The sequence below is a fragment of the Clupea harengus genome, chromosome 25 (genome assembly GCF_900700415.2).
Source record: "Clupea harengus chromosome 25, Ch_v2.0.2, whole genome shotgun sequence".
NCBI lineage: Eukaryota > Metazoa > Chordata > Actinopteri > Clupeiformes > Clupeidae > Clupea > Clupea harengus.
Window position 1 is genome coordinate 8615966 of NC_045176.1, and position 112983 is coordinate 8728948.

General features: G+C 42.6%; 8 protein-coding genes and 1 non-coding gene across 11 annotated transcripts in view; 6 read left to right on the top strand and 3 right to left on the bottom strand.

The window, feature by feature from the left end:
- Positions 1 to 475, top strand: part of elocb (elongin C paralog b) — a 4399-nt gene extending 3924 nt beyond the window's left edge. The window contains exon 4 of the mRNA XM_012827861.3: positions 1 to 475. This exon is cut by the window's left edge and continues 318 nt beyond it. The gene's annotated coding sequence lies outside the window, so the exon portion shown is untranslated.
- Positions 476 to 7274: 6799 nt separating this feature from the next.
- On the bottom strand, positions 7275 to 10165 carry rdh10b (retinol dehydrogenase 10b). The gene is made up of 6 exons (XM_012827954.2): positions 9475 to 10165; positions 9055 to 9287; positions 8639 to 8737; positions 8372 to 8517; positions 8021 to 8152; positions 7275 to 7908 (listed from the first exon to the last, which is right to left on the bottom strand). Exons 1-6 carry the CDS (start codon positions 9746 to 9748, stop codon positions 7785 to 7787), a joined length of 1008 nt encoding a protein of 335 aa, XP_012683408.1. The 5' UTR covers positions 9749 to 10165; the 3' UTR covers positions 7275 to 7784.
- Positions 10166 to 10264: 99 nt separating this feature from the next.
- rpl7 (ribosomal protein L7) lies at positions 10265 to 14211 on the top strand. The gene is made up of 7 exons (XM_012827955.3): positions 10265 to 10341; positions 11016 to 11118; positions 11214 to 11380; positions 11614 to 11751; positions 13309 to 13418; positions 13534 to 13749; positions 14148 to 14211. Exons 1-6 carry the CDS (start codon positions 10328 to 10330, stop codon positions 13740 to 13742), a joined length of 741 nt encoding a protein of 246 aa, XP_012683409.1. The 5' UTR covers positions 10265 to 10327; the 3' UTR covers positions 13743 to 13749; positions 14148 to 14211.
- On the top strand, positions 11452 to 11542 carry LOC116219682. Its single transcript, XR_004163287.1, has one exon. It is a non-coding gene; the product is annotated as a small nucleolar SNORD12/SNORD106 (small nucleolar RNA).
- Positions 14212 to 16710: 2499 nt separating the features above from the next.
- Positions 16711 to 35721, bottom strand: kcnb2a (potassium voltage-gated channel subfamily B member 2a). Its single transcript, XM_012827793.3, has 3 exons — positions 35273 to 35721; positions 33203 to 33916; positions 16711 to 18880 (listed from the first exon to the last, which is right to left on the bottom strand). Exons 2-3 carry the CDS (start codon positions 33779 to 33781, stop codon positions 17006 to 17008), a joined length of 2454 nt encoding a protein of 817 aa, XP_012683247.2. The 5' UTR covers positions 33782 to 33916; positions 35273 to 35721; the 3' UTR covers positions 16711 to 17005.
- A 3256-nt stretch (positions 35722 to 38977) lies between these two features.
- On the top strand, positions 38978 to 47898 carry trpa1a (transient receptor potential cation channel, subfamily A, member 1a). Its single transcript, XM_031563330.1, has 27 exons — positions 38978 to 39449; positions 39562 to 39712; positions 39974 to 40149; positions 40481 to 40588; positions 40695 to 40803; positions 40906 to 41051; positions 41306 to 41442; positions 41540 to 41588; positions 41683 to 41782; positions 41907 to 42007; positions 42757 to 42926; positions 43202 to 43366; positions 43725 to 43839; positions 44046 to 44212; positions 44519 to 44609; positions 44746 to 44805; positions 44895 to 44993; positions 45090 to 45160; positions 45291 to 45453; positions 45578 to 45667; positions 45841 to 46010; positions 46159 to 46288; positions 46387 to 46572; positions 46701 to 46769; positions 46875 to 46976; positions 47221 to 47339; positions 47444 to 47898. Exons 1-27 carry the CDS (start codon positions 39351 to 39353, stop codon positions 47634 to 47636), a joined length of 3336 nt encoding a protein of 1111 aa, XP_031419190.1. The 5' UTR covers positions 38978 to 39350; the 3' UTR covers positions 47637 to 47898.
- A 4348-nt stretch (positions 47899 to 52246) lies between these two features.
- dnajb6a (DnaJ heat shock protein family (Hsp40) member B6a) lies at positions 52247 to 60085 on the top strand. Of its 2 annotated transcripts, none has more exons than XM_012827997.3 (10): positions 52247 to 52403; positions 53364 to 53465; positions 53551 to 53660; positions 54703 to 54774; positions 54921 to 55031; positions 55396 to 55554; positions 56397 to 56646; positions 56943 to 57013; positions 58536 to 58700; positions 58790 to 60085. In XM_012827997.3, the coding sequence occupies exons 2-10, from the start codon at positions 53401 to 53403 to the stop codon at positions 58858 to 58860; spliced, it is 1074 nt and encodes a 357-aa protein (XP_012683451.2). In that variant the 5' UTR covers positions 52247 to 52403; positions 53364 to 53400; the 3' UTR covers positions 58861 to 60085. The 2 variants fall into 2 exon arrangements, with proteins under 2 accessions (XP_012683451.2, XP_042559671.1); XM_042703737.1 differs by having other exon boundaries at positions 58793 to 60085.
- Positions 60086 to 73900: 13815 nt separating this feature from the next.
- Positions 73901 to 78140, top strand: shhb (sonic hedgehog signaling molecule b). Its single transcript, XM_012827795.3, has 3 exons — positions 73901 to 74281; positions 75702 to 75963; positions 76541 to 78140. Exons 1-3 carry the CDS (start codon positions 73967 to 73969, stop codon positions 77218 to 77220), a joined length of 1257 nt encoding a protein of 418 aa, XP_012683249.2. The 5' UTR covers positions 73901 to 73966; the 3' UTR covers positions 77221 to 78140.
- Positions 78141 to 81494: 3354 nt separating this feature from the next.
- rbm33b (RNA binding motif protein 33b) lies at positions 81495 to 110379 on the bottom strand. 2 transcript variants are annotated; one of them, XM_031563345.2, is made up of 18 exons: positions 110238 to 110379; positions 109239 to 109314; positions 108777 to 108825; positions 107954 to 108027; positions 107299 to 107608; positions 105870 to 105929; positions 104656 to 104815; positions 102029 to 102231; positions 97095 to 97194; positions 96508 to 96566; positions 92524 to 92626; positions 91697 to 92121; positions 90172 to 90606; positions 88410 to 88688; positions 87525 to 88148; positions 83519 to 83647; positions 82280 to 82314; positions 81495 to 82023 (listed from the first exon to the last, which is right to left on the bottom strand). In XM_031563345.2, exons 1-18 carry the CDS (start codon positions 110254 to 110256, stop codon positions 81945 to 81947), a joined length of 3219 nt encoding a protein of 1072 aa, XP_031419205.1. In that variant the 5' UTR covers positions 110257 to 110379; the 3' UTR covers positions 81495 to 81944. The 2 variants fall into 2 exon arrangements, with proteins under 2 accessions (XP_031419205.1, XP_031419206.1); XM_031563346.2 differs by lacking the exon at positions 105870 to 105929.
- Between the last annotated feature and the right edge of the window lie 2604 nt (positions 110380 to 112983).

Sequence of the window (112983 nt, forward strand, 5' to 3'; positions counted from 1 at the left end):
CATCAGTTTGACATGGTGTAGGGATATTGTAATAAACATCATTGTCTGTAAGATACCTCTTATGTTTTCGTATTATTTATAGATATTGTTCTGAGGAGGCTGGACATAGAATAAGTTGTGATGTGATGCATAGTCTATTCTAGCAGCCTTCATCCTGAGTGAATACTATTTTCTCCATGTTATTATTTCTGTCACTCAGTTTATGGATGGGTGATTTAATTCATTTTATAGAAGTGTTTTGAATTGACCAGGGTAGTATTCCATATACAGTACACTTGCATGAGCAGCATTTGAACTGAAAGGTGAATGGACATCATGATTGATATAAAAATCTGTAGTTTTCAACATCTTTTGTTACAGGAACTGAGCAATTCAGGATTATTGTAGGCACATTTTGAATATGGTCTCATAATGTTTTAATTCCAACTTGAACAATACTGAAAATAAATATGGTCTGAACTATCTTTTGCCATTATGAATGCGTTGTTGTATGTGTTCTCTGTATAACTATTAATTCTTCCGTGTAGGTTCTGCATCCTAATGTACCAACATTTATTTAGTTAAATATACATAGGTGCTGGACAGTAATTTTCTCATTTCTGGTTTTGAAAACGTATACTTCTCCCAGTTGCTTCTGCTGTAAGAGTGTGTTTGGCATTTTTCCTATAAGAACAGGGAGAATATTGTGCATGGATACTGACATTTACATATTCCACAAACCCTTTGATTTGAAACATATTAGATAATGGTTCAGTAATGTTAGGCAGGGATAGATAGTGCTATTATGAAATGTACTTTAATGGAGTGCATCCATATTCTTTGCTGGTAAAAAACCAACAAGTAAAAATGTCCATCTTTGGAAATCTGTTTTACTGTGGGACCAGAAAGTCACTATAGATTCCATAAACACATTTTCACAGTGTTACGAATGATCTAAAACGGTTGAAAAGCAAGTTCAATAGAGGAGTCAATAATATATATTGTACCCTAGAGGGCAGTGCAACAACACTTTCCAGAGATTAAAGGTACCAAACGAAGAGTCTGTTCACTGATATTACTTGGATCCTTTACGTTGTAAAATGTATTCCATTTTGTTTTGAAATGACAGTTTTAGATTGTTACAGAGGCATTACATAACTTTTAACTAATAATTGTGCTTTCTTAAGTAAGCTGTAGATAAATGGAAGATAATGCATTGTCGATCACAGGCATGATGCTCTCAACACTATTTCTTCGAAACGGTCACAGAGGAATTCATACCATCATAATCCATTACATGGCTCTTGTATAATAAGATGAATAACTTATACCCATGTCTTTTGAAGTCAGACTATCTTTTTTCAGGGCCACATGCTGTTTTATTAACAATGATTTGTACAAAGAAGAGTACATGACGCCAGTTAATCCTTCTAGCCATTCCATGGATCTTACAACCTCAGAATTCCCATTATTCTGTGAGTTGAGCTGCCTGTAAGCTCATTAATTTGGCTCCAGTTTGTCACAATATGGTTGATATTCTTGTTCTTGTCATTCACCCCTTTATATACCACCGGCAGGGGGTCCACAAGACTCAGTGTATGTTTAACTATGTTTTCTGACAATTACAAGACCAAATAAATCACAATATATTCAGTAATTGATTATTAAGTCAATTAGACCTCATATTCCTCTCATTCTCATTATAAGCTCCAATCACTGAAGCATTGTCACAAAATATGTTCCCTCTTATTGATTCCTATGAATGGCTGAGCGCTTTCCAAGCTTCAAGTTCCTCCAGGGAAGAGCAGTTGATTTGACATGCCTGGCCCTCTTTCCACAGCAGTGATGCAATGGATCATCAGGGGATCATCAATGATCCAACAGACGCACATGGAGAGATGAGGAGATAGGAAACCCTGCTGCAGCTGCACACGATGTAAAGGAATGCATCTGTGATGATAATAATAATAATAATAATAATAATAATAATAAAACTTTATTTATATAGCACCTTTCATGCCAAAGAATGCAGCTCAAAGTGCTTTACAGCAAATACATAATATGCACAAAGAAATTACATGCACATAAAAATAGACATCAAAGAAACATAACTCAGATATAGTGCAAAAAAAAATAAAAAATTATAATTATAGAGATATATTTAATCTAACCCCTTAATATCACCAGTAGAGATTTAAATTAAAGTAAAAGTATTTATATATATATTTATATATATATGGTAATGATGATACGGCATGGCTTTATATCACAAATTAGGCACTGGAAGAGAACAGATGTATGATGGGGTTCAATCGTGACACTGCTGGTTTTCCATACATGCATGCTCAGACATCAAGACAGGGATGGTGAAGATCACACACCTGTCATCAGTGTGCCCAGTTTGGCCTCTTCAAGAAGTGTAGGTCACAGTGACAACACAGCCGAACAGCCTGTGTTTACAGTCAAATACCATAACTGTGGCTGACTGTGTGTCAGCCAACTACTGGAACACTGAACTAACTGGAATGCTATCACAGAAGTTATGCTGTAAATCCAACAAACAGCTAATTTTTCAGTAGTTTATACTGTGCTCTAAGCACTTAGAGTCTAAAACGTAGCTGTCTATGCACAAATAGTATTATCAGATTGAATATAGAAAGTCACATAATGATTGATGGAATTATATGCAGGTTGCTTATCCTTATCTTGAAGTAATCCTCTAGACAGTCAACAATCTGAGGGGATGGCTCAGCGTGCTGTACTTTCAGTGGATATAAATTACCTGCCACATAACATGCGACCACATGTTTACCCTGATTTGCATTTAGTTAATGCAACATTTACATTTCAGGGCTCCAGATTAACTTTGTTAAATTCCCCCTCAATCCTATCAAGTCCCGTCCTTTTCATTGTTTGCTGTCATCTAACCTGCGGATGGGATTTGCCAGCTGCTCCACTTATTGTCCTACATCGCTGATACTCATTCAGAAGAGGATGGAAAATTAGCTGTATTACCTTGTGGGCCGCTAGTTTTGCTTTAAATCCAGTCAAGCTGAACAATTCCTCAGGGTTTCTTTGGGTTGCTCTGGTTATGGTAATAATTGTCCTATATTTAAGAAAACATGAATCTCCTGTGAATGTGGTGGCAATTTTCATAACTTGAATGCAGCACATTAACGTTTGGATATGCTTGTATTATGTATGCCCTCTTATGTAGCCAAGAGGACTGTATTGAAAAAAGGGTTCAAAGTCTAGCACAGTCCTACGTTCATGTGTATCTTCTGTTATCTTTTTCACATCGCTTCATCGATTACAATCAAATGGTATTCATTTAATGTTATCAATGTTTAAAGATTTTTGGTGTTGTTGTTGTAAGACACCTAACTATGTAATACTAAAAAAAACAACAGTCTAAAATTATTGCTTTTTCTTTTTGACTGATGATTTTTTCATGTGTTTCTATGCATATGTTTAAATTTCATGACATGAAAACTTTGAACGAATGTAAAGATAAAAAAGACACATTGGTACATTGGTAATACATGGGTACTGGTGCTGGTATTTGACATTGGTCAATACTTCCATTCAATATGCCATCAACATTATACCAATAACATTGTTTTAACAAGCAAACTGTCCACAAACTATCCTGCATCTTTTAAAGGATCTAAGGGCAGCATGCAGTGATTAGTTCACGATAAACATTGGAAAACACTATGATCTTTCTCCACACGGTATGACTGTCTCTATATGAACAAGTGTATATGAACATTTGTACAGTAGTGAGTGACCACTGGACAGTGGCCATGACTATGATATACAAAGGTCTTTCAAATGAAGTCCATAACTGGTTGTCTTAATTACCTGTATGCTATAGAGGTTTGTGTCATAAAGTTTGCACTTTAATTATTACTTTGACTTTATAGGCTATAACTATACTGTGTCACTTTGGTTAGACAAGTTGCGCATGTTAGTTCCCTGCTAAGCATGCTGTCTTCATTTTCCAAATGTATATACTAGTGTTGTGAGGACAAACAGGCCAGCAAGCATTACAACAGAAGAATCCTATGCCTTCCATCTGTCTACACTTTTCCATTGCAACATCTGAGTTCTTTCCACAGGTTTCCCCCCCAGTGAATGGGAGACCTCCTATCCCATCTGTTCCATACTGCTTTGACTGCTGTGATGGATGGAGAGGTATCCCAGTCTTCTCCAGGCAAGGAAACACTCATGGAGGAGAAAAAAAATCAAGGCTGGCATTTGACTTCCGCCTTCCATCCACAGTGATAACTGCCACATATATCAGATTATGCAAATGTGGGCTGACTAGGTAATGTCATGGCATTCCCTCCCTCCACTGAGCATGGAAACCGGAGGCATCCCCTCCCTCCCCATTTGAATGAATGAGATACGGTAATTCCCAGCCACTATCTCTCAGCTATGATGCATATTTGAAAACTGGGGGTTCTGCTTGGCGGTCCCTCCGTGATGATTTGATAGTTGAAAACTATGGTGGATAGTTAGCATGCAAATGGCAAATGCCTGTGCGTGATCACATGGAGTCTTCCTGGAGTCATATCCACTTCTAATTACGTAAGCATGCTGATATTTTTAGAACATAGTTCTAGGTTTTTCTGCAGATGGCAGAAAATGAAAAGCTTAAACAACCTCCATAAAATATTGTCATAGAGCTGGCTATAGTGTCATTCTAGTATTTCTATTTTTAAAGATGAGCTCATAGGTTCACAAAAAAAATCATAGGTTCACAAAATAGGTTTGTGAAGAATATAGTTCTAGGTTTTTCTGCAGATGGCAGAAAATGAAAAGCTTAAACAACCTCCACACATATTGGCACAGAGCTGGTTATAGTGTCATTCTAGTATTTGTATTTTTAAAGATGAGCTCATAGGTTCACAAAATAGGTTTGTGAAAAATATAGTTCTAGGTTTTTCTGCAGATGGCAGAAAATGAAAAGCTTAAACAACCTCCACAAATATTGGCACAGAGCTGGCTATAGTGTCATTCTAGTATTTGTATTTTTAAAGATGAGCTCATAGGTCAAGATCAGACCCACAGAGATGACTTCCACTTTCAGCTCATTAGGTAGCTTTTGCATTGAACATAACAGATATATTACATTAAGAGGTTTCTCAACGAACCTAAGCTTTAAATCAATCAGATACCCACAGAGGCTTTGTCAGGGATAGAGCCTCCATGATGTCAGTAAAACACCAGAACACAGGTAATGGGCTATGCAGGTCATGGAGAGGGAGGCTAAGAGGAGCAGAGAGATTTGCTTTCAAATGTCTGGCAATTGCTCTCTTTACAGGATTTCCATATTTGTTTTCATTATCTTTTGTGAAGTATTGTAGCTATAAACAATGCTAGACAAAAATAAGTATATTGTTTGTGTAATTAAGGCCACGTCAAGGTGTCAGAATTGAAAGGTCACCATGAGTCTGTTAGCGTAGCTGTTCATGTCATGTGCTATTGTGTGTGGGTGGGAGACTAGCTTACTTCCCTGATGGGCAGGTCCCTGTAGTCTTTACTATCAACTTCCTTTCCACTTCAGTGTTATCATTCACACAGTATACTCTGAAATGAATCAGCTGATCTTTTTTAAGTTAATGGCCCAGATACATACTGTTATCAAGTAAAGCAACATGTACTCAAATAAACAATGTATGGAAAATGCAAATAAAAAAAGGAAGCAGTGATTTATAAATTTACCGTGACTTGTATTTCATTGCAGACAGTATAAACACAAGATATTTCATGTTTTTTCTGGTCAACTTCATTTGATTTGTAAATATACATCCATTTATGCCATTCAGGCCTGCAACACATGCCAAAAAAAGTTGGGACAGGGGCAATTTAGGGGTAGTAATGAGGTAGAATAATTAAATAATGATTTGAAACTAGTGATGTCAACAGGTCATTATAATCATACAAAAGTAGCATCCAGGAAAGGCCTAGTTCTTTAGGAGCAAAGATGGGCCGAGGATCGCCAGTTTGCCAACAAATGCCAAGCAAATTATTGAAATGTTTAAAAACAATGTTTCTCAAAGAAAGATAGGAAGGGATTTGGATAATTCATCCTCCACTGTGCATAACATAATTAAAAGGTTCAAGGAATCTGGAGGAATTTCAGTGCGTAAAGGACAAGGGTGCAAGCCTAAGCTGAATAACCGTGATCTTCGATCCCTCAGACGGCACTGCATCAAGAACCGTCATTCATTTATAAGTGATACAACCACATGGGCTCAGGATTACTTTGGCAAACCTTTGTCAAGCACTACAATACGAAGTTACATCCACAAATGCCAGTTAAAACTTTACTGTGCCAAAAGGAGGCCTTATGTTAACCGTGTCCAGAAGCGCCGTCGACTTCGCTGGACTTGGAGGCATCTGGGATGGACCTTCCTCAGTGGAAACGTGTATTATGGTCAGACAAATCAGTATTTAAGGTCATTTTTGGAAGAAATGGACGCTGTGTGCTCCGGACCAAAGAACAAAATGACCATCCAGACTGTTACCAGCAACAAGTCCAAAAGCCAGGGTCTGTCATGGTATGGGGTTGTGTCAGTTCCCTTGGCAAAGGTAACTTACACTTCTGAGATGGCACCATTAATGCGGAAAAGTACATAGAGATTTTGGAACAACATATGTTGCCTTTAAGACGACATCCTTTCCAGGGACGCTCATGCATATCAACAAGACAATGCAAAACAACATTCTGCACACATTTCAAAGGCATGGCTGAACAAGAAGAGTGTGCGGGTGCCGGACTGGCCTGCTTGCAGTCCGGACTTGTCCCCAATAGAGAATGTGTGGCACATTTGGAAACGCAAAAGACCCCGTACCGTTGCATACCTTAAGACTTGTGAGCAGGAAGAATGGGACAAAGTTACACCTGAAACGCTTCATCACTTGGTGTATTCAGTCTCTAAACATCTTTAGTGTTGTGAAAAGGATTGGCAACATTACAAAGTGGTAAATGCTTTACTGTCCAACTTCTTTTGAAATATGTTGCAAGAATCAAAATTGAAGTGTTTATTTTGAAAAAACAATGAATTTCTTAAGGTAAAACATCAAATAATGTGCTGTTGTATTGTTTTCAATGTAATACAGGTACACTGTTTTCAGTTTTTATTTTAACATACCGTCCCAACTTTTTTTGATTTGGGGTTGTATTATTTCTCAGATTGATCTTTTCATAATTCATTCTCTATATTCATCATTAAATTGATGGCAGAAAATCAGGTGTTTGGGATACAAAATTAGTCAGACAGGTATTTTTTGTTTTTGTCACATTTATTGCTTATTAACATACAAAAAAACATACATAAATTATTTTAAGGCACTTCCAGTGGAGTTAAGAGCCTTTCATCCACCTAACATGCGATTACCAGCATAACTTGATTGTGCAGCTTCTCTCATCATATATATTTACGTCAATGTCTCCCACAACAAAAGGGAGAAAAGTAGACATGCCATTACAAGTTAGGCCATCATTAACCTTGGAATGTTGGGTACTAAGGTCATATTGGGTAAGCATTGAACAAAATGATTTTGTAAGAACATTCACACAGTAACATACTGCAGTTTTTGATTACAAAGTTGAATATAAACCTTAAGCTATAGAAATTACCTACTTTGAACCTTATCTGATTCAAATCAAACTTAATTTACATCACTGATGTAGCCATTCAAGTTCCAAGTGAAACCTTTCAAATCAGACCCAATGCAACAGCACTGGTAACACAGTCTTTGAACATAATTTATTTGTTAAAGGTAACCAAAGATTAGCTCCCAATCTTGGTTTCGTTGTTGTTCATCGATTCTTTACAATGATCCAGGAATGGGTACATGCACTTGTCTGCTCCGATAAACCGGTACATGCAAACAATGGCGTCAAATGGAAGAATCCTGCAAGACATCAAAACTGGGAGTCAGAAATTGTACACACACACACAGCATCACCATCATTGGAAACATCGTGCATGAGCCCTGGAGCAGGTATTATAGAACGAACACTTACGTTTTCATGAAGGTGACCGCATACATGGCTCGTGGCGTGCAGACCATTTGTTGATCTGTCAGGATGGCCCTCATGGCCTGAGTCACACAATCCTCTGGCTTCAGAGGGGGGAAGAAAGGAGCCATCTCTTTCCTGTTAGGAGGACAAATTCTGTTTAGCTCCGAGAGAAAAACTGCCCATTACCACAACTCTTCCAAGACTACTTTGTGTCAGACAAACTGCGTCAGATTAAACATCTGGTGCATTTGAGCGCTGTGCAATGCACACGAGGAACCGGATACGGTGTTGATTCTGTGCTTGAGAATAAAATGACTACATTGACCATCATGTACTTATAAAACATGAGCATACCTTATCTTGCAGCCTTTAAACATGCCAGTGTCCACAAGAAATGGACAGACAAGAGTCATCTTGATTCCATCTTTCTCAGAGGCTCTCAGTTCATGACTCAGGGACTCATGGAATCCTATCGCACCAAATTTGCTAGCACAATAGTCCTACATAGAGAGAAGGACAGAGCAAGATGGATACATTATTTAGAAACTAGTAACCATTCAAAACCATTGTAGAGTAATTTTTACTTTGTTCAATTCTTAAAAAACGTATTGCAACACTAACCTCCACTCCAGCTGTAGTGAACAGTCCCAAGCTGCTAGCTATGGTCACAATATGCCCATGATTCTGCTCCAGCATCTTGGGGAGAAAGGCCTTGGTGGTCTGAGGAATGAAATACATAAAATGAGCCAAACGTGTCTATCAAACCAGGATCAGTCCTGATTGTGCCATTCGTTCCACAAGCCTGAGAACTAAAAGCCAGACTGGACACACAGGTACCAGTAGAAAACACACATTAACTCATATAAAAACAAGGTTGTCTCAGGTTGTTGAAATCAGGTCTCAACAGCTGAGCAGATCAATCAACCTGACGGTTTTCAATACTATATGTCACTGCAATACTACTACTGCATCTCACGCAAAATTAAACACCTCAATATTCTAATCTATTTTGGAGGCAAGTCAGCCTTGAAACCTACCCAAAAATGTGCATGGCAGTTGACCTTCATTGTTCTCTCGATGAGTTCGTCCGGACACTCCAGGAGGTGGTGCCCAGACACCACCCCTGCGTTGTTGATCAAGAAGTCGATGTTGCCAACCTCTGCTCGGACCTTCTCAGCCGTGCAGTATACGTTCTCGCGTTTACTGACGTCACACACAAAGGTATAGACTTGAGGCTGGAAAGGGACGTCTTGGATTCCTCCAATTATTTCTGGAGACAGAAGTTGATGAATTCAGCATTAATGATCTTAACTGTCTTCCATCTTACCCATAAACAGCAAAAGTGATATGACATTCATGTTGGTGAGAGCTAAGCATCACCTTACACCTTATTTGATGACATAACATTATACTTTTGTCTGAGGCATTAAGTCACATGTAAACCACCTCAACATTACCTCTTTTGGATGTTATCTCGCGGTAGATATCACGAACCATATCGGCAGTCTCTTCATTGCCTTGTCGGTTGATGTCCCACAACACAAGCGATGCACCTCGCCGAGCAAACTCCTTAGCAAAGAGTCGTCCGAGACCGCTTCCAGCTCCAGTTATCAGACATACCTGTCCTACGACACTCTTTTCTCTCGTTCGGACAATCCACTTAGTACCAGCCAACACAAATGACCAAACTACTTTAAACATAACCACAGCAAATTCAACCGCAATGTTCATCTTGAAGTTCGCCCACGGTAAACAATTTAAAACTAACACTGTAACACTTGCTCGCTAGCTTAGACTATTTCTAAAACTATCCAATTTGCAAGTTAAAACAAACGTTTGACCCTTTAACACTGCACAGAACTGTTGACTAGCCCCCAAAGGTAAAAGCACCGAACTATACGTGCAGTGCAGAAACAAGCTGTATCAATGTAAGGCCGTTTCTAGGCGCTTATAAATGCTCCTGTCCCCCTTGTGGCTTCCGCGCATGCTAAAAAGATACAAATGCTGTAATCTAGTGGGTAGATCTTGGTAAATCCCCATGGGGCATGGAATAATGAGACTGAAATAGAGTAGATTTTGTTCGCTCCACTGACAGCTTGGTTAAGAGTTACTGCAAGTAACAATTATTAAATCAGTGCATTTGCTCCTAGACAGTGGCTTTGTTTACCGTATTGTGAAAAAATTGTCATTGTTGTGCAACACAGGCACCTAAAAAGGATACCTATAAACTTTACTCAACACGACGCGTCATGGACCCAAGGTATAAATTCCCGATGCGCATGCGTATTAGCCTCTTTTACTGTGGGGATAATGGCGGGTGAAACGTAAGTGACTTTTCTTGTTGGTGAATCTTCAACCATCATTAAAATTGGCGTTTTCCCTAATGTTTCTGACTACAATGTTTGTAAGAACATCGACACATCGTACATACGATTGTGGTATTGCAAAGTAGAAAGCAGTGCATGTTGATTTATTTTATCAACGAAGGTAGCTAGCTAAAGAGGCTAAATGCTGAGAACGTGTGACTAGAGTTGTGCTAAATTGATTTTGTTTTCTATTAACGACTGTATGCTGTGAAATACTCTTGCTCCGGCTTCTCTCTATAAAGTTAGGTTTCTGATGTAATTTAGTAGGCTAATGCTCGCAGTACTGTACTAAAGTCAATAACTAGCCAGTCGCCATGATGGGGGAACAACCGGGTTACGATGTCGTTAGCTTAGCAAGCGAGCCAGCAAGATATGTTAAGCAAGGAAACGTTTCAATACAGTTGTAACAATGTGTACCAAGATCCCGTTTTTTAGTGTCCACCTAATGAAGTTCCATGCCACGTTGCGTACTTCTGAGTGATGTTTTGATGATGGACAATGTTACGCTTACTAGCCGGAGAACTTGCGATGAAACGCCAATAGGTCAAGCTTAATAAAGTGGTCTTGTTGGCTATCATTAGCTGTCAATTTGACTTTGTGTGGCTGGTTATAATCGGTCTTATTTTTTTCAGCGAGAAGAAGGCTCCTTCAGTCCCCGAAAGCCTTCTCAAGAGGCGGAAGCGCTATGGCATCGTCAGGGCCATGCGTCTTAAAACCAAGTTGGCTGAGAAGAAGGTAAGTGCCCTGACTTGAGGTATTATGGTCACCTTTGCTTGAAAGATGGTCACTTCATTGATTAATGTTTACCCCCTTGGTTGTGGTGTTTCTAGGCCCGCAAGGTAACCAGAAAGCTCATCTTCAAGAGGGCAGAATGTTACCACAAGGAATACAAGGAGATGTACAGGCGCGAGGTCCGCTTGGCAAGGACTGCCCGCAAAGTGGGGAACTTCTACGTCCCAGCTGAGCCCAAATTGGCCTTTGTCATCAGGATCAGAGGGTGAGTTACTGTTCTACTGAAGTGCTTGGCAACTGCACTGTTGCCAGTTGTTGGAAGGTTACTGGGAGAAAGTTGTGGTTTATGATGCTCAATCTTTTTTCCCCGTCATATCGACCATGGTGATTGATTCGAAAATAGGCCAAATCTTATCTGAAACCACACGTATTGCCTACTTGTACTTGTACTTGTCTTTGGCATCATGTGTAATGTTGACCCATTCCTATTCTCCTCAGTATCAACGGTGTCAGCCCCAAGGTGCGCAAAGTACTGCAGCTCCTGCGTCTTCGCCAGATCTTCAATGGTGTATTTGTGAAGCTGAACAAGGCCTCCATCAACATGCTCAGAATCGCAGAGCCCTACATTGCATGGGGGTGAGTGGTTCTCTTAAATAATGAGGTGGTTTCTTTGTCTAACGAAGTATGACACCTGTTGTATTCTTGCAGATTTGAGCTGAAGACTATTAAATATTGCAAGATGAGCATATATTGGTGGTAAAAGCTATTAAAAGCTCAATTTCAGGTGCTCTTTCATAACATTCAGAAGTAGAGTTGACATTTGGTAGGAATTGTAAAAAAAAAAATAGGGACTTATGACCATTATAGCTCAACTAAAATGTCTGAGGAGGCTTTACGTGCTTTAACTTGCACATGGTGTATATTGGTGAACTGTAACGTTTCACACCCACAGAGCAGGTGGTTAAGATGCTTTTTGGCTTCACACATGAGGATTTATACTCAGCTCTCTGATAAGCTTTCCAAGCTATGGAGACGACTAGTTTCAAACCTGATGTGGAGCCACACAAGCAATTCTCTCAAGTTAATATAAATGTATTCTCTGAAATGGCGGCACTGTGACGAGAAGGGGTGTTGGTGTCAACATATATATTTTTAATTATTATTATTATTTTTGATGGTAGCTTTGTGCTAGTGGATGTGTACCAACTCTGTATGCATGATGTAGCACATGAATGTTCAATTATTTAGGCCAATGGGCACTCTACCATTTTCATTGTACGTAACCATTTCTTAGGAACATTTAAGTGGTAGTAAATGCATCCTCCACTTAATTCATACAGAAAACAACATTTTTCAAGCACCTCCAACATGGACAATTGCATGTCCGCATTGGTACATGTAGTGTGCTTTGTTAGGTACTGTGCTACCACTGATGAGTGCTAAGATTTAGAAACCCTGTATCACCTGTAGTCCATTTGCTATCTGTATCTAACACATACAGTGACCAGTAGTGCGTCTGGATATCTTCCTGGGACGAAGTTCCATCCTGTATTTCAGCATCATGTCTTGAATACCATGCCAACAACTTTGCCTTAGGTCAATGTTAAGTTATGGAGTTTAAAATCCCATTTCCACGTCTGAAAGAGGCATTTTGTAAATTTGCTGAAAGTTTTGGAACCAATAGTCGTGAAATCAGATCATTTTTCTGTATGCAGATCTAATTAAATAAATTATGATCTTGTAATCTTCCATGGATAATGTTTTGTGCGGTTGATAGTTTCCCTTCAATTGGGTAATCATAACTGGCCTATTAAAAAGGGATGGGGAAATGTTGTTCAATTTCCATTCAATAATTAGGCCCCACCTGTGGAGTTAAGTATTTTGTGTTCTTGTAGGTTGTGAAAGGTCAGATTCCTTGGGAAGTAATGGGAACATTTGAAATGTTGTCCCTGAAATTGGGTGGGAATTCTGAAAAGTCGTTTTGTGCATGTGCAGTTCTGTGGAAGTTTGTGATCAGTGCAGGTATGAGACATGAACCATAGTGACTCATTTAACAGAATGATGCTTGTTTGGGCAGAAAGTAAATAGAATGGTAACTTAGTGCACATGGCCGCAAAAAAAAGAGTTTGGATATATTTATGTCTTGTGTCAGATTTGAGGTGTTTTTGATGCAAACTATTGTTGTCTGTCTAGGTACCCAAATCTGAAATCAGTCCGTGAGCTGATCTACAAACGTGGATTTGGCAAGATCAAGAAGCAGCGCATTCCTCTGACGGACAACGCCTTAGTCGAAAAAACTCTTGGTATGTTTTCGTGTGTGGCTGATCCCCCTTTAGTTTAAAGGCTTCAAGAGTTTGTAGTGCTGTGGCAGTAGCAGGCAGTGGAACATTGAGGTTGATTTGTGCCTCACTTTTGCAGGGGACTACGGTATCATCTGCGTTGAAGATCTGATTCACGAGATCTACACTGTCGGCAAGAACTTCAAGTCCGCCAACAACTTCCTGTGGCCCTTCAAACTGTCATCCCCTCGTGGTGGCATGAACAAGAAGACCACCCACTTTGTAGAAGGCGGCGACGCCGGCAACCGGGAGGACCAGGTCAACAGACTGATCAGGAGGATGAACTAAACACAGGGTGAGGATAGGGGTGGGCGATATAAGCTAAAATTCATATCACGATATCGATATGATATCATGATATATGAGGGGGGGATTCTGAATCACATTTTTATAGCCCTTTGTAGTGGCATTAGTTAAGGCAAAATATGTCATGAAAATAATAAGATAAATATTAATTTGCACATGATGTATGTTGGTGAAGTGTAGCATTTCACAGAGCAGGTGGTTAAGATGCTTTTTGGCTTCACACATGAGGACTCATACTCAGCTCTCTGATAAGCTTTCCAAGCTATGGAGACGACTAGTTTCAAAACTGATGTGGAGCCACACAAGCAATTCTCAAGTTAATAGAAATGTTTGTCCTGTTGTCATATTTTGCATTCTGGTATTAATTAAGTTCTCATTCTCTTTCAGGTGTCCTGTGGGAGAGGTGTCCGTCATTTTGTTGAGCTACGATTAAAAGACCTTCAAAAAACCAGCCAGTGTTTATAGATTGTCTGTTACATGATGGATTATGCCAAATTGCAACACTCTGAGATCCCTTTAAAAAAGAAAACTGGAGAGAGCTCAGTTATACTGTGAGTCCAAATTAGTTTTGTCTTGTTAAAAGAATTAAGGAGAGGAAGCCAATCCTCCTTGCGTATCCTGCAAGTACCTTGATTTGCAGCACTTGGCTGACATCCACTTCATAAATATGGTGCACAGGTTCAACTGGGCTCTCAAAAAGCTTTGCACTCCTGCTTTAGTTTTTTGGTCACCAACTGCAAAGGCCCAAGTTGATCTCCTATTGTGTAGGTTATCCAAACAAAGTTCATTTGGAGCTTGTTGGTATGAAGTTCTGAAGGTTGTTCTGAAGTGTTAAATAATATTACACTCCTGTTCCGATTGATTTTCTTGTCCTGAGAAATGATCAAAGACCACATGACCCACATGCACAAGAACATAGGAGCACTTTAATCTTTGAGGTTTTAAAAACGCTTTCATGGTTTTAAAATGGCTATGCACATCCTGCCCACAAAGAAGAAATTGCAAGTATATCAACGTCGGTGGCAACACTGACCACCTTGAATGCCACTGACCTGTGCTGCCATCTTATGGTGAATCGTTTCTGGTGCAAATAAATCCAGTCCTAATAAGTACATTGGTATTTATTGGGAAGCTCTTACAGGTCTTTCCTTGAGCTGACTGGGGTAGGGATAGGGTACAAAGTCATTGCTAACTACAGTGTACATATAATGGGTGGAGAAGTGTTTGTAATGTCCAGCAATGGTCACGGGGAAGAACCTTCACACATCTATTTGGTCTATTGCGTATGGTAATTTATTGGGAACAATGCAACTAAAATATACAGTCTTGACACAAATGTATTTTCTGACACATACTAGTACAAATCTAGTAAATTCACCGGAGAAAACGGACACCAAAGAGGATAAATGATCACCTTGAGTACAGGGTGTACGGTAGACTACATTGTAAAGAGAAAGGCAACCTTGAGCCTTATTTTTCTGAGAACCGATAAACAAACATGGTATTATATTACAAGGTTTTTGTGTATAGCTGTTATGGGATAAGTCTGAGCTAAAATGTTACTCCCTGACATTTTAATAAATGTGAAGTTATACAATTAAAAGATTAATTACAATTAAAATAGCTGTAAAATGAGTCAAGCTGTGATATACTCATTTCAAGTTTTACAAAACCTGAGTAATTGCTTGCATATCTCATGTCTCCCTATAAAAAGTAGATTTCAGGTTTTCTACAAACAAGCCGATTGACTTCACCTTCTCATAAATTACTATTTATGAAAAGGCACATTATTTCAACCATAAAGCAGAAATTGGTCCTGCCTAACTGCCTTTTTACATTTTTATACAAAAAATAGAGCCACTTTCAAATGTTGGAACCCAGAGAATACATAATGCAGCTGTATTCATACAGTAATTTACGCATTTGTGTCATATTTGTATTTACAGGTTAAAATAAAATACGGCACAACTGTAGAGCTCAGTTCTGTTAGAACACGTGCTCAAGTCAGAACCCGTTCAAGTTCTGCTTGATGCTCTGCAGTCAATCATGCCATATTGAACGTTGAAGCCCGTCCTCAAGAAACACCCAACATTGAGATTCAGCCAGTGACTCGGACGAGTCTCAGATTAAAGTGCCTCCATCTGTAGCCAGCAGAGGGCAGTGTGATTGTTTCGCCTCCCCAGTGTGACCACAGTCATTGTTGTGAAGTAGCTGTCCAGCTCCCAGGTTATCTCCTCATCCGTGAGTGTAGATACACACAAGATTAACAGGACAATATCCCCATCTCAAATGGAAAAAGGCAACATAAAATGAAGCAAAGGTCTGGAGGAAGGGTTGCATCTGGTTTTGGTCAACCGAGATAAAAAATGTGAAAACCGATTACACAGATTACATTTCATTCAACAGCTGATCAAATCTGTATACATCTGGTATGTGTGAGCTCATACTGACACCGTATACTGCCTTTGCATTTGATTTACACAACTTGGTTAATACATACTGATAGTGACACACCTTTAAGCATGAGGAGATGAATTGTTTCGCTAAAGGATTTTTTCCCTTCGTAATGTTTTGCACTTGTTATAATGTTCATTCGTGTTTAACTATAACAAAAAAAGAAAAGAAAAGAAGATCCTCTCAGGAATAACTTAGAAGGAGAACAAGAGAACATCCAGACTGAATGTAAATGTGCCTTTCAAGGAATAGCCAACATGGCTTTTCCAAAAGTAACAGATGATCAAATAAATATGTTTACAAGGCAGTAATGTGAGGGCATGTCACTAAGCAAAGTGCTAAAAATAAACATGCCCACATTATTTTCCTGATGTTAACTGGTAAAGGAATAACTAATAAATAATGGGAATAACAATAACAAAATAGTTGTGTTTGCCATCGTGCAGTGATTTGTGTGTCCCTGGTTTTGACCAAAATTGAAGTGTATGGGAAGTTCTTTTTGAAATTGTAAATTTCACATTTGAGAGGCTTTTTTAAAACTCTTAACTAAAATGTCTTTCAACTATGTACCACTGTTGTCCCTGTGCGGACATGCATGTTATCTCTTGTCTGCAACAAATGCAGTCCTTTCAGTCCATAATGTAAGTGGTACCGTCTATAACACTGTCCATCCATGCAGAGAAAAAATAGAAATCTTCACTACAGTGTAGTTTAGCACACCCATGTGAACCTGCATGTTCCACACACTCAGTCTCAGCCTCTGAATTAAAAAAAAAAAAACTCACAATGCCTTACATACTGGTTTCACAGGGCGGGGTCAGAGGACCCTCCCCAGCAAGAAGATGGTTCTCAGCCTTTTGTCCACTCTGACTGTTGTCAGCCAAGCTTTCCACTCCTGCAGCCACTCCACCCACACCCGGAGCACAGTTCGGTGAAGTGGGTTTAGGGGAGGTGGGAGAAGGAGACGCCGCTGCCTTGTCGAGATGGTTCTTCCCTCTGTGACTCTCAGTGGATGAGCCCACGCCTGGCGAGCTCTCTGCCCCATCTCCCCCGAAGCTCCTTCCCGGGGAGTGTGGGCTATGCCTGTCAGGGGACTGGACTTGCCTGAACCCCAGCGGGGGACTGTCCTCCAGCGTTGGGGACAGCGGGACGGTCTCCTCCGTCACCACTAGGTGCAGGTTTGAGGAGCCCTCCTCGGGGGACTCTGTGAAGTTCACTTTGAGTCCTTTGGTCTTCACCTGGCTGGCTCCTCTCATGGAGCTCCGCACGCCCTCACTGTCCTCCCGCTGGCTGTTGGGGCTGGAAGAGGGGGCGGAGGCGGCCTCTGGGCACGGCACAAACTCATAGAGGCCCTCCTTGATGATGGACTGCCTGACCTTCTCGGACGCCCGCTTGTCCATGGCGGGGATCATGGTCAGGTCGAGCGGCGGAGGGGCGCGCAGGTGCCTCTGCTGGGCCTGGAGGGCGCTCTTCTCCGCCTCGCTGAGGTCAGTGGCGCAGCTGGTGAAGCTATCCATGCTGGAAATGCTCTTGATGTCTGTGATGGGTCGTTGCTTCGGCACAGACAGGGCCTCTACCACCTTCATCTCCATGGCCTCCGCTTTGCCACCCGCCGCCGGCACCGCCTCACAGGGCTGGGAAGTGGAGCCGGGTGCCGTCATCTGGTTGTACATCTGCTCCAGCTTGCGGGCGTTTAGCCGCTGTGGACTCCGACGTGGAGATCCCAACTGAGTGACCTCCTGGTACTTGGTGTCGGAGCTGTCTGAGGTCTGGCGCTTGGGGTAGCCCCACCGGCTGGGAGAGAGGTGGTTGTCAACTGTTTTCTCTTCCGTCTTGTCCACGATGACGTCCATGAGTTCCATGCTGCGCGTGAACGTGTCCTTCAGGTTCATGGACACAATGCTCCCGTTCCTCTTCGCTCTCTCCAGTGCCTCTCTGCGCTTGATGGCTTTCTCTTGCCTCTTCTGCTCCTTGTAGAATTCGGAGAAGTTGTTCACAATGATGGGGATCGGCAAAGCAATCACAAGCACCCCCGCAATGCAGCACAGCCCACCAACTATTTTACCTAAAAGGGTTTGTGGATAGATGTCGCCATAGCCAACTGTTGTCATGGTAATTGTAGCCCACCAGAAAGAAGCAGGGATGCTGGTGAATTTAGTGGCATCCTCATCTTTTTCTGCAAAGAACACCAGGCTAGAGAAGATCATGATGCCCATGGCTAAAAACAATATCAGCAGCCCCAGCTCGTTGTAGCTGCGCCTCAGCGTGAAGCCTAGAGACTGAAGTCCTGTGGAATGCCTGGCCAGTTTGAGGATCCTCAGAATTCTCATGATTCGGAATATCTGGACCACCCTCCTCACGTTCTGGAACTGTAGAACACTCTTGTTGGACTCGGTCAGGAAGATGGTGACAAAGTACGGCAGTATGGCTAACAGATCAATGACGTTCAGAGGGGCTTTGACAAATTTCCATTTGTTTGGAGAGGCGAGGAAGCGCAGCAGGTACTCCATGGTGAACCAGGCAATGCACACTGCTTCCACCTGGGCAAGGTAGGGGTTGTCATTGGACTGTCCAAACTCGTCAACCACTTGTAACTCTGGCAGGGTATTCAGTGAGAGTGCAATAGTTGACAGGATGATGAACATGATGGATAGGAAGGCCAAGAACTGTGGGAACAAACAGAAAAGTTGTTTATTCTGACTACATTAAATACGCACTGCTAATTGTTACTTCTGTAAAAATGTTTTGTCATTAAATAGTATTTACACATCACTTTATCAATGAACACATTGCAACCTGATGACATTATGATTATTTTCACCTCAAGATACTATTTGAGACGAGATACATTTTGACTAGATAGTGATAGTGGCTTTTTGTTTTGTTCTTTCTGTCTGCTGATGTCTGAGAGAAATGTTTGCCATGTGACCACACCAAGAAGACACAAAGCAGGACAGGCTTAAAGGTTCATCTGTCATGATGAAATGGTATATTATCAGTGTATGAAAAGACAGTGTGCACTACACTTATAAAAATGAAATAAGGTGTATCCAGTGTATGCAAACAAACAATCCATCCAAGAATGCAACGTGTATTTGGAAAATTACAAAATCAGACAGTGCTCAAGGTTCACGAGTCTTGCCTAATGCAAGTCTGCAGTGTAAATCCTGATTGAATCAGTGATCATGAACAGATTCTGAGCCAACATTGTATATTGTTGGTAAAACTATTCACAGCGATTCACAGATTTAAAGCTGACAAATACAGAAATAGCTGCAGACGTGTGTGTTCTTCCGAATGTGTCGGGTGAAAAGAATATGCTAACTGATACTTCTACATGTGATCCCCGTGTTCTTGACCAATAAGGCAGTGCTGGTCTGCTCTCATCTCCAGAAAAATGACCTACGCCACAGAGCTGGCTACCATATCGATTGTGTACATATCTCATCACAGATAGCACCGGCGATAAGCAATGCCAAGCACATATCGATTAAATACTTTGTTAGTTTATGAAGTGGATGCATTTAGAGGTTATCCACTGGGCCTTTCTCTGTTATAAAATAATCCTGCATTGGATAGTTTCCTCCTTTGATATTTAGTTTCACACCACCAAATTGATTCTCAACGATTATACCTCTGCAAAGGAAAGTTATCACCATCATTAATCTACTAGGGGGTTATATAATGCATAATGTATGTACAACATATAAGTGATGAATGGGATCTCCAACTTTTATCTTTCTATCAATTTTCAGTTTGTACTATAAATCTGAACGCAAATTTCACCTAAGTTATACCTATGGCACCAAATTGTTTACCGTAGTAATGTGTGATGAGCTTTATGTCAGTCATTGACCTGGATGCCAAGGATGTGAGCAAGCACCACACTCCACTCATCTGCACTTACTTCTCTTTCCTCTGTGGCCAATAATCTGCCCACTTCCTCCTCCCTCGCCCTCATTCTATCTCTATTCATCTCTCTGTACACCTATAATATTACATACCACATCCCCACATAGGAAGCAACAATCGAGTTGGCTGTTTATCTCCGCATGATGTAGAGGTCTATTACAACTGCACAAATTACATGTTTTGGTGTTCATAACACCAGCAGTGTCATTCATTTCCCCCTCAAACAACAGGCACAGGCACTAGGCTCAAGGTAAACCACCCATCAATTTTCTTTTGATTGCTGATATAAGCTCTGATTAAGTGGTTCCACTGTGCCGCACAAATGTGAGATTTTTTTCAGAGTTATTGCTTATTAGGTAAAATACCATATGGGGAGGCTGTTGAGGAGCAGGGTCATAAAATGGTGGAAATGGCAGACGGTAATGTTCCCTTTCCTTATGATAAAGGTGAATGGACTGAAATTTGCCACATACTGATAATTAGAGGCCATGAGAGACGCTAAAAAAAAAGTTTTCTTTATAACGCAGCTAGCAATGGACCAAATGAGAAGTATGACCTTAAAATATTTCTAAATAGTTCTAAATATAGAAAAGCAACTAAACGGTTACTAACACCTCAGTCTAGACCATCCCATGACCTCTATTGAGGTATGTTTCAGATGTAAAACTATAGCACTCTGCTTATTAGAACATCTAGCTTGTTCAAAGTTTTTTTTGTAATTTTTGCTTTTTATTGATCTTCTTTCATCACACTGTAATTGAATGAATGAATACATTAATGATTCTTCTTCTTTCTTTATACTGTAATTACAACATAAATATTTTATATGGTATACAATTTATTTAGAGACCAAGAATAAAACTGTCCACTTTTCATCATAAAGATTTGAAATTCATAGACAGCACAGTTATGACCTTCTGCAGAAAAGGAATGATTTGACTTGAAGTGCTGAAAGGAATATGATACTGTTCATCAATGACTAAGCTTAGTCAGCATTTCAATATCAGTATCATGTTTGGCTGTTCTAAAGAGTTGTTAATGGCTGTTTAATGTTGAAGCGGAGAGGAAAATGGTATCAAATTATTGGTTGATTCTTCCTGCCAGAGAAGTGAAGCGAGGGACAATGAGTAACCACTTCTAACCTTTCTATATCCTTGCTATAGTTAGAATTTAAATCCTATTACAATTATCCTGAAATGTCCTCGCACCGTGCAGACAATGTGCGCTCATTAACTAAGGCTCCTACACATCTATTCCAGAGGACTATTTCCCATCTAGGCATAACGCAGACCACAGAAAGGGATTTGACTTTGTGTGTTCTTCTTTTCTTTCTTTTTTACTCTTTACTTATATCCATATCCATGAGCCTTTTAGGGCTTTAAAATCAAGAGCACAGGACAGAGGGCAAGAGGTCACAGGAGCCGGCATGGCCACGTGATTGGCTCATGGGAAGAAGCATCTGCCAGCTCTTCAGAGAAAGCCTATCGAAATGCCAATCTCCTGGGTAGGATAGTCCATGGAAGGAGAGAAGAAGGCTTTCGGTAACCTTGCGTTATATTTGGAATAGAGTGAACGTTCAAAACATTTTTTATCTTTAATCTCCATTTTTAAACAGCGATAGTGGACACAAGGTGACTGTGGCAAATTAACTGTTGGCAGAGGAAGGACAAAAAAAAGATAAATGTTTTAAATGAGTTTTTGAAATTCAAATTAGTTTCGCTGCTTAGTTCATTATGAGGCAATCTAACCCGTAGGTCACTTTCAAGTAATTTCAGGATTCACCACCCACTGCCTATGTTTATCAAGTGTGAATCTGTCCTGTCTCTTCTCCAAACCTGCTTGCAAATGAGCTCTTCTATCTTTGAAGGCGCACGGTGAGATGGTGGCCTCCTGCCGCATTAGGCAAAGGCCTGTGCCACCGCATGTGACGCAAAAGGGAGGATAAGACCTGGGCTCTGAATAGCCCTTTACGACAACCACGCCATGACGCAGGGATTGTACCCACGCCGTTCTGTCTGGCCATGGCCAGAGTTGACAGCGTCCACTGGGTGGGCGTAGACCAGAGCCCCAGGCAAATCACTTCCGCTGAACCTGCGATGAAGGTCACCTGCAGGGCACATGACGACGGCGTGCCCTTCCTGTCTGGCTAGATTGTGCACTCCATTCCAACCCCCAACTTTGATACTCATTTTATCCATAAATGATGTCGTATTTCACAACATTTATAACAATGATGGATATGAATGTATATTTATAGGCTATATTTATAATTTAACCTAGGAAAAAAAATAAACGTTTTAACGACAAAACCACGATGCGTTCCTTCATGTTGATTTCTTCTTTAAGCACGCACAAACTTGAAAAGGACACCTCACTCAAAGGACACTGCTAATTCCCTAACCTTTACAGGACTTCTCATTAATCATAGCTCTAGCGATGCAGTGCGTGCAAGTGAGTGAATGTATTTAAAACAGGCCTGCTTCACATAAGTCTCTTCAACAGCACCCTCTCAAGAACCCTTACTTTCTTTTTTTTCCGGAAGGAAAGGAAAGTTGGATGAGGTGACAGAATGAGCATGGATTAGCTCTGTGTCCTTAGGGCTGGATCTGTGCAAACGTGATTACATGAGCGGTGATCTTCACACAGGCTGATTGGCCGCCCACTGGAGCTCGGCCAGACCATGTGGAATGGGCAGAGCCAGGGAGGGGGGAGGGGGGGGTGGGGGTGGGGGTGGGGATGGTTCAGGACAGGCTCGGAGAGATCATCCAAGCCTAACCATGACTTAAACCCTGCTCTCACCTTCCAAGAACTGTCTCTGTGTGTGTGATGTCACAAAGTCAGAGAGGTGTTCCCCTCTACTGAACTAAAAGTGTCTGGATCCAATCAGATGTCCCGATGCAATATAGTTCAATGCATATCATTATTACCATATTAATAATCTGGCATGAAACCCTGAAAATAGTCATTCCCTGTCAATTCATGTAAAATCTCAAGAGACTCTGAATTCCCTCATCAGAGCCCTTTTGTCCTGTACACTCTCTGCATGCTTAGGATGCTGTTGAGTACACTTAAACTGAATCATGCATAGAGGACATCTGGACTGAGCGTAGAGCTAAGGACTGGTTTGGGAGCCAGCCTCCATCGCCTCGCTGTGTGTCTCTCTCTGTGACCTGAACTCCACTGCAGTCCTTGGAACATCTGGCCACGAGGAGGCAGGCAGATTAATTGAAAGATCCCACTGATCCCGACCCTCTCTCTTCTCCTTCAGTTGGAGCCACAACCTGCCATTTTCTTTGCTGCACAAATCCAACAATGACTCAGAGAAGGTAAAAAAAAAAAAATTGCAAAAAACATTGACTGGGTGAAGAATAGCTTATGGAAGGCAATCTGGCTGAGCATGGGGATTTGATCTGTAATCTGTGCTAGGAGCTTTGATTTAAAAAAGCAAGAGACAAACACGTGAGACTGTGTGTGAGAAGGGCAAGTATGTCTTTGAAAAAAAAAAAAACTTGTTTGTTAAAATGAAAAGCCAATGCGAAACCCCACATCAAATTGCAATATAGCTGTACACTGTGTTAGAGCTAAACATCCACTACATATCAAACATGCTCGTCAGAAAATGTAATTATTCAGTCCCCGGGGTAGGGCAACTCCAGCACCACAGACAGCTCATATGCTCTTATTCATGTGACTAGTTCACTTTAAACTTGTGGCTGCTGTGTTCATTTGTGGCCACAAATTTGTATGCAGAGTCAAGGGCAGCACACATCATCTATTGCAATGCATTTCACATTCTACAGGAAAAAATATATAACTTGTTCCACAGTGTATACAATCTATAGCTAAGAATCCACTAAGAAAACTGCATTGGGAGCCTCGTGAGGGGAGCATGTTCAGGGCATCCGACAGGAGTATCTGTCTGCTGGTCTGCAGTGAGAGCAGGCACAGGGGGAGAGTGAAGGTTGAATTATTTCTGGAAAACACTGTTATCATTTCTGCCCTGGGAGGAAGGAGAAGCTCAGCCAGGAAACCCAAGAATGTCTTGATCAATATCGGCCTGGTATTTATGGAAGGGTGACACGGGATCCATTTGATTCACTGTGTGAGGGTGTGTGTGTGTGTGTGTGTGTGTGTGTGTGTGTGTGTGTGTGTGTGTGTGTTTTTATAGCAATGATTTATTTAGACCTAAGCCACCACATTTGTCAAGAAGCTTGTGCTGACTAAGAAGCACTTTGGGCAGTGGTGTTTCCATGACCCTCCACGTTCTGACAGGGGGCTGAGATGGATAAAAAACCAAGGCGGAGAGAGAGAGAGAGAGAGAGAGAGAGAGAGAGAGAAAAAGGGAGCTGAACAATCGGAAGTGTATTGCTGCTGGTGCTGGTGTGAATCCTCCACTGGTGTCCTGTGTCGTGTGTGCCAGTGCGGGGGATGAGGCAGGAAGAGAAGGGGCTGGTGATTACAGTGATTAGTCAATAACGTGCCGCTGACAGCCACTACTGACTTTCAGGCCTGCCTGAGAGGCCGCTGGTTAAGGGGCGACGCGTGGCATGCGTGCCAGGCTCACAGCCTGAGCCGTCTCCCCTCACACAAGTGGCAGGTGTGGGCAACCCCTTGTTAAACACAGTGTGGGTGCCATTCAGTGTGTTTGCAGGGCTATTTTTTGCCGACATGAGCCTGAACAGCTGGGATCTCAAGAAACAGCAACGAACACCCCAGATCACCCTAGCCAAGTAAATAAGCAGGTAAACAAAAGCTCAGGGTAAGACTCCAGAGGATTTTGATTAAAAAAGACCGAGAACGAATCTTTTAGAGTGAATTAAAAAGTGAACTAGATACCATCACCCTCAGCTAGAGGGGCGGGAGTAAGGTTAGGCTGAGCAGCATGCTGCATTGGAGTTAATAGCATGTCATTTGTTGTCATTGTTGACATTAATAGCATATGCCCTGCTCCCGAGTGTGAATCTCGTTAGCATATCACAGCTTTTAGATGTGCTTTTTGGCAGAGCTCTTTCCGATGACTGAGACTAAATCACAGGGTTGAGCAAGATGAGTGTTGCCCAGCCAGCGGTGGAGGACACAGAGCTGGGGGAACAATCCCTCTCCACCATCCACTTCCTAGTAGCTCTAAATCCCTGGCACATCACCACAAGGCCCAGAGACTCAGCGGAAACAAAACATAATGGCCTGATTTCACCCAAATGCACACTCACTCACTCCATCACTCTGACTGAAGAGAGGAGATAGCACTCAACATAGCTGGAGTGACACTGTTGTGAGGAGTGGACCTTTCATTTTATTTTACAGTCACATTCTAATATATGACAGCGATGGCAGTGTTAAACTTTCATTTAAAGAGTGGTCTCAAATCTGTTTACACAGAAATGTACACTTCTTTAAGCAAAGTTGGATGCTATCTAATCTTTATTTCCTACTTATACATAAGATGAGACAGGGACATCCATAAAACTTCAACTGTCTCGTCAGATTTGTAATTTTATATCATGTTAGTGTCATTGTATTCTCAATGAGGATAACAAAACCTGGGATTTTTTTCAATGAAAGTCTATTCAATTTTCACTGTGAAAACAGCAGATGTAATCTGTACCAAGGGACATAAGAGGCTTATGTGTCTTATTGGCCTGTCATGGGCAATAGCTACATTCTGTGGAGCTGAAAATAAAGTCTACAGAGTCCAAACACCTGTATGCAAATATGTGTGTATGTGTGTTTGCAAAAGCACAACTCTACACACATGCATACAAGTTGAAAATGTGCAAAGACTAACCTGTCTATAACTTATATTTCGGTGAAGTTTCAGATTGTATAATGTCATCCCAATGTTCTACCTGAAAACTATTCCCACTGCTTGTTGAAAACCTTAGATTGTGACACAATGAGAAGAGTCAGCATCTAAAACCTTTCTTGACTGGTTGAGTATTTCCCAGGAAAATATAACTACCCACCTTTTTTTCTAACAGTAATGTCAAACACATAGAATATAAACCTTTTAAGATGACTCACTTTCCATCTATACTAAAATGTACACACACACACACACACACACACACACACACACACACACACACACACACTCACACTCACACTCACACACACACACTCACACACACACACACACACACACACACACACACACACACACACACACATACACACACACACACACTCTCACATACACACATCCCCAAGCCTTCTTTCCTATCACCAATATGATTTAGATGTCGAGTTAAAAAGGGCCCAAAAAGGGTGTGGTTCCCAGATGGTAAAATCTTAATGGAATCCATTTAATTCAGTCTCCCCATAAATCTGGAGCAAAACTAAAGTAATTACTTGAAAGGTTTAACCTGCAGTTTCTGAAAAGTGGCGGAGCGCCTTCATGTGCTGAATGCTAAAACATGTCAGGTGGCTCTGGGCTCTCAGGGATGGAACAGACACGGCACCGAGAAGTGACATAAATGGCTATTGATTTTGGTGATATTTTCAACCGACCATTACACAAGGTCTTAATTCACTAAAACCGTTTTGATTGTCGGCAAACGGCATGGGCCATAACCTTGTGGTAAATGTTCCTGAATGGAGTAGCTCCTATGATTGGCATAGAACTGCAAAGCGGAGGGTCCACAGTGCCACTTCAAGGGAGGTCGTTGCTAAGACGAGAGCTTGCACCCTTTCACTCACTCCTCACTGTGTGGGGTTGGGCAGGATGGAGCATTTTAAAGCAGAAAAGAAGCTAAAAACCGCCCAGCAGCCACATACATACACACTGTCTCTGCAGTATTCTATCGGCACATAATATGTCACCATCACAGCTTGAGGTTGTATAATTCGACAATTAAATCCAAACTATGGAGCTCAGCTCAATGCTACTCCATCTCTCCAGAAAAGCTTCATGAGGCATATATCTCTGATGCCACCCTGGGAACAAAAAAAATCTATATTCTGAAGGCTGCTCTTCTCCTACCCTCCCTGCCCAGGCCCAGTCTGATCTCATCTCAAACAACTGCATAATTGTGTGTGCTTTAGTTCACCTTCGCAGGATACTTCGTTTTTTAATCACCTCCCGTTCACAATCTTGTTAGTCTCAGAGGACAACACAAGTAAATCCTGTTATTCAGAAAGTTTTTCACTCCTCAGACCGCTGCCACTGTCCCTGCCCGTCTCACTCTTGTCCCTGCCTGTCTCACCCCTGTCCCTGCCCGTCTCCCCCTTGTCTCTCTACACAGACATGAGGGGGCCCTGCACCGTGAGATGTATGTGTATGGATATGATGAAGTGTGTGGGTGGCTGTGCTCTGCCTAATGGCTGTTAAGGCGGCGGTAAGAGATTGATGCCAGCGCAGCGCGCCTTGGTTAATAAGATCGTGTCGACCCCTAGAAGTGCTCTGAAAGGCACCCTCCCTCTGCTTTAAAGCCCAACCCTCGGGCCTCCTCTGAGCGATAGCCAAGGAGCGCTGCCAGAATGCACTGTGATCGTACAAACACACCCGCACGCACACACACACACACACACACACACACACACACACACACACACACACACACACACACACACGCACACACACACTCACAGACACATACACACACACATGCACAGGCACACACACATTCACAGGCAAACAGACACACACACACGCACATACACAGGCAAACAGACACACACACACACACACACGCACATACACAGGCAAACAGACACATGCAGGCATGCACACACTTATGCAAACTTAAGGAGGTGACATTAATATTTAAACTACCACCAAGACGCTGAATGACTACACACCTGCCATAAAATGATAACATTCAAATGTATCGGATGACTGGCCTCATTCAGTTTTTAATTATACGTTTTACTGTTACATGATGCTTAGGTCTATCTATCATCGCAAAAGGATTTTGATTTTTTCAATAACTGAGACTAATGACACCCATGACCTGACTGGAACCTTTCTGTTCGATTGCGTGTGGTAAAGCCTCAAATGGTAAAAATTAACAGCAGACTTCACAGCTGAAAGCTTGAAATGTCTAAAATGAAGGTATTGTATACATTGCATACGGACTTGCAAATGAAAGGCAGCTATCAGCGATGCCATACACTGACCAGTAGAACACAGTCTCTAAGGCACAGATGAAACCTGCCCCGTGTCTTAGTTGGCTTAGTCCCTTAGTCAGCATCTGTGTAGCCTTCTGTAGAGTCTTTTGCCAGAAACAATTAAAGCATTTCACACAGATTAATTCTTAAATACTCCTCATCAGAGATCCGTGCAGCAGTCACCATCTGCTTTTTGTTCTACTTTAAAAATGAATAACCATCCATAACAGGCCACATAAATGCTGTTGACAGGAGGAAACAGACACACTCTCCATCAAACTAGATGAAAAAGTACAAAAGGTTGTGAGACTAATATTCACAGCGGCCCCCCCCGTTCTAAACACAAACACACACACACACACCACCACGAGAAGGAGTAACTTTAACACTTCCAGGCCCAAGGCTTTTTTTTGACTATGTTAGGTAGTCTGCCATGCCTGATATTTTTGTATATTTCACCTAACTAAAAACCATGAGGCAAAAGTGGCATTTATGATTATATTCTAGAACACCTCAGCAATAATAAAATGAGAGTAAAAGGAATGTAGTAAAAAACGTTTTTTATTAAAATGAAATCTAAAGACACTAAAATTAAATCTAGTTTTAGAGGTGCTCAGACTTTGTACAAAAACACATTGTTAATATTTTGGAAGTTTTCTTTGTTACTCTGAGCCCTGTAAACATAGGTGTTTGCTCCACATAGGTGAGTTTATCATTCAGAAAGTGTGTGTGGTTTCAATACTAATTTTGAGTAATATACAATGTAACACTTTCCTTCACTTAGACCACTATGCATATTGATGAGAAAGGTGTGAACATTCTGGGACACCTCGGTCAAGAACAATGGCCATGACGTAATGGGCCTGGAATGTCTTTGTTCCTACAGGTTTACTTGACCCAATAGTGATCACTGAATTACCATCTCCTTATCATATGAATAGTTGTCATTTGCTAATGGGAGGGTCGAAACCTCACTCAGAGGCTGAAATTTGCAAGGGATTCGTAATATTGTCCTTACAAAGTGATTATTTATATTTTAGTTTCAAACTTTACATATTTTAAAAGAAAAGGGTTCAAGGTTGCTGTGGGTGTTAGTTTTATGTTTCTAAGACAAAAACTCGCAAATATATTAATCAAAATACCAAAAAGTCCCCCACGGGGCCCCTTGGGGCTGGAAGAGTTAAATGTATTTTGGCACACACCTTCAGAGCAGACGTGTCACCTGTAAAAGCTGCTAGCGAAGGGATTAGGGCATTGTCGTCTATGTGCTTCACATATGGTAAGTGTAAGGTGTTAATGTGGTGAGGAACAGGTAGAGAGAGGCCAGGCAGATGCACTCACCAGGAGGGCGCTTGGTGGGGTTGTCTGCGCATAGCTATAGCGATATTACTCATATGGTTAGAATTTGACAAAATGGCTACAATGTCCATTTGATTAAAACGTGTTTTCTACACATTATGTCATTTGTTGAGAGAGAAAAACCCCATTTAAAATGTTTTTGAAAAATTGCAAAACTGTTACACATTCTTTACAGAATCACATAGACTCTGTAAGACTCATTCACACACACTAAGCCCTGGAACTCAGTCCTGTCTTTAGAGGTGTCGACACCTTTACTGACGATGGATTAAGACCAACAAAACACTAATGTCACAACTTTTTACGAGCCTCCACCCCGAAGTCTACGTCAGAAAGCACAGTGTCGCAAACGTCAAGGGTGCAGCCCTCTGCCAAGATTCAAAACCTCATCAGTCAATAGTGCAGTACAACCGATGTATCCTAATGACCTGTGTCTCTGGGTGTGAATGTTCCCCCCTGATTGCCAACAGAATGGGATCACTTTAAATGATGTCAGTCAATCAAGTCTGGCAGTTAGGGGGGGAAAAATGACCTTCAAATGCACAGGGACATAAATCCTGCTGCCATTCATTAGCTAAGCAAGCTTGAGCATGCAGGGTCAGAAATACCATTCCCCTTGATGACGTTCTGCTAGAACACTGAACACACTTTCATACACTAACACATCACTGTACCAGTACAGTACACCGTGTCAATACAATTTGAGGAAGTGCTAAAGAGGTCTCCGATCTCCAGTTTAAGGTGTTTAATGTTAAAGAGGGTGCCCTTGAGGACATTCGTTAAGCAGCTAAATCTCAAGTTCAGAGTGGCAGCTCTCACTGTAAACTCTTGAGAGGGTAGACTTGACACCATGTGCGATGGGAATGAAAAGTATAATCACATACGGCAGAGCCCTGCAGCTATTGGTCATCGCATGGTATGGTCAAACAAAAGGAAGAATGGCCCAGTGTCTCTAAAATGACTCCCAGTGACACGAATCATGGACATGTGTCGTTTACTTAGGATGCTTTAGGTCACATAAAGAAGCAAAATGGGTTGGATTATGACTGGTATTCTCAGGAAGTCTTGACAACAATGAAATATTCTGCTGTGCACATGCCCTTCCACCCCTCTTCTCCCCTCCCAAAAGTTTGAGGAGCCATCATTCATTGGAAAGAGCTGTGCTAAAGAGCACTCCGTGTACATATTGGCTCTTAAGTGGCGTCTTAAGCGAGAAAAAACCTTCTCCAGTGCACCTCCAGTACCCTGCTTAGCGGCTCTGCGGCCCATGTGACCTGCTGGAACACCGTAGCCATAAGCCAGACGAGGCAGGGCCCTCCCATGAAGTCTATTTGTAGGAGCAGACTCGTTAAACCACGAAAGGAGATTAAGTCTTATTCCATCCCTTCTTTCTCCCTCCCCTGGCTGCTTCATAGAGAGGATTCCACTAAACTGGAAGTACAGTACCTGTGGCAAGAATTATTTTAATTATTTAAAAATAACGTGGAAAATGTCTACAAAGTAGTTTTTCTGGGAAGAACTAAAATCAGGTGAAGGTGAAAATATAGACATACATAGAAGAAGAAAACTGATTGCAGATGATAAGATAATGCACACATAGATTAATACAAAGAAATGTTCTCTTCTTAGCAAGTAAATCTAATATGTTTTGATTTGGTTTGAATGTGAGTTTGAGCCCCCTTCTATATGGCAAATACTTTCAGGTAATGCTCTGATTAATATATTAAAGCTTTACATAATCCGCAGTCTGTAGTATTTTTACAGTATCTGGAGGGGATTAAAAAGCAGCCGTTAAGCATTAAATACTTTGCTAACACGCAAACCTGAGTCTCTGTATCAAGTGATGATCAATGGCTGTAAGCAGCATGAGTACTCTCCATGTCCTAGACTGCATTGTCACCTGATCCTAGGCCTTTTGGGCCAGCCTCATATGGGACTGGTATGGAGAGGGTTTTGGTATTGATTCTTAAGTGTGCAGTAACACAAAAGCATCCTTGAAATCATTCTCACAGCAACACCTAATGCTCAGAAAAATCCTCATCAAATCTCTCTGAATATGAGACCTTTGTCCAGCAGTAGCGCGAAGACCAGTGAGGGAGAGGGAGAAAAGATGAAACGGGAGAGGAGGAGGAGGGAGTGTGGAGAGGATAGGGGTGGGCAAGAGATGGAGAGAGAGAGAAAGGCTGAATGGATGCCTTGTCATTGTGCTGACTCACACATATGATTGACTGCCAACAGCACAAGATGGCACAGAGTCAACTCCCCCCTCACACCTATGGACGTGTTCTTCACGAGCTGCACCTGACGGATCCCATTTCATCTGTTTACACCAAGGTGTCACTGTTGGACAAACTCTGGACTCTGGACAGGTTCTAGTTTTTCCTCTGGCTGACAAAGCAAAGGCCAAATAGCAGGAATGTTTGTCACATCCAGTGACTCCTGAACACAGCCTTTTCTGGTACGTAAAACCGAAGAGTGAGTCAAACCTACCCTCTCACATCCAAATAACTCAATTTCTGTAGATGTAACTGGCTTTTTCTAGTTGCTTCAAAAAGATGGCGCACACTATATCATCACCCTTCAGTGAGTTTTCTGTTCAGAAGTCGCTGGTTCTTTTAAGTTGTTTGTCTTCACTCTGAAAACTGTGAGCAAAAAGTGCTAAGTGCACAATAACGCTGTTATAATGGCCCATTTGACGGCTTTCCTTGACCGTGTTCTGGGAAGTAGGCGAGGTGTGCCACTGGGATTGCTCACTGACTGTGCAGTGAGAGGCAGCTGAGCGGCTGTAAAAAGCATTTCAGCCCCCTGGATTGCCTCCATTAGCTCAACAGGCTACATCCATCTGATTAATCCCACAGAGACTTTCCCCAAAAGAAATTCTCTATGTCAGGGTGATCTTTGCAACAATATATGAAGAGAAATGTTTTCCACTTTTTGGTTATTTAAATATGCTGCAGCCCTCAGACTTTTTAATAATTTGTGCCTTTAAGATATTGCAGCAGTTCTGAAGGTCAAATTAAGCAGGGAGTTTATCAGCTATAGCTTCTGATATTCTTCTGATAGATGAACTGGGCATTACTGCAGAGACACATATAAGATGGCTGGCCTGTAATATTTCCTCATATAGCATACACACAAATCACCAGAACCCTGACAAAATGACATCAATAATAGCTGTGTTATTGTATCCAAAAACTGCTACAACACTGAGGCCCGCCGTCATAGTCAGCGATTGTAAGGGGGGGCCAGGCGGTGTGTGCCATTCAGCGATTTGTACTTAGGGGATGGACAAGACACACAGCAGGCCTGACTACACTACAGTGCCAAGACCCCCACAGTATCTCTCTCTCTTAAAGTGATTGCAAACTCTATTGCCAAAGTGCCAATTCCTTCAACATGGTTTGGCCGCAACAATATACTTAATGAAAGAGGATTTTACCTAATATGGCAGGTTTTATCAACCCCCCTGTATACAAATAGAGACAGCATACAGAGGAGACATTTGAAATATCTATCATTGAACCAAATGCTGTCATAAACTCTCCTCATCTCATAACTCTCCTCATAACTGACCTCTATATTGTGTTGGAATGCTGAAGGGTTAAGCTTACCTTAGCAGCCAGAGAAGAGCTGGGTTTCTCCAGCAAGTCCCATAGCGCCTGTCTCTTGTCTGGGCAGCAGCCGGTGTCCTCCTCCTCGCCTTCTGTTTGCCGAAGGCTCTCAGCCTCCCTCCTCAGCTCCTCGTTCATCTGCTCCTTCTTCTGGTGGTAGCGCGCCTGGCAGCACGACTCCAGGTAGATCTCGTCGATGCCCCAGTAGTCGAGCTCCATGCCGAAGGACAGGGCACACATCTCCTCCATCATGTGCAGCTTCCCTGTCCTGTAAAAGTTCAAGATGGAGGAGAAGGCACCAGGGTGCCTGTCGAAGAAGTACTCGTTTTCGCTGAGGCAGTAGTCGTCACAGATCTCCATTAAGGTCTCGTGGGTGTTGCAGTCTCTGAGTTTGCCCATCCGGGTGCGCGGGAGCCGGTCCAAGGTCCGCCACAGGACCTCATGGGTCAGGCCCCCTACATTGATGCGGACTCTTCTGGATCTGGCTTTGATCCGAATAATGTCTATGGGCTCGGGTGGCAGTGACCCAGCAGGCCGTGAAGTGCCTTTGGGAACTCCAAACCCACCTCTCTCACCCATGACTATACTGCTGTATGAACAGTGCACAAGCCAAGATGTTGTGAAATCACTGGACCTCACCCCAAATTACTTGTAGGCCCAGTGAATGGCTAACTATGTTGGATCCAGTTTAAACAAGTCCCTCCATGCCTGCAACTGAGAAGGGAAAAGAGAAGAATAATAGTGGGATCTGACAAAACCTTCATGTCTGGCTGCAATTAAATATTCAGTAAAAAAAAGGTTTTATCTTTTTTTTAAACTGTAATTAGCGTTGTAATGTGTTAGGGGCCTACTGATTGCCAGTGTTATGTCATCAGGCATTAACTAATACTTGCTGTAGGTACAAAACACAACAGTGTATCTAACATTGAAAACCACATTCATCCGCAGATCTTGTGCATGATATGTTCTGGACCCCCTCATTGATTAAAGTTACTTGAGATCAAAACATTGCATTTCTTTGTTTTCAGTGGCTTTGAAAACAGACTATGAGACTATGAGCACAATTTGATTATGATTGTGACACTGTGGGCACATACAAATGTGTCCATAACCAAAAATGACAGGAGCTTCAAATTATGTTTTACTTTGCATGAAGAGCACAGACTGGCAAATACACACCGTACTCTCAGCTTTAAAGACAAGTGACCATAATGCGATTGAGTATTAGGAATGTCTTGGCCATAAATCCCAGCAGGGCTGTTTAGCTGGCTTCTTTCCTGCTCATTCAAGACTTGCCACAACCCGTCTATTTTAAAACTCCCAACAAGACAGAAACTATATAGGCCAAGATTTTATAACGGAACACCCCAGCAATGCAACGCAATCGGAACTATTTCAATCCCTTAGCGCGTTTAGAGGTTTCCCTTGGCGTTAATCCCCTGCCACATCCAATCTATCAGTGGCTCTGCGGTTTATCCCTACAAGGTTACGTTGCTGTAGCTCATTAGTCTATATGACAGGTAGCAAATGCACATGTGAAGTAATGTACTTTATTCCTTTAAAATGAATTTGAACCTTTGTTCTGCACATAAACCCTACATAGTTCCACATGAACATTGCTGTTCGTCATCGCAGAAATATTAAACATTGAGTAAACTACTCATGACAAAAAATAAAGCACAGCGGTACAATACAAGCAAACCTCAAAACAGTCGTTCCTTCGCTGCTGGCCTAAATGAATTCGTGAAATTCACACCCAGTACTTTATCAGATTGATAACTAAGTTTATGGACAGTTTCATTCTTAACATCGTTCGACTCAACTTGTGAAGCGTCCTATCACCGTATTAGACATTCATGCCATTTCGCCTGCCAGAACTGGCATAGAAAAAATTGTGAATCAAACCTAGAAAATGATGAAAACCACAAGACTTCTTTTATACTTTCATGTCCACTACGCTGGACGAAATATAGCAATACAACAACTGTCATCGAAGTGTAATTATAAGACTTGCCTACACAAACGGGTTACAATCATATCAAAAGACAAACAAGATGAACAACGTCTTACCTTTTGTAGTGATACTATACTTCGTGTAGGTATGTTATCTGTCCTGAAGATAAATAAAGCCCTGTAATTAGGCTACCTCTCCATGAGATTAGGCACGCAAGGTGTCCGCTGTAGCTGTGCGAATGAAATGCCTCTTCATGTTGATAACCAGCAGTTCCGCGATACTATTCTAGAACAAAACGAATAGGCTACATTATAGTCTCCTAGAAGACATGGTTAAACCAGTTTGCGGGTGATCGTGTGTATGACTATGGTCATATTATCGGCGCCGGTGGCTAAACTGCAGAGCAACTCGTGTAGCCTCGACTGTGCAGATATGTCAGTCCCGCTCCCAGCATCACAGTCCGAAGCCGAAGCCTAATTGGATTGAGTTGCGCATCACTAAGGATAGCACCACCATCAGATCAACCAAACCGAGCGCGCTTTTTCGTCCGAGACATCAATCAGCGTATTATTGAGATACACTCTATAAGTCGACTCAGTGATGTGAAACTGAAGAACTGAGTGAAGAACTCTTTCCAACAGTATCTTCACTAGTTTTGAACATTCTGGTGCTTCATTTTTCTACTCAGCAACCGTGACCTTGTCTGAAGGTCTTAAATATGAACGTCCCCCCCCCCGTTACGGCCTTTCAACTATGGTGGCTATTTTTTTTTAAATGTCAGTCAAATGACATTTTTACTGATGCCCTCTCCTCTCTATTTTTTCACTTTCAGCATTTTCTATAGGCTACTGAGTAAAGTTTGAGTGTAGACTTTAAACCTAAAGTTAAATACCAACGTTAATCAGCTTGGAATTACGGGTGTAGGTGGCTACTAAATGGAGGCACATGTAACAACTAGCAATAAAGTGGTCATTTCCTTAGCCACATCTATCACTCTGCTACAATACAATAGAGCTGATTAAAAATAATGATATTTAGGTTTATATCCACATTTACAAAATACATACATTTCCATGATGACAAAAATTTTAAACTCATACCTTAAAGAATTTAAAGGTTTACCTCTTTAAATCTATATAGTGTGTGACCTAAATTTAGAGACACAGATGGTTGCTTTATGCATGAACTTGAAGTAGTTCTTCAACTCAGCACTTGCTCAACAATGTGTTGTTCTATGAGGACAAATACTTTTTGAGTGAGACCATAAGGCTTCAGACAGAAGGCCCTCTGGAGCGACAGTCAGAGCTCTCTGAAGATCAGTTTTCAGACTTCTTGGATTTGTATGTCTGGATCACTGTTTCATCAGCAATGTGAAAACATAGTAAAATTAGAAATTAAATTTGCTGACAGCATATAAGTTGATATTCCACAGTAGTTATGACACAAGTTGTCATTGCTGGCTGAATGTCCAAATGCCCTCAAAATGGGCAAGTGTGAAGTGACTGACTGTGAGGTAGTGGCCCTACGCTAAAATGGACTTTTCTGACATAGCCTTGATATGTAACTGAAAACACCTCCATTTCACAAGCCAATAAGGCAACAAGAACATTATTTACTTTGATTGTTATATTGTTTTAAAAGACAGAAGTAAGAATGCTTAGTACCACTTTCTGTTTGCCTATAGTATGACTGTAATTTGATGTATCAGAATTATGCCACCCGTCAGTCAAATGTGCGTCGTCTAAGAGAGAGCATGTTATGGGCTTTTAGGTTATGCTACTTTAGGTTATGCTACTTTTGCTTATCTGAACAGTTGACCATTAACCATTTGATGTCATAGGCCTACATCTTATCCTCAGTGCTGGCGAGACACTTAAAACTCAAAGTTTAGCTCAACTTAAAGTATCCTCTTGTTTGTATCATACCCACAGACTCGCAAAGAGAACAACAGTGAAGTGAAGTTATACCATACCTAAGTTATGCCATCATTTATAGAAATATATAGAAATAAAGTGCTCTTCCACCTGCCATTTGATTGGTGAATGAACTGTTAATTTAGTCAAACCTGGCCATTCAGATCGAGGTTCTATTTCTTTCCTGCATGTCCATACGTCTCTTTGTGCTCCTTAATTTATTGTGTGTGTTCAGTGGGCCCATCAGATGATTGATGGCACATTTACACAAGATGTGAGGTAAGGCCACACAATACACAGACATTATCAAAACCTTTGCAATACATGATAAATGGTTTATTAGCTGTATAACCGCCCCCATGAAACCCAATCTGACCCAACCAAGGAAAGTACACTGCATTTCAACAGGATTTATTTTGTCTTGTGGCAAGCATTGGCAAATGTATCAAATGTTGGTGGTCCAACAGGAGCTAATGCTCTACCTATGGCTTTCTGATCAGACCACTGACTGATTCACAACTCGTGCAGCAGAGAGTTGTTTCAGCTTTCTTTGCCGTATAAAATATTTCTAAATGCTTGTTCTAGTAGTACTCAGGTAGGGGGAGTTGGTTTGCAGTGTAATAAATCATCTGAGCTCTGTGTTTGCGTTTCCCTTTTTGGTTCAAAGCAATTACAGGTTTTATTTCAGGGAACACCGGCTGAGAGATCTGCAATGATAGCCTGGTTGAAACCGCAGTTGAAAGAGGTCTTTTAGCCTTGATCATGACTTATTGGCACAACTGTGATTAATTACTTACTGCTAATAAAAAATATATTTGTATAACAATAAAATTGTACTAGTCCCCTATATGAGGAGTCATGAATTACACAGAGCAGAATAAGACACACCTCTGATGCTATTACATAAAAAAAACAATACAAAACCTAACGGCAGCTGTGACACATTCACCTGGCGTGTAATGTAGGAGGGTATTTTTAATATCATGATATCAGGTATATAATTGGGAGCTGTTTGTGTGAGGAAGCACCACATACAATCCCTTAATTGCTTCCTTGTTGAACCAGGCTTGACAAATATTGACAGTAATTAAAGGTACTTTTTTCAATACAGCTCAGCAATCCATATGACTAGATGCACATTCCGGCCATGACAGGTGCCATACCACAAAACAATCCTACAGAACTGCAGCTCTGGTCTTTAATTGTCAGTATTCATTGTCCTACACCTTGTGGTTGGTTGTGATAAAGTACAGCAACAGACCCATTTATCATTCCCACAACTATGTTGTGTGACTATGTTAGTCTTGGACTGGCGTTACTGATAAATGGATACAGTTCTCAGTACCAGTATTCTGAGAGCTCTTCCAATCAGAAATGACCGAATGGCCAGGGATTGTATACAGGATTTTGTTCTACACCTCTCAGTGCATTGGCACAAGACATTTGTATCTGTACTGGCCTTTTGCAAGTGACGTTAGTTAAGGGGTCTTTTGTGTGAAGTCCCCTAACCGCCAGCACATCTTGGCCCATGTCTCACTGATCACTCACAGGAAAGGTCAGGACACCATGACATGGGCCCAGTGTTCCTATTCAATGAGATCAGATGCTTGCAAATTCTCCGGTCTTCAATTTTTCAGCCTGAATGAATAGCCTCTGGTCAGATTTGGACCGTAAAGGGCCAAACTGCATGATTGATATTCACACTTTCAGAAGTAATGCTTTACTTATTACATTATCTGAAATAGAAGGCATTAATGAGAATAAATGCAATACAATTACACCCAATGATGCAATTTTGCAGATGCACTCCATACATAAAAGCCTAGTGATGGCCCATTTTCATATCCTAATGTTTGAATGAAAGTGGGTTCCAGGGCTTTGCGGACGTTGTCTCACCCATCTTGGGACACATGGTAATGTGATATCCTAAGCAAACATCATCACTAGGCAGTATAAAAACAACTTCAGAGACAATAGAAAGCCAGCAGATGACTAAAGCCCCCACTAAGGTAAGACTGGTAAGGTAAGAGAAATGTATTGGAATCAAATTCAAGAAAAGGTTATTTTCAGAAACCAAAATGATCAGTCTTCAAAAGAATTTGCTTTCACCATCATGAAATTAATTCATTTTACATATAAGCAGCTAAAACATTTGAGCCTGGCTAGTTTTCCTGTTTACACCTTTGCAACAGTGCTGTGAGAATGTGTTTCAATTATAAGATGATCATTATATTTGCTTTTTGTTTTAATAAGGCATTTTCAACTGTTTTCCTCTGCAAAGATGTCTATCTACAGGGTACATTCCAAGCACGCACCCAAGTCCTATGAGGAAGTGATGGCTGAAGAGGATATAGCCAAGATGAGGGCAAGCGTGTTTGAAGTAAGTCCTTCCATGAGCTCCGACACACCCATCCCAGGGAGTTTGAGAGGGTCACGAGCAGTTCTTTGGGACCCCCATGTGCTGACCCAGTTCCTCTCCCCTGCTGCTGTAGTGGGCTGAGCAGGGTAACGTGGTGGCGTTGGAGAAACATCTAGCATATCTGACCATCACGGACCACACTGGAGCTTGTCCACTGCACTACGCTACATCGAGAGGACATCTTCAGACCATACAACTGATCGCACAAGTAGCAGGAGTAAAAGGTAGGTCCAACCGGGCTGTGGGCAGAAGACATTTAATCATGTAACTGCTGTGTGTAAGTGTGAGATGGAAAAACAATCATTTGAAAAGAAAGGCAGAAAACATACGTATGGCAAACCACTAACAGCATGGGGGGGCGGGGGGGGGTATTTCCACATTTTGTCTGCCTAGGTCTGACCTCCCCCAAATGTCATTGCGTAATTTGCACTCATAGCGACTAATGGCACTATGTGAGTGGTACTGAATGTGCCGATTCCCTGCAGAGCTGAATGCCGCTGACCAGGATGGCAATACTCCAATGCACTGGGCTGTGCAGAGGGACCAGAGGGAGAGCTGCTCTGCGCTCCTCACCCTTGGGGCTGATCCGAACGTCTTGAACACGGGCATTCAGTCTCCACTCCACTTGGCTGTTAGTCTGGGCCACAACACCTTGGTGGAGGTAGGATCATGCAGCACATCCTGAAAGACCCACTCTTTGAACTTGCCATTAGCTCTGAGGTAGGACTATAAGGGGAAGTAGGGGGATGTGTGGCAGTTGTGGCAGTTATCGCATGAGTGGGCCATTCTTGACAGAGGGATGGAATTGTATAAAGTGCCAGTACAGATACAGCGTGAAGCCAGAGTTGCTAAACCTTGGGAGGGGAGATGTCTTTAAATAACCAATGTACAGATATGTATTTCACAGTTTCTATATGGGAAATCATAGATTGATATCAAGAATAACAGTGGAACATTGTTCACTGAGCTGAAAGATTCGATATCTGGAACAGGAACTCCTCTCTCACAGCCAGACTGATGTTGACATAGAGGGAGAGCTTGGAAATACCCCTGTAATGATCGCTTGTGCAACAGACAACCACCAAGCTCTTCATGCATTGGTAAGTGAAATTAAATGAATGTATGAATGAATGAATACAAATAATAATAAAAAATAAATACAGATTTGGCTTTGCGACTCTTGTCTTTGTACTCTTGTTTTTCTAGTTCAAACGTGGGGCAAAGTTCTGTAGCAAAAACAAGTTGGGACACTTTCCAATTCATGCCGCTGCTTTTGCAGGGGCAAAAGAATCCATGCAGGTTATTCTTCAAAGGGGTCTGTAAAATCTATTGTTTCTATTGGGCCATTCAACATAAGTGCAACCTTATTAAGCTGTACTGCAAAGTGTTTATTAATCACATGTGTTCTGTCCTTAAGGAGAGGAGATGGGTCATTCCATTGAGGCACATATTAATTATGTGGACAAATTCTGCAACAGCCCCCTTCATCTGGCGGTTCGGGGAGGAAGCCTTGAAGTCATTCAGCTCTGCATGGCATATGGCGCCAAAATAAACAGACAGCAAGTACGACTTTTCAAAATGCCCATAACCTTGGAACAATGTAAGGGGGGTTGCTAGAGCTCTGTCATGAATCTAAAATATTTCACATTAAAAATGGTGAAAGAATATATCCTTCTTAATTTCAACTTTTTGGTCACTTGTCACTTTTTGGTAACATTGTCTTTATGTGATAGTACTACTATATGATATGAACCTATATGAAAGTATGTGCTACCAATATATCTGATCTGTTTTTTTTTTTTTTTTTCTGTTCCAAGTGTGATAAATCAACCGCTCTCCACTCAGCTTGTACCCAAGGGGCCACTGAGGCAGTTAAGGTCATGCTCTCAGCATGTGGGAGCATCAGTGATGTCCTCAAAATCACAGATGGATCTAGCCAAACCCCTCTGCACAAGTATAACCAGTATTTTACTCACTCACTGCACACTGTATGTGTATCATGAAAACTGATATTTTCCTGTTTGATAACATACTGTATGCTTGTGTTGCAGGGCAGCCATTTTTGATCATCATGAACTGGCAGAATATCTCATCTCAAAGGTGAGTGTAAGCACCACTGCTGTCCTCTGACTGTATGCCTGCTTGGTAACAAATTCCTGTATATATCTATATGGTGTGCTGTTGTATACAACAGGGTGCTGACATTGACTGCACTGACTACAAGGGACATTCTCCATTACTTCTGGCCACAAGCTGCGGTGCCTGGAAAACTGTTAACCTACTGCTCTCAAAAGGTACCTTCTACACCAGAACCACAACATACATTTCAACAACACCACAAGTATAACAAACTATTTGTCATGGATATCTTATCTGTTTAGTAGTTGTTCAATAATACCCCTTACAACCTTCTTTCAGGGTGCAATTTTACACTCAAAGATCCAAATGGATGCAACTTCCTGCACCTCACCATATTGCAGCCAAGAGGCCTCCGGAACCTTCCAGCTGAATTTTTACAGGTGACACAGGAACCAGCTTTTACTTGTCCATTTACCAGACGTTCTACCTCTCTGGAGCAGGTTGCCAACTTCCTTGCCTTGGCTTGGTCTATAACACCGATGTGTTACTGCCCCCTGCTGCTGTAGACCTGAGATGTACCGTGACCTCTTCAGACCAGCAGATGAAGTAGTTGCAGGTCCATTGTATGAGCTCACACGATTAGGCAGAGGAAGAGCAGCACTGTCACTGAACCTTCTGAATCTAAAGCATTCATGGAGGTTAATAACAACAACAGAAACAACAATATTTCAGACAATAGTTCAAATTTGAATTTTTCCTTAACATAAAACAGAAACAAACTGCTGAAATGAAACATATTATTATTAAACACATGTCTTATTCAGGGTGTTGGAGTTGGACATAGAGTATTGTTGTGTTATTTATCGTGCTGTGATAGACAGTATACGATAGTATGTCCCGGAGTCTCAGCTTGGTTTGGTAACATCATTTAAGTTAAAATCACAAATAAACAGACTGGTAAAGTGATGGGGATGGATTTGTTGTTCCTCTATCAGTGAATCTCCTAAACTCAGGACATAAGGGGGTGGTGGAGGGGGGGGGGAGGCTGTGTTGCATGTACTGAATGTACTTGTGTCTGCACTTGTTGTATTTTTATGTTACAGCTGTTATGTCCAAGACAAACTTCCCTAGGGGACACATGAAGTAATGTTGAATCTCCTCTTGATACGCTTCTTTGGCCCTCTGACAGCATGAGAGAGTGCGAGAGCTCCTTCGTGAAGAGGACGGTGATGGTTGTACTCCGCTCCACTATGCCTGCAAGCTGGGAGTCCCTGACTCAGTGAGGAGCATGCTGGGGCTGGAGGTGTCCCCTAACCAGAAGACCAAACAGAAGAAGTCTGCTCTGCATTTTGCTGCTGAGTAAGTTTTCACTGCATCTACAAACGCATCACTTATTCTCAATTCTGTATTTTAAATAACGTCTGTGATGGCCATTTCCTCGTCCCTATGCTGGCCAGCATGGTCACATGGATCATATTCTGGGTAAACTTTACAGATCTTTAATGGGCGGCCATTGCAATGGGTTGGGATAATGTACAAAATCTCTGTTTCATTTGCTTCTCTTGACAATTAAAAACAATGTATAGCCTAGCAAATCCAGTGGCATTGGTAGAAATCGATGTGTTTTCCTGTAGGTATGGGAGGATAAATACCTGCTACAGGCTACTGGAGACGTTGACGGACACCAGGCTGCTGAATGAAGGCGATGAGGGGGGCATGACCCCTCTCCACTTGGCATCTAGGAATGGCCATGTCCGAGTGGTAGAGCTTCTGCTCTGTAGAGGAGCTCTGTGTCAGAGGCAAGAATCCCACCTCACAGCAACAACACCCCACCTCACAAAAAAACCTGAGAACAAACCCAGAATAACCTTCAGATTATAGCCCAGCATATCACTAAAGCATCAGGGGGCCGCCATTATAGCAGAACCACACAGCATCATCGAAACTAACCTCAGCACAACACACAAGCTCCAGACCCTCCTAGGAATACCAGCATGCTGCGATATTCCACAACAGCACTGCTTTATCACATAACAATAACACCAACACAACCACAAAAGCATTGTGTAGCTGGTCAGTTTCTGTTTTGGATCCTCAAGGACTGTGGGGAACTGAGTGGCTCCTCTGAGTTGAGTCATCCTTCTCTGTGTCTTTCAGCGATTATAAGGGATGGTCGTGCTTGCACCATGCGGCGGCCGAAGGCTACACTCAGACGATGGACACTCTCCTGGGATCACACGTCAAACTGCTGGACAAAACAGATGACGATGGTGTAATGGGTGTTTGCATATTTTCCCCCTTTAAGTTAAATGACCAACTAACGACATTGCATATTTATCCGTCTACACAGTCATTTAAGTAAGCATGGAGAAGGTTTTAGATGAGAGCTTAATGAAGATCAAAACCAAAGGGTCATATTTCAAAAGACTGTCTTGAAAAATGATGAACCACTGTAGCTTCTTCCATCTGCTGCCACAGAACACAGCCCTGCACCTGGCAGCCCGTGAGGGCCATGCAGCAGCAGTCGGACTGCTCCTGAGAAGGGGAGCGCAGATGCTGCTCAACAAGAGCGAGGCCTCCTTTCTGCACGAAGCCATACAGAACAACAGGAGAGAGGCCACTGAAGTAGTGATTGAGAGCGACAGGCAAGACCAGAGTTTGATTCACTAGAACAAACACTAATGTCAGAGTGTCTGAATGCTGTGATAATGTGTCCGTTTTATCTGAAAGTGTGTGTGTGTGTGTGTGTGTGTGTGTGTGTGTGTGTGTGTGTGTGTGTGTGTGTGTGTGTGTGTCTGTGTGTCTGTGTGTACGTGTGGTGGGGGTTTATGAAGACAAACAAGGGGCCAGTTGCTGCTCTTCTGTAACACATTGGTGACTAAGATGTTTCAGACAACTTAACAGAAGACCAGGTTTGAAGGGTTGTCATGACAGAGATGTGAATGTTGCAGATGTGCCGAGGCCCTCACCACATTCAACCCCCGCTCAGCCAAGCGGTGCGCTGTACAGGACATGATTGAATTGCTTCCTGACACCTTCAAGGTTATTACAAATTCACCTCATTTAAAAATACCAATCTTTCATTTAACTAATTTAAGACATCCAAGTTGTGCATTGTCATTGTTTGTATGTATGTACGTATGTGTGTGTGTGTGTGTGTTTCTGTAAACCCCTACAGCATCTTCTTGACACATGCATAAAGGAATCAGAAGAGGACCCTGGCAGCAGAAACTACTGGGTTAGTCTAGGGTTGGGTTCAGTTCCTAAAGATATTTTCTTCGAGTTAGAAAATAAGAGGTGCTTATAAAAACATTTTGCTGCAAACAGATCGAGTATAATTTCCAGTGGCTTCAAACTCCCCTTCGATTTGTGAAGCAGGCAAGAATGGACAAAGGCATAGGCTTTAAGCCCCTTCCAGCTCTGAATGTAAGTATTGAAGAAGCTTTTCCTGGAATACACTTCTTATTTAAGATGCATTTTCACCAAAGCATTACATGAAATCATTTCTCTTTTTGGTTGAAGACTATGGTGCATAACAACCGTGTTGATCTACTGACTCATCCTGTCTGCAGTCAGTATTTAGAGATGAAATGGTGAGCACATTTTCCGTAAAACATTAAGATACCAACATTACCTGAGTGCTTCAATGAGTTTTTTGTGCAGCAAATTATTACAGTTATCTCTAAATATGTACCTGTTTGGTTCACTGGGATCATTACACAGGAAAGCCTACGGGGTCAAAGTGCATCTACTGAACATGGCTGTATATCTCCTGGGTCTTATCCCACTGACCTATCTCATTTTGAATCTGAGACCCGTTCTCAAAATGGATGTTAACAACTCTTCTATTACTGAGGTCACCATGGTTACCACGTCATTACACCAGGTAAGGCACTAAAGACAGACTAATTGAAGAGCTCTATGTAACAACACATGTATATGTGATCAATGGGGCATTTTTTTTTTTATTCAAACCAAATCGTAACAGAGTATAACATTCATTTCTGCAGCAATGCAATATCATAAACCTGTGTCTATTCCTGACTCTGGCGATGAATCTGCACTGTATGGGGAAAGAAATTGTGCAGATGTATCAACAGGTACTACATTTTCTCCCTGATAACAATGCCCACTACTGTAGCCTAAATGACTGTCTCAAATTTGCTTGACTGGGCTTAACTTTGTTTAACAAACCAAATCTGTCCTTTGAAATATTGCAACCCATGCACGTGCCATCTTGTGAAAATGTATTGTTTACTTGAACCTCTCTAAGAAACAAGGTTATCTACGAGACGTGACCAACGTAATGGACTGGCTCTCAGCCATCACGTCTGTGGTATTTGTGGTGGCTTTACTGCTGGACTTGAAGAGTGACTGGCACTGGCAGATAGGGGCGCTGGCAGTGCTCTCCGGCTGGATAAACCTCCTGCTCTACCTACAGCGGTGAGTTCTCCAGACAGGCCAATACAACACAGCCTCACATACCTGAAAAAAAAAGATGTTGGTTGCACTAAGTGAATATTTCTGTGGTTAATTCCCAGTGAAGGCTGATAGTGTTGTTGAAGTACTGTCAATACCTCTATCCTCACAGCTTTCGACGGTTTGGGATTTACGTGGTTATGTTCAGAGAGATTTCAAAGACCCTTATGAGCATCATCTCCATCTACATTTATTTGATACTTGCTTTTGCCTTGTCCTTCCACGCCCTGATGATTAACCAGGTACCTAATGTTCCAGCAAAAGTTTAGAAATGCTGAAGTGTATTTTAATGTGTGATCATCAAACCGTGTGGGTTGACGTTCTCTCGCTTTGTCTACAGAAAAACTTTGGCGATCTGCCAGTCTTGACACTAGTGCAGACTTTCGTCATGATGGTGGGAGAGATCAACTACCAAGACAACTTCCTGAAACCTTATTTACAGGGAAACCTTCCCTTCCCCATCCTCACGTTTATAATATTTATTGCATTTGTCCTACTGGCACCAATTCTGCTTGTGAACCTTTTGGTGAGTTAGTCTTCGTATCAATACACTTAAAAAAAAAAAAGGCCTTCCGACAAGATTGTGATTTCTGAGATTTCTATCCATTGGTTGGTCGCCATGATCTTGATGTAGTAAAATTGTTTAATTTGCAGATTGGTCTGGCTGTTGGTGATATAGCCAAAGTCCAGAAAAACGCTACTCTCAAGCAAATTGCAATGCAAGTGTGTAGATCTTTCTTTTACAATCAACTAAAACGTATTCTTTAGACAAGCTACTGCGGTAAACATAGGCCTTGAGTGATATCGTGGTGTGCTCTGACTTCGCAGATTGAACTGCACACTAACCTGGAAGAGAAGCTTCCGTACTGGTTCATGAAGTGGGTGGACCAGGCTACGGTCCGAGTGTACCCCAACAGATGTTTTGAGAAGGCATGTGATGTATTCAATCTAATTAACCCATTTAACCTTACAGCTGAACACACTGAATTCAGTTCTGCTTCACAGTCCAACTCTTGATACACTAGTGTGCTCCAGCAATTTATAGAAACAAATATTTTGACTTAAACGGAAAGACTTGACTGAAAATAAATATACTGTGTTCTTTCCCTACGTTGCGACAAGTGAAAACGAACGCCGATTAGCATCCTGTATCCAACATGCTCTCTTCAAACAGACAAGGAGCTTCATCTTCTCCCTCCTTGGGGAAGAACCACAGGAAGGGAGGACCCGGCTCGGCCAGACCTCCCGTCAATCAACTCCTCCGGAGCAGGAACTGGCCAAACAGAAGCACAGGTACTATTTCATACCTTACCCTTCTGTTTAAGCACAACACTGACTCACTCCACTGTACATTTGAAGAAGCCATGTAAGTAAAGAGGCGCCGTTATTTCCTGCAGAATTAAAGAGATATCCAGCCTCGTGGAGAAGCAGCATAACCTCCTGAAGCTGATCATGCAAAAGATGGAGATCGTCTCGGAGTCAGAGTATACGGACGGGCCCAAGGGCTTCCATTCCCACATGCACAGCCTTTGCTCGAGGTCAGATAAGTGGGCCCCTGTCCTCAGAGCAGCGATGGCCAAGAGGGTATAGGGGTGCCAGAACAGTGTAAATGAAATAGTGGAAGTATCAAAGGGGTATGGGAGGAATATTGACGTGAAGTACTGCGCATAATCTCTCATATGCTTTTGTTCTCCCCAATGTTTTCAATTACTGTGTGTGACGATAGGCAACTACTACACAATTAAGGAGATGTATTCTGTCAAAGGTGAAAATATTTATTAATCACTCTTTAAATATAGCATAAAACAGTGTAAAACTTGACTACTGTAATAAAGGTTATACAACATAAGATAAAGAAAAATAGTCAGGCCACAAGTTTTATTTGTGCAACAAACTTAAGTGAAGTTACACTGCCTTAACTATGTGTAGTGCCATTTCTGTACTTCCAACGGTTTATGTTTGAGTACCTCCAATCAAACTACAGTAAATCAAAAGGATATGTGAAAGGAGTCTTTCCAAGACCCTGATGAAGAATATAGCAAGCTAGCCACGAGAGGTGAGGTCCACCTGGCATCTAGGAACGGCGATGTCCGAGTGGTAGAGCTCCGTAGGGGAGCTCTGTGTCAGAGGCAAAAATCCCAACTCACTGCAACAACAGCCCCACCTCACAAAAAAACCTTGGAACAAACCCAGAATAACCCTCAGATTAAAGCCCAGTGTATCACTAAAGCATCAGGGGGCCGCCATCAGAGCAGAACTACACAGCATCATCGAAACTAACCTCAGCACAACACACAAGCTCCAGACCCTCCTAGGAAAACCAGCATGCTGCGATATTCCACAACAGCACTGCTTGGTTGTGCACTGGTAGTCGTGCTTGCACCATGCAGCGGCAGAAGGCTACACTCAAACAATGGAAACTCTCCTGGGATCACACGTCAAACTGCTGGACAAAACAGATGATGATGGTGTAATGGGATTTTGCATATTTCCTCCTTCAATTTAAATTACCAACTAACGACATTGCATATTTATCCGTCTACTCAGTCATTCAAATAAGCATGGAGAATGTTTTAGATGAGAGCTTAATGAAGATCAAAACCAAAGGATCATATTTCAAAAGGCTGTCTGAACATTGAAAAATGATGAACCACTGTAGCTTCTTCCATCTGCTGCCACAGAACACAGCCCTGCACCTGGCAGCCCGTGAGGGCCATGCAGCAGCAGTCGGACTGCTCCTGAGAAGCGGAGCGCAGATGCTGCTCAACAAGAGCGACGCCTCCTTTCTGCACGAAGCCATACACAACAACAGGAGGGAAGCCACTGAAGCAGTGATTGAGAGCGACAGGCAATACCAGAGTTTGATTCACTAGAACAAACACTAATGGCAGAGTGTCTGAATGCTGTGATAATGTGTCAGTTTTATCTGAAAGTTTGTGTATGTGTGTGTGTGTGTGTGTGTGTGTGTGTGTGTGTGTGTGTGTGTGTGTACATGTGGCGGGGGTGTATGAAGACAAACAAGGGCCAGTTGCTGCTCTTCTGTAACACATTGGTGACTAAGATGTTTCAGACAACTAAACAGAAGACGACCAGGTTTGAAGGGTTGTCATGACAGAGATGTGAATGTTGCAGATGTGCCGAAGCGCTCAACACATTCTGTGCAGCAAATGATCTCCAAAATATTACAATTATCTCTAAATATGTACCTGTTTGGTTCTCTGTTATGGGATCATTACACGGGAAAACCTAGGGTGTCAAAGTGAATCTACTGAGCATGTACTGTTTATATGCTGGGTCTCATCCCACTGACCAATCTCATTTTGAATCTGAGACCCGTTCTCAAAATGGCTGTTAAGAACTCTTCTACCACTGAGGTCACTATTGCTACCACTTCATTAGACAAGGTAAGGCACTAAAGATAGACTGATTGAAGAGTTCTATGTAACAACACATGTATACTGTATGTGAACAATGGAGCATTTTTTTGTAAATTCAAACTAAATATTAACAGAGTATAACATTCATTTCTGCAGCAATGCAATATCATAAACCTGTGTCTATTCCTGACTCTGCGATGAATCTGTACTCAATGGGGAAAGAAATTGTGCAGATGTATCACCAGTACTACATCTTCTCCCTGATAACAATGCCCACTACTGTAGCCTAAATTACTGTCTCAAATTAGCTTGACTGGGCTTAACTTTGTTTGACAAACCAAATCGGTCCTTGGACCAGTCCATTGTAATATTGCAACCCATGCACAGGCCATCTTGAAATGTGAAAATTGAAATGTATTGTTCACTTGAACCTCTGTAAGAAAAAAGGTTATCTACGAGACGTGACCAACATAATGGACTGGCTCTCAGCCATCACGTCTGTGGTATTTGTGGAGGCTTAACTGCTGGATTTGAAGAGTGAATGGCACTGGCAGATGGGGGCACTCACTGGAAAAAGCCATACAGAACAAGGTGAAGCAGGTTAGAGACTGGGGTGGATTCAAAGAGGATAGTAATGATGGTGATGAATTAGAGGTGGAAGGACAGCACCCAGTAATAGTGTTTACTAAAAGAAACAGAAAGGGGAACTAAAGAAATTAGGAGGGTAAAGGACAGGCTGAAAAAGATAGAAAGCTTCCTGATGCAAAAAGATAGAGAGGAAAACGAGAGAGAAAGGCAGGAGAGAAAAGGAATACAGGCCCCAGTACAGGAATTAGGGATTATGATGCCATTGATCACTAAACAGCAGCATTCTCATTATCAACCATGGGGTCATTCAGGTGTGGCAGGATTGATCTCGCGTCTCTCCATGGGGTCATTCAGGTGTGGTAGGGTTGATCTCGCGTCTCCCCATTTTAGAGGGGGCGGGGCCATAGATAACGACTCTGGAAAGTCAGATGGAGGGCAGACACCTGGCCCTAGGAGTATTAAAGCAGTGACTCATCGTGCTACCCTGCATAGAAAAGCAGAGGACAGCTTGGGCAAACACGAGACAGAGAAAACTGATCCAAACACAGCTGGACAGTGCTAAGACCAGTGGTGAGCACACCAGCACAGCCCCCAGATTTGGGCTGAAGGAGACTTTAATATAGGGATGAATTAAGTCAGTAAGTTCATATGGTGTTTAAACTTAAATGCCGATTTTGATATAAAATGAATTGAAAAGGAATTGTGCCAATGTTAACACCAGCATGTATGTGTTTCATGGCAGTACAGTCATATACACTCACCGGCCACTTCATTAGGTACACCGGTTCAACTGCTTGTTAAAGTAAATATCTAATCAGCCAATCACTTGGCAGAAACTCAATGCATTTAGGCGTGTGAACATGGAGGATCTTAAATTCAAACCAAACATCAGAATGGGGAAGAAAGGTGATTTAAGTGACTTTGAACGTGGCCTGGTTTACCTGTGCCTGACAGTCTGAGTATTTCAGAAACTGCTGATCTACTGGGATTTTCACGCATCACCATCTCTAGGGTTACAGGGCGCTGGGCTGGGCGAAAATGCCTTGTTGATGCCAGAGGTCAGAGAAGAATGGCCAGACTGGTTCAAGATGATAGAAAAAGGCAGCAGTAACTGAAATAACCACTCGTTACAACCAAGGTATGCAGAAGAGCATCTCTGAACGCACAACACATTGAACCTTGAAGCAGATGGGCTACAGCAGCAGAAGACGACATCGGGTGGCCCTCCTGTCAGCTACAAACAGGAAACTGAGGCTACAATTCACACAGGCTCACCAAAATTGGACAATAGAAAAATTTTGCCTGGTCTGATGAGTCTCAATTTCTGTTGTGACATTCAGGTGGTAGGGTCAGAATTTGGCATAAACAACATGAAAGCATGGATCCATCCTGCCTTCAATCAACGGTTCAGGCAGCTGCTGGTGGTGTAATGGTGTGGGGGATATTTTCTTGGCACACTTTGGGCCCCTTTAGTACCAATTGAGCATCGTTTAAATGCCACAGCCTATCTGAGTAATGTTGCTGACCATGTCCATTCCTTTATGACCACATTGTACCCATCTTCTGATGGCTTCTTCCAGCAGGATAATGTGCCATGTCACAAAGCTCAAATCATCTCAAACTGGTTTCTTGAACATGACAATGAGTTCACTGTACTCCAGTGGCCTCCACAATCACCAGATCTCAATCCAATAGAGCACCTTTGAGATGTGGTGGAACAGGAGATTCGCATTATGGATGTGCAGCCGACAAATCTGCAGCAACTGCGTGATGCTCTCATGTCAATATGGAAAAATATGGAAAATCTCTGAGGAATGTTTCCAGCGCCTTGTTGAATCTATGCCACAAATAATTAACAGTTCTGAAGGCAAAAGAAGGTCCAACCTGCTACTAGCAAGGTGTACCTAATGAAGTGGCCGGTGAGTGTAATTTAGTGTACATCTCAAAAAACCCATTTAAACCATACTATCTGTTTAATGTCAATAGCCTACCATAAATCATAGGGTCTTACCGCTTATCTAATTATTATGCTATTATGCTGTAGTTTAAGGTGCAGCTCAGGATCATGGTGTTTTTAATGGACTTTTTTTGTCCACAGAATGAAAACGGCACATAGGCTACATAGCTTACCCTTTTTGTGAATTATTTTAATTTGTAAAACTACAAGCCATCCTAGCTGTTCCTGTTTCAAAGCAGCGTCGGACGGAAATAGAAAACAACAAACGGAAATACTGAAGTGTCATGGCGACGCCCATTGATTCGTCAGGAATATCGCAGATAGGCAGCTACAAGCAAAGGGTTGGTGTCTACACTACTAAGCTGTTACTCTAGTTACAAAAACGTATTGAACAGTATTGAATAGACCAAAGAAAGACCCAGACGGCACAGTCAGGTAAATATATAGGCTGTTCAAACCATTACATGTTTATTACCTCTTTGCTTTGTCCTTAGCCGTAAGGCATTTGGCGGCATATTGGTGTGCCGTCTTATGTCAACACATTACCGATTGCGAGTCGGCTAACTAGCGGTAGCTCAGCTAGCTGCATACAGAAAAGCTAGGCTGTGATAACTGATGTTAATGTTTAGTGTCTCTTTTCGACAGCCAGGGAAGCTAGGTGTGATGATTGATTAAACTTCTCATTTGAAATGTCTCGTGTTGATCGAAGCGCGGATGTATCATTAAATTGCATTAACTACAGATTACGTTTCGCGAGCAAAAATGCTAAGGTTAAGTGGGTCGGGGGTGCAGATTTCCTGCTAGCTTGAAGCTAGCTGGTTTGTATTGTCATTTAACTACTGTAGTGTTTACTTCCACTTCTGTGTTGCACCAGGCAGCACTATTTACACGTAGGGACAGTTCGTAGATACATCCAAGACACTCGCTTTGTTGTTGTTTACAAATGTTACCGTTAACGTTCCTTCTGTTTTGGTAGCTATCTTTATTCGCTAGCTATGGTATCCATAGCTTAGATACTTATCTCCCAAATGGCTGTGTATTTTTCTCAAGAGAAAGATAAGAATAGCTATGCAAAGGGCCGTCAAATTTTTCTGCCATATGAACTGTCATCATTGCGTATTCTAGTAATTATCAAAAGTAGCCCAATTATCATCCAGGTCAAAGCCATGGCTGTAATCTAGAACCATGAGCATCTATAGAATGGAGCAAGACACTCGGTTTTGAAATCACTTGCTGCTAAATGCCTAACCTCAAAGTCCGATTATCCAAAAGTTATGTGTCGTTCTGTTGTCAGCGTATGTGTTCTTTTTTCTGTCAATATTTGAACAAATAGCACACTGCTGTGTTTTTCATATTTCTTCAAATTGTTTCTCAAAAGGCGTTTCAATTTTGCAGGCTCTCTGAAATTTAAATTTTAGATTTTCTCAGCAACATGGTGGAATACTACCAGATTTTAGGTGTGCAAAGGAATTCATCTCCAGAGGACATTAAAAAATCGTAAGTACATTGTGAATATTTAGTTTTTAATACGTTGCAGGATTGAACAGTAGTACATAATGTTTGCATTCTGTGTTCTGTGTAGATACAGAAAACTTGCTCTCAAATGGCACCCTGATAAAAACCCTGACAACAAAGACGAGGCGGAGCGAAGGTTCAAAGAGATTTCAGAGGCCTATGAAGTCCTTTCAGACAGTAAGTTATAGAAGCTTCCGGAGTATGGACATATAGATGTGCGCTGAAGGGTGTGTTTGCCTCTGTGTAATACTTTACTGCCATTTTATGTATTTATTGGGGGCCTGGTTCATTTGCAATGCTGTGCATATCAAGCCATTAGGGGAAAAAACGATACAAGGTATATTACTGGAACATTCTGGAAGGGCCCTGCGGTTCAATACACACATGTTACAGGTGATACAGTGCGATTTTCAAAACTTGCTTACTGCGCTGTTGACTACACGCACTTTGTGCATTCAGATCCACAGAACACTTCTGGAGCCTGTTAGAATCGCCCTGGAGCGTTCTGTATGCAAATAGGAGGTCGAGGGGAAACTAAAAACAAAATGATCTCCGAACTTGACAATGCAACGTATGCCTCACAAGCAGTCTTGCTTAATTGTTTTCGTCAGGGTAATAAAAAAAAAAAAACCTTTTTCTGTTCTAAGAATAATATACGCTGTAAACCCAGATGAGACAGACCAGATGTTTATAAGCCTCTGTTTACCAGAACAAGTGGAAACCACAAAAGAGACACGAGATTGGAATTATGGGCTTCATACTTCATATCTCTATTGCTGCACATATATGTTGAAGGATGACAAAATAATATCAGTTACAACTTTTCACAGTTTCACCTTTTGAGAGACGATTAACTCCCTAGGTGGATTGGCAGTTATTCAGTCATATGTATGGGAACTCCCTTCAAGTTTCAGATTTAGTTTGACAACCATACATGTGGAACCAGTAATACGTGTAAACGTAAAGACGTGTAAATACGTGTCTTACCAATGAATGTTAATTTTATTCTGGTTTAGTTCTTTTGATTGGTGTGAGGGAGGAGCATGATTATAAAGCCATTAACAACTTTATAGTCATAGGCTGGCATGTGGCTGTATTAGGTCTTGCTCCAGAATTCCTTTTTAATGTGTTTCCCATAATGTTCCCCTTATGTTTACTTTGTGTAGTAATTAATACCGTCTTTGACCGTAGTTTACTAACAGCCTTGTTTTTTTTATAGCCAACAAACGAAAAACGTATGACCGTTATGGAAAAGAGGGCTTAACAGTCGGCGGTGGTGGTGGTGGTGGAGGTAATTATCGCATTCATTTGTATTTTTAACAACTCATTATATGTTATAACCTACCCTTTGCTTCTTTTCTGTTTGATTGTGTCTTTCAAAATAAACAGTATCTGTGTGGTTTACACTGGCTGACTTTCTGTGTTCACTGTGAGCAGGTGGGCATTACTCCAATGGCGACCACTTCAGTGGGGGCTTTACATTCCGCAATCCAGAAGATGTCTTCAGAGAATTCTTTGGGGGACGTGATCCATTTGCTGATTTCTTCGGTGAGTGGTACATGAAGTGAGACCATATAAGCCAGGCGTGTCAAACATCCGGATCCGGCCCACCAGGGGGTCTAGCTCGGCCCGCCGGATGACTTTTGCTAAGTGTGAAAATTACAGAAAGACAAAAATAAAGAAATACCTTAAAATAGGGTTTATCATCCAAAAACCTTCACCTATTTAAACATAGAGAAATATTGTCGTTATGTAAGCGTTATTAATTATGCTATGGTTTTACTGGTCTGGCCCACTTGAGATCAAAGCGGGCAGTATGTGGCCCCTTAAATAAAATGAGTTTGACACCCCTGACATAAGCCATGTGAGAGAGTGTGAGAATGGCGTCTGATTTTTCTCTGTGCCGTGGCAGGTGGAGACCCCTTTGGCGAAGAATTCTTTGCCGACGACTTCTTCGGTGGTGGCCGACGGCACCATCGGGGCGTGAGCCGGAGCCGAACGGCAGGACCCTTCTTCGGGGGATTCGGGGGGTTCCCACCATTTGGCGCAGGGTTTTCAGCATTTGAACCAAGTGAGGATGCATGACTGGGCTGTTATTGTAGTTGTGGATTAGGGGATTTCAGTCATGGAATTACCCATCCACAGATAATGATGGCTGTTTGAGGTAGCTCTGGTAGCTCTGTCATTTAACATAATTATTCTGCAAATACAAGTATATATCCCCAGGAAGAATCCAGTTTTACCAGACTATTGGGAACATGTACACGTTTGTGGTACTCTCCGCTATGTTATGCTACCTTCCTGAATAGTTACTATTAGTATTATGACATTACAGTATCAAGTAGTAATTGTAAATACACTCTGCACAATTGAAGATGTTTTCACTCATTTATAAGCAATTCCTTTTTAATCATTTGAAGGAATTTTAATTCATAAACAATATTGAACTCTGGGTTTATCAGTGCATGAGTATGGTTATGCAGGGCAACAAGGTAGCTGATGTATGCTAATAGAGTTAGCATACTAAGATTTGCTTAAAGTTAGATAAATGCCTAATGCTTTCAGTGCTGTCTACAGGAGTCTAAGCAGACAGTGCAGCCTTCTGTTGTAAAATTGTGCTTGTGTGCAGTCGGTCAGCTCTGTGGTGTTGCCTGTGTTTGCCGACATTTTTTGTAAGCGCCATATCTTTTTAAGCACATTCTTGCTCCACGTGAGACGCTGTCTTCACTAGTTGTTTTACAAATATGTTTCCGACAGGACAGTCAGTTGCTTACACAGGATTGCTTTTGGAACTAGCGTGCTAACTGACTCTTTTCGGCAGTGACACAGTGATGCGTTTTTTTTTGTACCATAAAACGTGACGTGCCTGGCTGCCTGGCATTGTGCTGATATGTTTCCCCTCCTTGTCTGTAGGTGTAGGCTTTTCTCCATTTGGGGCCATTGGACACATGGGACATATGGGACACATGGGGCATATGGGACATATGGGACAAATGGGACAAATGGGACACATGGGACACATGGGTGGAGGCTTCACCTCCTTCTCCTCTTCCTCTTTCGGGGGAGGAGGGGGTGGCGGCGGCGGCGGCGGAGGGATGGGCAGCTTCCGCTCTGTGTCCAGCTCCACCAAATTCATCAACGGCAGGAAAATCACAACAAAAAGGTATCCCTTCATTACTTCCTCTGTAGTGCCCTCTTTTCCAGTTGCTGCATGCTGAAATGCATGGCTTTGAGCAGAATGCAGGCCTCAGGCATATCCAAGGCACTGTGGAGTCTTGACCCTCTTGAAGTCTGCATTTTTTGTGTACTCACACTCTGCCACCTAACATGTATTTAGCTAGGAGGTGATGTGTATGGCTCGTAATGACTAGCATTACTCAGTGTTTCTCTCTCTCTCTCTCTCTCTCTCTTTCGCTCTCATTCTCTCTCTCTCCTGCCCTCCCCCTCTCTCCTGCCCAGAATTATAGAGAATGGAGAGGAGCGAGTGGAAGTGGAAGAGGACGGACACTTAAAATCTTTAACCATTAATGGTAAGGAACAGCTCCTGCGATTGGATAATAAGTAAGACCACGGGAGGTCTTCTGCGTAGACTTGAACTCTGTGTCCATAGAAGCATTGTACTGATATGTGTACATCTGAGTTCTAATTCCATGTTAGTCTCTTTAGATGAAAGACCTCATTTTTCTTTTATAATTTCTGTTTAATGTATTTATTTGGACCGCTGTCAGTGGTTTTAGCACAGGGTGTAGTCAGTGCATTTACCTTAATTTGGGGACCATGATATTGTATGACTTGAGTTGTCTGTTTGGATTTCCCTATTGTCTGTTTGCACTTGGCTGTACCACAGTTTTTTTTTCATGGGTCCAAACATCCTGGGGTAGTGTGGGTAGTGACTTATGGCAAGCATTACATCATGCATTTAACTAGAAAAAGCATGACTACATCGAGTGTTGAAAACCGTGCTGAATTGGATGAACGTAACTCTATGTTAGTCTTTTGAAACTTGTCTTACCCTTTTATTTAAACTTATTTTATGTAAATGCTGGCAGTCATTAAAATGTAACAATATGCAATTTTTAGTCAAATGTTTTTTCTTTTTCTTTTTCATGTACGCATGTATGCCAACAAATGTTAATAGTCTTAATGTTATTATGACGTAACCATTCTGAAATCAAAAGTGATGATATTCGTGATCTATGAATATAGGGACTTTTGTGTACTTTGTAAGACAATTTGGGATCAATAAATGAGTTTCATCCTTTTATGGGGATGTGGGAGCTTTGGCTACTGTGTGATGTCCATGTCGAGTTTTAACCTAATCCACTGACACCCACAACTGCTTTCGTGTGTGCATGCTTCAACCAGTCCTTTGAAGGACCTTTTACTGGTTACGGTTTGTGTCAATGTTGTGTTTCAACTAGTTCATGTAGTGGAGAGGAGAGTATGGTGGACGTGCTGTTCAATAATGTGAACACTTGTAGTACATCTGTTCATACAGGAGAAGGGAAAAAAAAGAGTTACTTTATTTAATAGAGAAAATAGTGGAAAGAAAGTTCCACATAAAATTCCTACTTTTAAATTGTGACTCTCGGGCGTATCTTTTTTTTTTTTTTTTTTACTAAGACACATTCCCCAGTAATAGTATTTGTTAAGACTGGTTTTTTGGCTATTTTGTTTTTTGTCAAAAGACGTCAAAAAGTGAAGATTAGCACATGCATGGCCTCTTACTAACAAGCGATGTGTGTTTTTTATTGTGCTTTGAAAGTGCAAATGTCTGGATCTTTCAAGGTACAGTATAACATTTTTACTAAATTTTCAATTTTGCTCGTGACTTAGTTTTATTGATGAAACGATCCATCCTGCATGGTTTGTGGACAATCCTACAGTATTGATGTCAAATAAACTGATGTATATAATGGATATTATATACATAGTTCATGTTGCCTGTGACCGATTACAATACAAGTATCACCTTATTGTACAGTGTATGGGTATAAACCTCTCAATCTTGACCCCTTCCCTGTCCCTGACGTGCTACACCTTCTCCCATAGATAAAGCTCCGGGGTTGGCCCTGGAGGAGGGACATGGGCGCAAGGAGGAAGCACACCCTGGCTCCTCCTCATCCTCGCACAGCTCCAAGAGTTCTTCAGCCGAGCGGCCCACTCCCAAGACTGAGCACCAGCACCAGCACCAGCACGGTCCAGCTCCAGCTCGGGGTGAGTGCCATTTTATACAGCATACCCACTCAGGACCACATTTTGGTTTCAGTACGCGTGGGGTTAACCGGGGTGTATTCTTTTGCCAGCAGGACGAGTGGATATGAAAAGGAAGAAGCAAGCAGAGCAGGAGGGAGGAAAGAAGCACAAGGCAGTATGACCCGTCAGTCACTGATGCGTGTGGTAGTAGAACCAATGGCAGAATGCAGGTGAACTCTCCGGTGCAGCTCATCGCGATGCACACCACCTGATGTTTAACACGTTTATTATGTGCACTTTCTTCAGTCAGGTAACTGCAAGATCTCAACCTGTGGCCTACGTAACACTAAGGGGGTTTTTACTAAGATGCAGGAAATATGTCTTAAATATGACTATGTATGAAGATCATTGCTCCTACTGACTTGCAGTACAGATTGACTATTGTAATTGATCGCTTTAGATTTTCAGTTTTCAGAGGGGGGGAGAATATAAACCTCTCGCGACTAGCTTGCTATATTCTTCATCAGGGTCTTGGGAAAGACTCCTTTCACATATCCCTTTGATTTACTGTAGTTTGATTGGAGGTACTCAAACATAAACCATTGGAAGTTCCATAAATGGCACTTCGCATAGTTAAAGCAGTGTTACTTCACTTAGGTCCCGTGGTGTGTTGCACAAATAAAACTTGTGGTATGACTATTTTTTCCTTTATCTTATGTTGTATAACCTTTATTACAGAAGTCAAGTTTTACACTGTCTTATGTTCTATTTAAAGAGTTATTAATAAATATTTTCACCTTTGACAGAATGCATCTCCTTAGTTGTGTAGTAGTTGCCTATTGTCACACACAGTAATTAAAAACATTGGACACATCAATATTCCTCCCATACCCCTTCGATACTTCCATCTTTTGCACGATCAGCTTCAGGAGGTTATGCTGCTTCTCCACGAGGCTGGATATCTCTTTCATTCTGCAGGAAATAACGGCACCTCTTTACTTACATGGCTTCTTCAAATGTACAGTGGAGTGAGTCAGTGTTGTACTTAAACAGAAGGGTAAGGTATGAAATGGTACCTTCGCTTCTGTTTGGCCAGTTCCTGACCTAGAGGAGTTGATTGACGGGAGGTCTGGCCAATCCGGGTCCTGAAGATGAAGCTCCTTGTCTGTTTGAAAAGAGCATGTTGGATACAGGATGCTAATCTGCTTTAAACACAGTTTTTTTTATTTCCCAGTCAAGTCTCAGTTTAATGTCTCTAATTCTACTTGTTTTTTTCTCTGCCTTTTTCCACTGCTGTCCCTTATTTTATGATCTTGAACTTTAAGTCAATAACCTAGGGTCATATGTCCCGTGCAGAGGCCATGGAGTCATGTTTCTTGAATGTTCTTTCAGACCGTTTTTTTACACAATTTTTTCGCCATCTCTGCTCGCATTAGATACTGTCCAACAACTGCCTCCAATGCTGTTTTTTCTGTTTGTGACAGAGCCACCTCACAGACTGCAGTGGCTAACCTTGAACTATTTTCCTAGCTGTCTCACCCCAACCAGGTGGCCTTGAGCCAAACATGTGTACAATGCCCCTGTGTCTCTAGGTTCTCGTTGTCAGTGAAATGCACACACTTTTTCACACCCACTTGCACACACACAGATTTCTCTTCTCCCCCTTCCTCTCTTTCATGCGCACACACCTCAAATCCCTAGATCTTACTCACACGAGGTGTCAGAAATTGCAACATTGATCGGAAAAGACCACTTGTATGTGACTACTACACTGCACACAGCCCAGCCTTTTAATGTATGTCCAACGCTTTAGTTGAATTCAAAAATCTATCAACACCTTAATTAACCACCTGTATTTGCCATCCACCGTGTGATGTGTGTAATTCAAATTTTGAATTGTGTCTATTTTGATTACTTCAAAAATCAGTCCTTCATTAAAACACAATACGTTATCAGCTAAAGAGCAATCACCAAGTTCACTTTTCTAGGGCTATCACAATTTGAATTACCCCCAATGCACAACAAGGCCTTTTTACAGCTATCACTACTAAATCACAATTTGAATGACCCCTAACGCACAACAAGGCCTTTTCAACGTTACAGAGTCAAAACAACTCTCAAGTTTGTCAGGTCAACACATCAGCCTCCCCTATTGCCATGTACTAATGGTTCTTATTTTGGAGGACTTCTGTTAGGCAACTGTCCTCCCTAACACACAGCCGGACCGGCAAAACAGCCAGCTAAAGCGCAATTTATGGTCGTCAATTTATGGTCGTAGCGCTATTAAATAGAGTAGAAACTACGCCGCAACAGAATAAGGGGCTTGTGTGCCCAGTGGGTAGAAGAACGCACCCACGTCTTTTTATTTCTGACAATTAAAAACCAAATGACCAATGAAAATTCAGGACATTATGCGTAAACAGAGTGACAGGTCAGACTCTTTATTATCGGCGTACTATTGGTTGTCACGTTCACATATGCACATTTTTTACTTCATTAAATCGTAGCCTTTTGCGGTTATGTAACCGCACATCACGATTGCGATTAGAATTATCGTGCAGCACAAATTAGCGGTAATTTCACATTTCCCATAAAATCCTCTTTTGTCAGGCATTTAATAATAATAATTGTCAGGTTTTAATGGTACACACGACACACTGGAACACACACGTGCATGTATGGAGGCGACACAGGACACGCACACACGCCTGAAGTTGCGGTGAAATCACTCTCTGCTTTTCTCCCATCCCGGATCGTCCCTCCTCCAGGACCCCCCAGGAGCAGTGGGCAGCTTGTAAGCGCCCGGGGACCAAGTGAACTGTCCATCTTTGGTCAGGGATTGTGTTTTGTTCTTTTTTCTGTTGGAGTTCTTAGTGGAGGAAACCCCTTGTGAACACGGGGAGAACATGCAAACTCCACACAGAAAGGCCCGGGAGATAGCCCACCTGAGCACTGAAGGTCTGGGGAGGATCTGCCCCCCAGAGCCAACAGCGCCCCATGCGGGAATCGAACCCATGACCTTCTTGCTGTGAGGCTGCAGTGCAAGCACCTGAGCCACCGTGCCATACATTTGGTCCATGTACACCATGTTGTTCCTTTTAAAATTACATTTTCATGACTCTGAAATCTCCTAGTATGAGCACTGTAAAGTATTGTAGCTTAGCAGACACTATGGTTGCAACATGTGTGTGGTTTAAAAAAAAAAAAGTCTGACACCAAATGTGGGAGACAACAAAGTCACATGTTTGAGAGCATGTTTATGACCGGGTCACATTAAACAGACAGCTATCAAGAGAATCCATTTGATAAAAACATATTTAAATTGCGCTTCAACTGACTATTACATGAATGTTATCATATCAGGGCAAATATGACCACAGAAGGTAGGGGACAGATCACAACAAACGTTACTGTGCTGGAGGTACTGGAAAACGTACTTAGAATATCATGAACCTCTCCTACACAACCAACCTAACCTACCCAAAACAGATCCAATAGTTCACCAAATTTCCGGCAAGAGATAGATAAGAGTGTGATAGCAAACAGCAAGTACATCTTTGTAACAATAACACATTTACAGTTTTTCACAATTGTTAACACACGTTTTTCAAAACAATAACGGCTTTCTCAAAACTGCACACAGAAAACTGAAAACCTCACACACAAAATGCTAAACCTGACACTCCCTTTGCAAGATGACTCTTTGCCATCAAATCTCTTAACTGTTCACAAAATGGAACTCGTGTTTTCATTTGGTACACACAGCCATATTTTCAAAAGACACACACATACATTCATTGAGTACACACAACTAAGCATTTGCTGCACACTACCAAGCATTTAGAGTACACTGCAGTGCAAAATTGAAAACACAATCATCGAAATGGAACACATATGAATGACATATGAATGACAATGTCTCTGGAGAAAGCCATTTCTCCTTTTGTAAAATGTCTCAGTGTAGGCCTACTTTTTTCATAGTCAAACATAAAACAGCACACAAATATGCAGCAAAAAAAGTTTTATTTCGGTACACACAGAGAACAGTACAGTACTGTAAACCGTGTGATACCGTTGTTCTCAAAAAACATATTTACAATTTCAGTCTCCTGTTCGGCGGTGAAAGTGTGTGTTCTTCCTCCACGGTGTGGTTCACTTTCAGTCTTGAAAAATACAAATACTGTGAGCACAATGTATTCTATTGATATGCAGTATTACAGTACACAAGGCAAATAGATTTCGTACCTGTTCTCCATCCTGAAGTTTCTAATGATGGCAACTGTGAAGCGGCTGAGATTTGGTTGGACACTGGCCAGCCTCCCTCATGCTCAAACCATGGTTGAGCACATGGTCTACCACAGCGGCCCAAATCTCATTAAAGATGACCATTCTCCTTCTTCTTCTTTCTCCTCCTCTTCCTCCTTCTTCTCCTTGTCCTTCTCATCCTCTTCCTCCTCCTTGTCCTACTCCTCCTCCTCCTTGTCCTCCTATTCCTCCCCCTTGTCCCCGTCCTTCTTGTCCTCCTCTTCCTCCTCCTCTCATTCTTACCCCTCTCCTTCTCTGGTTGTTGATCTCTTCAAAGTTCTTCATTGTTTACCAAACAAAACAGAGGCTCAAGGCACTTTTATGCTGCAGTCCTCATTGCAAATTGCTCAACCGACCTGAATGTTTAGAGATTTTACTATTTGTGTGTTGTAGGTTGATGCTTTGAGATTTTACTTGAGAAGTGTGTGCAACAACTGAACATTGTGTGTAGTGTTTTGACAACAAGGTGATGTGTAATTGACATCAGAGTGTAAACAAGGAAAATCAGAGTCTAATGCAGATAAAGGAGTGTGAAGTAGTGCCAAATTGGGTTGAGCGATTGGTACATGAAGTGAAGGTTGTGCAAATTGTGCCGAATTTTCGCTTTTTGGGTGTTAACAACTGTGAAAACTGTAATGTATTAAGGGCCACTACAGGCCATTTGGGTGCCCCAAGCGAAATTGCTTTGTTTTTGCTTTGTGGACCTGATAGGCTACCACAAAAGAATGACCATTACATTGTTAAATTGTTATTAGCATGAAGCACATAAATGGATTTCAATAGGTGTAATCTGTTTTTTTATTGGTCAACTGACCTTTTGTCCCAGATTTTGAAGCTAGTTTTGAAGAAGCGTCTTGCTATTTTGAATCAATTGTGCACATCCTTGCACGTTCATGTAAAGATGATTGACAGTAGGTCTGACAAATACTGTTTGATCACCATTACCACATTCTGTTGGTCTCTTTCAGTGCTTCAATTATGATGGATTATTCCTTGCATTCAAACAACAAGAGAGATTAGAACAATTTATTTTCTAAGCCAGCTCATTTCTACATCTGACATTTCTTCTACTTTTTGTCCCTCCTATTTTGTAGCATGAGATTAGTTTCTGGTGTTTGACTTTTCGTTTGTGGTAGGTCAGACTTATTCCACTCAAAATAGGTCGGCTATTTCATGTTGTAACTTATTGTTACCTTGGCCTCTCCCTTTTGGTCATGTTTTAATTGAATAACCTCAATTGGTAGTAAATGTAATTCATTTTATTAAACCTTTGGTTTATTTGTATATACCTGAGGCAGGAGAATGGAATACTGTTTAAGTTTCCCAAACCCTGCAGGGACATAACCATTGTCAACACATTTACCCTAGGTGAAAATTCCAGTATTTTCTACAGCCATTTTGACAATTATCAGTAGGAGAATGCATTTAATGCCTGAATGCATTGACACTTTTAATCTGCCGAAGGTTAGTCTCATTTTGTCAGTTTGGTTCCCCAAAATTCAACAAAGTCACTATTTAAGGGCTCATTTTGATTTCTTTTTTCCTTTTGGGGGAGCATGCTCTCAGACCCCCCTAGCTTTCGTGGGTTCACAATTTTATGCTTTATACTCTGTCTCAATCCCTAGCCGCCACAACTTCACACCATATCATTTGTAAAACATTGCCTATAGGCAGGCCTTCATATCACCACCACGACGGCTTGTCCCTCCCGCCGCGATCAAAACAAATCACAGGGAGAGGGGAGGGGCACCACAACCCTCATTTTTAGTTATTCGTGTTTTGGTGCCCCCCCTTGGTAAGCTTGGTACCTGCGTGTACGGCCCTGAATGCATTCATGCCGTTCAATAAGTAACAGAGCTACCAATAAACAAGCATGCAAGTAGCATGCAGAACACTAGACAAATAGTCATCAAAGCCTGTAGAGGAGCAATACTTACACGATTATGACGTCAACAGATTTGTCAATGGGTATTGTGAGACATGCTTTTTTTAGGCTGCCTATTATTTTGGCCTAGTCATGGTGACCATGGTGCAATTATAGTTTTGCCTATGAAAAAGCCTTTCTGTCTAATCACTTTTTAAGTAGCTTTGCGCAGCAAACTGTGATGTCAGGTAAGCATTCCACGGCAACAATCCTCCATTGTAACAGTCGATGTGTCACTTGATATTTGGACGAGGAAAAAAGGAAAGCAAGCTAATACAAACCATGAAAAATTAAATCAAATCTAAGAAGGGTGAGCGGACTAGAGGGGTGGAAATGCTACAATCAGAGCATAAGTACTGGCTCATTTTCAAGGCAGTGGTTGTGGTTCACACATAGTCTGTAGCACAACCATGTCAATCATATTTTTATTATGGTAGAGATTGTAAAAAAATTAATGCATTTAGGACAAATGTGCATGCATCAGGTTATCATCTTTTATTCCTGATAAATAATGAAAAGACATTCTTTACAGATCATTTTCAGTCACATGGACGGCCCACTATAAAGAGTCACAAACCTTTTGTGCATGTTATTGCCGGTGAGGAATAAAAACATACCAAGATTAAGGGTTAAGGTTGAACTACAGTTTATACATAACTGACATGGTTGACAAATAAACTGAAAAGCTATGGTATATTTGTTAATTGGCTAGTGACAGATTGTTGATTGTCTATAATGGACTGGTACAATGAAGGGCTACCAATTTGACATAGTTCTCATAGGGGAAACCATGCAAGCAGCATCCACAAATACCACAATACACATTGACTGACTACTCACCAAAACACTACTATGTAACAGTAGGCTGAAATATGGGTTTTAAACCGATCACAGGCCAATGTGCCAATATGTCAGTAGGAATGTTGCCATTAGGTTCGTTGGCAAATGTTTTGGATACCTGCTCCAGAGCCTTTCCTTAGCCATACAGACAGTCACAAAGAGACCATCTTATGATTGATTATGACTTTACCCCTCTTTGAGCAAGGAAAGCACCATTTCCCATGCATTCTGCTGCACTAGTACAGCTTTGTACATTGGTTTATCCGTCCAGCAGAGCATTGCTTGAATTCCTCACACATTTGTAATCTCCTTTCCATGTTTCATGTAATTAGAGAGAAAACAATGTATTAATCTGGAGAGGTCAGGCGTTCCGTGGCACATTCTCACAGGAAAAACAAAGAGAGGAGAGAGAAGGACACAAAGCTGCGAGGGACACTAAGTTAGAACTAACAGAGTGAATTTCGTATAGGGTTAGGCATGCACAGAGACCATGGGCTCCTTCACTTTTCTTACGTAGACATTACATGCAAATAAAATAAAATAAAATAAAACTTTACGTGTACGGCACATTTCATACCAGGAGGTAACACAATGCGCCTCACAGAAGGAAAAAAGGGGAGAGGAGAGTTTACAAACACTTGTAAAGAGACACATTTTCCAGAGATAAATAAACAGACAAGTATTACAGCGAGTGATCGGTGAGATTAAAGAGGTTTGTCTTAAGTGCACGTTTAAAGGGTGTCCACCGTTTCAGACATTCTTAGGCATTCTGGCAGACCATTGCAGACATGCACAGGTCTCCTCAGCATAAACCAGAGTCTAAAAAAGTGCCGTTCTGATTTTTTTTTTTTTTTTTATCATTTCTTTCTTTCTGCTACATACTAGTCTGAATTCTCTCCACAAAAGCGTAGGGAAATCTGATGTGCACTGACCAAATGGCCACATTCTAATGACGCATGATCTTTATTCTTTACTCTTAATAGAGACATTTTGAGGCTCTTGAGGTTTTCCTCTCAAGCTTCTAAGCATAAACTGGATTCTCTGTCACACTGACCCATTAGGAAGCACAGGACCTCTGCTCAGTTCATTCAATAATTAGCCTGCTGCCAAGCAGAGTTTGAAATTACTGAAGTATGTGCATGTAGTCATCAGTTTCATATGAAAACCTAAACTTTGGCCAAGTACTCACGCACAGGGTGCAAGGACATTGGCAGCTGTCTTTTCAGCACAATAGCTAGTCTCTCATGATATGAATAGGTTTTATTATGGGATGCTAGACTAAAGCACTTACTCGAGCAGGGATCAAATCATTTAATTCACAATGAAGGCACGTTCCTTTAAAAACATTGTGGGGGAAACACAGTACGGGGAATAATATTCTGTGTAGAAGGTTTTAAAAGGTTAAGGCCAACTCAAATTTTTGGTAAAAGCATTTTGTGATTTTGTGATTTTGTGCGGAGAGGGAAGGATTCAAAGGTGGAGTGCAAGTACGAGCTTTACAATTAGCTTTTGTGCTCCAAAAGGAAATAAATATAGAAACCTTGTGTCCTCACACTTCAATGTTACCATAGTCCAAGTAAAACAGGAGATGCATAATGCTGGATTCGGTTATTTATTCATACCAGGCTTAAACCCAGATTGCTGGTTGAACACTTGGAGGGTAACTGCTGGCTTTATGAGGGTCTCAGGCAGAGGGGATTTCAATCTCTAACTGAACTTGAAAAATTGACTTGATTAGCTTAGTTCAGAACTAGGGCTGCAACTAACGATTATTTTGGTAATCGATTAATCTATCGACTATTTTTTCGATTAATCGACTAATCTAATGATTATTTCCCCTAGCAAATTAAAATAACGACTCAAAATGTTGGAATTTGAATTTCAAATGTATTTGAGTAACAAATGTAATCATAATACATAAATGAAATAGTAATACAAATTAAAGTGCAAATATGCTTTTAAAAGTAAAGAGAAAGTGCAAATAAAGTTTTAAAAGTAACTCAAATTAGCAATCAAGCCTCTGCAAGTGCAAAATAACGCAAGAATAACTGGGCTGCAAGTGACATTCAAATTCAACTTATGAAATATATATTTTTTCCACAATCTTTTGTTTGAAGAATGCTAAGTGGAGGAGGTTAACTATTCAGAACAAACGAAAATACAGGCTACTCTGATAATTCACTGATTTACTACATTGCACTTAACATTTATGAAATAGCGTCAGCAAGCATCCTCCATGAGACGTTCTGTTTTCCAACATGTAAGCTTAAACCTTACTATAAGTTATAGATATATCATATATGTCTATGATAATTGCTGCTAGACACTCACTGTTCTTGTGCTCCCACAGCTCATTCTCTTTGAAATACTGGAATAGTGCTTCTTTAACTACTAATAATTGACCATCATTGAGAAAAATGAAGAAAGAAAACTTTTCTGTTAGCCATATCTCATATGCAGCAGCTACTAAAGCTAGCTTTGTTTATTGTTTCCATGGTAACATGAGCCGTCTCAGAATAATTTGCTTTTCAGTCGGCCATTTCTGATATGCAGCACATGAAGGTACGAGAACGGAGGGCAAAGAAAACGGTGCATGATTTGTATGCTAGGCTATTTGCAGATTCTGTTCCATTTTTCTCAATGATGGTCAATTTTTATTAGTTAAAGATGCACTATTTCGCACTTCCTATAGTGCATTGCAATGCCGAATGAAAATTACCGGTAGCTCTGCTAGCGTCTGCCAAAAAAAAAAAAAAAAAAATTAAATTTTTTTTTATATATTTTATGACGCGTCGACAATAAAAATCATCGTCGACAATTTTTCATAATCGACGTCGTCGATTACGTCGACTAATCGTTGCAGCTCTATTCAGAACCCACGATTGCATTTTTATGAGCTCCAAATAAATCCAGATGAGGCAATAGGAAGAACTCTCTTTACTGTTTATTCCATTTCATCTGCAGCCAGGGCACCAGAGTGGAACCAGGAAGTGGGACAACATCTCCCCTATTCTGACGTTTAAACGTTGCGTGGTCTTACATGACCCTATATGTGTTAATGGCAGCAGTGATGGTATGTGTTAATGGCAGTGGTGGTGGTGGTGTGTTAATGGCAGTGGTGGTGGCGGTGTGTGTGTTTATGGCAGTGGTGGTGGTGGTGTGTGTTAATGGTGGTGGTGGTGGTGTGTGTTAATGGCAGTGGTGGTGGCGGTGTGTGTGTTTATGGCAGTGGTGGTGGTGGTGGTGGTGGTGTGTTAATGGCAGTGGTGGTGGTGTGTGTTAATGGCAGTGGTGGTAGCGGTTGTGTGTGTTAATGGCAGTGGTGGTGGTTGTGTGTGTTAATGGCAGTGGTGGTGGTGGTGTGTGTTAATGGCAGTGGTGGTAGTTGTGTGTGTTAATGGCAGTGGTGGTGGTGGTGTGTGTTAATGGCAGTGGTGGTGTGTGTTAATGGTGGTGGTGGTGTGTGTTATTGGCAGTGGTGGTGTGTGTTAATGGGAGTGATGGTGGTGTGTGTTAATGGCAGTGGTGGTGGTGTGTGTTAATGGCAGTGGTGGTGGTGGTGTGTGTTAATGGCAGTGGTGGTGTGTGTTAATGGTGGTGGTGGTGTGTGTTAATGGGAGTGATGGTGGTGTGTGTTAATGGTAGTGGTGGTGGTGGTGGTGATGTGTGTTAATGGCAGTGGTGGTGGTGGTGGTGGTGTGTTAAGGCAGTGATGGTGGCGGTGTGTGTTAATGGCAGTGGTGGTGGTGGTGTGTGTTAATGGCAGTGGTGGTGGTGGTGTGTGTTAATGGCAGTGGTGGTGGTGGTGTGTGTTAATGGCAGTGGTGGTGTGTGTTAATGGCAGTGGTGGTGGTTGTGTGTGTTAATGGCAGTGGTGGTGGTGGTGTGTGTTAATGGCAGTGGTGGTGGTGGTGGTGGTGTGTTAAGGCAGTGATGGTGGCGGTGTGTGTTAATGGCAGTGGTGGTGTGTGTTAATGGTGGTGGTGGTGTGTGTTATTGGCAGTGGTGGTGTGTGTTAATGGGAGTGATGGTGGTGTGTGTTAATGGCAGTGGTGGTGGTGTGTGTTAATGGCAGTGGTGGTGGTGGTGTGTGTTAATGGCAGTGGTGGTGGTGGTGTGTGTTAATGGCAGTGGTGGTGTGTGTTTATGGCAGTGGTGGTGGTGGTGGTGGTGTGTTAAGGCAGTGATGGTGGCGGTGTGTGTTAATGGCAGTGATGGTGGCGGTGTGTGTTAAGGGCAATGGTAGTGCGTTTGCTGCTGCTGCTTCCAGGTTGGGGGGTTTAGCTAAACTAGTAACCTACATGAAGTCATCCTGTACCATTGAAAACTTAGCTTTTCTTCCAAACAGTTGAGTCTGACAAGGCATAAGCTGAAGGTTAAGGTTAGCTTCGTGATTAGAGTTCTGTCTTCTGCGTAGTCGTATTATAGCACGTGACAAAGGCATTCAATTCAATTAAATTAAATTAAATTCAATTCAATTTTTTTTTATATAGTGCCATAACAAGGTGCCAGCAGGCTTAGCAGAGCTTTACTGGCATTGGTCACAACTGTCTGGTATTAAAATGCCTGATACTAATGAAATACATCATCGCACAGTAAACAACTAATGACAAGACAGATGATATCCATGACTGTTAAGCAAGGTGAGTCACCACCAGGGGGAGGTGGGCAACCACCAAACCACATCCTGCTTCTTCTTCTTGGCCTTCGAGCATGTTATCAACAAAACATACAACTTCTGCGTTTTAGATTGCCTTAGTCTTATAGGTAAAGTAAAACAAATAGCTCGTCAGCAACTTCTCTGTGAGATCAATACCCTGCCGAGTTTGTGTTGGTCAAGCTATTCATTTCACTCCATCTGACACACATACTCTTTAGCGTCAAGAGGCCAAGTACATAATATGAACAAGATCCATGTTAACTGTAGCACAAATACCAGAGACTGGCCGACAGACAGAAAGGGTGATGTTGCAGTTTTTCTCGATTGCTTTGGCACATTTTTCCATTCACTGTTTACTTTTTCAAAACAGCTCACACACAGCCCTTAACAGAAGATGAAATGACCAAAACACTATATGATGTTTGCAGAATTACACCACCTTCTCAAAACTTATCACACACCCATCAAAACAAAATATTTCCATCAAAACCTACAATTTGTGCTCAATTGGAAATATATGTTTTCTCATTTATTTTACAATGGATAACAAAATTCAAACTACAGCTATCAATATCACCCTTTGAAAGGATCATCACTTCAACTTTTGTGCAACACCCATTATTGACTATTTTACCACTGACAACATACTACAATTTGGATTTTGTACTTAGCACTCTTACTTAGGGAATATACTGTCAGAAAGTATTTGAAATCTGGAAATTAGTATACAGTAAAATATTGTAGTTCTGTTTTTGTATTGCTAAACACTATAAAAGATATTCTAAACAAGGACCTGTCAACACCATTGATTTACATTTGTTCTACTGTGTACAAAATGGATTTTTGACACAAAAAGATTCTGACACAAAAATATTTATTAGTCATTTTTCCACATTACATGTATATACTGTAAGAAGTAAAAATGACAGGCTTCAATATACAGTCAAAAAGTGAACATTCTCCCCCTGCCACCAGTGTGGGCCAGTGTGTTGATTCTGTAAAAATAGTGCAATAGGCTGTAAATACTGTAAATATACAGTAATCAGAATTCTACCGTATATGTTGTAAATTACTTTAGTGAAACTACAGTACTACATTGTATTGTGGCAACACACTTTACAAAAGTATAGAAATGGTTGTTGCCAAGAGTGCAAATACAGTGAAACACAGTACAATAAATTGACCGTAAAGGCCAGCGAAGTGTCATTGTCATTGCCGAACGTACAAACAATTGATGCCACAGTATGACGGCTCAGGTTTGGATGAACCCTTTGGCCAGCCTCTCTCATGGAGTGATCAATGACTGTTGCCCTAATTTCATTAGAGCATCTTGCACAAATGCCACATCCCCTGACAGGGGCCCCTCTACCTCTACCACGGCCTCTTCCTTGTCCTCGTCCTAGTCCTTGCTGAGGTTGTTGGTGCCGGCCTCCTCGATCCATGCTTGGTATCAACTTCAATCTATTGTCCTCTTTTAGAGGTTGAGAACTACTTGATTAGTTGTGCACAGAGAGTTCACACGAGTGCTGACGATATTCAGAATATAGAGAGCAGTTTCAGTATGCTGCTACTAAGTGTCTGCAATGTGTTGGCATGGTTATTAAATTAGGTTTTGTGTCTTTCTCTGAGAAGTGTGGTAACTGTTTTGAAAAGTGTGTTAAAACTCAAAGAAATGTGTGTGAAAGCAATGAGAAATAGTTAACCCATTCGCCAGAGAAGACTCTTACTGTGCAAAGAAGATGTGAGCATTAGTTTAAGTTGACCCATGATTCGCTAAACGTGTGTAAGCAATCAAGAAAAACTGTAATAATGATAATTTAGTGACTTAGTGGCTTTTGTGACTGAGTTCAAGTCAAGTTAAAGGCTGCATGGGTGTGAGACGTTTATGAATATGCTTGAAATGTGAAGTTCTAAAATAAAAAGCAAACATGTGGTCACTAGTATTGTAACAGGGAGACCAGAACAGCACCATGAACACAGACATTTCTCTTTTTCTATTTGGGGATTCATGCTGGGGAATTTGAGCCATGTTAATAACCTAATTTACATTTGATTTATTTACACAACACAAGTTGCTGATTACTTTCATGTTTAATGAAGAACAATGTCCTACCATCATTGTCTCATGTTCTCAAGCTCTAAAGCAGTACTGATGTCAACGACATTCTATTGCATTTGTTTTATTGAAAAAGTTACACTAAAACCTTTCCATGGTGCCTAGCAGCCTCTTTATTTTGAAATAAGGATTCAACCTCAAGTTTTAATGAGCTCTTGACCTTTTGGCAACTGCTGACTGAAATTAGAGTGACAGAGTAACAGAGTGTGGTGTTCCATGAGGCCCAGACACTCAGGGCACAGTACCTCCAAATCACACACCAGAAATTCTTTGAGAGAAATCTGCTGAAGTGTTTTAAACAGAGCTTAAAAAAACCTAGTGTTTGCTTATTTGTAGAAGTCAGAGTGCAGGCCTGAGGTTTCTCCTGCCTCTATGACTCTGGGACAGAGATCTTGGTGCTTAAACATAGCCCAGTTTTTTTTTCTACATGTAGGTTTTTGTAAGAGAGAGGAAAAGGTATTTTTTTTCACACTTACATGTGATTTTCTTTGGTGTAACCCTTACATGTCAGAATTAGAGGTCTCCCTTCTAGATAGAAGGCAAAACCCATATCAAAAGAGGTGATGGGGGGGTTGCAGGCATAGAGTAGGAATATAAAGCTGACTGGGAGTGAGAGCCACAGTTCTCTTTTCAAACATGTTACTTATCGTACTTTTGGGACCTACGCACCGAATCCTGTGGTCCCTCAGTCTGCTTTAACATGGAAGTCGCAATGGGCAACTAGAGCCCACTGAGGTGAGGAAGGAGCTAGATGTACCCTGGATCCTGCCAAGTTTTATCTCTCCGCTTCACTGACATACAGATCATTTTGTACTCACTGCTATATGACATCAAAGCATAACCATTCAGGCTCACAGGATGAAGAACTTGGGCCATGCCCTTCAGTTTGTGATCACTCATCTTTGATAATTGAAGCTCAACAAGAAATAATTTAAAAAAAATCTGTGGAAGCAGGTACAGCATCAACACTTATCTTGGCTTTGTATCTGGCCATTTTCATGGATCCTGAAAAACACGTTATAGATATACTGCACAGGTTATAACTGCTCACAAAAAATTCATTACCATGCAAAAAAGTGTTGAACAAACGAGATAATCAGTAGTTAACCTTGCCCCAAGTGTTGGAGGCACTTTTGCATTGAAACAAATTAGCTTGTCTGGTCCGGCCAATTAGTTCCCTCCTCCTCGTACTGCAATACATGGGTGATGGCAATCTCCTGGCATAAGAGCGTTAGGTCGCCCTCCTATCCATCAACTTTGAGTCATATGTCTTGTTAGCTACAGCTCCAGTGCGCTCTGTCAGTCGCACCCCGGAAAGGTCGCTGATGCACCTGCTTCGGGAGCATTCACTGGACTACATCGACCCAACTTGGATAGGGGGGGTGGGGGGGCGCCAAAGCTCCGGGAGTAGATGCCTATCGTGATCCAGGGAAACCCAAGTAATGCGACCGAAAGTAATGCCGTTTTTAAGGACAATTGTGCTGTGCGGATTCATCTACCTGTTTTTTGTTTCCTGTGGACTGGCTTGTGGTCCTGGCAGAGGTTATGGCAAACGGCGACACCCGGGAAAACTGACGCCGTTAGCGTACAAGCAATTCATTCCAAATGTCGCGGAGAAAACCCTTGGGGCTAGTGGAAAATTCGAGGGCAGGATCACCAGAAATTCAGACAGATTTAAGGAACTGACTCCAAATTACAACCCTGACATTATCTTTAAGGATGAGGAAAATACCGATGCAGATCGACTCATGACACAGGTGGAGAGATAAGTTATGAGGACGACGATTTCGAGATGCGGTGATGTCATCTCTATTAAAATACTTTTCACCTTCTTATATTTTATGTAGGATGAATCTGAGCAATCATGAAACTATAACATTAATTATCAATTAAATGTGATGTTTGGTATTATGGTCTTTGGGTAACGAAATAATTTACTGTGCGCAGCCAAGCCGTGACCGAATTCATATTCTGAGGCAACTCCCTCTGTATGATCAAACTAATCATCTCAGTTATTTATCGTCCAACTTCAATACAGTAGGTTGTCACCTGCCACTATCAGTGCGTGTTAGAAATATTTGTAGGCTACTTTATACATGTCGACTAACAATGTTTAGGTTGTAATCACAGACGTCATTACAAGATTTGGAACAAGTGTTAAGCTGTCCCCATCCCATGTCTCATATTCAAGCATAGGCTTCTATAAACTCTTTAAGTTGTATTCATAAGACACTCCCTCATTCACAGGAGTTCAAGTCAGAATAATGATAAATCAGTGTATCCTATGTAAAGACCCAATTTCATCCCTAAAACAGGTACAAATTGCAAACAGATTTTGACTGATGGTTGACAAGTTTCTCCTCGATATTAACGGAGATTCAAGGCCAATCAAGTAAAGCTGTAGGCTGTCCAAGTAAGACAAGATGACAGTCGATACACGCTGCCATAATGGGAAAATATTGGAATCACATCAGCTACGTAAACCTTTTTATTGTTCTCTCTCAAGAGGACACTCATGTTTGCCTTACTCGTTGACCTCTTCCGAAACGGCTGCTCTGGCTCCTTGTTATGCACACCAACTTGCTTCAATTTTAAGCTCCACTTGCCCTGTTATCGATCCGTAAGGCTTTACACATTTACATATGACCCCAAGGCACTGAACTGTAACAAATAAACTGTGACGTGCAGTTGACTTTGAAATGACAGTTTTAGTTAGTTCAGAGGCATCTTCTCTGCGGTGATCAGTAGGCTATTCTTTCCTAATTACATGTTTTACCATGGATTTCTGAACAAGGACTTAAATAAACGGCCATGAGTTTTCGTCCCGTATAGTAGCTACACCCTAGCGCAGTGATCAATAAACTCCTGTTTTGGCCATTAAAAAAGCAAAAGCAAAAAAAACAACATCAAGACAATATATGGGGCATCAGTTCATCAGCCAGCAATCGACCAAATTGCACATTCTAATGACCTTTTATGAGGCTAAATCATTTGAAACGAAACGTTAATCGTTAACATGCCTTCTGACATTAAACCCAAATAATTGGGTTTATATTTAGTCAGTCTATAATATTTCGTAGCGCCACTTTACATATGCTACACCACACAGACTTCTAGTGTGGACAGGTGCTATCCTTAATTTCAGTACTAACATTAAACCTTTTCCCCTTCATTTAGCGATGTAAAGAAAAACTCAATTCGTTGGCCATTTCAGTCATGAACCAGTGGCCAGGAGTTCTACTGCGTGTCACGGAGGGTTGGGATGAAGATGGGCATCATTTCGAGGAGTCATTACACTACGAGGGACGCGCCGTAGACATTACCACATCAGACAGGGATAAAAGCAAATATGGGATGCTGTCGAGGCTCGCCGTGGAGGCAGGATTCGACTGGGTCTATTACGAATCTAAAGCCCACGTGCACTGCTCAGTCAAAGCCGGTAAGACTTCGTGCTGTCAGTGTTTCAATTAGGGCTAATTTAGGGGCTTTTACCTTCCAACCGACACATTAAATCAACTGAAGTCACAAATTACCATCTCATCCATTCCGTAGAGCTATATCCACTGGAAATACGACCAGAATATGTAGTCTGAAAAGAGAATGACCGGAATCGATCTTCTGGGCATCGATCTCGAATTCTAGTGGGCATTTTACTCCTTTAGTTTTCAATGAATGTGTGAGTGGGTACATCAGCCAGTCTGCACCCGAATGGTAGCTAGAAGAGCAGCTGTGTTATGGTTATGAAGTGTCGCACTCCAAGGGAGGGTCTCCATCAGTTGAATTGTGTTGAAATCTACATTCAATTCTGTCCTACAGCCACAGGTGGGTCCATGACACTTGACTATAATGAAGTAATGAACATTTTCATGGCCCACAACTTTAGGCTTTACTAGGCATAAGCCCATGTCTTTTATTTGATCCACTGATAACACATCCCAAATTAATTTCATTTTACAAAGATAGGCCAATACCTCAATGTGTTTTACACAACGCTGATGTTCTGTCTTTTTCAACAGAAAACTCAGTGGCTGCTAAATCCGGAGGATGCTTCCCTGGATCATCCTTGGTCACGCTCAAGGATGGCATGACTAAGTACATCAAAGACCTCAAGTTGGGCGACAAGGTCCAGGCTGCCGACGAAGAGGGCAATGTCGTTTACAGCGATTTCCTCTTGTTTATGGATCAAGATACACAAACACGGAGACTATTTTATGTCATCGAAACCACAGAACCGAAAAGGAAACTCAGAGTCACAGCTGCACATCTGATTTTCATTATTAATTCAACAGAAAATTCAGAAATGTCTATAACATACGCCAGTAAAGTGAAGCCTGGCCACAAAGTGTTTGTCATCGATGACACCGTGGGTAAACTGAAGGCAGTTACAGTGGAAAGGATTCATACTGAGGAGTTCCACAGCTCTTTCGCCCCACTGACTGCACATGGGACCATATTGGTTGATCAAGTGCTGACATCTTGTTACGCTGTGATAGTCTCTCACAAATGGGCGCACTGGGCTTTCGCACCTCTGCAACTGAGCTATAGATTCATGTCTTTATTTGTCCCAGGCGGAGGATCGAACATTACCTGTCAAGTGGATGGAGTCCACTGGTACTCAAAGATGCTGTTTCATGTGGGTACTTGGCTGCTGGACAGAGATTCCTTCCACCCACTGGGGATTCTGAACTGGATCTGAAACACCAAATATCTGTATTGATGAATGATATCAAATTCAAAACTGAAGCCCAATAAGACCCAGTGTGTAGTTCCTTAATAAATCATTTGTATTTGAGGGATTTAACTCCTCAAGAACTGAAACTGATTCAAATGCATGCAAGCTCACCTGGTCATATCAAGATTGAAACTAAATATAATCGGTGGGACTGCTGAAGAATGTTGCTCATAAATGTGAAGCTGAAGTATATGTTATTGATAAGCAAATATAGTCTGTGCCCATAAATTATATTTTTATACACAGTTTGTACAATAGATTTTGACAAATTGGAGGAACCTATCGAATCACAAGATTATTTAAAATACTGTAAGAACTATAGGTTGGTTTAATTTATTCATGTTACAAAAGCTGGATTTTTGGACATGCAAAACCACAGTAAACCACAGCCACTACTTAGCATGATATGAAGCAGAACCCTATTAAAATACACTCTCATGCGTTGAATTCCCACAGAACAATGCACAGATCGTTGATCATTGGGTGCATATCGGGACTTTGAGACTTGGCTACGTTTTGGTTATTATTCATACTGTATCTACAGAAAGAGGATGAAGTTTGCCACTATCCAATATTCTCTATATTTCTGTCAGTACAAGGTGTATTAGTGCCCAGGACCCAGTGGATCTTAGATTCACACATGGAAAACTATTCTTTTGGCCTCTGGGCTTTTTCAAACACAACAAGATATTTCAGAATAAGACCCGTGTTAGAAATGAGTACAGCAAATCTGAGTTCACACTAACATTACTATGGGTAGTATTTCTGATCTTAAGTCCCATCGTGGATCAGACTGCCTGTGAGCTGTACTTGTCTCCTTTTAATGCCACTAACAGTTCTGATGCCAGCGTGTTGTAATCTGTATTAAAGATATTTATTTCACAGAAGGACCACGGGTGAGCTGTTTGTCTACTGCACTGTAACACAAACATTTAAAACACGTCTAACGTTGTGTTGGGTTGTGTAAGTGTGACCTCTATTGGCTTTGAAACAAACTATCACGCAATTCCTTAAATCTGGAAACCTTGATAGACACAAGTGTACCATTTGCCTTAATACATACTCAAAGGCTGCCGGTGTAACATGGTCTGGATAATCAATAACTACTACAACAAGGCATTAGTAATGTTCTATTTAAACACCATTCTCATAATCTAGTCTTCAGGGCAGAGACAGGGCAATTCTTTATCGGCTTGATCTATTGATGCAGCTAAAGACAGTACAGTCTGTACAGTGGCAGGTGGCCTGGCAGATGTCACAACAGCAGTGAATGTACAAACCAGACAATCAATATTCTGTCAGAGCATACAAGGAGGCTAGATTAACGAGTGTGTCGGGATAATTAACAAGTTACGTGCATAGAAAATAAACAAGTAATATATCTAAATATTACCATTACTACAAATGGTAATGTGTTTTGAATATTGGTGATGCATACCAGATGCCCAAAGCAAGAGAATTGCAGGTCAAAGCTTTTCTATCAATAGAAGACAAATTTACCTGACTAATGGAAAAGATCATGTTGGGATTTTGAGCACCAAAGATGAGGTCTAAGTACTGTTGGAAAGATAAGAGCAACAGGACAATACTTTCTAAGACATTGCCGGCAAGGCAAGTCCTAAAAGCAAATGGAATGAAATATCCCCAGAATACACTGAGGTGACTGGAGTGTACAGTTCAGTGCTGATGTCTGCATGCAGAGCACCAGAGAAAAAGAGAACAACAAGAGAAAAAGAGAACAACAAGAGAGAAAAAGTGTCAATACTGAAACTAGTTGACAACACAAACTGCATGGGTAGCAAATAGCATGGCAAATCCTTAACGAGCAAACATATACCAAGCCTCTTTAAAATGTACGCAGAAATCAATAATTGTTCATTTCATTACGGATCCAAAAACGCTTGCCCTCATGCCAGAAATATTGAGCTCCTTTCTTCAGCTGTTTATCTATTCAGCTTCAAATTGGTAGCGCCGTTACAACGTCAGCATGAAAACAAAAATCTCAGATACGTTAGGTTAGACACATCCATTGAAAACTACGGAAATGAGGAATGAAATTCAACTCACACTTTCCTTCCACAGGGGCAAGCAGCTGACCCTGAGCCGTTGAGATATACTGTGAAGAAGAGACAGGTCACATAAACACAAGGCTCATTCCAAAAGGTTTATGGTAAAAGGACTACTGATGCAACATACCTGACGACCACAAAGAAAGTATCCTGAAATCCTCAGCTCCATCCCTATTCTGCCTGATAAGGCCACCCTCTTTGAATGCTGACAGTCTGAACTGCTGTTCATGACAAGGTATTAGAGAGAAACAAGACACAGTGGCTTGGAGAACTATTCAACCATCCTGAAAGCCATCACCATTTTCACAATTACAAAAGATACTTACACATATTTTCCCAATCAGTATTGTATTGCAAACCTTTATGCTCTAGTATATTTCCAGAGGCAGGATTCAAACCCTTCCAGATTAAGGCAGATGATAAATGATTTGCCAATGGTACAAAAGGTGCCTCTTATTTGATCGCAACTAATCATAATTGATAAATGAGTGTTTAAAGTAAAGATCTTCTCTGTCTAAGGGGTCATCAGCATCAGCTAGGTTGTGAAATAACAAAGGAAATGAAGACTTAAAGAGGCAACATGATTCAAATGCTTAAGTGAGGAAAAGACTCTTATGTGTTCTGATGTCCAATTCAGCACCATTGGAAGAAGAAAGGGGAAGTCGCATCACAATCACCCAGATGCTTTGTAGAAAAGCCTGTCTTCTAAGCCAAACATCCGGGGAAGTGGTGAGGCAATCACCCCGAAAAAAGTTTAGTGGCTGGAATTTAGGGTGCCGGTGCAGGAGTCCACCATCTTAAGATCTATCCATAAAAGAATAGAAGAGAATAAATTTAAATAAATTCTACACAATATGGCAAGAAAAACCTGTTGCATTCTGTTGTAAAACTTCGGCTTGGCAGAGGGATTACCTACCAGTGGGACAATTACACAAGGCTGAATATTTTATAATGGTTCAGTCAAAGCCCTGATCAAAATCCTACTCAGAACCTGTGGAACGAGTCTAGGACCGCCATCCTGTTACCTAGATGTTCTCCATAAATTGTACCAAGAAGAATAGGGGAAAACACTGCAGAACAATGCAGTGTCACTTCAAAAGACTTAAGGCTGTTATTGCAACAAAGGGGTTTTCTACCACGTATTTATGTTTATGGGTACTTATGCAAGCAGAATATCTTAGTTTTTAATTCATTTAAAATTTGAGTGGGTAAATAACTTATCCAGCCTCTAGAAATATACTACAACATAAGTGTTCACAATAAAAATACTGATTGGTGATACTGATACTAATGTGTAAGCATTTCTTGTAAACCAGAAGATTGTGATGACTTTTACAAGCCACTGTATATATGCCAACTGACATTTGAAGACTAAGTATTTATACCTACCCAGTATTTTTGAATGTGAAATTAAAAGCAGGATGTAAATTGATATGTTCTGTGACCAGGTGTAGTCACTAACTAGTTTTGTAGCTTCAGCTGCCAGGCAAGATGGACTGCAGGACAATAACTTAAGTGAATGACAGAGTGAAGTAGTGGGAACTAAGCTTTGGAGGTGCAGAGCACAGTGTGTGACAACATGAGGTCGAAGGTCACATCACATTTTAACACACATTTCACACAATCATGAGCATGAGGCCGTCCTAGACTCCCATCCTCATAATCTGGCTTTCTTGGGATATACCCCAGCCAAGTCAGCTCCATCTAAAAAGGCTGAACATACCGCTGACTACATTTTCTTTTTGCCACACACAACCACAAGCTCTTCACAACCCTTCAAGCTCTTCAACACCACAGGGTGGCGATAGATACCGAAAAACTGTCAGGAGAGTTCTAAATAAACAATGTCCAATGCTGCCCTCTATTGACAGTTCTGGAAACTATACATCACAGCACCCCAGTCAAAACCAAGGCAGGAAACAAATTAACAAAATTGAGATGTTCAGAGCTTTGTGGTGGGTAAAAGTATTCACAGCTCTTCATGTGTATGTATTAGTATTCACAGCTCTTCATGTGTATGTGTAAACATAACAGATTGGATCAAATTAGACCAACCAGGGTTCCTTGATGGGACTGGCACTGTAATCTGAAGAATGTAAAATCAGAATGTAATTTTAAGAATATATATATATATATATACACACACACACACACACACACACAGCAACAGAAGAGTAAGGGATGCCCTGCATGTTTTAATGAGATCCAAATACAAACATGAGGGAAACTGAGTTCCCAAAAATAAAAAAACACTGACATGTAAAAGTGCCATCTATACAGAAGGACATACAATTTCCATTAGTTTTTTTTTACCTCCTAAAACAAAAACATAGTCAAGCCATTAATACTTAAACATAAAACATAAAACAAGGATAACACAAAATGGACAGAACAGACTCAACATACATGTATGTCCAGTTTAACAGCATTTCCCTCCAAACACAAGATATCCTCCTCTGATTCTTCAACATATACAACTTAATAGATATTTTTGAACCTCAAACAACTGCAGCAAGGTATTTCCAGAAATATGAGACAAAATTCTAACATAATAATAGCCTCTGAGGCTTTGCATAAATGAGACTTCAATAGGCCTTTGTCTCACGCGACTCGCTTATTTCAATAGTTGATCTTCACTATCAAGTTGGAGTTTGGCAGTGAATTTGTGCACCGTCTGCACAATCCAGTGCGCTCATGCCTGTGTCAGACAGGTCAAAATGAATAAGCATAATTATTATACGAGAAACATTAAATCAACATAGCAAACCAACCAATTGTAGGGTAACTCCATCATTGTAAATTACAATATAAACAGCATCACCAGTGGTCACCAGTGTGTGTCAGCATGCACAAAATGGACTTTGAATTGGTTTATGTTATTACTGTAGGTTAACTAGTGCTATAAATAGGATTGATTTACCATTGCAAAACTGAAAAAAAGAATATGTACTCACGTCGCACAGACAAAACCTCCCCCGTCATCCATATCCTGCAGAGAGGAAAGATGGACACAGATCCAAAGATGTCAATCAAAAGCCCATCAACACTACAGGTCAAGCCAACTCACACAGAGGAAGGAGTGATATGCTACCCAAAATGCCACGCCAAAGCAGAGCGCAATATTTATGTCAATATGGCCGAACAGTGGTCCACTGCAAACTTTGTCTTGGTAAATAGTAAATAGTAGCCGAGTTTATGAAACTAGAAACGTTCCCTATCTCTAAACTATCTCTTTCAAGATCAATTATGTTGTATCCAGGGTGCGAGTTTCTGAGTAAATTGGATACAGTTTGGTAGTACAGTCTACTGCTTTGTTTACTCAGCTGTAGAGGACAGACGATATAGCAACAGCGAGCAGTCTGCACAACATAATAATCATATTAGGAACAAACAAGTGACGTGGATGAGGCACTATTAGGGAGTGTGAGTTTCCTCTGCTGTTGATATCTGGTCAGACGATGAACATATTTTTTGACCAACGCCACAGAGGCTGAGGTGAAATGAGTGCAGAGGCCGGGTCACACCCGAGCAGGGTTCCAGGAAACAGAAATCGAGAGAATGGGCCCCGTGGGGGCAATCCTCGGCCTCCACTCGGTGGAGACGGACTGACATCAGCAGGTTTTTGCTCCTAGACCCGCCTGCTTTGATGAAGAAAGCCCTTCAACTGACACATAGCAGGGGCACGTGTCCTCCTCCACCACCACCGGCACCTCTCCTCTCCCGGCTGCCCCCACTGCCCGGCCCCTATCTAGCCAGCGAGCGCCAGGCAGCCACTGCCCATCTGGCCCTCTCCGTCTCACCCGTGCCCCTCAACAACAACCTGCTGAGAGCGCATCGCACGAGGAGAGCCCGCCGCTTTAGATTGCCCTTCTGGCGTCTGCTGATGTTTCAATACGGCGGGGGAAAACAAGCGCGCGGTCAGACACGTTGAGCTACTCCGGCCGCTCAACATGACTGCAGTGAGTGATGCGCTGATATACTAACTGCCACACTTACTGCTAAGAGGAAGGTCACTTCAATTCAAGTGGAAGAATCCGTTTGACAACATGGATGTGTGCCAACTAACACTGCGGTAACTGTAGCGTTCTTATAGCACTGTAGCACGTAATGACTAGGTGTTAGAATGGATCCACAACCTCTCTCTCTCTCTCTCTCACACACACACACACACACACACACACGTACATACATACCATGTTCAGCATCTCAGCAGGCCGAGGTTGCAGAGACCTTCCCACGGTGATGAGCCTGGTCACATTACGGTTGTCCTCATGTTTCACCACATCATCCCTGGTGCTGAAACACTGCGCACTGTGCTCTTCCTTTGGAAAGACACAAACACAAAGACTCTGAGAGGCGCACACATATATAACGCCTGCCTAATAACACGCTTCCATAGACAAAGGGAGGGCTCCAGCTCCGGCTCCAGCTCCGAGGGGTGTGCGGAGCTGCCACGGGGCAGCCACAGAGGGGGAGAAGGAGGAAACTGGCACGGGATGCAACTGAACTGTCAGCTTCGATCCGTCTAACCCCCCGCATTTCATTATTATTATTAGACGAACAGGGAGGGGAACAAGGACAGAAACTTTCAGTGAGGCTGCTCCAACTGCCCTCCAATGTTTACCCCCTACGCCGAAACAACTCCCTCCAGTGGTCTCTGTGTCCTCACGACCTTCCCATCCTGCATCTGGCCTTATGCCTCCTCCCAGAACACCATCACCACAACCACCACCACCACCACCACCACCACCACCTCCCAACAAAGAACCAGCACATGACAACCAACAAAGCCCACTCTGATGGTTCCTTCCACGTCTGTTTGATGTGGCTCAGCGCCTATTCTCTCGTCATCTGTCCACCTGTCACGAGCAGCTACAGGAGGAGCCCAGGGTTCTGTGCTTTCCTCAGGCTGAAGTGGGTTTATGATGACGAGGAATGGCCTGTCTCGTAGAGTGGCTTTAGCAGATCATTGTGAACTTACGTGTTTCATACAACAGACAGCTAGAATAAGGAGACTGGGAGACGTGGAAACGTAATGGCAGGTGGGCTGCTGTTTGAAAGGGCTCAATCACTACAATTTCCTTCCATTTTGGCTCTGTTAAGCGTTTCTTTGCTGCATTTCCTCAGGCTGAAGTGGGTTTATGATGACGAGGAATGGCCTGTCTCGTAGAGTGGCTTTAGCAGATCATTGTGAACTTACGTGTTTCATACAACAGACAGCTAGAATAAGGAGACTGGGAGACGTGGAAACGTAATGGCAGGTGGGCTGCTGTTTGAAAGGGCTCAATCACTACAATTTCCTTCCATTTTGGCTCTGTTAAGCGTTTCTTTGCTGCATTACTGCATCTCAATGAGCGCTACTGTAACCTAAGGTTATGATTCTAAAATGACAGAAAACAATGTTTAGATGTATGCCTGTGTCTTCTGATGAGTCTCTGTGTTTAGCTGCATGCCTGTGTCTTCTAATGAGTCTCTGTGGTAAAGTATTTCACCATGGTCTGCAAGTTCCACTAATAGTTCTTCAAATGTGTCCCAAAACACCGCACAAAACCTTTACCATGTAATCCAAAATATCTGTACGTGTTCAGTCTTACAAGGGTGTATTACGTCTTCCACATCCCACTGAAAACTGAAAAAAAGCCTCTGCTATCTGTGGTCTGGTGGTCTCAGCACAGGGTAAATTGATTAATCCTCGTCCTTAGGAAATCACACCCACGTTTACACCAGTCACCTCGTAAGACGCATTATCCTGGAGTGACAACACTTGACAAATTCGCCATCTGTTGTAAGACGGCGCATTGTTAACGGCCTGTTAGCGCCGCACCGCTATTATTCTTGATGAAAAATTAATTTCCCTTATCTGCGGCTAAGCTCTTCAATCCAAATCCGCCAAACTGGCAACTCTCTCTTAACAGGTATTACAGGCACACAAACGCCTGCTAGCTGCTCACACACGCACGTACATAAAAGATTAATTGCATGTCTTCAGGGGGGGGGGAATGTGACATCCATTTCTGCACACCTGCAAAATACTTGATAGTGGAGAGCAGGAGAAAGATAACATTGTCGGGGGCTGCCGAGACTGACAGCAAAACAATGTCCCCTAGGTAACATCTCGCCGAGCTGTCTTTCAGCCAAGGCCTGTGCTCTGCCGTGTCAAAGGCAAACGTCATTGATCCGGCTGTCTGCAGATATTTCCCCTCTGCAAAGACATCCCTCCTACACTTCCCTCTATTAAGACTGACACCATGTTATCTTCATCGCAGCTCAAAGCCAAGCCGCGGCAACGCGCGCCTTTTCTTCTCAGGATGCCTTTGAGGAGGAAAGGTAAGGGGGGAGGGGAGGGGATGGGAGGGTTTACCAGAGGAGATCTGCACACCACCACAATGCATGTAAAAGGTTGCATGCTTAGCAACAGCGTGTGTCACTAGGAGAAAATTACAAGGTTTATAGGAGATGAAAGAACACCTAGAGGAAAACTCCCACCTTGAGTAGAGGACATTGGTTATAAGGCTGAATGTGAATAGTCACAGAGCTGGTATAAAGATTAAGGACCTGAAAAAAATAACTACAAATAACTATAGAAAAACAAAAGATACTTGTAACGCTTCTGAAAGCTGAGTTCCGACAGACGACAGAACAAAAGAATGCAGTCTCTTGCCACTATGAGCAACACTGTGTCACAATAAGGACTCTTCAATAATGCATCAACAGCCTAAGGTAAGAACTCAATCATGGCAAATAGAATCAAACCAACAAAAACACATTACCGGAGACAACTCATCTACAGGACATGTATAAAACACACATTACCGGAGACAACTCATCTACAGGACATGTATAAAACACACATTACCGGAGACAACTCATCTACAGGATATGTATAAAAAAAACACTAAACACTAAATAGAGGTGCGTATGGATAATCGAATATCCGGATAACCATTTGCAGCATAACTGTTCAAATCCCTATTATCCCTATTTGGTTATTCTGTACATGCACACGATCATGGGAAGTTATGAGAAAATATGGGACACTTTAGCAAGCACTCACTTCAAACAATTATACTGTTAATCTGCGGAGATGGGATGCACACTCAACAACAATTTTGGTATTTATTTGTGGAGTGAGATGTCCTATCCTGTGTTTCCAAACATTGCATACGTGAGCGCTGGCTGGTGGCAGAAACCAGCACTAGGAGAAAGTTGACCATTTTCAACAGTGTTTTCTATTGTGACCTCATCAGGTAATATTACATTATATAATTTTCACAGATGTATATTAGGGGTGTGAGAAACCTATCAATACACTTGTTTTGTGATGTTTGAAAAGTGTGGGAGAGAAGTAACCGTGTTGTTTGGGTAAGAAGCTCTCCGGGAATTGAAAAAAAAATGAACTGTACCAAAAGTAGTACCCCTTAAAGAGCTCAAATGTCAGTCACATTCAAAATCAGACAAAGTGAGCCAAAAGGATTTTGGGGCGCAGCTACGCGACTAGTACCGCGTTTCTTCCGTTGCTTTACGTCACCAACCAGAGCCTGATGCTTGCACACTACACAAACAGCCAACAGCCAACGAGAGGCCCAACAGGAAACAGCCCCCAATCCGGCTTCACTGTTCTCCATTGAAACCCTGTGGAGTGACTCCGTCTTCCCTTACAGTCTGGCTACCGGTACTCCAAACCATTTAGACAGGGCAGAGATGTTTTTATGTCCATCACACATATATGAATTTGGTCTACACTATGCAGTCTAGGTGAAGAAAAGTTGTATATGTTTTTTTTGTGTGTGCGTGTCGAGGACTGCGTATTTGTGGAGTTGGTGTTACCCAGTTGGGTATTAGGCCCCATGGCCTCAGTGTGGGATGGCTGACCAGAAAGAGGGTACTACAGCATCTTGGTAAAGACCAGCGATCTGAGATATGTGGCTTATCAGTAAATACATTCCATAGTCCACTTTCATGATGTCTACTAGCTATACATAATTTCGTGACAAATCATTTCATATTATCAACCCGAAAATACACTTCTACAGAATTAACTCTTTCATCCACTGATCATACATATGTCTCGTATTCCACTGCTCTCCACTTCATAGTAATCCAGGAGAATAATGCACATGTTTAAAAACGTGTTAAAGGTTTTCAACAAATCTGTGCGATGACTGATGACTGATGTGTAGTGACTAGACATAAACTCACCTCCGCTCTGACGTGCTGAATGATCTGCCGGATCACCTTCACCGGAGATTGCACCTCATCCTCACCGTCTCCCATTTGTGCAAAAACCCTCTTCAGCGTGGGCCTGATGGGCTCCGGGGGGCCCTGCTCCTCCAGCCTCACCCACGTCTGCTGCAGCGTCTGGGGCCCCCACTCCCCCGGGGGACTCCAGACCTCTGGGGGCTGCTGGAACCAGCTCTGCTCGTCAGGAGCCAGACGGGGCCACGGGCCTGAGGTGAACCTGTCCGACGGAGGCTCCGCTGAGCTTGGTCGCTCCTGGAAACACCGAGGAGGAGGAGGCATCATCTGGGATTGGGGTTGGTGGGACCCGAGGCCATGGATGCTACGAGGACCCATGTCTGAGGAGAAGTTCCCGGGCGTGAACCTTGCGTGTGGTTGGTTCTGGTGCTGCATGTGGTGCTGGATTTCCCATGACTGCCTTTGCTGACTCTGCTGCAGGGGATTTTGGGGTCCTAGTTCCTGCAGACGGTCAGTCCAGCTCCGTGGCGGCCCTCTCTGGCTATGGTGGAAAGAGCTTGGTCCTCTTGGGAATTGTTCATCTTGCTGTTCCTCTCTGAAGTGAGCTGGTCCCATGTTGCCTGGTCCCTTTGGAGGAAACAAACCCCTCAAGATAAAGTTACTCTGAACGAGCGAAATGGAGAGAATAAGACAAAGAGAGCAGAGACTTCAAATTCAATGCAGTGGAAAACAGAAAAACAGAAGTCATGGTTCCTAGAGCCAAGTTTCTTCTTGATGAGAAAATGTTGGAGAATGCATGGAGATACACAGACACTGCATGCTAGAATGCAAACACCTGTCCTAGTACAAAACGCACACAGAACATGCAAACAAGACATGTGTCTTTACCTGGAAAAAGGTATCCCTAGTGTCAAACTGCCACGGAGGACCCTCTCTCTGGCCTTGCTGGTAAGGGTGCGCTCCCCATCCCTGGCCCCACCGAGGGCCCTGGCCCCTGGGCCACCGCTGCTGGTCCACCTGGCTCTGGCTGATTCTATGCTCCTGCAGGGCCCTTTGCGTCTCCTTAGCCTGCTGCTGCCTCCGCAGCTCCTTCTGACGGACAACCTCCGCCCTCTTCCGTTTCTGCTCCTCCATCTTTTCTCTGTACACCCGCGTCTCCTCGTCCTCCTGCCAGGCAGCAGTGGCACATGCGTCACGTGCGGCCCACACCCGTGTCAATCGACACACATATATTAACAATATAGCAGTGAGGTGCAATTTAGAATGGGCTGTAGGTCACTTGATACAAGCTGACTTGCTGTAAGGTAACTTGCTTGATGTCTCACCAAAATATGCTGTATATTGTCCTATTGCTACCTGCTTTCAGACTGTAGACAGAATGACACTTTCAAAGCATGAAAATGATACAGTATAAGATCGTTATCCATTCACAATATGGATTATTGACTGATGTGTCACTGAAATATTTTGACAAGAATTCTAGAATGACACTCCAAATTTCAGCAGTTTCCACTCTTGGTTGTCATTTTCCACTCCCAAGTAATTTCATGTATTAGGGGGTGAACGATCAGATTGTGCTGTTGTCTAGGTTTTTTTGATGTTTCCGAGTTTTGTACAATTTGATCAGCGAGTCAACATGATATTCACTCATTCACTGTGGGCCAATTTAATGTAGTTGTCTCTAACAGTTTGGCACTTCCTTTGAACCTCCAATGAAAAAAAAGAAGTTAATATGATGGATGACACAGGATTTCAGTAATAACAGAACATTTAAGTACACTCAACACAAAGCGTCTCATCCCTCTCATGTTCAAGGTTATAGCCTGGGAAGCATTAGCGTGTTACGTGGCTGGCTAGATATTTCAAAGTCATCTAAAGAAATACTGACATTGTCAAAACAGTGACAATCTTTCTTTGTTTCTGTTCCCACCCTCCCACCTCCCCTTGCAGAGGTATTTTATCATGCGGCTGGTATGCTTAGAAGGTCATTGACAATGCTGGATGTGAAAGAGCAGAGGAAAGCAAAAGGTAGACGGGTGGCAGAGAAGGGGTGGCGGGGGTGGGGGTGTGATTGATTGGCAGCAGTACCCTGTGAAAGGAGCTGGAGAAAAGGCTATTGATTTTCTGCGAGTGCATTCTCGGAGCTAATAATTGGGTCTAATGAACAGCTTTCAGCAGATCCACCTGACCTTGGGCTGACTGCAAAGGGAGTATAGGACTCTATTAGCAGACGTATCAGCATCATCACAAGCCCTTCCTGGAGCCACTTTCAGGAACACTGATGATTAAATCTAAAGACTCTCGTCTGGGATTCACAGTCCCGTACTTGACCTACCTCGCCTGGCTGAGTTCAACGTGTGATATAAAAAGGACAAAATGTTTAAATAAATATAAAAACTTTTTTTATCAAAAACCAAATACACTGCAAACGACACTGTACCTTTCCTAAACTTGGTAAACACTGGCATAATTACGCACTGAGAGACATTCATAATTCACTTCTTTCAATTCAGATTGATTTTGCTGGATAGAATACTGACCACACAAAATGAAACTCTTCTCCTGGTGACTCAATAAGACCCCGGCTGCCCATCCGTCCTGCCCTTCCTGAGTGCCCCATGACCATTACAGAGTTAAGCTGCTGACTGACCTCCTCCTTCGCCTGCACACAGGCCTTGGCCGGCGCTCTCTGGGCGCGGAGGGCTGGAGACGGAGGCTCCTCCTTGACCTTCTGACCCACATTCCTCGTCGGAGCCCTGGGCTCCGGAGCGGCGCTGGCAGCCGGCTCGGCCTTGGCACGCTGCGCTGGCATGGCCGTGGCGGGCACTCCCCTGGCAACCACCACGGGCTTGGCGCTCTGCTCGGCCCTGCTGATGGGCCTCACCTGCGCGGCCGGTGCCGGAGTCGGCCGGGAGACGTCCTTGCGGACGTGCTCGGGAGGCCCTGTCCCTGAGAGGCCGGGGAAGTGCGGACGGGGTTGCCTCTGGGCTTGGGGCTGGGGTTCGGGTTGGGGTTGGGGTTGGGGCTGGGTAGGTGCAGCTTCAGCAGGAGCAGGAGCAGTTACCATAGTAAAGCTAGGAGAGACCTGGGGCAATCAGATAGATTAGAGGTGTAGGTTTCAGTTTTGCGGTACATTCTGTGTGGATCACCTTCATTTGCATGCAGATGAATGAAGAACTGTAAAGCACCCAGCATAACCGTCAAATAGACCATAACCACTTATACACAACAATGGACACTCAGGAACCAGAACATTTGGCAGTTCACCACTAATAGACAATGTCATTTGTGAGTATGTGTCCATTTGGCAGACAGAGAGAGAGAGAGACAGAGAGAGAGAGATAAATAAATCATCACTCCTCTGTGCCTAATTCAGGCAGTGTGAAGAAAGGGGCAGGCACTGCAGGGGGTTTTGTGATTGGACAGATAGGGGCAGAAGGCAAACTGGGGGTGTGGTTTGGTGCTGTTGCCGTGGCAGCTGGTCTGGAGTATGGTGACAAAGGTGTTGATCTGGCAGCAGCTGGTGATTCAGCGCTAGCCGCTGAGGCACAGTGACAGGCTACAACTGTCCTTTAAGCATCTGTAAAAGACCTAACACCACACTCATGTCTAATCTACCGCAATCTAGTTGAACCGAAATCGAGTACATTCTCCATGCACTTTCTCCGCAGAATTGGGAATTCATCTCCACATATAATGATTCAATTTCTTTATATACTTACAAAATATATCTGCCCAGTTTTTCTGCATTCGTACTTTAAATGATAGCATGACGGGTCATTTTAACATGAACTGACTAGTCGTTATGGGTTTGTTGAAAAGCGGAGGGATTTAGATTTAGGCCCATTTGATTCACAGGGATTTCTTAACCACTAGAGGGCAGTCAAGCCTCTGAGTACCCCACTCTCATTAGACGTCATCAGTGTGGCAAGCCTGATCTGAGGCATGGTCACAATGCCATCCAAAACACGTCAATGTGATGACTACATTGTACAAAGTATGTAAGTAAGTAAGGCTAAGAGAATGGTTTTGTGGTAAAGTAAAAAAAATGTCAACAAAAACATACTACAAACAACACAGATAATGACATAAATGTGTGACTTCATATGTATATGTGGGATCTATATGAAGACTGCATGGTATGTGCGCATGTATGTGAGTGCAGCAATGAGCACCTTAGACCTGGCTGGATGTACGGACACACAGGGAGTGGCTGGAGGCTGGTCTGTGGTGGGGGTGCAGGGCCGAGGCGACGGCTGACCCTGGAGCAGGAGGGGCCTGGAGAGGTGTGGCCCTGAGTTAAACACAACCGGCACCTTATGGGGAGGAGGTAGAGGTAACCAGGACTTCAGGGGCTCCCTGCGACCTCCCGGTGGCTGCTCCATCCCTGCCGTTATCTCCTGTTCTCTCCCAGGCCCCGGCTCCAGCTCCAGCTCCAGCTCCAGCCCTTGGCCCTGCTGTGGCCATGGCTCAGTCCTGGGCCTTGGTGGGGATGGGGGTGGTGGCCGCTTGCAAGCCTGGAGAGGGAACCTGGGATTACAGTCCAGTGGACGAGGGCAGCGCCACTGATCAAGCATATGCTGTCCAGGGACCTGGGGCTCTTTGAAGGGAGGGGAGGGGGGGAGAGGAAAGAAGAGAGGGGGGGGGGCAGACAAAAAGAGAGGAAGTGAGCATGTGGTGCCATATTGCCACATTTCGGCTGATCTGATGTGACATCTCAACTTCTGCTTACACCTTGGGCAGCCTGGCTGCTTCCAGCGGGGGCTTGGGGAGAAGCCATACCTTGAGCGCCCCCACAATATGCCGGCGTGGCTAACCGTGCGCGCCCTATAATTCTATGTACATAACGTTTGCTGTGAAGGTGTATGCAGAACACTTCCCTGGGTGCAGTAGGGCATCCCATCCTAATGTTCCCTTCCCCGTATCAAACGGCAGGGCTGGCGTGAGGTGCTCCCCCGCTGTGGCGGGGGGGGCCTTATGTATTTTTGATAGGGGGGCTCACCGCTGCAGCTCCGCTCCTTTGGGGGAGCCTGTCCCCTCCAGGGCTCGGCATGCTGGGATCCCGGGGGCTGGGGGAAGCGAGGCGGCCCCGATGCAGCGGCTCCCTTAGGATATAGAACGTGAGTGAGCATGTGTGTGTGCACCCAACACACACACACACACACACACACACACACACACACACACACACACACACACACACACACACACACACACACACACACACACACACACACACACACACACACACACACACACACACACCAGCACACACACACACACACACACACACACACACACACACACCCAGCACACACACACACACCCAGCACACACCCAGCACACACACACACACACACACACACACACACACACACACACACACACCCAGCACACACACACACACACACACACACACGCACACACACACACCCAGCACACACACACACACACACACACACACACACACACACACACACACACACACACACACACACACACACACACACACACACACACACCCAGCGCACACACACACACACACACACACACACACACACACTTAACAAGAAAAAGACACAACAAAGTTTAAAAGACAGACAGATACTCACATACACAAAGGGCTTGTAAACATGCCACACAGGGAATAAATCCTCAGATGAGAGTACACACACACACACACACACACACACACACACACACACACACACACACACACACACACACACACACACACACACACACACACACACACACACACACACACACACACACACACACACACACACACAAAGGACTGGCAGAAATATAGACACAACAGCATCCTTTCATTCAGAATTCTTGAAGATACAAATAATCACACCTTCTATTACTTTCACTAGTCATCTTTAAACAAAACAACAGCTAATTCTCAAATGTTCATTTAATTACTAATTATGTTAATAGATAAGTGGATGCTGTGTGAACTGAATCCTAAATCTCACATCATATTTGTAATTCCACTGGCAGGTTTTATAGATTATAACAAAAATCTAACATGTCATAGTTCTTAACATGTAACCCTAACATATACATATATACACATATGGGCACCGAGACATGCGTGACGACACACACACACATCAAGACATGCAAGCACACACACACACACACACCAAGACATGCAAGCACACACACACACACACCGAGACATGCAAGCTCACACAAACACATACCCCATGATCTGATTTTTCCACAAAATAAATAAATAAATAAATAAAAAATAATAAATAATTTCTGCTTTCACCATTCCCCTCCTGACATCCATGTTGGCTTACAAATGAACCTTCCATCACTGTGCGCCGCACTTACAGCTTCCTACCTGCCGTTAATTACCCGATTCCTATCATCCCCAATCAACATTCGAAATGAAAATTGATTACTTCTCCTCCCTCTTCACTGCGAGGAGAGCAAAAAGCCTGGCTGACCCAAACAGAAAGTTAATCAGCGCCTCTATGCAACAGAGAGTAAATGGAAGAGTGAGAAGGAATAACTGCCCCATTGTATGCTTAATCAGTTCCCCTACTCCGAGAGGTCGCAGTCAGTCCCCGGTAGGATTTAATTAAAAGAACGCCACAATGCGCTGGGGTGGCTTGTGCGAGTTTGATAACCGCGCGCGCGCGTGTGTGTCCATTCACTGGCCTGGCGTGGGCTGGGTAGAGGGGAGACAGAGGAAACGAGAGAACCAAAAAAAAAAAACATGGAGAAAGAAATAGATTGGGAGGGGTGGGGGGGCTGGAGAGAGAGTGGGGGAGAAGGAAGCGAGAGAGAGAGAGAGAGAGAGAGAAAAAAAGAGAGAGAGAGAGAGAGAGAGAGAGAGAGTGGGGGAGAAGGAAGTGAGAGAAAGACAGAAAAAGAGAGAGAGAGAGAAAAAGAGGGAGAGAGAGAGAGAGAGAGAGAGAGAGAGAGAGAGAGGGAGAGGGAGACAGAAATGAGAGTGAGTGAAAGAGGGGGGAAAGCCATTCAGCAGTGGCTGCATTATGCCTCTAGGCTGGGTTGGGGAGTTGACTGTGCCAGACTGAATTGACAGCACAACAGAGGCACGTTTCATTAAAGCCACCTTCACTTCTGCCCAGCTCTGTGTTTTGGGTCAGCTCAGATATGAGAGCTCGTGCCGATATAAGGCACGGGATGCAGCGGTGGGGCTTCATGAAAAGACAATCCTACTGGGACACTGAGACCAGCAGAGATGGACTCCGCTAAACCCCTCAGCTAACCGCTCAGACAACACAAACATGCTCCATGCATTCATTTCTGCAAAATGAATAAATCCTATTTTGTAGTGAACGTTCTTTGTGAAAAGTAATTACAGGTCCTTTTCATGCCTTGGAAGGTGAAAAATTATTCTAATCAATACAGAAATGTAATGATATGCCACCCTCTTCATTATGCTCACCTCAGGGCCTTTTCATGATAAGTGGGGGAAAAATTGGCTGCCAGTTTTCCTCACCTTGCCTACGACACAGCAGTAGTGCCAAATACCAATACTGCAAACTAGTGAAGCACCCACCACACCCACACACACACACACACACACACACACAGACACAGACACACCATTATCTGAGTCCAGCACAATCAGAGCTGTCATTTACTGCAAACAAACAGCAGGCGGTGCATTCTGTGTCGCAATTAATGGAATTAATGAGATCATTCACTGGAGGCAATCCATCCATTTCAATTTGGTGAAATCCTCAAAGCTGCTTTTTTTCCTCCTTTCTATTTTTTTTTTTTTTTTTTTTTAAATGAACTTCCCAATGACGGGCAGGATTAATATTTAAACACCCCCCCACCCCCACCCCCCCACTCTCTCGCGGTCCCCCTCACGGAAAATATTCCGTAAACACAGGCTGCAGATGGGACCCCGCATGTACGATTACTGTGTGATTGTATGATAATGGTATGATAATCGTGATTAATCAGATGCCCACTGGCAAACGAAAGTTTCTGGGGGGCATTTTGTCACCTGCATTCTAAATGGCATTTTACCCCGGCGCCGGCCCGAGATGCGCTGCGATTGGCTGAACGGGGGCGCGACAGGGATTTGCAGCCGTCTCCTCTCTGCTGCGCCTCGACGAGTGAGACGGCAACACAACAAAATGATAAACACCAGCCAGAGCCGGCGAGCCCCTGGACTCACCGTGCATAAACGGCCTGGCAAACATGTGGCGGGGAACAGGGGAGAGTTTGGAGGAGTGAATTGATGGGGGCTGACACGCGGGCCGGGCAGTGGCTTTGACACGGCGACCCCGAGACGACCCCGAGAGCAACCCAATTTTCTGCCTCCTTTTCAGGAAGAGCCCCCCCTCGCCAGCAGATGTCAATCAGGCACACACATCCCAAAGAAAGAGGGTCAAGGCAAAGCACATTTTGGAAATTTCTGATGCCCGTGGTTGACAAATCAATGATTTCAGCTTGAAAATACATTTGGACGGACGTGACACTCAGCCCATAGCACTCTGTCGGGAGGATGCAGCAACACACTTCTCATTGGAACAAAATAAGCAAAAGAGTAAGAGACAAATCATTTCGTTCCCAGCCTTTCATCATTATATATGAAGAATGAATGCATCTAGGTTAAAAACTGTGTTTCAGTTAGCTGTGCCAAATTCACATCCTCCATCCTCCAGTGCAGCCCCCCCCCACACACCCCACGCCCCACATCTAAATGAAATAAACATAAGTGCCTAAAGCTGCTATCAAACATTTCCAGTTGTGCTGGGACACACATCAATGTTTACACATTTCCAAACAGTGTTTAGCCAGGGCAGGGATGGTTAATAGCTATATGAAACACACATACACACACACACACACACACACATCCCCTCCTCCTTCTCTCCTTTTGTGTGGATGCGCGCACACGTGCACACACACACACACACACACACACACACACACACACACACACACACACACACAGAAAGAGAGAGCAGCTGCTACTCACAGAGAGGCACTGGGGAGCCACAGCAGGCTTGGCCTGGCTTTGTGCAGACATCAAGGGCACTGCAATGAGAGGAAGGAGCCCATTAACCATCTCTCTATGATACAAACACACACACCAAAACAAGTGTGCTAACATGTAAGACAACTCACATAACTTCTGACAAGCTAGCCAGCTTTTGAATCCACCTAAAAAGGGGACAATAAGATAGAGAGACCAAAAGAATCTAAAAGAATATGAAGTACATGTCAAATTTGACTGTCACATTCATAAATGCAATAGTTTTACACGAGTGCTCCAGTTTTTTTTTTTTATCTGTCAATTTCCTTTAAAAATATAAAATAAAATGACTGCTATTCCATGTACAAACCCTCAGTTTCTTTCATCTGATGAATAGTTCTAAAGTCATAAATGGCCCATCAACATCAGAACAACACTCTACTCGAGGACAGAGCGCTTTGAACTAATGGAAGTTAAGAGAAACCTGTATTAGCATGTGTGTGGTGTAGCCCCAGTGCAATCAATCGAAGCAAATGAATGCCTAGAGAGGACTGTTCCTAAAACCACAGGTCCCAATGGTGGAGCCCTACCCTGATGACTTGGCTGGGCGAAGCTCGGTGGCTGGTTGAAGAATCGCTGCTGAGGGGGCCTGGGGCGTTGATAGCTCGGTGGCGGTGGTGGTGGTGGTGGCTGAAGGAGCAGAAACAAACATCGAAAAATGTGTGAACGAGCTGAAAAGCTTACGGAGAAGACGGAATAAGGCCCTCTTCCATGAAGCAGAGGTGTAGTGTAGTGACGTTCCTATCAGAGCAGGGGAGCGGAGTGAACAGGGGAGTGGAGACAGGAGTGGCCTGTTCGAGGCGGGAATGTTGCGCCTTTATTCCGCCTCGCCATTCTGTATAAAAGATAATAACATGGAATGGGGGATAATTTTGTTCCACCACAGAGCCGGATTTGACGTTAGTGTGAAAGGGAGAGCCGGCATGGTGGGATAGTAGTGTGATGCAGCCTAGCAGCTAACCAAAACGAAGCAAGACTACTGTGTTGTCAGAACACATGAATCCGACATGATGAGCATAAACATGTTGTACATGATGCACACAAACTTGAGTCTGAACAAAGCTATAAATGTGCACAGCTTGCAAGAGCCTGCCAAGACTAAGTTCACCTGTTATTGTTTTTGAAAATGACAGGTAGGGTAGTTTTTTTCTGAGACGGTTGTTACCGGCGCAACTTTAATGCATTCAAGCCAAATGCAAATGACTCACCAGTGGATTTTCCTATCTACTGGGTATCAATAATTATCTACAACTTTTTTCTAGTTAATTTTGACACTCTGCCCCTTCATGCAGCTTCTCACACATTTAAAAAAGGTTTTTAACCTTTGATATAGTCACAGCCTCGGTTAGGTTCATCGCCATATTGATAACGATGTCAAAATGATTAAATGACACTCCTCACTGAAGCCAGGGTTTTTGTTCTCTCTCGGAGTTGAGTTTTCTCTGAGTGCCGTTCTAGTGCAATTTTCCAAGTTCAAAATATCCGAGTTCCAAGTGGTCTAGAAACGCAGCATTATAGACACTATGTTAAACATCCCGCCTCTGCTCTTGGAATGCCGGCATGCTGTCTAAAAACACACAATTGCAGCATTACAGCATTATGCCGCCTTTGATTGATTCAGTGTAAACAAGCAAAGCCGGCATAATGAGGGGTCTTCTTCTTCTTCTTCTTCTTCTTCTTAATGGCAATACGGTGGGATCTCTGTTTAAGAGGGGCTAGGGTGCACAGCGAGAGAGGGGGCTGGAAAGAGCCTGCAATGTTAGCATCTAAACACAAACACAGGTGGCAAAGCCATTGAATGGGCAATGGGCCAATGCCACGCCGGGCCAATGCCATGCCGGGCCAACAGGCCTGCCCAGCAGCTTGTCCAATACGCTGTTGGTGGAGGGTCTGAGAGAAGGACATTCACTGCTGGGACAAGGGTACCGTGCACCTTGGTAGCGCTCAGACAAAGATGGCTATTTCCACAGAATGAAAAGGAAAAAAAGGCAAAGCATCATAATGAGAACCTCACACACTGTGTGTGTGTGTGTGTGTGTGTGTGTGTGTGTGTGTGTGTGTGTGAGTGTGAGAGAGAGAGAGAGAGAAAGAAAGAAAGAGAGGGGGGGACAGAGAAAGCGAGAGAGAGAGTGAGAGAGAGAGAGACAGAGATAATGCGGGGGTAGGGGGCCTTCCACTCCTTGCCTGTCTAAGTGCATGAATGGAAAGACCAGAGGAGAAGACAGGGAGATGGAGTGGAGTGCTTCAACACTACCTCCATGCTACTTACCCACGCACCACTCACTATGCTCTTATTGCCCTGATCCTATTTTAAATCTGATTGACTTTCAATTGTCTTTAGGTGCCAATATTCTTTCTGTGTTTTTGGCTTCTTTTTCTAGTATATTCTCAGGATGTTTCCAACGTCCTTTCCTACCTGTCCAACAGTGTTTTTTGAGGACTGATTAGTACTGACCATTTTTCTGTTTCTTTAACCTCAAGCCAACATGATGCTCCGAAATATACTTTTAAGACAGCGTAACCGGACGGACGGACGGCTTCGACGGACTTGTGAACATTTATGGTTCTCCGACGGTCCAAAACTACTTAGGTGGTTGTATTTTTACATAAAGTTGTTTGTTTGACGATTTTTTTAAAGTTACAGAGAAATAGACACTGAGCAATGTAAAAACCCTGTTATTGTAACTGAAAAATACGTCTGAGGGGATTTGCGAGGTGTCTGAGCCAGCTATCTAATGTTAGCATGCTACTACGCACAAGGTAAACAGCAATTTAAAAGTTGTTTGTTTGACTTTTTTTTGCTTAGATTTTTTTTAAGTTACCGTGAAATAGACACTGTGCAATGTAAAAACCCCGTTATTGTAACTGAAAAATACGTCTGAGGGGATTTGCGAGGTGTCTGAGCCAGCTATCTAATGTTAGCATGCTACTACCCACAAGGTAAACAGCAACGGATTGACGTTGACGGACAGTTAAAAAATCTGGGAGATGCACGTCAGGCCACAAAGAGGTGCTCAGAGAGGGTTTGCAACGACGGAGAGGGCTCTCCGTGTCTCTGTGTCTGCGTAAACGGACGACCATAAATTGGGCTTTACTGTTTAAAGGCCCCGTCACACCATAACGTTCTGGTCAACGTTCTATGACGTTAGAGGAAACGTTGGTAATCGTCCATGGTCGCTGGTACAGCACCAGAAGAGCGTTGTGTGAAAGCTGGTGAAGGCTGTAATCGTCAGTAATCGTCGGTGATCGGCGGAGAACGCTGGTCCGAATTTTTTTTTTTGAACATGCACAAAAGTTCTCATGGAGACCAGCGTTCTTCAACGTTTAATTTAAATGCTGGAGAACTTTCGTGGAACGTTTTATTAACGTTGCACGCGTTTGGCTATCGTTGTCAGTCGTTGGGTAGGGTAGACTGAGTACAGTTGATGCACCCGAAATAACTTATGTGCCAGCAATCCTGAGACGTGATTTTTAGTTTGGACATGCCTACTAACGTCCTCTTTGATCCCGGGAAATTTGAGCACCTAACCCATCTCTCGTACAAAGATATCAGCGAAAGTTTTTTCACCAAGGGAAGATCTTGATTTTATCATGTCCCTTCTACAATTAATATGTTATCAACCATATGTGATCAACAAACGCAACTTACATCATTGCAAACGTTATTCTGTGCACTATAAATCTACATATTCCATGCTATCATGTCATGCAAGGTCATTGCATAATCTAGCGAAAAGCGGAGTGGAGGGTATATTTGCTTGCTTGAGCCCAGCATGAAGTAGATGTACTGAACTTGAACATAGCTGAGCACTGTTATAGCTGGTGTTGTTCCATGGCAGATGGATATGATATGAAGACTCTTGTGACATGGACAATGTGTGTGGATGTGTTGATGTTTTCTAATAATAAACATTGAGAAACACAAATTCAGTGTCAAATTTAAATCATGTATTTTAATAACATAAAACCCCAGGAATAACGCCCGTTATTTCGTAAATCACAGTAATAATAACAGTAAACCTGCGTCCAAAGACATTGCTAGTGAAAGAGGCTTTGTATTCTTCTTACTTTCAGCAGCATTTATCATCTTCTTACTTGCAGCAGCGCTAGTAGCAGACACGTCAGCACACGTTTGTCGCGCACCAGTGACACGTCACTTGGTCGCTGTAACATGCTCCTCATGCATGAGGCCCACGCTAGTAGTCATGCGTCAGTCCTACGCTATTCTTTCGTTAGTCACACGCCAGATGTGTCCACCTCGCCCTAGAATGCTCGAAATTGAACAATCAGAAAGTTCAGAGAACGTTGACCAGAACGTTATGGTGTGACGGGGCCTTTAGGTCAATGGTTCATTAATATGGTAGCCGAACACTTCGAGAAAAGACGAGTTTTTTTTTAAGCAGTCTAAAACCTAACCAAGCCATACCAGAGAACGCACATAGACTCCTTTCAAAAGAGACACTCCTGTTTAGGAGATTTAAAAGATCAAATAAACCAACAACTTAAAGACTACCTGAGATCTAATGCACAGGGGGCACATGTATGTAGTCAACAGGTTTACCGTGAGATCAGAGCCGGGGCCTGTCGCCGTCACAAGCCGTGGTGGAGATGAAGATGTCTCCCTGCCACCCACGCCTGTTAGCCCGGCCCCTGTCGCTCTGGCACAGGCAGGCAGCCACATGCCTCGCGCCTCTCACAGAATGCAAATGCGCCGCGCGCGTGTGTGTGTGTGTGCGAGACACAGACGCATAATTTACTCTTGTTTCACCTTCGCCTGACCTGCTAAATTAGCAATTACAGCACCTCTCAAGTCCCCGCCGCACGGCTCAGTCACCATTAGGGGCCGAGGCAGGAGATTGATTTCTTTCTGCCGTCATTCAATTAGACAGCCCGCACGCCAGCGCTGTTTATCGCCAATGAAATGGCTCACTTCAGGTTTTTTAGTTTTATTTTGGTGTAAGTGTGTCTCATTCATAGCTCCACACACTGAAGTTTCTTAATTGAGAAGTTTTGATTTGGGTTTTATATTCGTTGTTTTTTTTTAATAAGACACATCATCCCCACAGTGGAATTACATGCTCCAAGAAAGATTGAATTCTAATCACGAAAAAAGACGGCGCAGTATGCTAAATCCAAGGGAAAACACAAAACTAATTTCACGTAATGCGCTTCAAACAGACAACTGCCAAGCTATTTGCTATAATCCATATATCAACAGAGATAAGCGTGAATGAAAAGAATGGGGGGTAATTGACGTTCCCCTAAGCAAACTCCCATGGCTTCCACAAGGACGGAGGAGGTAAAGGACAGAGGAAAAGACCATCACACACAAACTCACAGGATGCTGCCAGCACAAACAATACGGTGGTGGGGGGATTGGGAGGAGCAGATGTCGAAAAAGAACCCAATTTTTATTTCCTTTACTTTCACAAAACTAGTGGCCGTCGACAACATGCGTTTTTACCTGCACACTTGGGCGCTGGGTTGGGTGCGGAGGTCTTGCCTCAAAACCCCTCTGATTTCCTCTCACTTCCATTCTAGAGGACTGCTCTCTGCCTCCAGCACCTCCTCTTCCCCAGGCAGCGTCAGAGGCAGCGGGCCGGTTCGCAGGCTGCTTGGCTCCAGTTTTACAATCCTTTAGAGCTGCGTTTATCTCCCCTGAAAGCTCTGGAGCACAACATTTTGAAAAGCATGAAGATTGTCTGGAGTGAAAAAAAAACAGAAAGGACAGGACAAGAAACTAACTCACCACATAACATAGGTGTGCAGTTTAAAGGCGAACTCAGTCATTTTTTAACCTGGGCCTTATCTGTTTGGGTCAAAATTTGTACCGGAGTGAAATGGTTCCCCTTTAATATTAAGACATTATACTGTAGCTAATTTCAACTGGTGTAGTAAGAACACCACTCAACGGTCAGTGTTTCCCCTATGTTTACAGCTTTGGGGGGGGGGGGGGCTGCGGCACGGTGCACGGTGCGCGGCGCGGCGCGGCGTGGCATGGCCACCGACACAAACGCTTCAAGGAATCATGGTGTTCATGTGTTTCTTTTAATGACAGCAGTCAATATAACAACTAAACATCGGAACATGTCTTTTTATGACAATTATCCACAAAATGTGCAGCTTTTGTCGCTGCAGTGGTGTATCTTTTTGGGATTCTGGAAGAACATTTTTTGAGATATTTGTGGCCTAAAATTCCTGATTTCGCAGGAGCTTTTCCAAAAAGTTGCGATGAAAGTTTTTATTTTTAGGTTTTTGTTGCAATGAAATTGGCGAAACAAGTGAAAGTTGCGATAAAAAGTTGTGAATTGTCCTCTTTGTAATTATAATTGAGTTATTTGTTGAAAAATAATTGATTAATAAACAAACATTAATTCATCAAGAACAAAACGATTGAGAAATGGTCCTCTTAATAACCTCACCAATATGCCAAACAAAAGATTACCAGGACTACAAAAATGTAGCAAAATAGGCTTTACTTATCCACAACGAAGTGCACATGTTGGCATTACAAAAGGACCAGTACGACTGAATAAAATGTTATGAATGTCTCAGCCTTCATATGACGAAAAAAAAAACAGCCTGTGTCACTATGATCTGTCTCGTCATCTGACGTCCTGCCTGTGTTTCTGCCGTTCTCATTGCTTATCAATCTGTTTTGCTATCCTTGTTTATTTATTTTATCCGTATAGGTGTTGATGTCTGTTCAATTTCATATATTAGTTTAAAGTCGTCCAATTTCAAGTCATCCATTCTTCAACACTAGCTGCTACCTTGTCTTCAAACAGAAAGTAACGTTAAATCTCCATGGCAACAGCTCTTGAGGGTTTGGCAAATAATCGGATTTATTGCTTCCTTCATTATTCACAGCAAAATGAATAATTTTCGTTACATTTCATAGATTTATTACCATACTCTATGTAAAAAGGGCCACGCACAACTCGCAGAAAATGATAAAAAATGGAAGCCAGATCTATTTCTGAATTTTCGGTGCGGACATTCTGTAGGATACGTACGTTCTGTTTCCACGTCTGTTGTAGCCATTCTCATTGGGCCTCATTGTCGACCCTACCTAGGAAAAGATCTCTGCCGGATTCATGAACGCCTGGATATTAGTTTTTTAAAGCTTAAAAGTGTCCGTAGCTGTGCACTGATTCTTAAGCCCAATTCTGTCCGCTGGTGGGAGCGTGCTCACCTGTGTGTGCGCACACGTGTCTGTGTGTGTGTGTTTGTGCGCATCGCGGCGGAACTCTGCCATGCGTGATACAGAGAGCAGAGAATTGTAAACGCGCGACCATGTAGAGACAGAAATTACATGCCGTCGTGTAAATAAGATAAATAACATAAGGCTATTTATTTAGTTTAATAAAAGAACAAGCTATAGACCTGTTCTATAGGAAAGGTAACCTTAAATTACTTCCGTTGTGATCTGGCGCTTTATAGAAAATAAAATTTAACAAAATTAACTTGACCTTCCAGGGGGGGCGGGGGGTGCCGTTGGGGGGGCGGGGCGCCCCCCTAATATAACGGTAGGGGAAACACTGACGGTCAAAGCAAATTATCATAAGCTTACAGCTTAATTGAACGGCTCCTACCACTCTGCTCGCTAGAATAGACAGCATAGGGATAAGGCTTCCACAGTTCCTCACTTTAGCTTAGAAAGATTGGATGTGAAAATGTATAAAACAACACATCAAATTATGCAGCTTGATCAGCTATTCTCCCCTTCCTCTATGAATCAGCAATTACTTCCTTCAGACCAAATGTCAGGACTCATTTCACTAGTCCCGCTAACAGCATGCTTTCAGATGACATCTCCAATCAGCAAGTATGGGGCCATTCTCTCCAGTGGCAATAAACTGTCACTTACAGTCACAAGTTGTGACACAATAGAAATTTCCAGCCTTAAGCTGAAATGAGAAATTGTCTTGGCTAAATGTTTTCAGCAGGATGAGCTCTTGCAATTTACAGAGGCTGCCTTTGCTTACATTTCTTACTTTAAAAAAAAAAAAAAAGAAAAGAAAAGATAACTGAAGCAAGAGAAAAAAAACATCCAATGTATTTTGTTGTCACCATCTGAACCTGGTTTACCTAACGTGTCTGGGATGTTTCTTCTGTGACGGGCTCCATCTGACAAGCGCACCACCATCATGCCCTCCTTCCTTTCACTCTTAAAACGGGAATGACAGGGCTGCTCATCATCATCGTCCTCCTCCTCATTGGATTCCTCCTCCTCCTCCTCCCAGCACTCCTGAAGGGGGGAAAAGGAGTGTTTTCACCTCTGTGACTCCCAAACTAGCCAACCTGGAATCAGCGCTGACAGAAAACGAATTGCTCTAAAATAATAACAGTAGGCCTAATAATAATCTTGATTCAGACACTCTCGCATTCCACCGGTTTTAACTCTCCCGACTGTGAATGATGAACCTTCCCCCAAATAGACACCCCCTCCCCTCCCCTCTTCTCCCCTTCCACAAACAGGCCCTCCTCCCTCTGTGCCCTTTGTGTCCAGACACAATCAAAGGCGCCACAGATGGAGACTAACGCACTCTGCACCGCGTCTGCCATGGCTCGTGTGTGTGTGTGTGTTTGTTTGTTTGTCTGTGTGTGTCTGTGTGTGTGTGTGTGCGTGCATGTGTGTGAGTCTATCAATGGGGCAGACGCCATCTGCACGGCAGCCACTCGTCATGGCTCCGTCTCTGGCCACACAGGCCCTGAACTGCTAGATGAAGAGGTGTGTCGCGGGCGACAGGAGAGAATAATTAACCGAGGGCACAAGATGGCAGGGTGAGCCTTAAGGGCTCACATCAGCCAATCACATGAAATCAATCAGAAAAGATCCATGAAGGTGAAAAGCCTCTCATGTGGTAACCAGTCAATTCTGAATCAAAGCAAAAATACAGATGACTCTCCTTCATGAGTCTCTAAACTGAAACAATCTGCCCATTTTGCCTTACTTCAAAAAAACATTAATTTTGAGAACATTTTGAACCTGGCAATGAATTGATTGCCACCGACAATATGTAAGACAGAGGTAAACTGAACTTTCCCTGGACAGGGAAGCAATTCATTTGAGTCTTTTCAGGGCAAATAACAATTATTAATACCCCAGGAGGCCAATAACCAGATTCATCTATATGGGGCTCATTTACAAAGAATATACAAATGCATGTCAACTTCACTCCATCAGAGTTCTAAAGCCCACTAGCCCGTTTGGGGCATCTCAAAAGAGGATTTATTTTAAAAATGGTCCACAATTGATGTACTGACTAATAATAATAAAAAAAAAAAAACAAGATCAGTACCTTTGTGGTTTCAGTTATGAGGGATGCCTCAAGGTCAGAATGCTCTTTGATCTCGATGACCTGGGACACATTCATGACAACAAAGCCCATATTTACCCAAAACATGAGGACAAACAGACACACATTATGTCAAAGTAAATGTGGATAACAAGCGTCTTATGTACAGCCTTTAGGAGTAATGCTGCTTCATAGAGACAACACCACTGATGGGCGTCTGTCAATCAACTCACAGCACTGTTGGTCCATTCATTTGTTTTGTTTTTCTTGTTTAATAATGAAAACCAGTAATAACGAAATAGCGCATGGACAGGATTCATTTCAAGTGTCGGCTGTTGTTATGTTTTCTGTCAATGACGGTTCTCAGATGAGATTTCCATCATGTTATCAGGCTATCTCCTCCTGCTGCAAAAGCAGCTCCTCCTCATAGTGCCACACTGAACACATCCTTTGCATACAACCAAATCAAACAACATAGCCCAGCCAAAACAATAGATATCAATCATGGATTCACCTCTGAAGTGAACAAATGTGTACACATTAAAAAAATGGAGGCACTGTCTCTGTGTCACTATGAAGCATCTGTGCCCTGAACTGTTGACCTAAACTCCTCATCACAAGCCGAATGACAGCTTAGGTCATGTCTTGATCCTGGTGATCATTTGCCATGAGTCACACCCTTCACACAGATCAATCACATCTGACATATCATCCCCAAAATCTCTGGGTTGACCTCTCTTTCTGCAGCTCACTCCATAAGGACAGAAGAACAGGCAATGAAAAAAAGGCATCAATTACCTGCACCGTATCTAAGCCTCATGGGTATCTTTTTAAAAAGGTCAATAATCTTTTCACCTGAGCATAACCGTTATCAGATCTGGCCTAATCCTAGATAGCGGGCTCTCACAATATCCTGCTCTGATAATTGGCAGCGCATCGCTCCAGTGACACAAAAGTGTTGCATTTTCCACTGGGAAACGGGGCTCAAGGTCAGAGCTCGTGGCTCACCCTACGACACAGGAGCAATCCAGCGCTGCCAAACAAGCTGTCAGCACAAACTTTGTCAGGGCGCAGATAAATAAACTGTCAGGGTGCGATAATGGATCTAATTTCACCTCTCCATCACCCACCCCCCCTTCCCCACCTGCCTCCCTCCCTCTCCCCCTCTCTCTCTCTCTTTCACGCTCACACACACACACACTCTCTCTCTCTTTCACACTCACACACTCTCACTCTCTCTCTCTCTCTCACACACACACACACACTCTCTCTCTCTCTCTTTCTCTCTCTCTCTCTCTCTCCCTCTACCACCCGCTTCCCAATGGGACCAGAGGAGATTTAAAATCGCTCCTCCCACCCCCACCCCCTGGAAAAGAAGACAACAATGTTATCTTGTGAGCGGAGATACACCACCGCCTCTGTGTGGACTTACTTGAAATTCATCATCGAACGGTTCATTGATTTCCACGTCCACGGCCTCATCCTCGCTCTCCTGGTCTCCGGCGGAGCTTCCTAGCTCTTCGGCCTCTGTGACACCAGCAGTGCAGCTGCGGACCCTCTTCCCATCTTGACCAGAGATATTCTTACCTTGTGGTCCTTGACGCCCCTTGAGGTCAACCACTGTCTCTTTCTCTGGCGAGAGGGGAGATTCTCTGATGGTTTCTCTAACGATTTCTTCTTGGGAGTTACATGGTGTCTTTAGATGACTGGTAATTTGGCTGCTGTCTACTGTATCATGGTAGCTGTGGAAGAACATCACAAAAGGGGACAACTTAGTTCAGAGCATGAGCTTAACACTACATTTCTGCCAATGTGAACCTGAAGCTGGCAAAAACAGAAACAATATTGACTAAAGGCCATCATCGTTGCACTGCGTCTGATGCTCCGCTTATCATAGCACTCCCGAGTCTAGCCACGTAATCCTTGTTTGTCAGGGAGTAAAGACAGCAAGATAAGGGCATTTAGAAATAACACACCCATCACGGGTGATGCGTCTCGGCAGTGTTTGCTCAGCATAGAGCCCTTGTTCTGCTCAGAGAGCTCGGCACGGAGAGGACATCGGCAGGTAGTGGAAGAGTTCATCTCACCTCATAATTTGCTCCTCCTCATCACTTTGCAAAAGGTCATCGCTCAGATCTTCATCCGGCACGTCAGACATGTTCTGTAGAATAATACACAAAAATGGGCTTGCCAAATGCCTTCACAGATAAAGATAACTACGTTCACTTAGCATTTTCACACAGATGGACTTTTTGTACCACAATAATCTTATAACATCCATCACATTATCTTACAAAATATTCAATTGCACTGGTTTGAACAATATACCCAAGTGAAACATTCACACTTAAGTAAGGCCTTGTTACACTCCCTAAATACAAATATTCATGATATGATTTAACTACTAGAACACCACTTGAGATGCTCTGAGCTTGTATATGGATCCTTCTGGTTTGATATCAAGGCTATGATATCATTTACAGACATTGTGGTTCCCTCCATTTCTTCTACCATAACTACAGTGTATCTCTTCAATGGGCCGCACAACCCTTTTTGTCTATGAAACACACTGCCACTGTGCCTCAGGACATAGTTAGTAGACCATATGAAGTTACCAGTGGGAAAAGCAGGGCACTTTCCCCTGTGAAGAGACCACCTGTCACAAGCCCTGGGCACAACTTCACCTCAGCTTTGTGGCAAATATTTGCAATCATTTGATTACCAAACAGCTATTCACTGTAGACCTCAGGAACCATCATGAAACAAACATACATTTCAGTAACAGATGAAGATGAGGCTGTGGTCCTTAATCTTCATCAGTGTTAACCTCTCTGAAATGATTGAGAAGGTAAAGTATGCAATAACACTTTTACAAAAATATGATTATTTCCATGTATGAGCCAACCGTACCTTTCTGGTGTCTGAAGACACATCATCAAGTAGGCACACATCCAAATCACTTAAGGGGAAACAGATACCGGGACACTTAATCATTTCACTGTGCTGTGCTTTCAAATTAAAGAGAATACATTCTCAAATCTGATCAATTGAGTGCTGAATACAACATGGCCTGTGTATATCTCTTTAAATGAAGTTCAAAGAGCTTTACACTTTTTTTTATTCCTCAGATATGTCTTTGCAGCATAAAATGATTTGGCCTGCATGTGAACAAAACACTGTTTCATCGGCATAAATAATACCCAACATATAAGTGAATGTCTTTGCTCCTTTGACACAAATGAATGACCTTCAGTAAAAGGTCAATCTTATATTACATCAGGAAATGATGCATCTGTCTATATAGAGGAAGAGGTATGACATGTCTGTCCTTTCACAGGGAACTCCAGACATACGATGCTAACATTAGCTTACCTGTCCAAGTCTTCATCTTGACTCCTCCTGGGAGACTGCTCTACACCAAGCTTGTAACGTACATCTGACTCATTATCTGCAGGTGGGGGGGGGGGGGTAAAGGCCAAACTCGTGTAAGGAGACAGAGAAGCTGACCATTATACTAAAGCAATGATAAAGGAACATATGGCGCATCTTTGCTTCAAGAAACCACTCTGTAAACTGAGGGATGAATAAGCAGCTAATGGTTCAAAGCAAAAGAAACATTTCTTACGTATGACCCCTTTAGCCTAACTAAAACATGCAAAGGTATCCAGCTAATGTGATAAAACTGCCAACACAAAATGTGGAAAGAAATGTGTCCATAAAGATGTCGACTACATGTCCTTTGCTACATCAAAACATTGGCTATTCATGCCATGTTGGCAAAAATGTAACTCGTAATGGCACAAGATCACGGTACTATCCGGGTGTAGTCAGACAATACAAGATATGTTGGATTATGGATTGGTGCTAATAACATAACCAAAATATAACCTAGAAACTCGTGGCACATTGAGCAACGATTTATATGAACTTTGTGAAACGTCAGATTTTAAGAAAAGTGCATTCAGTAGGCCTCCTCCATTACATTTGGATGACCTATATTGTGGACGATTAGCTGCAGCCTGGTTAGGCTGACTGTTAAACCTTAACGTTAGCCATCTAACGCTACGTCACATTGATTATGTATTTTAGCTAGCTAGCCAACTAAAGGATCATTGGAACCATTTAGAAGGATGCATGTTTGCACGTTCACGCTATGCAACTTCAGTTAGTTGTCTGACATAAGAGACTTGAATGCCAAATTAAAGAAATCAAAGCCTAGTAAAAATAACAAGGTTAATAGTCATTCCCACACACCCCTTTTTGCCTCGATCAAAACATAGCTAGCCAACTGGCTAACTTTTCTTGACACAGCGTTCCAATGACACTAATTCAAACTTCAAAGTCCTTTAACTATTTTAAATTTAACATTACCTTGAAAATCGGAGGCCATAACACAACTGCAGTTTACTAAACCTGATAATTGTGCAACACTGTCCACCTAACAAACTACTCAGAGTTTGCAATCTAGCTCACTATATTCCCTCTTACTGAAAGATTTGACCGTGTGTGAGAATTTTGAGGGATTATGGGAAATTGATAAATGTGAGAAATCCCGAATGATACCAACATGTGGACGATTTTAACAGATCAGAAGTATACGCCTACTGTTTCATGGGGAGTACAATTTGAATAAAAAAATTAAAGAACAATTGACACCAGCAAACTGGAAAACTCAATGGCAGCCTTATCTGTTGCAGCAATTGGTAGAGGGGAAAAGCTGCTCCTCACCTTGACTCAACTGCTTTTCTGTTCCACCAGTAAGTGCAGCCTGTCAAAGGCAGGTCTGGTCTACACATAGGGCTGGTCCCTACATACATCAATCAGGACTGGATTGAGATTAGATTATCCAGGTAAGGCTTTTTTTATTTGTGTATAAATCTTTTCTTAAACCACCTTGTTTATCATGTATTAGGCCTGTGATTGATTTGAACATAGCCTCAGTTGACAGAAAATGGTATCATCCTAACATGTTATAATCTCAGTGGTTAATGTAATTTCTCTTTAAGGGGGTTGGTATTTTCACAGAGATGAGGGGGAACATGTGATGATATGTAATGGTTATCAGCGAGTACAGTCTCTTTCCACTGTCTATGGGTACAATGCTGCGCAGTGAGTAAACCTCACTCCCTGACACCTTAACATGCTGGCGACAGCCGTGGACAACCGACCCCCATGGTACTAGCACGCCTGCCTCCCATGCTTGGTTCCCATGCTAGCATCTGTCACTAGAACGTCTCTTAAAGAGGACCCATTATACTCATTTTCAATTTTCCTAATTTTATTTTTGGGGTCTTCTAGAACAGATTTGAATGTTCCAAAAACCCGTGATTTTCCCTCATACTGTACATCTCTATTCACCCTCTGTCTGAAACACTCTGTTACAGCACCTGTTTTAAGACCCCCCCTCCCCCCACCGAATGACCCCAGTGTGCTCTGACTTGCCATCTAGGCAGGCAGTAAAGATTGTGTTATGAGATTGTGTCATCTTGTAACAAAGAAAAAGGGTTGGAATTCCGACAAGGTGTTTCAGGCAGCTGAGAAAAGTGGGGTTTTTTTTGTGGGAGAGAGTTCCTCCTCACATGTCTGTTGGGCTTTGTAACTTTGCAGATCATTTACATGCACAGAAAGCTATATAACACACCAAAGGAAAGGGAAAAAAGGTCAAGTATTTTAATTCCTCTTTAAGGTGTCAGGGAGTGAGGTTTACTCATTGTACAGCACTTTACCCTCCGTGACACTCACTCCCATCCGTGTCACGGTACCAATGTAACCTTCGTTGTGTAGACAAGCACACTCCCCAACACCTTTAAGAGCCTTCTTGCTAGCATGCCCACCTCCCAAGCCTGAGGATGCGAGTTCGAGTCTGGTGCAGGACTGTGCTTTTCTACACATAAGGGGATAGCCTGTTTCACAAAACAGAATTTACAGTATCTTGATAATTTCACCTGGTAAACCCAAACTGCATCATGTTCCACACACTTTTCTACTTACCCACACTAGCATTACTCGGGTTACCCAAGCCTACTGTACCACCTGGGATTGCAGACACACATATGTTGTGTATCCACTGGTGATTCTACGAAATGTACAGCATCCAGATTAGGACACCATTTTGGAAACCGTGTGCGTTGCTTGACATACAGTGTGCCTATAGAAAGAAAGTGAGTATTTAAGAGGGTATCTCTGACTTCTTGTGAAACTAAGTAGCTTTAAATGCACGTTGGAAGTAATGGTCGATTTGCCATCAGACATGCATTATCATGCCTTGTCATGCCTCAGGTTGCTATCTTAATGAAGGTAGAGCAAAACCATGCTTGTGCACTGGTATAGGCACACTGTTGCACTGGGTTGGTGATCACTGATAGGTGAAAATTCACACTCAAGTTATCTCAGGACTCCGGATCAGTATATTTATTCAATATCAATTGGAATCGGGCTCACTCACAGCACAAGGATGAAAGTGAAGCAATTTCACTAACATCGCACAGGGTTTATATACTTAGGATTTATTGAATTGATCTAACTCTGTATCTTACTCTGACGCCATAAATCTTTCTAACGTCAGGGAGAATAGCCACGCTCGACTAAAAGTCCCTTTGTGTCATCCAAACTACTGAGATGCAAGAATGTCAGTTTTGCGCAGGGTTGAACAAGCACAGTTTGACCCTTCTTTACCTCTGAGCTCACCCAAACATAGACAAGAGGTTCCGTCACTTACGCATGTAGATCTTACACGTATGCAGACTAAGTGGCGCCAGTACCTATAATCAAAGTTACACACACACACACAGGAACACAGAAAAGCCATGTTCCTGCTTACATAAGCACATGATTCATACAAAGTCTTTATCAATACAAGGCACTTGATTAATATATTCTTAAGTCATTAACAGTGTTTGGAAATGATCTCCATCAATCAGGTATGGGTATGTCTGCCCTGACTATGCTGACGTAAAGTGTGCCTAGTGGGCCATGAGTGAGAGTCAGGTGCAGTCTAGAGAGGTGGACAGTTCTTCAGCTCTTCTGCAGCTAGACTGGACAACTCAATGAGATGACTGAGCCGAGCAAACCAGCACGCATGCCAGTGATCACTCACTGTTCATTCACCTGCCATAGG

What these genes read in the sequence shown, in the direction of transcription:
- rdh10b (XM_012827954.2), bottom strand. Translation starts at nt 9,748, where the DNA reads ATGAACATTGCGGTTGAATTTGCTGTGGTTATGTTTAAAGTAGTTTGG. An exon ending in ACTGCCATGCACATTTTTGG is followed by an intron (nt 8,738 to 9,054) that starts GTAGGTTTCAAG and finishes TTCATTCCTCAG; the next exon opens with ACCACCAAGGCCTTTCTCCC. An exon ending in GCGGTCACCTTCATGAAAAC is followed by an intron (nt 7,909 to 8,020) that starts GTAAGTGTTCGT and finishes GATGTCTTGCAG; the next exon opens with GATTCTTCCATTTGACGCCA.
- rpl7 (XM_012827955.3), top strand. An exon ending in TTTGTCATCAGGATCAGAGG is followed by an intron (nt 11,381 to 11,613) that starts GTGAGTTACTGT and finishes TATTCTCCTCAG; the next exon opens with TATCAACGGTGTCAGCCCCA. An exon ending in CTTAGTCGAAAAAACTCTTG is followed by an intron (nt 13,419 to 13,533) that starts GTATGTTTTCGT and finishes TCACTTTTGCAG; the next exon opens with GGGACTACGGTATCATCTGC.
- kcnb2a (XM_012827793.3), bottom strand. Translation starts at nt 33,781, where the DNA reads ATGGGTGAGAGAGGTGGGTTTGGAGTTCCCAAAGGCACTTCACGGCCT. An exon ending in GCTCTTCTCTGGCTGCTAAG is followed by an intron (nt 18,881 to 33,202) that starts GTAAGCTTAACC and finishes TTGTTCCCACAG; the next exon opens with TTCTTGGCCTTCCTATCCAT.
- trpa1a (XM_031563330.1), top strand. Translation starts at nt 39,351, where the DNA reads ATGTCTATCTACAGGGTACATTCCAAGCACGCACCCAAGTCCTATGAG. An exon ending in CTGGCAGCAGAAACTACTGG is followed by an intron (nt 44,806 to 44,894) that starts GTTAGTCTAGGG and finishes TGCTGCAAACAG; the next exon opens with ATCGAGTATAATTTCCAGTG. An exon ending in AGCCCCTTCCAGCTCTGAAT is followed by an intron (nt 44,994 to 45,089) that starts GTAAGTATTGAA and finishes TTTTGGTTGAAG; the next exon opens with ACTATGGTGCATAACAACCG.
- dnajb6a (XM_012827997.3), top strand. Translation starts at nt 53,401, where the DNA reads ATGGTGGAATACTACCAGATTTTAGGTGTGCAAAGGAATTCATCTCCA. An exon ending in GTTTTCAGCATTTGAACCAA is followed by an intron (nt 55,555 to 56,396) that starts GTGAGGATGCAT and finishes CCTTGTCTGTAG; the next exon opens with GTGTAGGCTTTTCTCCATTT. An exon ending in AAAATCTTTAACCATTAATG is followed by an intron (nt 57,014 to 58,535) that starts GTAAGGAACAGC and finishes CTTCTCCCATAG; the next exon opens with ATAAAGCTCCGGGGTTGGCC.
- shhb (XM_012827795.3), top strand. Translation starts at nt 73,967, where the DNA reads ATGCGACCGAAAGTAATGCCGTTTTTAAGGACAATTGTGCTGTGCGGA. An exon ending in CAGATCGACTCATGACACAG is followed by an intron (nt 74,282 to 75,701) that starts GTGGAGAGATAA and finishes CCCTTCATTTAG; the next exon opens with CGATGTAAAGAAAAACTCAA. An exon ending in GCACTGCTCAGTCAAAGCCG is followed by an intron (nt 75,964 to 76,540) that starts GTAAGACTTCGT and finishes CTTTTTCAACAG; the next exon opens with AAAACTCAGTGGCTGCTAAA.
- rbm33b (XM_031563345.2), bottom strand. An exon ending in TGTCTTCAGACACCAGAAAG is followed by an intron (nt 108,028 to 108,776) that starts GTACGGTTGGCT and finishes ATTATTCTACAG; the next exon opens with AACATGTCTGACGTGCCGGA. An exon ending in TACATCCAGCCAGGTCTAAG is followed by an intron (nt 90,607 to 91,696) that starts GTGCTCATTGCT and finishes TGATTGCCCCAG; the next exon opens with GTCTCTCCTAGCTTTACTAT.